General features: G+C 36.3%; 2 protein-coding genes across 6 annotated transcripts; both read left to right on the top strand.

Moving 5' to 3' along the window:
- The first annotated feature begins 53,460 nt into the window (after nt 1–53,460).
- Nucleotides 53,461–75,843, top strand: G2E3 (G2/M-phase specific E3 ubiquitin protein ligase). 5 transcript variants are annotated; one of them, XM_083864110.1, is made up of 17 exons: nt 53,461–53,532; nt 55,341–55,402; nt 56,133–56,184; nt 57,672–57,769; nt 59,705–59,806; nt 61,363–61,487; nt 62,529–62,694; nt 63,371–63,477; nt 64,533–64,649; nt 65,465–65,589; nt 65,715–65,847; nt 66,516–66,644; nt 67,814–68,124; nt 68,762–68,943; nt 69,106–69,278; nt 71,011–71,210; nt 71,779–75,843. In XM_083864110.1, exons 2-17 carry the CDS (start codon nt 55,388–55,390, stop codon nt 72,009–72,011), a joined length of 2,268 nt encoding a protein of 755 aa, XP_083720236.1. In that variant the 5' UTR covers nt 53,461–53,532; nt 55,341–55,387; the 3' UTR covers nt 72,012–75,843. The 5 variants fall into 5 exon arrangements, with proteins under 5 accessions (XP_083720236.1, XP_083720237.1, XP_083720235.1 ...); XM_083864109.1 differs by lacking the exon at nt 53,461–53,532 and adding an exon at nt 54,545–54,599; XM_083864108.1 differs by lacking the exon at nt 53,461–53,532 and adding an exon at nt 54,554–54,634.
- A 546-nt stretch (nt 75,844–76,389) lies between these two features.
- On the top strand, nt 76,390–122,602 carry SCFD1 (sec1 family domain containing 1). Its single transcript, XM_083863942.1, has 25 exons — nt 76,390–76,440; nt 80,731–80,801; nt 81,056–81,144; nt 82,116–82,206; nt 82,960–83,082; nt 84,160–84,247; nt 86,126–86,215; nt 87,393–87,448; nt 88,426–88,511; nt 90,227–90,326; nt 92,425–92,564; nt 93,411–93,501; nt 93,852–93,925; nt 94,473–94,554; nt 101,456–101,552; nt 104,891–104,961; nt 105,847–105,926; nt 106,490–106,552; nt 107,579–107,654; nt 109,351–109,404; nt 113,946–113,998; nt 116,470–116,503; nt 117,619–117,684; nt 120,273–120,341; nt 121,274–122,602. Exons 1-25 carry the CDS (start codon nt 76,410–76,412, stop codon nt 121,295–121,297), a joined length of 1,899 nt encoding a protein of 632 aa, XP_083720068.1. The 5' UTR covers nt 76,390–76,409; the 3' UTR covers nt 121,298–122,602.
- Nucleotides 122,603–144,179: the final 21,577 nt, after the last annotated feature.

Below are 144,179 nucleotides of genomic sequence, written 5' to 3'. Positions count from 1 at the left end.
AATACTCAACCTCTGACATTAAGTTTGGAGAGATGATTAATCTTCAATAAAAACTGGAAGGGGAAACAAGCCCTTCCCTGTACCGTATCCTCTGCTAGAGATCTTCCTCCTGCAGGGGTTCAGGTGATGAGGCTCTGCCCCGTATTCATCAGCATGATGGAAGTAGTCTGTGTTGGCAAGGACATAAAGGCACACTGTCTATTGCATGCCTTGTGCTTCTCTTCACCATCTTTCTTTTGCAAGGAGGTTGGAAATGGGGACAAAGAGACTATGGTCTCCCCACCCCAAAACTTCCAATATATAAATATAAACACAAATACAAATATAAATATAATTCCATTTATGGAAATTGCTTTTGGAATAAGATGAGTATACTGAATGGGTTAATCAGAAAAAAAAGAACTTCCTTATAATACCTGCCATCTATGATTATTATTATCTTGCAGACAAATATAATTACAGTGTGTGATGTCTGTTTATGTCTGTGAAAGCTTTGATTGTGTTCTCTTGTCTGCATTACACTGCAAAGCGGTATAAACATTTATATTGTATAGTAACTCGAATCCAGTGCTAATGCCTTGAGCTACGGGTGTCACTTCAAATTGCCAAGATTTATGTGATACTTATATCTGCCTTTTTCAGGTGAATTTGACCCCAGTACACTTAGTGTTATACTAACATTAGTGTTATACTAAGTGATTTGTAGAATCTAGAGACTATTAATAGCCTGCAGAGAGGAGTGAAATTCCTTATATAGGAGCACGTAATATAAAATCATAATTACTCCAGAGTTTCAGTATCTATACAGAAATTAAGAGACTGGCTGTAGTAACTTTATAATGATTGAAATATTAATATAGGACCTCTCAAATTTTAGAGCAAGTGTAGGTTTTAAAGAATAGGTTATATACAAATTCATCCTAACATTTTACCAATGGGCAAACCACATACAAAATAAGAGCTCTTAAGTTGCACAGACTACAGGTCTATTAAAAAATTCTGAGCACTAAAGAAATAGGTGGGTATTACACATATTTATAATTTATTTTTAATTTCTTTACACTTCCAGAGGGAAATAGACTGACAAAAGTGAACACAGGATTTGTATGCAACTAGTGCCATCTCTCAGCTTGAAATTAAGTTGAACCTTTGGTCTAGTAATAGCCAGTTCAACAGTGTCATGGTTTAACCCAGCTAGCAACCAAGCCCCAGTCAGCTGCTCAGTCACTCCCCCACCAATGGGACTGGGGAGAAAATTGGAAGGGTAAAACCTAGAAAACTCACAGGTTGAGTTAAAGACCAATTAGCAGGGGAAGCAAAAGCTGCACACACAAAAAGCAAAAGCAGAACAAGGAATTAATTCCCCAACTCCCATGGGCAGGCAGGTGTTCAGCCATATCCAGGAGAGCAGGGCCCCATCAAGTGTAACAGTGACTTGGGAAGAAAAACACCATCACTGCAAATGTCCCCCCCTTCCTCCTTCAACCCCTCACCTTATATACTGAGCATGATGTCACATGGTCTGGAATATCCATTTGATCAGTTGGGATCACCTGTCCCTGCTGTATCTCCACCCAACTTTCCAGGCACCCCCAGTTTCCTCTCCAGCTTGGCATTACAAAAAGCAGAAAAGTGGCTCTGTGTAAGCCCTGCACAGCAATAACAAATACATCTCTATATTATCTATATTATCTGCATCGTGTTCAGCACAAATCCAAAACACAGCCCATAGTAGCCATCATGAAGAAAATTAACTCTATGTCAGCCAAAACCAGCACAACAGCTAGATATTCATAGAGAGATAATAAGGAGACTAAAATATATTCTCACACTATGTGATGCACATATACAGACCATATAAAGTGTCACATCCTATTTGATAGGTATGTGAGGTCACTAAGGGAAATAACGACACAGTGTGAATGCTCACTTCAATGGGGCAACAAGTCACTCTCTGAACAGTGCCCGAATCTGCAAGATCTGTGGTTTTCCACTTCCTGGCTGCAATCGGGGAATGAGAAAGGATGAACTGGAGGAAGCTGGTGCCAGATCCCCTTCATGGGGTTTTGGCTGCTTGGACTCAGGGCCAGCACTGACAGCAGCGCAGCTGTGCAGCCTGGATTCAGAGAGCTGTTTGAGGAGGAGCTGTGGGAAGCCTTAGCAGAGGCCATTCCCTTGTACTCAGGAGCTGCATTGAATCTGGGCAATTGCCCTTGTTCCCTTTCTGGGGTGCACCGCATCCACGCAGGGACCCAGCCACATAGCTCACTGATCTGAACCTGACCCACTGGCCACCACTGCCTGGCTCAGTGTTTCTGGACTTCCCTGAGGTCCAGCTCAGCTGCCTGTCCCCAGGCCTGCTCTGTCCTCATTGTTCAGGTACTGTGGGACGTGTCTGTCAGGCCATTGCCCTGCTGCCCTTGGCCTGGCTCACCACCCCTGCAGAACAGCATCCTGCTGCTGCTCTTCTCTTAGAGCCCAATATGAATTTGACTGCTGCTGGAATAAGGAAACCATCTGAAGAGGATAACCTTGTTTAGACTTAGTGTTTAACTTCTGTGGAACACAAGGTTTCCTTTGTGATACACATTTCTTTTGTGTCATTAGTGCCACTAAAATTTTGCAGGCCCATGAATGGAGAGGTTGGTAAGTAGTGCTTTTAATGAGACTCAGGTAAAACTCTAACTACTTGGACATTCTAGTCTTCTCATATGTGTTTACTCTAATTTAAATTTATTTCTTTGAAATTAAATATAATTAATTAAACCTCTGAGTGCCAATAATACAACATTTTTAGACAGGGTAGTAGCAGTGAAGATGCACTCTCTATATCTCACCATACATGTAAATCAGAGCAAGTAACATTGACATAGAATGAACAATGTCTTGATTCTTTCTATAGAAGCTTAGCATAGAGTCACAAAACTGTAGCTCAAAATTTTCAAAATTAACATCCTCATTCATACTGCTTATGTCCCAGCTTGCTCCATGTATATAGAAATAAACTCAGACTTTTAAATTAAAGCACGCTTTGGCACAAACCTCAAGCACACTCTACTATGATTTTTTTGTTTCTCATAATTTAGAATCCAATATCTGAGAATGTTTTAAAACAAGGGAAATTGCCTATATGAAAGTAAGTCTACCATTTTGTGAAAAATGGTGCTTAATTTATCTCTGCAGCCCTTATTATTTTGCAATTTGTGAATTTCCTCTTTACCTAAAATTAAATTTCCTTTCATAAATGGCCGTTCCATTTTTTGTATACCTGTCATTAAAAAAAAGCTAAAACCAAAATTCAGGTACAGATACTACAACTAGTGTCATGAAACACAATTTTTAAAAAAGTTGCAATCAAGTTTTCAGATCCTGCAAATTTCTAAGAAATACAGTAAATAGTTTTTATGCTCATATTGTTCTGTGTCATTTGTGGACTTTGTAAATCAGTTGTATTCATCATATGAATACAAATTCTCTAAATGTGATACTAGAACATGAAAGACAGGTTGAGATTTGTGTCGTACTAAAGAAGCCCAATTTGCATTTTCCATGAAGCTTAGTCAGTCAGTAAATAAATTTAAATTGGAATTTTTTTTTTAAAGTAAGCAGTACCAAATCCAAGCTTACAGATTTTTCTGATGCAGTTTTTCAAAATGTTCTTTCTAACTGAAGGCAGGAATAACAGATATACGCAGTATGAATAAAAGTATATATGCATCTATTAATGAATCAAATACTTTGAAAACAATTTCATTTAATACTTGAAGTCTGCAAAAAGGAGGATGGATCTTATCTAAGGACAGGAGAGTTCTTTTCTTGGTTCTAAAGCCGCAGAATATGTTCAAGAACACAGTAAGAGAACAGAATGCTGGTGTCCTATTTCAAAATAGCGCAAGATCTGCACTTTCTAGATAGCAACAGCAGATATTTTACCCATGCTTGTTATACATGCACCTGAATTCCTCTGCAGTTAGCAGGCTGGTGTTGCAGCATAGGATAAATAATTATAACAAAAGTTGCGCAAATGTTCAAGATGCCTTCCAACCAAGATCATCAAGATTCTCCTCTCTGACTCTGTGCATGTACATACGTGTGTATGGAGAGACCCAGAGGATCACAACTGTTCGCTTTTTGATGTTTGCCTGTACATAAACTGGAAACATGTTCTAATATGTGGGTTCTCACTCTATCTATATTGCTTTTTAGAAAGTTTTATTGCAACTTTTCTGCCAAGAACAAGTAGGTCCATCTTGAGAAATATCTAATTAGTAATGAGTAGTAATGTATGCTCCATTTGAACACTTAACAAAAATATTTCATTTTTTAATGAAATGAAATAGTGTGAACCTTTGACCATGTAAAAACACACAAGATGTTACTTGACTTCAAAGATATGCAGCAACATATTTACGCCTTTCTCCACATCTGGAATGGTTGATTATTTTCTACTCTTACTTCATGATTTTTAGACAAAAACACATATCGGTTTTAATGTTGCAACCACTGGTGCTTTATCATTAAATCATACAAAAGCTCACCTTTCTACAAATTTTAAAAATAAGCTGCCTCAGTCTGTGTCTAAGGTGAATAATTTTTTCATTAAAAGAAAGGCAGGGTGATTTTCTGTTGTTATGTAAAATTCATGAGCATAACAAAGAACAAATGAGGATAGATCAATAAGCAGTATCAAAAATTAAAGATTCATTCATAATAGAGAAAAAACCCCACATTTAAAGCAAATGTCTTGCTTGTTAATGTGAAGCTGACCTAGCATTTTTATTCCTGAGTCATACACAGAAATGCTGCTGTGCAGTGGACTGTTAAGAGCATGGAAGTCTAACCATTTTGCAGATTTATGGAATCCCTGTAGGATTTTCTTTCTAAATATAAACTATATGCTATACTCTCAGGCAGAGTCTTAAAACAACATTAATGGTCTGATATCAGCATCGCCAAGAAAGCACTGATACTTAGTTGTTGCTAGGCAAGTCTCTAATTTCAAACCTTGAATGAAATCTCAGACTGTCTGTATCAAACACTTTGAAAATGACCCACAAAAGTATTGGAAATTAATAAATAGTTTTTAAAGTTATTTTTAATCACTTTAATTACCCTTGCTCTAACAGTGACTGAATGTAGAGAGTGAATAAAGGGAAAGCCATTTGTTTGCAGATAGTCTTGAATGTAAAGGTGATACTGTAATTGGCTACAGGCTTAGCTTTTCCATCATCACCCTCACACAAGGTCTTCAGTGTCTATCAAAGCAATAGCCATTCTACTGACAGTTCCCTGTATCTTCAGTCAGCTGTAACTCTGCAGAAACAACTGTGAAGAAAAAAAATCATTCTCTGAATTGTGAGCCAACTGTAGATTAGATATAGGATATAATTGATAGCACATCTCTTATTTATTATATGTTTATTTATTTATTGCATCTGGTTTCCATTTGCAGGACAGAGGCATGCTTGTGCATATATCTGGTAATATTTTTCCCTTCATTAGTCTGGGATTTCAAATTATACTGATTCAGAATACTTTATGTCACCAGCTTTTGTACTGGAAAGACAGAAAGTGACCTTTTAAGTAAAATGTTCATTGTCTATGATGAAGTGATGAAGGGGGGAAGTCAAAAGAGGGACAGAGGAATGCTTTAGCAGAGTCTCCATGAGTAATAACACTATTTGCAGGCCCCTGTGAGTTAGACAAACATCAGCTCTTACTTCTGGAGACCAGAAGATGCTACGGTCTTTCTGGTTGTTCTCTGGATCAGGTTCAAATCCCCTGCTTCCTCCGACATTCATCTCCTCCTGTGAGCTCCCTCTCGGACAGGCAAGCAGGCAGACATGCACACACACAGCTTTGATAGGATGCTTCTTCCTTTCCACCCTTAATTTGAATTTCTCACCTGGTTTTTGTGCCCCTGTGCTCCTCTGGTCAATTGGAAAGGGATCTGTGAGTGGTTGATGGCTTTTGTGATGAGCCTGGAACAAACAGCCATCATTTCTCTGTGTTCATTTGAGTATGCAGAGAAGCATAACATAATACATTCTACAAGTAGGCTATATCAGAAAGGATTCAGCAGACAAAGTATCCTCAGAATATATCATTCTCAGAGCAACACAGAAAAGAAGTTGCTGGACCTTCAGTATGGGGTTTTGTAGTACAGTAACTAACCCTGTGGCAGATATAAGGACAATTCTCATCATACCTTGCAATACTTGGGATTAGAATGCCATCAGTTGCAAAAAATGGTTCCTAAAACTGTTACCTATTATCACAAATAGAAGCAGAAGTTTCTTATATTTGGCTGAGGATTTAGTGCATATTTAGTGCATATTTAGACTAAGGAAGCAGGAGAGAACAGTCCCAGAGAATTTGGGAACAGTGGGAACAGTCCCAGAAGTCTTGTGGCATCCTGTCTGTTTCTGATCTCTCTGCCTTTGGAAACATAAAATCAAGAAATTTGCTGAATTTTCCTCATTGGCAGGTTTTTTTTTTTCCTGTTTAGATATTTTTTTTTTCTGTGTTCATTGTAACAGAGAGATAAATACTAATATTTTTGTTATTGAAAGTGGAAATGCATAGCAAAACTTCAGTGTTTCTCTTCAGGTGTTTCATGTTGAGCCTCCCCCACTCTCAACCCTTTCATAATCACCATGCTTTAAAGGAGAGAAATGTAATTTATTGTCATCAGAAACAACATTCTTAATATGGCACCATGAATGACTGCTGTTGCCATTCAGTTGTCTCATATTCTGAGAATTAGTTTCAACAAAAACATTGTTTATTCCCGAGAATGCACACATAGATCAAAGTATTAGCAAGGCTACCATATCTGGTCTCAACTATAACATTCTGTATGTCTAAAATTATTATATTTTATTTATGTAAACACCCTTTTAAAACTTACAGATGGGTGTTAACCTGTTATTATGGTATTTCACAAGATCTTTTCGCAAAGAAGCCTCTCTCTGCTGCTAGATAAAGCAAGACTTTTTATACATATTATTCCTCAGCTATACTGGTGGTTTCCAAAGGAGCAGTTACCCCAAATATCACGACAAATCACAGTCCTGGGGTAAATTGCATGGTACTACCAGAAGACTTGTAATTCATCACATTCTCTTTTATGTTTACTAACTTTGCTCTTGATCCATGTGTAGGATATCCTTCAAAGAATTAAATCTATTTTTACAGCTGTTTTAAAATTGATTTGATTGCAGGCACACCTACTGAAATCAATCAACTAATTGAAGAAACAGAATGAGATTTTTATTATAGGGTTTCAGATAATATCAAGTCCCTTGTGAAAAGTATGTTATTTTTTTCTCTTTGTTCTGCTTTTGGAAAACCAGAGCTGTGAATTGGTGGTTTTTTCAACTGTATAGGTCATAGGAATTACAAAGATTTCCAAAGCAAAATCACTGAATAATCCCTAACAGAGTGGCTTACAAAGGTATTTAGTCTGCTGTATATAACTGCTCAAAGCAATTCAGATATTTCAGTTTTGTTGATTATCTAACCATAGAACTTTTAGCAAACCTTTTAGAATGAATGACATTACACAATACATCACACAGCCATAAAGGACAGAAACCATTTTTGTTAAATGTTAAACGATTTTGATAACCAAAGCTGGTTCCTTACACCCTGGATTGAAATTCTGCTGCCCTTCTAACTAAATTTCTTTGGGCTAGTCAGTTCCAAAATAACAACAGATTCAAGGGATTTCGGCATTCAGGTCTTCATAAGCTGAAGTGCAAAAAAATAGCAATCCCACAGAGAAAGCCAGCTGAGTTGGAAAAACTTGGCATTTTTCTGTCAGAAATCTTGAGGCCTATTTGGTTATCAATGGACTGTTAAGGCACTGAAGTTGATTTCAATGTAGATTTTCATATACTCTTTTTTTTCTGAGAAGCCTTTCTAGTACCAAGAGATATACATGAATTTAACTGTATTTTTGAGCAAGTAATGCTCATTCAATGAAATAGTTGCATTCATTTACATTATGTAACTTCTCTGTGTTAAAATATGTTGTTTGAATATACCCATGCTAATGCATGTTTTAAATGTGTAAACTTGTTTGTATTCAAATATAATAAGAGAGTTAATTTATATTGCCCTCATAGAGCTTTCAGCACTATCCACCATAGACTTACAGTCTTTTCCTATTTTCGTAAACCTACTATGCAGTGAAAGAGTATCAAAGCCTAGGTAGGTGACAGAGATTGTCTTTCATCCAATTTACACAAACAGGAAGAGCAACAAAATCTCACAGACTTCTTAGAGCTCTACTTTTTACAGGCTTTCTGGCATCCAGGATGCATGATCTCAGGCTCTATTGTTCTAATGTCCTACTTCCTGATAATTTTTACCTCTACTATGTTCTCTCTCTCTCTAAGCTAACACCATTTCATAAATGAACCTTTCTGAAGACCTAGTTATATTATTTTTCATCAAGTATGTTGGAAGGTCCTTGACATGTGCCTAAGTTAATGCTGGAATAATCTTGTCCACAGTGGATGTCACTTTTAAACACCAAGGATACATCCCAGATTCAAGTGAATTATCACAGACTAGTAAATCTGTGTGAATGGCTGGACTGTGATTGCTGTCTCTGAGGTTATTCCTAACCTACAGAAATTAAGGAAAATATGGCACCACTAAGTGAGAAATTGACTAATTTACGCCATATCAAGATTTACCTAGTTACCTGCAAAGAGCACAGTTTCTAGGGTATCCCCTCCAGAAAAGAAAGAAAAAATATATTGTGAAAAAAATCATTAGTATTTCACTTAATACATAATTTGTATGTTTTGGTCTAAGTTTTTGTTTTCTGAACTCTTTCATAAAGACAATTTGTAAACTAATTGATACTTTTTTAAAATATTTAAAAGTCCCTGTGAGTAAGAAAATATGGGCATTGAAAGGAATTTAAGCAAAGTCTTTTTATTAATAGCATACTCAGTTACCATGGCTCAGCTGGCACATGTTTAGTTCCACTGTGGTCTTTTTATTTTTAGTCCAAGGCTTTAGTTTCTTAAGCCAGACCTTGCAGCACTGAATGAAACAATTCAATAAAACCAATTTGGATACAATACTCAGAACTGGTACTTACTGCAATATCCAGTGTTGGTGACAGGCTGCCTGGAGTCCTGCCAATGCTGATTTAGCAGTATATGCCAGCTCAGTGAGTCAGAAACAGTTTTTACATGTGCCAGCTCAATTGTGCAAGGTTGCTCAGAAATCCCTTTCAATACCCAGGCAGAATAATTGCTGTATTTCCAATCTACTTTCCTTAGGAGAAAGGAACAAAGGAAAAGAGAAGCATCAATAGAATGGCTTTTACTATCAATTTTGTAGCCTGCTGTGGAAGGTCACTGCTTTGAAAATATTTCACTCTAAGTGAATATTTAGGTCATGTGATAGTGGGTGCAGCTTTCTGACATTCAAGTATGCAAGACAGAAAAACAATAATTGAAAGGATAACTGCCTTGAAACAGTAAGAATAAAAGTTTAAAAAGTCACTTGACTAAGAAGAAAAAGTTTCGCAAAGACTGAGGAATATACGTGTAGTTTGATGTAAATTTAGCCCACATATCATAACAGAGAGTAAAAAAAGAAAGATGGAGTACAGGTATGACCTTTTTAAACATGTTTTTAACGAAATGATGTGGTGACAGTATAGCTGTAGGAATATTGTTTTCCCCTTAGTATAGAGTGAGTTAGTAGAAAATCTCTGTTCCAGACTAATTTCTTGAGAGTTGCTTTGTTCAGCTCACTATGAAATATGAAAAGGAGCACTTTTAAGAGCCAAGTCAAAATACCCATTCATCATTTGCATGAGACAGTGTTCTTACGGACAAATTGCATATAAAGGAAATGGTAATATAGGAAATCAGGACACAATTGGAACAGGTTTGTCTTGTTTGATTTTAAAAATAGTAATAAAACTGGATAAGAGGATAAAACCTACATTGTAATTGTCACTAAAGCCAATAACCATTACTTACTGGTTCAGTTATCACAACATAATCTGGTTCAGTGTAAAACAAAGAAAAGTTGCCATCTCCTCAAATTTCCATATAATGAAATTAGAAGCTCAGTAAGAGACATTGTCTGAACACACAAACCCATGTTCCCTATCCAAAAATAATGTTACAATAGCTGGACTAGGTGATTTGGAAAAGAAAAATCCTCCACTCCTAGACTTTGAAACAATAATCAGCTTGCTTAGTAACACTGTTTTTCCCCAACGGGTGAAGAACCTCTTTGTACTCCCACCTGTTTTTCTCACATGACGAGTAACTCCAATGTGTTTCAGCGTCAGATAACTTCCTGCTATTTTTAACCTCTACAAAATACCTGTCAGCGTTTTTGTACAAGTCTCTCTTTCTTTTCTGCTTCCACCAATGACTCTAACAAAACAGGCTGACCTTCCCATCAGAATTGCTTCTTGATGAGTTTTATATGCCACTTTCCTTTTATTTCACATCTCAGCTTCACACAACAACAGGCAGGCTAAGGCCTAGCTTATGCCATTCTAATCACTTGAAACACTGAAAAAACGGGTGCCTTTCATTTTCTCCTAGACGTTATGTACCTTTTAACCTTATTCAAAAGGAAATACTCCAAAATTCTTAACAATTTATGATGAGGTGCTTATAATAACGACTTAGATAATAACACCAAAACAGCACCAAAACAAAATTTAAATGCTGACTCCAGTTCCATCTTAAATATGGTTCACTATAAATACTGAAATTAAAATATGGGTAATTTTTTTAAAGTTTAAAGCTGTTTTTTCATTGTTAGTCAATGTGACCCTTTTTAAGAAAATCATCTATTTAGATTAAATGTCAGTAGAGTATAAATTTAAAACGATGGCAGTGTAAATAAGTGGATTGGATGGGGTTTGGGTTGCTTCAGATTCTTCTTTGTAACACCTGCATTGAAAGACACCTTCAAAAAATGTAAGTCCAAAAAAGTGGTAAAAACAATAAAATCAAACATCTTCAGGTAGAAAGAAATTTATATAAAAGCTGAATTTTTAAGTGTCTTTATAACCTCTTGTCTACAGTTTTAGTTGTTCACAAACCTCATTTGCATAATGCAAAATTTAGGTCACGATAGAAATTAAAATTTTCCCAGAGAAACTTAGCCATCTGAGGAATATAGTGAGGGTCACTGCAAAATATTGCATCATATAAAGATGTTAAAAGTGTCATAGTGACATACACTGTGCCAGATTTGTGGTCTGGAGGTGTGTACAGAGCATCTACTGAGCTGTTTAAATACATAACAGGAACACAGAGTACTATGCCCTCTTTTCAGGATGGAAACCACGTTCTTCTTACTCTGAAATAAGAGAGATAAACAACTTAGACATAATTTCTGAATTATAAGTATCTTCACCCAGGGATATATGATGTTCAAAGGCTATAGGGATCAGTAAACTTCAGCTTAATCATGCATAATCTCAAACCACAACATTAAAATAACTTGTATGGTCATCTTTATTCATCAGAATTTGTCATTTTTTCTGTGCTGAACAAAGTCTTATTACTAATGAAATATCACAAAACATTTCTGCAGAGTTGCTGAGGAAAGCGAATGTGTTGGTCAAATGACTTCTGATATATAAAACATTTAACTTTCTGCAATAGCAGCTTTGAAAGGACTGACATAGTAGGGAAGGTTTGACTATGGGTGTCATCTGCAATACTGGATACAGTGTGTTAATTGTGTTGCCTGTATAGGTGGCAGGATTTTTTGACATTTTTATATGTGTATATGTGTGTGCAATTTAAGAAAAGAACAAATGCGAGAGCTTGGAATTTTGATAGTGGTGGATCACTGAAGTCCCAGGAAAGTGTAAAGGTGGTTTTCTCAAGAATTCCCAACATAAATGTGACAATCATATAAACATTCCCATGCTTTAATCTCTTCCTGCAGTAAAATGAGTGAAGAGTGGAGTAAGTCCAGAAAATTAACTTGGAGGATATAAAACCATCATCCACTAAATTGAATTTTATTCCAAAAACTAAAATATGTAAGGCTAAGTGGCCATTGACCTGTAGAGAGAACAGATATACATAGTAGAAGTGAGTTAATGTGCAATGACTGGATTGTGAGAGACAATCTTGTCCAGCCATTCTTTTCTCCCTATTCATCTTAAACTGTTTCTAGCTGCACTGATACTTTTTGTTCTTTTGAGGAAAGTAACCTGGGTTATATTGGAAATTAGTCAGAGAAGAGGGAAGCTTTTCACTAGTTATTATTAGAGGTACTTCTTGAGAGGAATTAGCTGGAAGTTAGCTGTGATGAGATAAGTAAAATCAGGTTCCAGGATGTGGTTGGGAACGAGCTACGTGTTCAAGGGACGTGACACACTTTGTTAGTAAAGCCTTTGCTGTTTCTTCTCAATATGATATCTTTTTTTGAAAAGAAAACTTTTGTATCACACTTCAAAGGGAAGAGCACTGAGTTTGTATAAGTGAGACAATTTGTTGTAGTGGCCCTTAGGGGCAACTCCCAGTGTATATTTTTGGGTATATAAATTGAGGCATTTCCTCCTGTTTCTCCTTATCATTATGCATTATACCTACAATACACTCTAATATCCAATAACTTCTCTGTAGACAAAAGTTGTCAGGAAAAAAAAAGTGTAAATTTTCTTATGCAGAATTTTCAGGGCTCAGATATAGAACTGCTCTTCAAAAATGTTTATGCCGGTCTTGATTCTGCCTCTGATTTGCTATAAAATATCAAACTCAGTGTTCTTCCCAGATTTTCCAGTAACAGTTTCTGTCCTTTCTAACAAAGCTCTTTTAAGATGTTGAAGCATGTCGTCTGCCATTTTCCCCACTACTCAGAAATCAAGATCCTGTTTCTATTGATTACACTCATATAGTATATTCCCACAGACTAGAAGGGGGTAAGATCTGCTTGAGAGTTTTTGCAGCCACCAAAAGACCATGAGGCTTTCAGTTGCTTTTAGTTTGACTTGCCAATTTGAGCAATAGCAATATTCTTATTCAGTACAAAGCCATAAAGCCTAATGTTTCCAGAATGCTCAGATGTTATGAGATAGAACACCACTGTTGCTGATTAGAGTCAGGTGAAATAATTTGAATAAGATGAAGTAATTATATCTGAAAGTTTTTGGCTGTAAAAATCAAGATTGAGTGTATGAATAGTAAGATTGTACCTTTGGGCTGGTTTCTGACATTGGCAAACGAGCACTATTTTATCCTTAGTGAAACTGTTTACACTGAGTAGACTTACCTACATATAAGAAAGCAATAAAGTAATGGTCCTGACAAATCTACAATTCAAGGTTTTATTTTACAGTTTAAATTTGAAGTTATCAAAATATATAAATTTGAAGGAATTATTCAAATGGAGAGAATAAGCACTGAATACAAAGAATCTTCAAGTAGGATGACATCTTTATTGTTTAAATGGAGAACATATAGGATTACATCACAATCAAGGCTTTATGTGTTCAACTGAAATGTGAGAACCTACATGGGCAAAAATGTATACATTTTTGCATTAAACTGATGGAAACTTTCAAATTTACCCTCTATAAATTTTTGTTTTACAAATACATATCTGTCAAGCTCGTGATCACTAAATGCGGTTCTGTCACATTAAAAAAATGTATCTGTGACAAAGATGAGATGACTGTGAACAAGGCCAATGACACAGAGCTACAGCAGGACAGAATAAAGCAGAAGGTTTGATAATGAGAGATTACACTTTCCAGCTATTCTTGAGGACCAGAGGGAGGGAATTATTTGTCTTATGCTGGCAGCAATTTCCCTAAACCATGTGAGATGGCATACCTCAAGCTGTTGCAAATGGAGACAGAACAACACAGGCCCTGGCTCTTGGTTGGATCTAGGTTCCCCAGGGTATAACATATATTGAAAAGGCTCCTAAATAGGGGCTGAACACTTAATTTGACTGTTTGAATGGAAGTCCCTATATTTTTCAATCACTAACCCTTGTTCACAGCTCCCTTGAAGCTTAATAATCAATTCTGATTATTTTTTTTAAATTAGATTAACTGCTTATGGTTACAGTTTTACAACTGTAACATATCAGATGTGTTAAGCAGAATTTATGCACTGTCCCCTTTTGTGGGTTCTGTGAAGCTGCAATGGACAAAGGTTATTAAGCTCCTGCTGCGTTTAAGTTTCCTACAGGTTAGTTTTAATAAAATGTTTGTTTCTTCAAAAATGGGGCCACATTAATCCCCAATCCTTGAAAACTTAAAAGTTAAGCCAAAGTTTCCCAAAGAATATTTGAAAATAATAATATAATATATTAGTATTTATTTAGAGATATTTTATTAGCCCATGATTCATCAGTTTTCTATAAGGAAAATGTGGTTAATTGCAATGGTTAGAGATTGTGTTCTGCATGTTTCTGAATTGCTAATACTTATAGCTTTTTGTCCTTTGTAATATCAATGCAAGAAAAAAAAATTCATTCAAAGTTTTCAGTTTTAGTGAACAAGAAAAACACCTTTATCAAAATACAAAAAACACTTATTCTTACACAAATTCATGTCAGACATCTAAAAGACTCCTTTTGTCATTCCTCTACAGGAGCTGATTGATTCATGCTACTAGTTTGAAATATACATACAAATCAGAGCACTGATTTTTTTTATATATCAGATAGTGTAAACTTTATTATAAAATACTTCACTATTACATATATTTTATTCCAATTCAAACTCAGTCAAGTGTTCTGCAAGGATAATGTGCCTTAGACTGAAGTAAGGCATTATAAAAAAATGTACTGACTTTATTCACCTCATTCTGTGAAGGTAGATAAGAATGTGAATGTGTGTATGCATGTCTGCATTTCTGCTTGTGTGTGTATCATTCAGACCATTCATAAATTGTCATAAAAATTAGTCACCTAATTAGTTGCTACTGTATATTATTTTTTAAAAGATCCAGATAGAAGATACATTGGCAAATGTTCAGACCATCTTTATGTTATTACATCTAATTGTAAACATCAACACATTTAATTATCATGCAAGCATGAACAATTATGCCATTACTTTGTAAATACACATGAAAGGTTATTCATCACTGCCATACATTATAAAATATTAGTAATATCATGAAAGACAACCATACCAAACTTCTTCCCACTCTTTGGTTTACTCACTATTTGAGAAATGTGGTTAGTAACATGGAAGATTGTCTTTTTCTGATGGAGAATATGTATCTGTTCTATCTGTATTATTTTCCCATTAATTCTTCATTGAAATTACTTATGCAAGTTTATACATCCTTGACAATATCTAGTCACATACTTGCCACCACAGGAAAGGGAAGCAGACATCCATTTCCATTCTGAAAAGGCCTTGTAAAACTTGAATTATACATGTTTCAAGGTATGGGAGAGAAAAGAATATAGGATCATAGGAGCCATAATGTGCTTTTTAGTTTGTTTGAAAGCAGATAAGCAGTAGGCTAACAAAAAAGTAACAGTTTTATGTTATCATTTTTACACATGCTCCTACACATAAAAGACACTAATTTTAGATAATATCTTGACTTAAGGTTGTCTAACACTTTACTATTTTAGTATTCAAATTTGACTTGCATTTAAATTTCCTAAAATTTCAAACTTTGGACTGAAAGTCTCATAGCAGGTGTTGGCTGCTGAATGTTTTTCAAATATTTCCTCATACTATAAAAGTCTTTCATAAGGAATTGTCAGCCTATGTCTGCTTTGAAGCAAAACCTTGCCCAGCCAAATACAGCCAAGTTTTGAACTTTTAGATACTACAGTTCATCTTGTAGTAAGGAAACATACTAGATCTTAGTAAGAAGCTTTTAGAACTGAGCAACATAATTTCCTGAACAATAAGCAGGCTTAATTCAATAGTGCATGCCCCCGTGCACTAGACATGCTTCACCTCTACCCAGCAGCCAACATGCCCACACAGTCCAATGGATTCCAATTTAATGGTCCAGAAGTGGTTTAGGCGTGTCAGCTCCAAACTGCATCCATTCTAATACATAAATTCCAAAACACTTAGCCTGTGCTAAGACCACAGGCTCATTAGCTCCAGGGCTTCAATCTGCCAACATAAATATACTATTTCCAGCTTAATTACTCCAGAATTTTTCTGTTGTGAGAAAAATACCTGTGAAGCATGCTGGGATTATATCTGTCACATCAGCTTAAAACCAATAGCCTATTGTTTACCAGCTATTTTTCCAGATAGGCTACTAAAGTCTTGTGCTGTTGATTACATGCAAGATGCAATATGGTTTCTTTGCATCTAATTTTTGCTATTTATTTTCTGGAAGAAAAAAAAAAGGAAAAAAAAAAGCTCAGAAATTATATGTATTGTAGTGCCAGAATATTAATTTTCTACATCAAAAACTTAGTAAACCCAAGAATTAAGATTGATTTGGCAATGTTAATTCAGGCTTTACATGAAGATTTTAGGTGGTATATCCTTAGTTATTTGTTCTTGGAAGAAGTTTATCACATTTTGCCTAATCAAATAGACTACACTCTGTTCTGGAAACATATCAAGGATAAACTGCAATGGAGAATAAGGATCAAAAGAAAACTGATTCATCCATCATGTAACTAGGAAAGTCTGTAGGACCAGAGTGTGTCTGGAAATGGCAGGTGAAGGATAATGGATTTGAATTGTGACAGTGAGAACTGAATCTACCACAAAGTTCTAATTTAATGGTAATTGAGACACTTAAATTAAAATTTTCATATGGCTGCTAATGGCTGCTAAAAATGGCCACATTTTCTAGGTACCTATTTGAGTCATCCTTGGCAGATCTATGCAAGTGCCAAGTGATCGCAGCTGTGATTGAAATGAATTGGATCTGTGCTTGTTTTTTAAAATGCTCTGGAAATTCAGGCCCAAATGCATTCAATTAGCGAAATATTAGTGAAAACTTCATAATTTTAACCTCTTTCAACTCTTTAATTTCTTGCAGAGATTCCTCAATACTGGCAGAACTATTTTAGAAGTTTAAATCATTTTATGATTTTTTTAAAAAAAAATTTGTTGTTTCAATGTAGCTTTACATAGATAGACTTAAATGTTCAGACTCAAGTGACCTATAACCCACCAAAATATCTGTGCCTAATGTCAAATTCAGAAATTACACCAATGCTTGCAATACTGTTTTCACTTGCAGTAAGCCAATTGAGCCTCTGAATGAATTTAGCAGTGTAATGTTAGACTGACTGTAAACCTTAGCTGGTTAAATGAAGTTTCAGATGGGTATAGAGATGCTATTTCTATTGCATTATCCAGGAAGTTCACTTTCTTGCTTGTTTTCACTGTTCCTACACCCACTGGAAATGTGGAGTGTCTTCACCATTTTCAGAAACTTACAGACAGCATCATGCAAGGACATATGTTGAAGACTGAGATAATCAAGCATACATCAAAGATTTCAGTTTCTGACCTCTGGGCTACTTCCAAGCTAGCTTTCATCTGAGATGTGTTTTTATTTTTTTAATTAATTAAATTAACTGACAGTTTATTTCCTGGTGGTAACAAGATCATATTTATAAACAGGATATATTCTGTATATCCTACTTTGCAGCAACAGAGTTTTAGTAGAAAAATTTAGCTGTTTCTAGATAATGAAAGAAATAAGCCCAGTAGGATTGCAGAATCATAGAATAGTTGAGGCTGACAGGTCATTGCCCCCATGCCTTAATCAGACAGGGTGAACTAAAGCAGGTTGCTCAGAACCATGTCCAGCCAGCTGTTAAGATTATCTCCCCAGATGAAGACTCCATAACCTCACCTTAATAATTTGAGTTAGCTTATATTTGCTCCCACATTTTTTCCCCCCATCTTAAATTGTTTTAAGTCCTCCCTACTAAATGGTTATACCATTACAACATAATGGGCATGAATACTCATCAGTTTTCATCTCCCTCTAACCTACTTCTAGGACAACTACTTTATTAAAACAAATGCAAATTAAACACAGTACCTTCCGAGTCTGATATCCAGAAGCAGATTGAAACCTTATAGAATTAAAGACACAATGATTTTGACTGAATTCAATTCTGTATTTTCAGATTTCTATTCACTGTACAGATTCAAATGGTATAGTCTGCATTTTCTACTCTGGTGCCAGGGCTGTAAAGGTGTAATGCATGCTTAAATTGAATGGATTTTATATCTCCATTGAATCCCAAAGCATTTAAGTTTCCCATGCTGCAAAGTTTCCACATTTCGCATGGTTGTTCTGCCATAGTATAAGAGCTGGTGTTTGTGGTCTGAGAAACAATGTTTTGAGCAGTTTTGTTGAGTAACTTCTATTCTACCTTAAAATTGAACTTTGAGCACTCTACTATTATGATCGTTTATAAATTGATAGTAGTATTCTTACTGTGATGGGTTGCCAACTATTTTCTTTTTAAAATTTAACATATTTTTCAAGTTATTGCTGGATAACTGTTAGACATTCCTCTAGCATCATTGCTCTAGGTAGATTTTCTGAATTATTTTGTGACTGCTTACTATCTTTTGCTAACAACATATTGAAATATGGTGATAAAGTGTATGTTCTTCTTATAAAACTGATAATTATTGGTTCCAATTAAATATTGTGAAAGATATTGTAGTAGTTCAGCAGACTATTCTCTTGGGGAGAATGAAGAGGTAGAAAAGTCTGTTTGTAGCTAACATAGGCAATCTTCCTGCATGCAAAATTCATCATTGCCTTTCAAAGTATATGATCAGACTCTTCAGAGGTATACACATGTGAGGTTTAGGGCTATGGTGAGGTTTGGATTTCATTATAATTGAAAGTGAGTTTTCAACCAAATGAAAAGTTTTGAAAAGATCTCGAAAGAGAATATAGAAAAGGAAAGAGAAAAGAGTAATACTCTGAGCCTCGAAGTGTCAGATGAAAGTTTCACTGTTGAAGTGTTAGCCCTGAGTGTAAAATGATCAAACAGGAGGAAGGGAAATCATAACATGAAACGGGATAACATGTCTGAAGACAGAGTTTAATTTCTCTTGGAGACCTTAATCAGGAACAAAAATGGCTCAATTATGTTGTCAAAACTCAGAGCAGAAAAAAATGTAAAATAAATCACATACAAAATTGATGGTGTGCATTTGACATAAGAGGACAAGACTTGAGCTAGACGTGAATGAATGAATTTGAGAGTGAAGACAGGGAAGAGGTGACACATCCAACCTGTCCTTACTACAAGGTGTCCCAGTTTTCTATTCTAGCACTGAAAGATGAAGAGTGCCCCCCACCTTTTTTTTCTTTTTTTTCTTTTTTTTTTTTTTTTTTCTTTTCCCTTTTTTTTTTTTTTTTCCTGAATTCCTGGCCAACTTCCCTTTTTCCTCTGCCAGAATGTTTCCCTGAGAACCCCTGAACACAACACCCCAGTTTTTCACTTTAAAAATATGATCAGTCTACAAGAAGATAGAAAGAATCTGCAGATTGCTACTGACTTACCAGTTAGTTTGGCATCATTTTCCACATGACCTATCTTGGAAGATATTTTAACTCACATTCTAAGTGATGCTTCCAAATGGAAACCTCGATGTTTAATGGTTGATTTTGCAGCACCAGACAGTCTCATAATTTTGATCTGAGTAACATCTTGGTCTGATGCTTTTCATATTTGCTACCTTTGCTTCCAGCTACATCAGTGTGAATATACTTGTATTGTTGAATGTCTCAGTCTACTGACGCATAATTTATTCTGAATACTGTATCAAGAAGGACAATAGAGGTTCAAAGTACACACCAAGTTTCTAGAATGTAGTTGTTCTTTTGGTAATCATCCACCTTCATTAGCTGAATGAATACTTATTATGTCTATCTGACAGATAACTACTGATTTTCAGGAAAAATTATTCCGGATATCTGTCATCACAGCTAGAAATCTAGAATCTCACCAAAAGTCTCTGGATGCAAATGTAGATTTGATGTTTTAAGGATAGAAGCAGATGGTCAGAAAGGGAAATAAAATCATTGATCTTTGACAGAGAATATAAAATAGATTCTGACTTCCTCATCCTTAGTTACCTAGGAATGACTTGGAAATTCCTTTTGAACATAAGTCTAGTGGGAAGAAAAAAACACAATCTACATCCTCTTTGATCCTCAAACCTTTGCCATCCTACCAATGGTATTTCTCACTATTTGGGCAGACGAGGAAAAGAAGTGTCTTTATCTGTTTGTGTCAGAAAATATATTCCACTACCATTTGAAATTCAGTTTTCCTCCATAATAAGTAAGCATAGTATTTAGCTTCCTCAAACAGCCTCTGGATGGAAGTGCAATGTGTTCCAATACAGTTTGCTTTCATATGTGCAATTTGTTTGTGACTCATGTATCCCCATCAATATGCCTTCTGTAGAAGATGTTATAAATGCCATCAAACCTTTATTTGTATTTGAATCACATGCATAAGGCACCAAGACTTCATAAGATACCAAGCAGATTTTGAGAGGACAGCAGTTTTTATCTTCAGGAAAAGAAAAAAAAAAAAAAAGAAAAAAAAAAAAAGAAAAAAAAAATCGTGTATATGCAAGATTTTAGTGAAAAGTCAATATGAAAGAGCAACAGAAATTCCTGACAAAGCCTCCTCCCCTTGAATCCCTCCCACTGCTTCTCCGTTGTCATCCTTCTTAAGTATCACCTCTCCTTTCCATCAGGACTGGCACTCAAGAATAACAGATGGCAGCCTCAAGATTGTAGCACCCTTTAATGTCTGCCCTTTACTGTCTGGCAAAAGTGTTGACATTTCTGCCTTGAATGAGAACTGAAAACATGTAAAAATATATTCAACATGAACAGTCAGTGTCTAAGATGTTGTTTACACACTTGCTAATGGGCTTTGACTTTATTAGAATGATCCTTAGGTCTGCAGAACCCACAGTCAGGTGTGAACTGGAAATCTTCTGTTATTTCCCTTACATTAGAGAAATAACCAGTCTTGCTGCCCATGGACTCGAGCTGTCCCTACTATTTCTGTCAGCAAGTATGAATGCATTGTTGTGGGTTTTCTTGCAAGCATCAACTAATCCTAGAATTGCCCCCAGGAATCTGCTCTTCTCTTCTGGTAACAGTTGCTAAATTGGTAGGAAGAGATGAGATAAGAAGCTCAGGTGCTATTAAATTGGAGTCTTAAGTAGTTACTGAATTTTGATATTCACCGTCACAGGTTTTTGTCTTTAGTAGTGTGCTGATGTTCAGAAAATAAATTCTACTAATGCCTCTTCATTGCTGAAAGAAAACCTTATTTATTTGTTTGCTGAACTGAACACAGAAGTAATGGAGTGAATTGTTCATTTCTAAGAGTAAGCTTCAGGGAAATCTCTGGAATTCTTTTTTTCTAAAGTACTCAAAATAGGTACTCAAATCCATACAACCAGTATTTTCTGTAAAACATGAAATAGTCTCCATGTACAGCGGAGTAGAGTTACATCATGGTACTGGGCACTGGCTAAATGCACCCCCGGCGCTTTTGAAGAAAGCATTGCAGCTCCTGCAAATCATTTATAGCACTGTTATTTCTGGTGGACATTAAAAATCCCATTTCCTTCTCTTCATAAACTACTAGATAGCTCTTTCTATAATGTTTTTTATATGTTTACAGAGTTTTGGGTTTTGTTCTTGTTTGTCTTTTAATTATTTCCGGTTGTTATGAGGCAGAAAATTCCCATTAACAAAATAGATGGCTCTTTAATCTTCAAATATGTGGAACAATTCAAGTCAAACGGGTGACAAAACACAGGACAATTTACCAACAAATCCCTCAGATTAATGTATACTGCTTAAAGATTTAGCACAGAAGGGCTACATACATCTTGGAAATGAGTATTACTTTCTGCTTGCAAGCCCTGTATTTTGACAGGCCATATTGTCTTGAGATAGAACGTCAGAGGAAGAATGAATAATTTAATCAGAAATAAATGAGACAAATTGTATAACGGACAGTACATGGATTTCCTTCTTGAAAGCTAAAGTCTTCCCATGCTTCACATGACTGGACAACCATTCCACACTAAACAGTGAGCTGATCAGAAGCAGCTTTCTTCCTGCTAGTTTTTAAACCAAATAAATAAAACATTCAGATTGCTGGCAGTTGCAGGGAGATTTTAAGGAGGCACATAGCTTTTGACGCCCTTAATAAAAGCCTGTAAGGTGGTTTTAAAATTAAAACTATTACCCAGCTGATTTGAAAAAAAAAAAAAAAGATTTTTTATTATTATTCAAAAAAAGAGAAAAGGATAGGTTTCACTTCTATAAAAATATTACAAGATTTACTTTTTGTATGCAAGATTTTATCTGAAATAATATTCCATACAATTTGCTTATCTGAAAACATTGAATACCTCTGCACTTCATTGGATATCTCCCTTTTCTTCCTCAGCAACATGAAAAGCTGTGGCACAGAATTATTTTTAGATGGAGTGAGCAGCGTGAGAAAGTCTGTCTTATTCTGGAAAAAATACATATATTAAGAATTAAATGTGAATGGTCTCTTTTGATCAAAAGAGTTGGAATAAGCATGTGGGGCACAAATGTTGGATGTCGAGGCATGCTGTTCTCGAATTTCCTCACTGCTCTTTCATATATCAAACGCTGTTTTATTTCATCTTCACATTAGAACATACTGAGTGATAGGGTTAGAGAGACCGAGTGGTTTGAAATTTGAACGTCTAAGCCCTGTTTATTGGTATTTTGCTGACATCTAGTGGTGACAAGCCTGTTAGCCAGGTTTCTGTCCTGTTCTGATGTAGCAGGGGCATGGCTTAATGAAGAATGCTTGTAACCGTGGGTTTAAAGCTAGCATTTCATAAGCTGAAAAAGAAAACGCTCAGCAACCGTTCTCTTCTTTCACTGCCTAATCACAGGGAATTGTGAACTTCTGGTACTTTTAAATACAAAGGAACTGGTAGTCTTGTAGATTATTCTAGAATTTCAAAGTCAGGTTCTACTAGTATTGTCAAAAGCAGTAGGAAAATAGAAAACTAGAGGTTAGATGATGCCATAGTGAAACCTTGATAGCCAGCCTGTTCTTCAGTCTCCACCCACTGCCAACAAGTTAAAAATATTGTGTGCAAATTGGAAGTGTTTGCCTGCAATAAAGAAATACCTGGTGCTGACAGAGCCGCATGGCGGTTTGGGATGTGTCTAAATCAAAGAAAAACAATTTCAGCTGCCCTAGTTGTGAATACCAAACCAGTTACATATATTAGATGGCTGCCTTTGTTGGAATTCACATCCACATCTACAAATTCAGTCTCAGGCCCAAAGTATGCAATAAAATAAAAAAAGGAATCAAGCTGTGAGAATTCTCTTTTCTCTCCCTCAGAGAATTAGTGCTGAATAGAGATACTTTGGTTGAACAGCACTATTTTCTACAACACAAACGTTTTATTTTTAATAAATATTTATGAGGAGTTGGCAGGGGAGAAAGAGGTTATATTTTGATGATTAGAAAAAACAGTGATTCAATAAATGACATTAAGCTACTGGCTTTTCTGCTTTTGTTTCAAAACTATGAATATGTAGTGAGAGAGCGTGTGAGAGAGTGTGTGTGTGTGTGTGTGTGTGTGTTTTTGAAAGAGAGTGTGTGAGACAGGTGGCAGCAGGGTTGCTATAGCAATTACTTGTCACTAATGATAGGAGGGTAATTACTGCAGCAAATTCCCACATAGCTATTCAGCACACAAGTTAGACTATTTCCCATCCTAAAATATTCTTTCTGTATGTGCAAGATTACCTTTTTCACCAGATGGCTACCAGCTACATTTCTAAAATTTACAACAGTGTAAAACCCCAAGTTCATTAACTATGGTCTGAATGGAATCAGAATTCAGCCACCACCATCAATTCTGAAAGATGCAATGTCTTGTGGGATGTACTTTTCTCTAGATGCAATACAGAATTTTGCTTGCCAGAAAGCTTTTTGTAAGTTCAATGTCAAAAACGTATTGAGGTCACCTTCAATACTGCATTCAAGAAATAGAGATTAGTATGTGATTGAGGCTGACTCATCATTTAATTGCACAAGATGTAAATCAGGTTTTTCTGCAGTGAACTAATAAAATTAAACTATTAATAACTGTACAAACAACTACAAATCAGGCATGTTTGATAGAAAATAGACTCAGGCATTGAGAGAGTTATTGAGAGAGTTTCTTTGCAACGTCTTCATTAGTATATTTTTCATTTCTTCTCTTTCTATTATTTGTAGCTTAACAGTGGCTTATCATCTCCTCCAAATCAGAAAACAATCTACATTTCATCTTTAGGCTGCTTCATTCTGTACTGTTTGAAACATGTCTAAACAAATAAAAGAGAAGCAACTTCTTTCCTAATATCTATAATGAAAATTTTTATTTTGTGTAATCAGCACTAAAAAAATGGTTTCAAAGGTATCTATCTAATTTACACAAAAATGTGATGTTACCTCAGCTACAGTATTCCTTAATGATTCTCTTTTCTTCAATTATTCCCTTTATCTTTTTATTGCCTTTGAAATCAAAGTATGGATTACAGACATTACCTCTTAATTAACTGATGGCATGTACAATTACGAGCTACTTTAGAGGGTTCATTTTTTGTCCCCCAGCTGGCTGGACTGAGATGATCTGAGAGAATACATAATATTTTCTCTCTTTTGAAGAAGAAGTAATGAATTTCAGAATTAGGATCTGGAAAGACAGCACTTGGGCTTCCTAGGTGGATGAGATTGTCCACTATGCCATAATTAACAATGTTTGATGCTTTCCTAAAGTGTATTTTTTTTCTGACTCACTTGTTATGACAAAACAGTGCATCTCTGGTTATTCAGGTTAAAAACAGGGCAAATCTGCTTACCTGGGCTTTGTCCATTTTCCATCCTTCGGACAAAGTATTGATATTTTGTATCTCCAACAGTTCATTTTATTATTATAAAAAAGATAACTTTCATTTGGTATACTAATAATTCTAGAAGAAACCCTTATAAAATGCGACTGTTTTCAGATAGTATTTAATGCTATTGAGGTATTTCAGTTCCTAGATAAAAGTAGGTGAATATGCTGAAAGTTAAAATCCACTTGTCAGCTGGTGACCTTGCTCAGTATGTAAAATAATACTTGTTGTTACAACACGAATAATTGTATAAATAGGTATTGTTTAAATAAAGACTATCACAATTTTGTTTCTTTTGTTTATGCCACAGGTGAAGGTTGATTTATAATCTGCTTCTGATGTGCAAATCGTAAACCTTATGAATCATTTTATCCTCAAAGACAGCACTTGAATTCCAAGAATTTAATGAAAAGTGCTTCCCATTTTTCTCACTAAAAATATATAACTTGGTGCCAATTAAAATTCAGTGCACAGCGTATCCAGTAACCCTGATAATCAGTTAAAACATGTCAGAGACTAAAATGGTTTCTCCAACTGAATGGAAATTTCAATGAGGAGTTAAACTACAATAGGAAGAAATTCATTACTGGAATACCTTGCTGCCTTACAGCAGTTGAAATCTGATTAAAGAAACTATACAAAATCCTGGCAAAAGTGGCAGTGAGGACAATGACACATATTTCAGCTTGTACCAATACTTATTTTGGCTCAGAACAACAACAGAAAATATTGATCAGACTGCTACATGTTAGATCAGTGTACAAGAATGACAATTTCTTCCGCAAAACCCCTCACTGTTTTTATTGTTTCAGACCTTTGACTCTTGCTGACTTGAGTTTGAGTCCCAAATGGACTTCTGATCAGCAGGGTAGCTGATTTCAGAATACAGAGAGAGAGAGAAAATGTGTAAACTTCATGAAGTACTCCACAAGCTCCAGCTTGCAAACCTCACAGAGATTGCAGCCCATCCAGCTCACAAGCTCTCACCTAATACAACAGGCTGTAAGTTGTGAAGAAATGTGTTTAAGTATAAATAGTCTCTGCTGGCTTCAGGAAGTAAAACTGTTCCCTTAGTTTAGTCAACATATTGCTTGCTGGGGAAGCTGAGAGGCCAATGTCCTAGGCTCACCAGTGATTTCTCCCTGTAAAATGGAAGTCAGAAATAATTGTGTGTATAATATTGTCTATTAGGTGGTGCATAAGGGCTTGCATTGTATGTACATACTGTAATTCTATAGAAAACATTACAGAGTGAGCCTGCTTTTAGCTTGATACCTCATACAGTGGTAATTGAGGAGAACAGTCTTTTGATTTGCTGCTATTTGCAGTTCTGCAGGAAAACTAGGTTTAGGCTATCTTGTGCTGTGCATTGTTGCCATGTTTAATCTTCTGATTCTCTAGGAACAATTACATGCGACACCTATGGGGAATTTAATTCCTCTGCTCCTGCCTCTATAGCAATTGTAATTATGGTGCAGTACTATTGGGGGGGGGGGGGGAGGGAGGAGGGGGGGAGAATGGGGGGTGGAGAGGAAAGAAAAAAAAATATAGAATATAGCCCTGAATAATACCAAGGTTAGACTTATAAAACAGCATAGCTCTATAAATTACCTTCCAGAATTAACCCTGTGTTTCTTTTCAGGAGAGGCCAGACCAAATAAAAGCATTGGTTATTGCAAATATTGTCATATAAACCTTTCCATCCAAGCCTATCAAATGCATGTATCCTCCCAACATATGTGGGAGTTATCACAGCTTCTTTTTTTCCCCCTCCTTCTCCAGCTGAGGAAACTAAGGCACAGAAATGTTCTGCCTGATTTGTCTTTATGAAAAATCCAAAGGAGAGCAAATTACTATGTGAGAAATTTTGAATTTCTAGCATTTCCAAGCTCCTTATTCTTTTAGTGGATGCAGCTTTGAAGGAAACATAATGGGCAAAACACACAGCTTTTTAAGTTATAAGACCTTAAAAAAGTCTGTGAAATGAAACATAATAAATGAATAAATGTTGCTGTGCACTATTCTGCAGATAAATCCTGTAGAGCAGAATTGAAGATGTCATTGTCTAAATCACACTGTATGATCCCAACCAAAGGAAATCATAGACAGGGTTATGCTATTGCATTCTGAAGGAAATTTTAAAGAGAATCCAAAAAGCAATAGTGTATTAGAACTTCTTTTGTTCCTTATAAAAAAAGAAAAAATTATCTCTGCTTCATTTTCAGTAAGGCCTTTTGATTTCTTTTATCATTGTGATGATTTTCAGAACTGATCTTGATGGCAATTCAGTTAGAAATTAAACTGTCATCGAGAAGTCCTCCAGTGGCTTCACAAGTTAACACTCTTGGAGAAGTGGTGTAAAGATTAAATCAGGACAAATACGCCACAGAATAGAGCCCATTCTGGCTGAAGAACTCATTTAATAATAATGCAGAGGCTTATTTGTCTTAAATATACACTAATCATGCAGAAGTGAAATGTACTCACAATTCTCCATGAGCTACCTGTTCACTTTCAGCACATTCAATAGTCCCCCTTAAATGAAATGCAACGTGGCCAAATGTGACCTATAGATAGCAAAAAGCTAACCCATGCTTTTGGTACAATTATATTGTATGAGAAATATAGGTTTAAGATAACTACTAGGTTCTTCTCTTTGCAGTCTATACAACATAAGTTTAGTCATGCCAGAGAAGGTATGATGCCATAATTGCCTGTATGAATCTTGGTAGGCAATGTGCTGCAGAAGTGAAGGTGCACAGCACATACCCTTGCAGATCTGCTGCTGTGATTAACCTGAGAAATTTTCATGAAAAAGAAAGTAACTAAGAGAAATGTGTTTTCTTCAGATAATTATCAACTTCTTTTGATACTGACATCAACAGAACTGACAAGATCTCTTTGAACATCAAGATTACCTTTCTGTGCATTCTTTCATATTAAAATAAAAAATACCTACATTGACATTTTAAGCTTTTCCCAATTTTCCTCTTAAAAAAGCAAAGAAGTTGATGGAAGATCTTTTCTAGGCCAAAGGGAATAAATCTCATACAAAAGCCAGTCTAATTTTTTCCACACAATCTTTTTTTTTTTTTTTTTTTCTCAGTTATGAAAACAGCTAGCCTTTTCACTGAATAGTAGTTCCATGTGTGAACTATGCATATCCATTCTCCCCACCGTTTATTACGTTGTAAAAGACTTCTGGACTGGTACAAGACAGGTCAAGTTTTCCACTCAGAAAACAATCTGTGTGTTCACAGCCAATGTGATGATCTCCTTGAGAAGTCAGCACATGGGAACTGTCATTTGAAGACCTGCATTTTGCCACCATCTGGCCAAACAACACTGAATAAGTCACTTGCAGTCTTTGTTCTTTGAACTTCTCATTTATGAAGCTATTATCAGCCAATATTTGCACAAATGTTTTTGTGCTTCTGTTGTACATTTAGTCATTTTTGTCTTTAGTATGCCTTAAAAGCATTTTTTGGCCTTGTTTTCTCCAAATTTACATATCGAACCCTCAATCTAGCCTGAACTGCATCCCTTGTTTTGCAATATGAACAGTGCAGGCATAGTACAAAAGAGAAGAGACTCCAAACAGTGAATCTGAATGCACTTTTAAACACACTTTTTCATTGCAGATATTTGCAAATGAAGCCCTGTGATGCAGCATTTAATTCCCACGAGAAGTTTTATTCTCATTATAACTTCTGTCCGTATACAAGCTTCTGCTGTGTTACTTGTATTGCCATTTTCAGCAGGGACTCAGAAGAGAGAAAGGATAGGAACTCAGACAGAATTACTAAACTGAAACACAAAGATAATGAACTCTAATGCAACAGGACAGCAAATTAAAAGACTGGGAAGTTGTTAGCCCATGCAAAAATAGGAAGAAAAAGAGCTTTATTCCATACTTCTGAAGCATTCTTCAAAGCTCAGAGAGCCTACTAAACGAAGCAGTCCAGTTAATCTGCCTAGAGCTCCTCAGTTTGGCTCTCTTTACAAAAGAAATCCAAGCAGACATTTTTAAGAGCAATTATTTTTTTATGAAAAGGAAATAACTAAGACCTAGAAAGGCACATTAGGGGCTAGAAGACACACCAATCAGGAAATGGTTTAAGATGCCCATTCAGCTCAATTTGTTTTAAAGTATTTCAAACCCCCTGAATACAGAAAATTCTACAAATAACCAAGTGGCTGGAGACATAGTACATACTGCCAAACAGATTTAAATGCAAAACCAAGACTCCTGTTTCCCAAAGCTGTGGAGGGTGATTATAACATTGTCTAGTCTTAAGGCAAAATTAGTCTCTCTGTGTCTTGGTTTGTTTCTCTGTATTTCCCTACCAGAGTCCTAAAGTTCCTCTTCTGTGCAAATATATCTACAAAAGAACAAATTTATATAGAAAATTGGTAGTTCCAAAAATGGCATGGATTTGGCAAAATTGTACCCTGGTTCACAACATTGTCAGACAGAAGTATTCAAGGATTATAAAACACCTCCTGTCTTTTGCATTGGGATCAAAATTTAAAATACTTAAAATTATGCATTTAATAACACATTTTAGAATTTTATTTACTTTGCATTTTGAAAACCTTGTGAAAATCTATATAATACATTAATTTTTTTTAGAAACATGAAAGCTATGAATTTGTCTTTTTATTTTAAAAAAATCCTCATTTTCCCTCTCTATCCAAATAATCTTAGCAGCTGAAATATACAGAAATGCACTGTGTATCACAAGACTGAAAAAAGCTGGAAGATCACAATATTGGATCCATTGGCTGCACTTCAATTTTATTGTTCCAGAAGTTTATGGGTACTGCCATATGAAAGGGTACAAACCTATTATAATACTGACTTTTCAAGTAACTGGCATTCTGAAAATGTTCTGAACACTTACCTGGGATTGGGGGAATTTTCTTTTTATTCTAGAAAAAAATGAGTTCTCTAAATCTCTTAGTCTGGATAGGAACTTAAGAAATAAAAGAAATGAAGGCAATGTTTCGAGATTTTTGTAGGGGAAAAAAAGCACTATCACTCAGGAAATCAGATACTCAGCTCCGTCTGCAGGTTACAGAAAGCTATGATATAATCTTTCTGCAGAATGAGAGTCCTTTGCAAGGCTTACAAGACAGAATAATACAGAATATTTCTAACAAGGGTATTGATTGCAAAAGCACATTTTCTTTCCTCTTATCCACGTTTCTGATTTTAAAGGCCGACACAATAATGGTGAAGTATATGAAGTTTAAAATGCAGTAAAAGCTGCATAAGGAATCCCTGAAATCTGATCAAAGGCAAGCTATTTGAGACATTTCATGAGCAACTGCAACTATTTGAAAGATAAACTAAAACCATCTACTCAGAGATAACATGTGAAATAATGTCTTTTAACTAAAAAAAATTAAATGGGCATTAAAGTAGAATATGAATATAGTTAAATGGCAAATACCAGGTTTGTTTCTAAGACACAGGGGAACAATTCCAGAGATTTTCAGCAAAGAAGCACTGAGTGACACACAATAAAAGCAGTCAGCTTCCACGTTTCAGCACAAGTTGCATCACACAATGCAAGGAACAGCAGGAATGTATTAATAAGCATGTAACTACAAGACAAAGCTGTTGTGATGACTGCAGTTGTCCAGAAAAACATCTCATTGGATTACATAAAAATGTACAAAAGTTATTTTTCAGATCACATATTTATGATATTGTAAGCAAATTAATATCAAAGACGGCTCAGGAAATACAATGATCTAGAGGAAAAAGGTATGAATTGTCCCTCTTTTATATGTCAGTGCATGTTGCAAATTCACAGTAGCACTTTTCTAAAATATTGTCCATCCTTCTGATTGTGAGACAGAAGTCTCTGAATGCAAAACCCAAAGTGGGTTCTCATTATCTGAAGAAAAATACATGAAACAAAAACGCCTTAACTAGCTTAATGACATACAAAATTAGGACATGTGGAATATCTGATACTAAAAACCTTATGAAACACCTGTATTACATGTAAGATTTCATAACCATTCAGACTAAGTAAAAGCTGACAATGACTGAATTTTCAATCATGTGACTGGAATATCAGTGTTTAGCGCAATAAACTAAACTATTCAAGAAGTGTTATGGAGTAAGAGCTCCCAGTAAGTGAACACCTATCTTTACACAGAATAGCTGCAACTAAAGATAAGGGAATAAACTTTCCAGCCCAACAGGTAGAACACAGTTACCAGACATGGTGTTAAAACAGAACTACAGCAAGAACAATACAAGTAGAATAAAAGTGGTGACTTTGTCCTTTGAAAGTAATGGTGAAGTGATTCATTCCATGGTCATGATAGCTATTCTTGCAGAACAGTATGGTCACACTCATTTCTGAGGATCAGTCCAGCAAAAAGCACCAAAGCTAAAGAAAACTAAAGCTAATAATGTTTACTGTTATGTCAGGATAGTTAAAATACTACAGCCTATGTTCCTTCACTGACAAATTGTTACCTAATCACTAATAGCAGAAGTCATAGCACACACAGCAAAGAAATGCTATGATAGAAGCCTAGATGAATTAATTGTTTGGATTCAATATTTAAACCCTATGAACAAATGTACAATGGAACATAGAATCACTTTGGCCACAAATTCGCCTGTTGCCTGGCTAGATATCTAAGTGATTTTATCGGGTATTTGTTGCTGTTTTTATTTGGCATTATGTCTAGGTTTCACTTGCAGTAAATGGCAAGCAGAATGAAGCCTTAACATAAATGTTCAATTAGTTTTATTAAGCATTTAAAGAATTTCCTGGAATATACTTTCATTTGAGGCAGATTTTATATACATTTGCCATTATCTTTTCCTATCCTTCAAATAATGTTTCAAGAAAGATGTTTATAAAACCTCGTTTTGTTCTGCTAACCCTGAAAACTAAATATGTTTCATTTATTTTTAAATTAAGTGAAAATTAGCCAGGTGTGATAGATAAGTTTTCTATACACAGGTCTAAATATTGACAAAAGGAGACATGTCACTGGAAAAATCATCAGTCTAGCAATTATCACGTTAGCATGTTAAGTGGAAAAAGATGTGAAACTTCCAAATGTGTCAATACAGATTATTTCATTTCCACCAGCTATCAGCTATACTGTGAACATCAGTGCCTTAGTGTCTATTCAGCAACAAGTCAGTTTTTGCAAGCAAGTATCTTAACATGACACGAAGAATTGTCAAATCTCTGGCAAAATTATGCACATCCCATTCAGAAATGATCTGCCAAGCAAATATTAGACATTTCTAGAAGGACAGACATGTCTATGTCCATGGGATAGAGCCAGAAGCCAGGAACTGGAAGAACCAGTCCGCAAGACCTGTCCTTCTCACAGACACAGCAATGATTTTCAGGCCCAAATGTGAGTGGACAGGGAACAGATGAGGAGCTAGTCAACAACCTTTTCCACTGCTGCTGTCCATCAAAAAATGTTTCAAGAAGTTAAATTAAGGGACATTGATTAAGGAGCAGCAGACAAACCAAGGAAGGTAGAATAATGATCCTTGTACCTGAACAGAGTGCATTTAAAACACGTCTTTTTCTTTACAGTGCAAATAATTAATTTCTAGAGCCCAGAGCAGACTAGTGCCTAAACCAGTATTAAACTCTTTTTCTTGTCAATAATAGCACTGATAATTTCATAGCAGCTTATGAGAGCCCCAGCTCACAGAATTCATTGTTTTGGAGGGAGGACTTAGAGGTTCAACCCACTGAGAAATAACAGCATGAGAAAAGGATACTCAAGATGAATAACATTTTCTTGCAAGGATCTTGCACTGTTGCAAGATGTTGGATCTTGAAAAAATCCCTCCCTCAATGATTTTTGAGTGGTCTTGGAGAGGTCCGAGCTGACAGGAAGCTGGCAAATGTTACCCCAATTTTCAAGGAGGGCAAGAAGGAGGAGCCCAGAAATTACAGGCCTGTCAGTGCCTGGTAAAGTTATGGAAAAATTATTCTGTAGCCATTGAAAAACACCTGAAAGACAAAACGGTCACTGGCCACAGCCAGTAGAGCTCTATGAGAAGGTCCTGTTCATCAAATCTGATTTCCTTTTATGACAAGGTAACCCATTCAGTAAATCAGGAGAAGCCAGTTGAGGTAATCCTTTGGGATTTCAATAAAACTTTCAATGCCGTCTCTCACAGTATCTTTCTGGACAAAATGTCCAGCACACAGCTGGATAAATACATCATGGGATGGGTGAGCAATTGGCCTCACAGGTCAGGCACAAAGGGTTATAGCAAAGGAGATGACATCAGACTGGGGACCTGTCACTGGTGGGGTTCCACAGGACTCCATCCTCAGCCCAGAGCTACAGCACAGCATTGTGATTTTCTGGCTGAAGTATGTCCCACCTTTGCAAACTCTCGAGGAGACCTAGAATGCATGTGGGCAAGATAGAATTTGTGATGCAGTTTAATCACAAAAATCCAGTTACTGAAGTGCTGGTCTTGCTTATAACAACATTCATTGTACCATATTCTAATAGACCTTTTTAGGTGAAGAACAACAGTATCTTCTTAATTTTATTTGTACTGATTTTTCCTTAGAAGCATCCGTATTCAATATTTTAAGCCTCTTTTGCATTAGAAGTGCATTATGTAGGCTGCTGGTGTGACAGTCTAAGCATTATTCAAAGTTTAAAACTATTTTTCCAATTAAATAAATCTGCATTTGCTAAGTTTTAATAAGCACTAACATTTTATAAAAATCTACTACCTTCCTATCTATTTCCTTCAAAGATTTACTAATCTTTGACTTCTAAGCAAGAATTCTCAAATACATAAAACAGTGACAGATTACTTTCATACAAATATCATAATTTTTACATCAAATGCCTCAATGAATGAATAGGTTTTTCCTAATTTTAATTGCAAACAGTTTGTATGGTATTAAATTTAAGATACTGCAATCATCCCATTCTTCTCTTTTTCAATGTGCTCAAGCGTCCATGATTTGAAATCTCCATTAGTATTGATTTCAAGATAAAATTTCAGTAGCCAAAAAGAAAGCTATTTTAGTATTTCCTTTTTATCTTTTTTACTCTCCCTTGGTGCTCAGCATCAAGCAAGATTTGGCCCCAAGTTGTGGAGATTTTAGGCAATAGCTTCCCCATGCTTAAATTTTAAAAGTAGTTGCCATAGCAACTGCCAGACACAGCATATGGTGTGTCTGTTACCTCCAAGATAACAGAGCAAGTTCTAAAGAATTTTCTTTACAATATGTTATGAACCTTTGTACTTTTTACAATTTTTCAGAGTGCAGTATAAGGTACTGTTGTTCCCTGACATTCTCTTCAAGTTGAATGCTCATTTTGTAATTCTCTCTTTCATATTAGGGAAATATTTCCCTCTCTCACTTGTATTTTTAGTCACCCAATATTCAGCAAAACAAGAAAAAAAAAGGTGGGGAAAAGGAGACATTTTTAAAGTTTTATTTAAAGATGCTACTTAGTTTTGCTACAGTGTTCTCTTTCTTTCACGGTGAAAATCCAAAATAAAAAATACAGAAAAAGAAGGAAATCTTGTTTAAAATTCACTACTATATAGGTTCTAGGCATGCAGACATTTTGCAGAACCATATACAGCCAGCCTTCAACCCTTTGACTCTCATATCTGTCCAGCTTCTCATCTCAAGTGAAGAGTAAATATCTGCTCAAAGTGGCCTCAAACAAGAGGAACCCAGAAACACACCTGTCACCTTTTGTTTGGTACATATCCCTTCTATAGCAAAGACTTATGTCCAGACCCCTTTCCAAAATTAGTTTTCCCTACTGTGTGTAGCTCCTAAAAAAAAAAAAAAAAACACTAGCACAGCTTGTGGGTGAAATGACACTACCTACCTTCCTCCACACACCGAGGTGTCTCTGTCCAGCAGAGCTCACTCACAGAAGTTCAGCCTTTCAATGCTTGCCTTGCTTTGCAGAATGACATGCAGATTTGAGAAATAAGGGTAATAGGCCTTTATTCCTCCTTCTGCACCTCTGTGGTTGTATAGGCTGAGACAGGATTAAAAGAATAGTTACTAGGATACATAATAATGTTCTGCTCTATAATTTTCTGTCCCCCGAGTCCTTCATTCTGACAACTTTCTGCAATTCAGGCACCTTCTGCAAAAATCTTCAAAAAAAATTAAAAAATAAAACTGCACCAAAACAGGATGTAAGAGTGCACATTTAATTCTCCCAAGAGAAGAAGCTAAGAAAGGGAATGAACTATTCATTATACACTTAGCTTAATGCACAACTACAAGATGGTGACACTACTCTGATGAAGACACAAGATAGTGTAAGAATAGAATAAAATATTTTAAAGGGAACTTTGCTTGTGGGGTTTTCTTCACCTTTATTTGCTCTTCTTTTACCATGGTTCTTCTCAAGAAAGGGGTCATCATTCAGTAGTTGGAACTGCATGTTGTTACCTTCAAGAAGTACTTGGTCAAATGTCTTGCAAAGAAATACTTGTATTTATTTAACAAGTTGTGTGGTTCATTACAGCAATTATTAGTGTAGGTGTATGTTTTAAATCCTCTTTTGCTGCCTGGTCAAGAGGAGAAAGTGACTAAAGAGCATAGCAGCAGGTACTATTTCTGGACATTAGCTTTCAGTGTAGCTGAATTTCAGCAAAGGCTGAATGATTTTACTGTGGGAAAAAAAAAAAAGAAGACATTTTTGCTGCTAAGAAGAGACAAGTGGCAGCATTTTTTTTCCTAGTAATAGCAGTTGAAATTAACTAATAACCATAGTTACAGGAAAAGCAATGGTAGGAACTTCAGGTTTTAGCTGCTAAATGGCATGTAACAGAGAAGGAAGGTCATGTGTGTTTCACCTCATCTTGGTCATGCATTATCAGTTTATTAGTCTGGAGAATTTAAGAGAAGAAAATTACTCCTGGTGTCCTGACTGATAGAAGGATGGTGAGAAAATATGATAAATATGTTTAATTAATTTTTAAATATTGTTTTATTATATATAATGTAAAAATCATGATTAAATGAAAATTCTATAATGTAGGAAGACACAGTTGTCATCCACCATGCCGCACTTTTATTTGTGCTGTAGGCAATATCAGAGTACATAGAATATTGGTTAAAGTCACTTCAATACCCACGAATGCCGTGTTTCTCTTGAATTTCAGTTTCATAGGTTCTTATGGCTTACTTTTCCTTGCCAGCTCACGGATGGCATTATTTGTTGCACTGGACACACCCTTGATATTAAGGTCTCCACAAGTTCCTAAGGGAACAGTTAATGTCTCGTACTTATTCACTTCCTTCTTCTGAAACCATTTCCTTCCACTTAATCCTGACTTTTTCCAGTTCTGCTCTTAGCAACCAGCCGTCTCCACGGGCACTGGTGGTCCCTGCCAGCCAGCCACCAGGCCACACAGTGTACAAGAAGGGGCTGGAAGAGATGGGTTTGCTCAATCCAAAGTAGAACAAGGAAAGGAGACATCTTAATGAACTTCTTGCTGTCTTCAACTGCTTACTAGGAGGGTCTGGAGGAACAGAGCCAAACTCCTTCTGTGGGGCACAATTACAGCATTAGTAGCATGAATTGCAACATGAGAAATTTCAGCTAAATCATAGGAAAAATGCTTTCATCATAGTCAAACAGTAGAATGGGTTTCCCAGAGAAGCTGTGGCATTACCGCCACTCAAAACCCAGTTGGGCAAGGTACTGAGTAACCTAGTTAAGTTGATCCTGCTTTGAGTGGAGCCAGATGACCTCAAAAATTCTCTTCCAATCTAAATTATGTGCTGATTCTGTGATTCTGTGCAGCTCAGGAAAGCTCAGCAGGCAGTGAAAAAACTATTTACCACTGAAAAAAACTATTGTAATTGAAAATCTGTGTATGCCTGACAGTTATAAGTGAAAGGGTGTGATTTATCCAAAGTAGTTTGTGCCACAGAGGGAGAGGTTGGTATTTTTCACTTCTGGATGACTTTTTTCTTTATTACATAGAGTATGTTGAATTTAGTAAAGTTATTCACGGTGAAAACACAAATAGCAGAGAATCAACTCCTAAATATGAATGCACCAAAAATAAAATATCTGATAAGTTTCCTTTCAGCATGGCTTATTCTATTTCAGGAAACACAGAACCCAATAAGATATATGCAAAGCCCCTCTGTAATTAAGTGTAAGTGAAGTATATCACTACAGTGTATTAGTGACTCCATATAAACATATTTTCCTCCTGAATGGTTATAAACAGGCACACCATAACCTCATTTTTAGCTTTTTTTCCACATTATAAATTCATTTTTCTCTTTGCAAAATGTCACTTTCTTTCCAGTAGGTTAATCCCAGGAGGTCTGGTAACTACAATTACTCCATTTAAATATTCCACAGATCTGTCAAGACTCAAAAGAATTCTGTAGTGTCAGATTAAATATAAATATATATAATTCTAGTTAATAATCATCACTTCAAGTCTGTTATGAAAACTGTATTACTCATTTGGAGTGTGTGTGATGTTGTGTATTATGCAGTATTTGTTCCAGCATTTTTCATTGATTTAATTGTTAAAATCCAGCCATACTAATGGCTGCACATCAATGACCTCATGTAGAAAACAACATTGCTTTTAACAAGGTTAACTTGTCTATAAGTGTTTTTTTCTAATTACTTAAGGAAAAAGTACCGGAAATTTTCTAGCTTTTCATATATATACTGTTGTAAAGCCAAATACCAGCAAAACATATTTGATGCTTTTAATTTCTATAACCTTTCCATCTGAAGAAAATACTTTCATTTACCAGTTACCAAAACTTTTTTTTTTCTTAATGGGGGGGTAGAGAGGTTTGGAGAAATTGACAATTTTATGTTACCTTATAAATAGCCTGAAACATTAAACAGTTAAAAGACAACCTTCAAAACAAAAACTGTTATGTTGATCAAAAACAGAAAACTGTATATTTTCTTTAAGTCTAATGTGTTCTTTGGATCTTTATTTACTTATCCTGCTAGTATAGCCCTTGCAATACAGGCAGAAATGTAACTCTGCAAAAAAATTTTCAGAGTAGGGGAATGAATATCCCCTTATGCCCAACAAACCAATACCAATAAATAGTATTGTGAAGCTTTTAATCACCATGACAACCCACCTCAGATTCTTCAATAAAATGCCACAAACATACTGACTTATGCACACCTACCATGTGTTCATAAATATCACCAGTGTTGCGCATCTTAAAAACATAAAATGGTATTGATGTCTTTCTCTTGGAAAACTCATCAATCAGCACTCCAGCTAAAACTACATGTGTATCCTTCTATTTATATTAAGTGTTGAGTAAACAGTTCAGTTAAATAAAAAGACAAAGAGATACATACAAAATATGTCTCAAACATATAAGGACATTCAGCGAATTTGACAATCACTGGGAAAAATACCTGATACATAAATAAAGTGGAGGAATTACCTCAAATATCTATGAAACAGAATCAGAATTCACACAGCAGAACTCTTCAAAGTACTCTTCCTGTCTCAGAAAGGAAATAGTTGACTTAAATATTATAAGCAGAGTATTCACTAAGCTGTGTGAGTAAGGATCTAATTATTGATGAGTCACATTCTGATGTAAATGCTGCTTATGCTAATGCTGGAAAAATCATGACAAATGTTAAAAAAAACTGTCCCAAGACCAAAATTCAATTCAAGACACTCTTGGAAATGGGACATTACAGACCTGTGTAAAGAAAACAGATACTCACTGCCATTTACCCAGCACTCAGAAAATTCACCAATTACAGTCCATTATCTTCCATGTTTTTAGGACTGGTGCCCCAGACCAGCTGTGTCATCACAGCTGTAACTTACCTGCTGAAAGGAACTCAGTAGTGTCACAAACCAAAGAACAATGTATGCTCAGACCTCCAGGCAGACCTGCCACACTTGTCTCTGCATGGCCTGGATGGCTTACCATGATAGCTGCCACCATACCCGCCACAGCCTCTGCCCCCTGCCCCAGCTCCCTCCAACACATCTTGCCAGCATTTCCACATAACCTGTTTTAAGGAACTCACATATCTATAGCCAACCCAACCACATAGACTTTATTAGTCATGGTTTATTGAACATATTTCAAATATGATTTTTATCTGTTAGGCCATTTTGCAAGGTAATAGATGATGAACTAGGCAGATTCCTTTTTCCTCACCTCTCTCAGGGGGTGTCAAAGGGTAGCCTACTATGAGTATCAATTTTGGGAAAAGCACTTTTCTACATACACAACAACAACAACAACAAAGAACCAATGAAAAAAGGGAAAGCTCAGACATCAGCCTTCTCTGTGTCACCACAGACCATCCCTCCCTTTTTGTGTGTCTGCTTACCACAAGACCTTTTATCCCAATTTGTATGGTCAGTCACAGCAGATGACATGAAGCACCTGTGAATCTCCCAGCCAGTCTGGAGGCACAGCTGATAAACTCAGCTGAGGCATCTCTGAAATACCACCAGGTATATTTTGGGATAGACATGAACAAAAATTCTTAGCATTCTCCTTTTCTCTGATCCTGCCATTCTACCATCCCTGCACTGAACTCCACTACAGAACAATACCATACATCCATTTATAGAGGAGCAAAGACCACTTCAGCATACTTGCATTTGCATGGTATTTCACAAGACCTCAAGGGCTTAGGATAGACTTGGGGCAAGTTGAAGACCTACAGCATACATGTGAATGGCTTGGTCCTTAGAAGAATCTCAGAAAGCATCATGGAGGCAGGCTGTTTGATTCCTGTATTTCCCTAAAAGACACAGAACTGCGCTTCAGAAAATATGAGGGAGCAGGGCAGTTGGGGCTCTTTGCAGTCTTGGTGTAACCCATGCTGCACTATCTGGCTACTCAGCAGACATCCTCCAGCAGTAATCTACCAGATATGTTAACTCTGCCCTCTTCACTTAAGATTAGGTGTGAACTCTGTAATAAAAGTGCCAGTTTTAAAATCAGCACAAAATTCTCCTTTTGTTCTACATGTCCATTCAAAAATAAAAGCTTCCTGCAACTATGTACATCCTATAATGTATCAATACTAACAACATTGTCTGTCCCAAAAACCTCCCGTTTTTTCCACCCCTCTTCCTATGACTCTATCTTAGTGAATATATATCGTGCATTCTAAGATGGCATTGCATTATACTATAAAATAAAGGTAACTTTCTTAAGTTTCATGGATAAATGCCAAATTATGTTTATTTTCAGATTTCAGTACATGAAATCTGCAGTCCATTTCACTGCAAGCCAACAAAATGAGTCTGTCAAGATGTATTCCCCAAAATTTGTTGCTCTGCTCTGTAACTTCTTCATATAATACCTTCCCTGCTCGAGAAACTGCAAAATGAGACAGAAATTCATCTGCCTTTTAATTAGCCAGTCTAAACTATTTAATTTATGTTCAGTGTAAACCTGGCAAAAGGGACAGAATGTCTGAAAAGCCAACATTTAATATTTTCCCTAAAGACTTTCAATATTTTCTCATACTAAAAAAGTTCCAGGGTGACGGGGTTATATATAAGAGTTTACAAGACAAAATGAAATGCTACTACAAAAAAAAAATCTTGAAATTCTTCCTGTTCTAGCCTTTGCTCACTTACGGCCAGTTGCATCCCTTCAAAGTTTTCACTATTCTCCTTCCATTAAAATGACAATATAAGTTACCAAAAGGCAATGTATAATATATATAATCACCTTTTGTGTATGTTGAATGTCACATGCAGTGTCAAAATACAAATCCTGAGTTGTACTGTCTGTCTCGATTGAACATCTGAAATTCATACTTAAGAGTTTCCCTGAAATGCTTTATTTCATAAACCAGTGCTGATGGTGCCAAAAGGGCTCAACTACATTATTTAGGTACTGATTGCTCAAACGCAATGAAAGGTAAGAGTTGTCATTTACCTGTAGACAGCCCAAGGTTGGGGAGCTAGAACCAGCACTAGAGCATGAATCTTTTTAGAACATAAAACCATAGAGATTAACCCTACTATTTTCTCACTATTTTTTTTTAAGGCACTGTTAAAATTAAAACAACAGTGAACTGGACTTCTCATGGCACCTGAATATAGCTGAGAGTAGATTGAGAGAGTCACAAGTTCAGAGACACTAACTCTTATTAATCATAGTTATTTTTTACTTATTGGTAACATCTTCATTTTAGATAAACTTTCACTGCTCCTGGTATGTCTAAAGGAAATCTACTGTAAGGACCACAAGTTTTATATAGATTCAGCAGAGCTTTTGAGCTGTCAAGACTCAATCCAGGCTGTTAGAAGATTTAGCCAGGCAACTCCTAGAAAAAATAAGCACCTTCTTCCTACTGAATGAGTTTAAGTTTTAAACCAATACTTCACTTTTTAAAAAAATGTTTTATCTGTTCATTTTATAAATACTGCATCACACAGTTGATTCTCAAGTCCAAAATACCACTTGTCTAGAATCCTAATGACATTTACAGGGCCTACAATTAAATAAACAAAAGATACTTTACCATCTCTCAATGTCATTTCCCTGTAAAAATTACATACTGCACTTCTAAAGAAATGTATCTTTTCTTCTGTTTAGTTTATTAGCTACAGAGAAGAAGTTTTAGGTATCCTTTTATGTCTTGTAGCTCTAGTCTCTAAACTATATGCAAGTACTTTCAATGAAAAGAGAAAAAACTATAGTGGGAATAGCTTTATTGTCATATTTTTATATGGGTGGGTGTGAGAAGTGATTTAAGTTACAGGTACTGATTATTTAATTGTATTGATATAGAGCATAGAGCCTACCATGACTAGTGAATCATTCAGACTGACAAGAGGAGGTGTAAAAACTCTTATTCCTTCTATTCTGCCACATCCTTCCAGCTTTACAAAAGAAAAAGCTTTATTCACAAGTGGGGGTTAGTAAGCCATTAAAGTTCTTGATAACAGCTATGAATGCGTAAAACAAACACGTCAAATCCTTACAGTATAATTCTGTAATTGATTGGATGATTTTTCCAGGAGGTGACTATTGTCATCAGACACACAATATAGCTGACTCTGAGCCTACATATGGTTTAAAAATAATCTTTGTAAACTTTACAAAATTGAGCTTATATGATGTGTTCTATTTAATTTGTTAGCCTGTGACCTTTATTAAACAGTTTCATAAACCTATTTACTTTTTTAGATGTGAAAAGATCTTTGCTACATTGTATGAAAGAAATTGTACTTTGAATGTTTAAGCCTATAGCCCTGCAGCAATAGTTGATTAAAAGAACATGAATTTAGTTTGCATAATAATTGTGGTTTTGACAATATTTAACCAAAAATGAATCTGAGTCAGCAGTGCCCTGGCAGTCAGGAGGGCAAGCGTGTCCTGAGGTGCAATCCTGAGGGGATTGTCCTGCCCTGCTCTGCACTGGGGTGGCCTCACCTCCAGTGCTGGGGGCAGTTTTGGGTGCTGCAAAATAAGGAGGATGCAAAGCTGTTAGAAAGTGTCCAAAGGAGGGCAACAGAAATGGTGAAGGGCCTGGAGGGGAAGACTTAGGAGGAACAGCTGAGGTCATTTGGTCTGTTCAGCCTGGAGGAGACTGCAGGGAGACCTCACTGCACTGAGGGGAAGAGGAGGACAGGCACTGATTTCTTCTCTGTGGTGACAGTAACAGGACCTGAAGGAATGGCCTGAAGTTGTTTCAGGAGAGGTTTAGCTTGGATATTAGAAAAAGGTTCTTCATCCAGATGGAGGTTGGGTGCTGGAAAAGGCTCCCCAGGGAAGTGGTCACAGCACCAGCCTGGCAGAGTTCTGAAGAAGAGTTTGAACAGTGCTCTCAGGAACATGGTCTTGGGGCTGTCCTGTGCAGGGCCAGGAGCTGGACTTGATGATCCTTGTAGGTCCATTTCCACTCAGGATATTCTGTGATTCTATGAAAAATAATTAGCAGAATTTAATAAATTCTCAGTCTTGCTTTCAGCAACATGAATACAAAAAGCTACCTATAGGTAGGTTTGAATAAGACTATTTATGTCAGGTTTTAGAAATACAACAAAGCACAGGTTTGGAATCAAAAAAGTCTCTTTTCTTTACTTCCTCATCAGTTCGATGTTTTTCACTAAATTTAAGATGCTGAAAAGCAAGCAAGTAAGGGATTCAGATAAATCTCTTCATTTCTTTTCAGGATCACTTTATGATGAGGATAATTTTAAAAAATATATGTAAACTATCTTCTTTCTTTAAATACTTACAATATTGGGGTTTTTTACAGCCAGCAATAGATTTTAAAATCATACTTTTGTCATTGATTTTCCTCTAGTATTTAGGTAGTACATACCTTTCTGTTTGTGTGGGGTTTTCGCTATGTATTACACAGATCCAAAATTTTTATCCTCTGTTTTCAGTATCATTAATTTTTCCTTTATTAGTATAAATTAATATTCTTGAAAACTAGGTGAGAGTAATACACTGAAGGCATTAACTAATTTGCCTAGTAGTAGAAACATTAATTGTAATGTGAAATTTTTATTCTTATTACATTTTTCCTTGCTATTATCAAAAGAAACAAAATAAGGTAAGAGCTGTATTAGATAAGATTCAGTGCTGGAAAAAGAGTTCTGAACTAGTATCATATTCACAAAGAGGTGAAAGAGTTGCTATTAAGAACTGTCATGTATTTATTTTGCAAGAAATTAAGTTGTTTCTACAACAAATTACTAAAAATCTGCAAGTTACTAGCAGTCCGATATTGAAGGGAAATCTTATGTCCATTTTTCATTTTGTACAAAAGACAACCGCAATGAGTCTGACTGCAGGACAAAATCATCAGGAAATGACATTGAGAACAGTTGTGCAGAGAATCCTTCACTATTTCATAGATAACACACTAGTAAAGTCCCATTGGAAGAAAGCTGGAATATCTGAACAATTTTTTAGTGAAAGATTTATTTTACAGAACAAAAGTGAATGACATCTTTGACTGGCTAGCTATCTTCAGATAAGGAAGCTAGACTGTACTAAGTAATGCAATATGAAAAAATATTGCAATAATCCTGGTCTAAGGTGAAGCTTGCAGGTCCAAACAGAATAATCTTTGTGCTTGTAAATTCAGCACAGCTTACTCTTAACAACTGGCATTTCACAATTGTTGATGACATCCAAGCTCCTTTTCAGAACAGTGCATAACAGTCTTTTAGTTAAACATGAACTAACAACTATGTCTAGCAATTCATCTTACTTATCAATTTCTAATTAATAAAAAGGATGAAACCACTAGAATTGAACTTACCCTGTGAAATGACAGGATTGAGAAGAATCATAAGAACAATTCAGAGATGAATAGGGAAAGTGAGCATTGACACAGGATGTTGTAAGTCTGATAAAGAATTCTATTAAGATATTGTTATTCAGCATCGAATCGTAAAAAATCTTTTTACATGAAGTGAAAAATCATAGAATTGTAAAGTTCAAAGAACAGATAATGCAATTATAACAGGATACAGGTGAGCTACTTAAATTATCATATTCCACTTAACTCGGTGATCATAATAATTTTGCAACTCTATTATATTGAGCTATGAAGAATAATTTAGAAAATCATTGACTCCATCTAGTGGTAATTTTCTGTAATTTTTCACTTACAACTGCTTCAGTAAAGAAATCAATTCTAAACTTCCATTTTAATTTGTCACAAGTCAAGAGACAACAACAAAAAACAACAATCAAGAAAATCAGCCAACATCTCTTGCAAGAACAGTGCTCAAAATATTCTGCAAAGAAAGTCACATCATTTTTCATACACTGCAGTTTAGGAAGCTGAGATGGGGGGAAATTATACAGTTTTGGCCAGTGGCAGAATATAGACGAGAGCCTCAGCTTCCCCAACCACAAGGCTGTCCCGCAAAGAACAAGGACGATGGAGGCAATTTTTCTCCTTGGATAATCTTTCCCTCAGATTACCAGTGGACTACTGGTGGCTGGGACTCTGAATGAAATGAAATTTTAAAAAATGGAATTAAATTATATGGAATTTTTCCTTTCTATAATGTAGAGTAGTAAGGTGTATCACCACAGCCACCACCTCAGCCATTACAAGTAACCATGTTTGCAGGCTGCTCAGACAATATAAAGAATCAGACCTCAGAACATGCTCTGCTTACTCAGTCCCCACAATGTACAATTTAATCAAAGGGGCAGCATGACATGAACAAATTTACACTGCAACTCACTGATGATTTATCTTAGTCCATAAATTTTTTTAAAAAAAAACAAAAACCAAAACAAACAAGCAAAACCATACAACAAGTCAAATCTCCAGGGTAATAACTGCAATTTTTCAAAAACATTTTCCAAACTGTAATTTTTCAAAGATTTTTCAAAAGCATTTAACCCAGATGAAGCGATTTTGGATAATCTTGTTTATGTAACTACTAAAATGTAAGTCTGCTAGAGAAGTCTGACCTGTGGAAAGCCACATGTTTACTCAGGGTCATTGAAAGAAAAATTAAGTCCATAGTGATCAGAATCTAAAGAACTATAGAAAAAAGTGATTTTAACATTGTGAAATTTTGGGGCTTTGGGGGAATGTGGACATCAAAAACATTAATTTTTATTCCCGTTTTTACAACAATACTTGTAAATTCAAGCCATATAATGGACCTCAGAAAGGAGACACAGTATTCATCTCCAGAGTTTCCACGACAGGGCAATAAAAATGTCACTCTTCTAGTCTATGTAAAGTTCAAATACATAACACTCTTCCCAACTACTAATTTGGAAAGCTATCAATAAATTTTGAACTGGCCCACAGCTGTGAGGAAAATATCAACTACTGATAGGAATAAACATTATTCTTTAAGCAGGATGATTGGAGTTCAACTCTAGCTTGTCAGTCACAGTCTGCACTGCCAAAAGAGCTCTGACGCTGAGCGAAGGATTAACATGATAGTGAAATGGGCTTTCAGAGCTAAAATTTGAATGTTGAAAGCATTCACTGGTGAAATTATCCAAAGATTATTTTGAGGAAGTAAATTTGGCAAACACAGTGCTCTCCTAAAAGCAGTATAAACAGTACATGTCAATAAAAAAGCTTACATCCTTTCTGCTGGTTTTAGTCAACCACAATTGAGTCACAGAATTTCTACAGCTAAACTCCGTCCCACTCAAACCTATCTTCTCTTTGACAAGAGTACTAGTGAAAAATCACTGGATTGAAGAAATTCTTAGCTACTGACACTTGTTCTCCCAAGCTGTTATGCTCAGTGTTCTGAAGTACACTGCTTCCAGGACAAAGTAGAAGTATTCTACATGCTGTTCTTATCAACACCTATGGATGAACAGAGCATCTTTAAATAATTCCCTAGACAACTAACAGTGAGTCCATAGCTAATCAGTTTAAAAATGCTGAAATTTCATGGAACAGTTATCTCTCAGATATGATTACTAAAATAAAAAAAATTACAAGAAAAGTTCTTCTTTTTAAGTTTTCAAGTAATTTAGATACAGGGTGACTTCAGATCTTAATAAGAGCTAATTGCAGCCTAGTAAGAGATCTGGCAGGATATATTACATCCTCTACAGCATATGATTAATACTTTGGTATTCATAAATAAGATGTAGATCAACAAAATAAAAGCAGTACTTGAAACAAATATTTGTTTCAAGTGATGCAGCAAACAAAGTTGTAAGCAACATAATTAATGTATTAAAAATACCAGTTACAGGTACTGGCACTTTTCTATTTCCCTTTTAAATAATACCGCAGCCATGATCCCCAGTGCACAGTTCTAGTAGTGGTCTTATAGCTGCATATTAGAACCTTCTTCCCCTATTACAATCATACCTTAAAGAAAAGAAAAATGTCTGAACAGACGTTTTAATAGGAATAATTTTTCATGCCTCTGGTTTAAAAACTATCCATTTTATAATAAAATTCTTTATCTGTAACTGTTTGTACTTTTAAAAAGAATAAAGGCTGTTTTCCCTTGATAGTCATTCAATAAAAGAATGTATTCCAGGAATTAAGTAATCACCTGCTATTTTAAATCTTTTGTCTATACAGTTTTCAGATCCTGGGCAATTTGCAGAATGTGAGAAGTCTGGATAATCAGGGATTGTGGTAGTAAATTTCAGCTCTAAATTTCTGCAATGAGATAACATGTATGAGACAACATTTCAATCTAAATTATTTCTGTTCCCCAACACAGGTCTTCCTTCCTCAAGAGGAAGAATTTGTAGAGGATAGTAAAGTAAACACAGAATGCTTATGTAAGTGCACCATAGCCTAAGTCAGGTGCAAAATATATCATCATCATTAAAACCATCAAGATTTCAGGTTGTCTAGCCATTTCAAAACTGAGAATTTAACCTCATCTCAGCACTTGAGAAGTAACAGAGAGGTTTATGATCAAATTTCCTTTCTTTGTAAAACAAAAGAAATCATTGGTAACAAATACAAAAATCAGGACTCAGACTCATATGTCACCAGCAAACGATGCTTCCTTGGCTATTTTTACTTCATTTGGTATTTTCCTTACATCTATCCATGAACTCCATAAGAACAGTGCATAGGTCTTTCCATCCCAAACTCTTAATTGCAGCAAACAAGACGTAGGTATAGTGATCTCCCTGATACCTTCCTGCTTTTTGCTTGTGGGTCAGCCCTGGCTGCATGCCAGGTACCCACCAAAGCTGCTCTCTCACTCCCCTTTGCAACAGGACACGGGAGGGAAAAAAAAACCCTATGATAAAAAGTTGATGAGGACAAAATCACTCACCAAACACCATCACAGGCTCGAGCTGGGGATGTTAATTGAATTTATACCAATCAGAAGCAGAGAAGGATAATGAGAATAAAACAAATCTTAAAAAAACACGCTCTCCCTGCCCTCCCTCCTTCCTCAGGGTCCTATCTCCTCCCCCCCTCATACTCCCTCCATGGCCCAGGGAGACAGGGAATAGGGGTTTCAGTCAGTTCCTGCCACTTCTCAGGGAGAGGAGTCCTTCCCCTGCTCCAGCGTGGGGTTCCTCCCATGGGGTGCAGTTCTTCAAGAACAGCCTGCTCCAGCACGGATCCCCCAACAGGGTCGCAAGTCCTAACAGGAAACCTGTTCCAGTGTGGGCTCCTCTTGATGCTGACATCTCAAGAGTCACAAAAAAAGTTAACAATTTGCCCAGAGAGTTACAGGGAATGAGAAAGGGTTATGAAACAGAGTCCTGCCTTACTGTTGCAAAAGGTGGAACATGTAAAAGTTTTCTTGAGAAAGGATGCTCTTTGATGTTTCATCTTTATATACTTTCAAGCCTAATCAACAACAAAGGTTAATCTGTGAAACAGACAGCAGCCAACAAGCAAGCTCTGAGTGATGTCCAGGTGTTAAAAAGGCAAATGACTAACTCACCTTGCTAAGGTTTAGCGCTTGACATGCTCTAATGATCTCAGACCTAAAGGAAGGTTAAACAAAACTTGGTAAGAGGGGTAGACCACAAAGAATTCATAATTTATGGGCCACAAGGACATTTGGCAGAACATCCAAGATAAGGAAGAAACTAATAAAACCAACTCAGCAACTGTGCTGAATCAGGTTCAACCGATTAAAAGGTAATTCCAGCAGGGGGAAATCTGCAGCCACCGACTCACAGGCCACTAATACAGGAAATCCACGGACTCAAGAGAAAGACTGAGTGTGTGGACTAATTAGCATGAGAAGCAATGTTTGGTAAAATATATAAATAGTAAAAGTTTTGATAGTTGGTGTGCTTGATTTGTGGAGATCTCCATCTTGCACCCTGCACAGAATAAACAATGTCTGCTTTCTAAACCAGACTCTCTCTGTGTTTGGAGAGCTCCTAAAATTGTCAACACTTGCCCCACAGGTCTGCAGGTCCCTGCCAGCCTGCTGAGGTGAGGGCTTCTAAAGGATTCACAGTCTTCTCTCGGGCATCCACCTGCTCCAGTGTGGGTCTCCTCCATGGGCTACAGGAGGATCTCTGCATTCCTGTGGTCCCCCATGGGACTGTTTTCACAGCCTGACTCATCACAGCCTTCACCATGGGCTACAGGGGAATCGCAGCTCTGGCAGCAGGAGCACCTCCTGTTCTACCTTCTCCACTGACCTCAGTGTCTGCAGAGCTGTTCCTCTCACATTTTCTCTGCTCTTCTCTGGACACAGGGATGCATTACATCTGCACTGTAACTTTTTTTTCTTCTTAAATATGTTATTACAGAGGGATTACTGCCATTGCTGATGGTCTCAGCTTTAGCCAGTCCTGGAGCCTGCATTGGCATTGGCTCTGCCGGACACGGGGAAATTTCTGGCAGCTTCTCACGGAAGCCAACCCTGTAGCCACCCCCAGCCCCCAAAACCTGCCCATGCAAACTCAAATATACTTAGGTAAAATACATCAGCAGAGCAATCATTGAGGCCATCACCGTTTTTTCTCTGCTTTTGTCAGACTCCAGTACTAAGCTTTTGTGGTGAAATTCCTATATTAGCATAAAAATCTTTTTTAAAGAGAATAATTGTTACAAATCAACAAAGTTGAAAACGGCACTCTGCATCTTGGAGCTGGGATCTTCATTCATATGTAATTGAATGGTATTTGTGTTGCACAGGACATTTTACACCCTCAGGGTACACCAGTGGTTTCATGTGGGAGTAGACCTGTATTTCTGTCTTGTCTGGGTCCGATGAAAACAAAATGTTTGCAGGGTTCACTATTGCCTCAGAAGGCAAAATTAGCGTCTTGACTGCCACAGTTAAACACAAAGGTCTTTAAAAAAGAGATATGTTTTTAAAAATCCAACAACTCATTTTCGTAAGGGCAGATTCCTTTTCAGATTTGTCCTAGTATCTACAAAAATTTGTGAATTATATTAAGGGCATCATTATCAAAGGAAAAGAAAATATGATTGATTGGACATTAGGTGAAAGGAATTTAGAGTCAACTCTGAATGATGGTCAGCCCTCAATGACAATTCAGGGGTATGTTTCCAAATGCTTCCATGCTTTTCAAAATCTGAGTCTCTTTCTGACATTTTCATTGAAGAGCAGCATAAGCTCTAGACTATTAAGAAAGAAAAACTAGTACTAATCATCTCTTCAATAAGGCTGTCCATAAGATTTTGGCAGAAGTAGCATGCTAAGGGGAGAACAGTTACCATCTAACATGCACTTCTGATTAATTTCAAGGTTTGAATTTTGTCTGAATTCTGTGCTCACTGACAGCTTCCCCATCTGAGTCTTCTTGGATTGCTTAAGGTAAACTGTTTAGCTCCGCTCTCGCTTAGTTATTACTGGAGGAATAAGCTGGCTACAGTCTGTCCAACTGAAAAACTTTGGTTCAGCAGATTTCAGCTAAGTTTTCCCACTTCTGCTTATTTATAAAACCTACAAGGTTTTTACGGTAAATTAAACAGAAAATACCAGCCCTTAAAGGAACAACCCCTGCCCAGCTTTAAAATAAATATTTATTTAAATGCTCAAAGAAAATGTTTTATATTCTACTTTACCTTTATAAGTAAGATTCTTGCCTGAGGTGGATTAGAAATTTCATAAACAAGGATAAGCATACTTTTCTCACAAATTATGTTAAATATTTGTATGCCCAAACAAACATCTCAAGAAACATTAACCTATTTAAAGGTTTAAGAAATACTGGAAGGCATTGACATTCAGAGAACTAAGTGGCAGTAGAATTTAAAAACATTTTCCCAACTAACTCTTTTCCCTAAAGCTACTTACTGTGCAAAAACAGATACAATTTTCTTTTGGAATATTTTATAAGTCTCTAAATCAAAAGTATTTCATCAGCATCACCCATAATCTACTCTACAAAATGCTTTCTGCAAGGCAAGTATTAGCTGATATTTAAATATAGCTTTCAAGCATAAAACACAACATGAACAATTGTAGTAAAACAGCACATTGGCATCCACAGTCTAGAGTTTGATCATCTGAATCAGGAGAAATGGAAGTTGTGTTTTGTGGTAAATAGTAAATAGCAAGCTAGTGCTTTTTATAGGGTTGTGTGAGAACAAAAGAATAAGACAATCCATGATTTAATATATATATATATAAAAATTAAGATAACTGGACATCTTCCTTTTAAAAACAATTAAAGAATAAGGACTTTATTAGCTATTATCTTAATTTTTATTATTATATAACCATGTAAATTGAGTATAACATGCTGCCATCATGGTTACATCCTAAAAACTTTATAAGCTATGACATGACTACTAAGCATCTCCATATGTGGTTTGGAGTTTTAGACATACTTCAGATGTTTAGAGGATGCACTGCTTGTCAGAGTTTTACACAAATATAGAAAAGTGTTTGAGGCTGTCTCATTAAATTTAAAAAAAAAAGTTCATAAACCCCAGGAGAACACGCAGATACATTCAAATGTTAATTCTTCCTTTAGAGCTCTTTTTCCCTTATGGGTAAGACTACCTGAATGACTGATAAAGACTGAATGAAAACAAAAAATGTTCAGGTTTTATTTCTGACTGAAAAAAATGACAATAACAACAACAATAATAATAATTTTCATAACTCTAACAGAACTAACAGCTGAACAAAAATGAAATATTCTGTATTTGGAATCATACAGCACACATAACTGTATACAGCAAATACATTCTGTAACATATACCAGAAATAATGCTATATATTACAAAAGATGGAGGTAGTATAATAATAACATCCTTTATTCAGTAGACTGTTACTTGCAGCAGAAATATCCAGAATGTGGCAAACTGGGATCAGACTCTCAAAAGACAACATTAAGGCTTATCATTCCCATTGGCAGTGTGACTATTCCTTTTATATATTAGAATAGTCAGCAAGCCAGAGAGGGTATGGACAAGAATGATACTCTACACTTTTGAAAATGTGCATTTGAATCCACGTAGGAGAATGGAAGTCGTTCTGGATAGCAGGTGGGTCATCGGTTTTTGGATAAAATGGGACATCCACCATACTGAGGCACATTTAGGAAAATCAACATGATTTGTTACTTCTTTTTTTTTTTTTTTTAGGAAGAAAAGGATTACCTAGAACTGTCTTTCTCTACCTTTCACCCTGTTTTGTATCCACAGACATCCTTCTTTTCTTTTCAGAAGTACAGACTGGAAGGATTAAGAGCTGTTTAACATGCAAGACTTGGGCAACACTCAGGAGGAGGTAAATCCTGGATACACAAACCCAGGAGGTAACAGAGACTGTGACAAAGACCAGGCCTCTGACAGGCCATTCAAGGAAACATTCGACTCATGGAGATGAAACCGGAACTTTCTGAGGGATGAGGGGGAAAGATGATCACATATTTGTCAGGAAGGAACAACGTCATTATGGGGTATTTTAGGGTATTTATATGATTTTAGGGTATTTATATGATTGCATGAAATGCGTTCTGGGATGTTTAGGGGAACGGGTGTGATGAAGGTACGTTATAGATGGACAAGCACAGGAAAACAGGCGGTGGGACAATGGGGACAAGTTGTGTGAGAACAAGGGGCAAGTCACCACACCTGCCTAACCAACTCCAGATTCCAGATAAACTCTCTGTTCCGTCTGTGTGCCGCTAAAGCAATTCCAGCCAGGGCAAGTGATCCGGAATCTCCTGGGGGTCTGCAGAGACTGCGGGTTCCACAGCCAAATCACCAGGTGAATAAAGGTCTGGACAGGTATTGCAGAAACCGGCCCGGCTGGGGCGGGGGTGAGCAGAGAGCGCTCAGCGTGCACTGGGTGGGTGAGGAGCTGACACCCGCCCAGCATTCCCATGGCTCAGCATTCCCATTCCCACCGCAAAGCATTCCCATCGCTCAGCATTCCCATTCCCACCGCTCAGCATTCCTATCGCTCAGCATTCCCATTCCCACCGCTCAGCATTCCCACCGCTCAGCATTCCCATCGCTCAACATTCCCACCGCTCAGCATTCCTATCGCTCAGCATTCCCACCGCTCAGCATTCCCATCGCTCAGCATTCCCATTCCCACCGCTCAGCATTCCCACCGCTCAGCATTCCTATCGCTCAGCATTCCCATCGCTCAGCATTCCCATTCCCACCGCTCAGCATTCCCATTCCCACCGCTCAGCATTCCCACGGCTCAGCATTCCCATCGGCACTGCAGCATTCCAGCTCTGCTGGACAGGGAAGGGGCACTCGCCAAATCCCAAAGCCGGTGGAATGAGCTCCCTTGTGACACAGTGCACCACCAGTGGCATTCCAATGGAAAAACATCAGCACAAACATCACACACAGAGATCCATTGAGAAACTCCGTCTCATTGCAGCTGTGGGGGGGAAAGGCAGCACTGTGGCAGCTGAGGCCCCTTGAGAACAAGCTGCAGACAGAAAGAAAAAAAAAAAAAAAAAAAAAAAAAAAAAAAAAACCACCAAAAACTGGACTTCTTACCAAAATCTCAACTTTTATTTTGCTGAGGTAACTCCCCCAGAGGAGGCGGGCGGGGCGGGGCGGGGCGGGGCGGGCGGCGCTTCCGGCGGGGGGCGGATGTTGGCGTTTGAATCGCCCGTCGGTTGGAGCGCGGCGCGGCCCGGCCTGGCCCGGCTCGGTCCGAGCGGTGAGTGCCGCCCCCGGGGCCCGGCGGGGCGCTTCGGGCGCTGTGTCAGCTGCCGGGACGCGGAGGCGGGAGCCCCTTCCTTCGCCGTGCGGCAGCCTCCCAGCCCGTGCTTTGGGGAGCCGCCGCTCGGAGCGGGAGGGAGCGCGGCGCGGGGGGAGCGGGCGGGCGCCCCACACGGGACCCGCCGTGGCCCTGGTGCCGGGCGGGGGTGGCACCGGAGCCCCGCGGGGGGAGCGCGGCCGCCTGAGGCCCGTCCGTCCTCGGCTCCTCGGGACGTGCCGGGAGCGCTCCGTGCCCGCCCGGGGCTCCGTGCCGGGGGACGGGGATTTCTCGGGACACGGCGCCGGGCAGTGACCGCGGGGCCCACCCGCCTGTGGAAGGAAATTCAGGACCGACAGGCTGCACGGATGGCTTCGGGAGAGTTCCTTTGTTCCTGTGCTGGGGAAAACGTGTGCCTTATATCTTGCCCCCCTGGGGCTGGCTTTGTTTTTTCTTTTTCAACCCCTAATTAAAAGACTCTTGAAACGCTTTACGTTATGGGGGAGTAAAAAAATGACAGGATTTAGCAAAATCTAGTCATCCACTCTGAGGACTTTTCGTGCTGGTTTAGGCAAAGTAGATATATTTTATTTACACCGGTTTTGTAGACACTGGCCGATAATGTGGTCGTTCCTGTCTTGCAAACAGACTGATGCGGAATTGCTTTGTTCCTGTAAAAAGCCCCAGGGGACTTATGCAGGGGGCCTCAATGGTTGATCCATCTTTTAACTTGTAAATTCGAACTTTGGGTTCACTTACCTGAAAGAATTTGAGGAAAGTAGAGGGAATTGGGGGTGGTGTAGCGATTTCTTTTTTTCTTTCTAATTTGCTGGAGCCAAATAGGTGGGAAGGTGATTTTCTTGTTTCCAGCCACATATATGCTTTGTCCACCTGTAGGGCTTCTCAGAAAAAAAAATCTGGGTTTGTGTGGCCATGTGTAGGTAGTTTCTTTGTTGTATTACCGCAGGAGCCTGGGGACGGTGAAACTTGTCAGTGACCATCCTGGGGAGATCCTGAAGAAAGGGAACGTGTGTGAGCTCTGTGCTTATCTTCTGCTACCTCTGTACTTGGTTATGTATAGTTATTCCTTTTTAATTTAGAAAAAGGAAAGTGTGTTTCTAGGAAAAAAGTACTCACTAATTTAAGCTGACTGTCAGTGTGGTGTGTCTTTAGAAACCTTTTCAACTAATTTAGTGATGCTGGTTTTTGGTTTGTTTTCCTTATAGACCATTTTCTGGCCAAGGTCCTTTGTGCAACTACTCCAGTTCTCAGTGGCATAGGGCACTTGCCTTGTGCCTGGGACTTCTGCCCCTTTTTCTTTTTCTCTCTCAATATGCTTTCTTCCCTAAAGCTCCAGTAAAGTGCTACCGTGCTTTATTTGCTATAGTTTGAATTAGCCTAAACTTTGTTCCTGAAGCTGATATCTAGTAGTCATCAAAACTGTAAATAGCGGGCCCCAGATAGCTCACAGTCTGCAGGGTTCTGGTTTGAACCTCGCATTTGTTACTGGCTCCTTCCCTATTCGCTTCAGTGTGCCAGAGGGAGGCGTCTGCCTACCTGAGATCTGCTGGAGATCCCCTGGAGCACTCGTCATTCTTGGCTTGCACAACTTAGGTAATGCTTTCTTCAGCTTCCTAAGGGAAGGCAAATCAGAGATGTGCTGATGTGTTCCTAGAAGGGTTCTGAAAAAGGATAATCATCTTGGTGCTGTGGTGAAGAAACTAAGGGGTTATTTGGTTTGGTGGTTTGTTTTTGGTTTTTTTTCCCAGTGTGGGCTAGGATAGGATGTGTGGTGTGGTAAAGGGCAGCTCACCTGATGTTTGAAAGAAATGTAAGTTAGATCAATGTTTCTAAATAAATTACTTTCCACTTCAGAATGTAAAATAGATTGTTCCACATGGTGTAAATTCCCTTGAATGTATATCCAGTTTTGGATTCCTCACCTTTTTAGTTTTTGGGTTGGTTTTGTTTTGTTGTTTTTTGTTTTTTTTCCTTTGGCTTTTTTGTGAATCAGGATTTCTCTGTTTAGGCCAGAATCCTGCATTTTCTCCAAACAGTGAAACTATTCATACTTAGATAACTATATAGTTATTTTTTTGTTTCCAAGTTTTTTATATTAGTACAATCTTTATTTGAGCAGAAGTCAGAGCTGCTTCCTAGGTTATCTGTGGACCATTATTTCTGTTGCTTAAAATAAATAATAACTCTTCTGTACTATTACGTTTATAGATAACTAGCTTTTGCATTGGACATTGTTTTCTCTTCTGAAAGTAAAATACGTGGTTCGTTAGTTTGAGGAAATAGGTAAAAGTTGCTATATCTCTCATTCATCTTTGAAAAAAAATTAGTACAATTTTTTTTCTGGACAATTGCATCCTGCTTTCTGAACCTCTGTCTCTCACAATAACAGTTGAATTATTATATTTTTTTATTATAATCTCACTTTTAGTTTATTGAGTTTGTGCTTCTTTTTTTTGCAGTTTAAATAAAACATAAAAGAGGTGTATAGTTTTTATTAATGCACTGGATGTATTTAATATCTTGTTTCTTTTGCATGACAGACAGAAGAATTCAGGATGAGCAAAACTAATAATTTTGATGTTCAAAGCACATGTGAGTAAAATCTTTATCAAATAATTTCAGAAATATGTATTCTAGTATGCTAGTTGTACTTGTTTTATTTGGGCTCAAAGAGCAGGTGAGTTTCCAGTAATCGAATTACTATGTCTAGTTTGAGGCTCTTCAGTACAAGAAAGACAAGGAGCTCCTGAGAGGGTTCAGCAGAGGCCACAGAGGTGATTTGAGGTATGGAGCATCTCTCTCATGAAGAGAGACTGTGGGAGCTGGACCTGTTTATTCTGGAGAAAACTGAGAGGGAATCTCATTGACACATACAAATATCTCAGAGGCAGGTGCCAAGAGGATGATGCCAGACTCTTCAGGGACGCCCAGTGACAGGATGAGGAACGATGGTCATGAACGATAACACAAGAGCTTCCTCCTCAACATGAGGAAGAACTTCTTTACCTTGAGGGTAGCAGAGCACTGGAACAGGCTGCCCAGAGGGGTCATGGACTCACCCCCTCTGGAGACATCCAAAACCCACCTGCACAAGGTCCTGTGTCCCTGCTCTAGGTGGCCCTGCCTTGCAGGGGGTTGGACCAGATGATCTCCAGAGGTCACTTCCAGCCATTCTGTGAAATTATGTTGGAACCACCACTTGTCTCAGGAAATAAAAAAGAAATAACTTACAAACTTCCTTGGCTTTGTTTACTGTAATTAGACTATTTAAAAACAGTATTTTCTGCAGATGTTAAGAAAGTAACCATGAATTTAGCAAGTCACACAGAGCTGTGTTTGAGATGTACCATTTGGGACTTTCTTAGGTTGAAGCAGTAGCCCTATTCTTGTTATTACTGTGACTGTTCTTAATACAGAATATTGTAAATGTATTTTATACATCTACTGGGAGTTCAAGGGAAGCTGTTTAAAGTCCATGGAACTATGTTAGTGGGCTAGAAACTTCACTGAGTGGGAAATCCTCAGGGTTTTAGTTGAATGCAATGTTGTCTCAAATTGTTAAATGTTTTTAAAAGCTATGGTAGCAGATGGCTTGGCACCATTCACATGCTTATCACTAAGGTTATATAGGTAGACAAAGAAATGGTTGATTGGATTCTAATATGGGGCTGACTTTATGTATAGTACTAAAAACAACAGATGACATTTCACATGCGCCTGGACATTGTTGGCTATTTGATAATAATTTTTTTTGTGTTTTGGGAAAAATATTTCAATTGTGAGCACAGTCTGCTTGTGAATTTAGCTTGGCTGATAGACCACTCCTGAATCAGCAGGCTGGTGAAGTATTTTCTTTCTAGTAACTAGAGGAGGAAAAAATACTACATTCTTCTATATTATTATAAAATTCAACATTAAGGAAAGGGATATCTACTGCCCTTATCCAGTAGATATCCCTTATCCCTTCGACTTGAAGATGCATGTGATTAAAAGAGGTGAAAGCTACTGCTCTGCAGCTTATCCATAGTAATTCCAGCACACTCACTCACTGTGGTTCTAAACATGATTCTGTCTTTTAGCCTGTGTTCTCTGTGGACGGACAGATGACTGCCCCGAAAAGTATGGAGAAAAAAGGACCTACGTGGAATACAATCTCACTTTTCATTATTACTGTTTGGTAAGTGTGTGGTATTGATCTTGGAATTTTTTTATTTATCTGAAAAAAAAGGTGCAGCAAGTATTTAATACTAATAACCTGTCCCATTCTTGTAACAATTTTGTTGTTGTAAGACTTAAAATGTGAGCTTTAACTCATAGCCTTGAAAGCTTGTACTTATCAGGTACAGCAGATGAAATAAGTAAATCCCAACAAGCCTTTATTCAAAGCTAAATTCTGTTCATGGCCCATTTAAAGGAATTCATTAATTCTCCTAGCCTATCATAGCAAATAGCAATGAAGGTATATGTTAAGACAAAGGGAACAGTTTGCACCTTCATATTCCCTCCTATAAGAAAAGTGTTGTTTCAAAATTTGAAATGTGAAAATTCCACCCGGTGTGGAAAAAATACAGAAAAGGGTTTTTTCTCATTTCTCCATAGTTCTTACTGGCTGTGAACTATTCTCTGACATTACACAGAACATTGTAACACTTATGTCTTAATTTTCAATTAAGTTATGTGTACCTTGTTAATCATATTGGTACAGTTTCACTAATTAGTAGATGTTTATAATTTAAACAAAGCTGTGGATATAACCTGCAGCTTTTGTTATCACCCATGACATTCTCCAAGATTCATATTCTTAAAGGTATACTTAAACTACCTCTCAAACTCTAAATTTTTGCAGGTCTTTAGAATAATACTATTACTTTACAAAAAAACCCTTTTGTTTCTTTATAAATATAATTGGAATTGTTCTCTCCAATTTTAAAATGTGTATCAAGTATCAGAAGTAATGTAAGGGGTATGTATTCTCAAGTTTTTTAAGAATTGTAAATGGTTTAATAGTTTGGATACTGACTGAATCCTTTAAAAACTAAGGAGAGTGGAGGTTTTCTGAAGTTACATAAAGATAGAAATATTTGTTTTTTAAGTAAATTTTAAACAGCTGTAAGGAAATAGAGGCCATCTACCATGTTAGTGGTAATTTGGTCTCCTATATAAGACCATATCAAATGATAAGAAAAAATCCTATCCTGATGAACAGCTAGGAAAAGGCATGCATGCAATGCTGAGCCTTAGGACTTAAAAGTTACTTCAACTGCAGGAAGCTCATCACAGGATCTTTTATATTTTTTTGTCTCTACTTCTTTTAAAAACGAGCAAAGCCCTGTGATTTTACTAAAATATACTGTATGTTATATAAGAAAGGAATTCTACAAAGAGGCACATTAGTGACAGTTTAATTATTCTTTGCCAAATGTCTCACAGTTGAAAAAATGTTTAATTGGTTTGGATATATAATCTTACATTTATTTGAGTAAAATATTGATAAAACTAGTTTAAATGGTGCTATGTTGAAATTATAAAATGAGATTGTAAAGAATATAGACAACATCAAGTTGTGAAACTCTTCAGTTATTTGAAAATTGTAATGTAGCTGCCTAAATTTAAATTATTATCAGGCTCTTCTGATTTGCCTGGTTACTTGATTCCATGTTTATTTAAATTTCTTCTAAAGCAAATTACTTTTCCTCTTAGGTGTCTCTTCAGTACAGTTACTTCCTACTGTGCTTCATTATCTCCACAGCACAATTGTCATTCATATTAACTAAGTTAATTTAATTTTACTTCCTCTGAAGATTTATATGCTGAAAGTAATTGTTTGACAATTATCTGAGTAGTCTGTATACTTCAAAAAGGAAGCCAAAGTACACTATCTCAGGCCCTACAGTATTATACAATACTTTGATGTTACGAAATATTTTTTTTTCATTTTACTGGTTATTGTCATGTCAGACAAAAATGTGTTTTATATCAGGTTTTGAATCATTAATATGTTTCCATGGAAGCTTTTTTAGACTAAACTTCTCTTACTTGACAAGCACAATGTATGTAATTTTAAGTCTTTAGGTTAGGTGGATGTTTTAAAATATTTAATTTGTTTTTGTAGCTGATGTCAAGTGGCATTTGGCAGAGGGGTGAAGAAGATGAAGGTGTAGATGGATTTCTAATCACAGATATTAAAAAAGAAGTAAATAGAGCTGCAAAACTGGTAAGAAGTCTTTGGTATCAACAAGGGGAAAAAGGTAACCTTTAAGTGCTCCTAATACTGCCCGTGGGGTTTGATTTCTTCCTCAAATGGACAGTGTGCTGAGCCCATTCAAGCACCTGAATTTTACATTTAAGTAACAAGTATTGGATCTATGGAGGCCAGAAAAAAAAAAAAAAACCTGCAGAAATTGTAATGATCCACTCTTAAAGGGAAGGAAGCATCTAAGATTTATAAATGCTCATTGGGCAAAAGGAGTGACAAAAGTCAGAGGGTCCACTAGAAATCAAAAAGTTTTATTAGTCAGTTACTCACTTGGCATGGAAGTGGCCTGGGCTTTGTGGGGGGTACCTTTTTGGGAATAGGTGTCTCCACCTCAAAGTAGATTTCTTGCCTTCTATGTAAATTAGTTATCATGAGCAGCCTGTTCTTTCAGGTCTTTCTGGAAATCGGTTGGAGGGCTTTGGGGATCTAAATCCTACCCTATAGTCCATGCCCTCTTCCTGCCACATGTTCCTGTGCTTGCACTGTGCTTTACAGTGGTGTTGTGGTTCTTTCTCACAGCAAAGTGAATCTCTGCTTGGCCCTCTGCTCCAGTCAAATCTTGTTCTTTCTCCTGGTGTGTTAAAACCAATAGTCAGTCCTTTGTTTTCACCAGCAGTTCTTGTGTGTTACTGTCAGCAGTCCCTGGTTGGCTCCAGAACCATGTGGTTATCAGTGTTTGAGACATGCACATTAACCCTGGGAATCATGCACATTAACTTCTGGGAATCGAGAGCTCCAAGGGTCTCTCTCACTTTGGACCACTGTTTGTGGGGTGACAAGAGAGTGGACTTTCGTTACAGTAATTTTCCATCCTGGCTGCAACTCGAGTTGGTAGCTTCCTCTGAAATTTCAGTAACAAAAATACTATTCCCCTTGGGTTGTTATTCAAGCAAGAAAAATAAGTTTTCAAGGCTGTTTGTGATAAAACAGGAGCTCATTTGATACCTGTTAATTCCTGGGAACAGTATTTCTAATGAGCATCAGGAGAGCTTAGTCCAGTGCAGTTTGTTCAGGCTGAGGTGTAGTGAACATTTCTGAGATCACAGTGTGGCCTTGATGCTCCATTACAATCTATCCCACAACTGAAGTCAGCTTCCCTAGGCTTCCCTACAGTTTGCAAGTATTTTTATTCATTGAGTAATAAAAAAAGAGTGAATTAAACTTTCATCATATCTCTTGAGATTGTGCTGAGCTGGAAGCTGACAGTTAACAGATGCCTATATATAAATACATACATGTGTATGCCTGTTATACCTATATAAACTGTAAGTACTGGTAAAATAACTTATATTATATCTACATGTCACAAGACAATATGCATGTAAACCAGTACATAAAATCTGTGAAATAACTGCATATGTTTACTCTTTGTAACAGAGCTAAGCCACATTAATCCTGTCACAGTTTTAATCTATTAGCTACTATTCTTTCTTACACTTTTTGTAACTTTTCTATTGGTTTAATTCTTGTATTTAAAATGTTAATGCTCTGTTTCTGAAACAACTTCTTTCTAGAAATGTAATATCTGTAAGAAAAAGGGAGCTTCAATTGGCTGCGTAGCTCCTAAATGCAAAAGAAGTTACCATTTTCCTTGTGGGTTACAAAGGGAATGCATTTTCCAGTTTATGGAAGACTTCAGGTGAGTTTTGAGGCTTTGCTGTTTCTCCATTTTCAATTTATTGTATTTATATAGGAGGTGACTTGGATTTTTTTCATGACTTGTTATTGGATAGGGTGATAGTTGCAATATCAGATTATCTCGGAAACAGATACCCCATTTGTGGAAGACATGGAAGTCAAATGGTTATATTGCATACCTAATATTTATAAACTCAATTCTCAACACTTTTAAATACATGAGTTTATGCTTATAGAAATAGTTAAGTTGAGCAGTAAATTCTGAACTCTGAAATAAACTGCATAATAGTCAGTTTGGGTTTTTTTGTTTGCCTGTCTCCTCTGCCTTTTTTGAAATGGCAGAGCTTTGGCTACCTGTATCTCTCAGCAGTCAAAACAGTGTCTGCCATTTTGCTGTGTTTCCAAGTTTATTAGAGGTAGACTGCAGGGGAAATGGGCTTAATATCAAATGTCTAAAAAAGTTTTCTTTTACTGTCATCTGTCTAGCATCTTGGCTCTAGTCAAAATACTCTTGAGTGCATTATCCTTCTTGTTGTGAGCTGAATTTGTAGAGTGGATGAAGTCTGGCAGGCATTCATAAAAAAACAACTTGCCTCAAGTGGGTGTAAAGATAAGGCCTTTTCAGAAAGGTTTCTTCTAGAGCTGCATTTCTTGGATGTCATGGTATGGAATATCCTTTAGGTCAGTTGGGGTTTGCCATCCCAGCTGTCTCACCTCCCAGATCCTTGTGCATCCCTAGCCTGCTCCCTGGTGGGGAGGGGTGAGAAACAGAAAAGGTCTGGTCTCTGTTCAAGATCTGCTTGGCAACAGCTAAAACATCACTGTGTCACCAACACTGATTTCCTCACAAATCCAAAACATCACTGTACGAACTACTATTAAGAAATTTAACTCTAGCCTAGCCAAAACCAGTATGTCTGCATTTTTAGCTTGTTGCATAGCACTTACTCATGAAAAATGAATTAATTAATTTTACTGTCTTCAAATTTTATGAAGAAGGGTTATTTTGTTAAATATAATTATTAAATTAAATTATTTTTAGATCTTACTGTTGGGAACATAGACCAGTCCAAGAGTTTACGGATAAAGAACCTAGAGAAGCTTCACAGTGCACAATATGCCTGGATTTGGTCGAACATATTTCAGTGTACACTGTATTGAAAAGTCCTTGTTGTAAAAATGCTTGGTTTCATCGAGAATGCTTGCAGGTAATACAAGTTCTCCCTTTCATTCTTTTTGCATCTGTGGAGATCACATTTCTGTTTAAAAATAATGGAACAATTGCTTACAACAAGTGTAGGTAGTAGGTATGAAGCATGCTAGGTTTGAAGACTAGTGCTAAAATTGTGTTACAGACACAAAAGGATTTTGATTTTTTAGTGCTATTAATTTTTCTCCCCCTGTGGTCCTTCCATGTTTCTGCATGTATGATATATACTTACTGCCCTTACTACTTTTAGGAACTGAAGTTCAACCTATGCAGTTGCTTTCCTGCAAATCCTTATGTGCAGAATCGGAGTGCTAAAAATGTAGTTTTTCCATCATCGCTTCTCTTTGGCTAAATCCAGGACTAGAAAAAGTTACAACATTCTTTTTGTATACTTATGCTGGATCTGGAGAGGTTGACTGAAAAAGATGGTGCTTTTGTTTATGAACCTTACTCTAGCATATGAGCTCTTCTCTTTAAAGAAGAGGAAGTCCTTGCTATTTGCTTTAATGTCAAGTCATGTCATGATCAATATCAGCTTTAACACCCGTGTCAGGACAGTATCCATGAATGTAATGCATCTCAATATTAAGACATAATTTATTGGCATCTTAAGGTTGGTAGTAATTCAGTAATTGGTCTGGTTTCTTTGTTGTGTTTTTTTTTTCTTGGCACAGTATCAAGCTTTGAGTGCTGGGATATTTTTCTTTAGGTGCACAGTATGTAATAACAAGGACAAATTTCAAAAAGAGATGTTAAGAATGGGCATACACATTCCAGAAAGGTAAGTAATTTTGTTAATGATTACTCTGGTATGAAAACTTTGATAGGCTATTATAAACATTTATTTTATTCTACAGAAATTCAACTATTAATATGTGAAACATTGGTTCTGCCTTCAATTGTAGAATTGTTCAGTTTGGTAAGGAATAGCCTGTTTCCTTTTAGATATGCATAAAAATTGGCAAAGGTGAAATTAATTATCTCAAACATGAAACAGGAAGTTCTGAGAAGTCATTGTTAATGCCATGATTCAACTTAAACTCTAAACAAATTAGAACATAAAAGCACTTCTTAAATACAATCATTTTTCCTTAACACAGAGATTGCTAAGAAGTGTATTTTCAAGTTTAATTGTCTGAATTTCTGTCAAGAGAAAATTGTAATTGACAGATTACTCAGCCATACAGTTTCTATCTTCTGCCAAGGGATTGCAAAGGTTATGTTAGTATAATAACTGCTTCCAAAATTCCAAGCTGTTTTTCCTGTTTCTATCACCCGATAAAGCTCAAAATATGACAGAAAGATCAGAATGATGTTTCTTTGTTAAGAGTATTATTCCTTAAGAACTATTTGTCTCTTCAGAGAGCACCATTAATTCCCTCTTGAGACAAAAGCTTAAGATTCTGGAGAGGAAGAAGAGTCAAAATAATTGGTAAACTTTGCCATACTGACCTGGAACATTCTGAGTTACCATTCATGAAACCAGTTTCAGAGTTAACTTGAGTAGGCTGCCTAAACAAATATCCTTGTTTTCTGTGAGAGAAAAAAGGGACAGAGGCAGCGCAAACATGCACTGAGGTCATGTGAAAAATAATAAATACTTGAAATCAAAGTAACTTTATGCCAGAAAAAGTCCGCCTTTGAAGTTTTATAGTATTACTTTAGTTACTACACATTCTTTCCCCTCTCAGTTACCTAGAACAACCCCCCTGTTACCTAGAATATGACATGATTGAAATATATTCATATGTTTATTGCATTTATCTTTTTTGAAATAGAGAGTAATCCATTGAAACAATCAGACTTCTGGTATCCAATCTTCTGCCTCATTTGCAGGGATGCGTCTTGGGAACTTGAAGAAAATGCATATCAAGACTTACTGCATTGTTATCAACACTGTGATGTTAAAAGATGTCTCTGCAAGAAAGGAAGAGACTATAATGAACCTGATAGGTATGATACTTCAGCAGAAAAGTACAACTTAGGATGAAATAGTTTTTTTGACACGTTTTTCATTGTTGTTATTTATTAATATTATTTTTATTTACTTAAATGTTTTGATATTTTTCAGCATCGGGTTTTAATGTCAAGCCAACACACTGTGCAGATAGCATTTGTTTTACTCAATATAATCATATTTCAATACTAAATTTCTCTAACTTGATCTTGTTATAAAAGACATGAAAACCAAATTTAAGGGATTATCAGCTACCTTGTCCTCATTTTATACAGATTGAAGTAGAATTTGTGCATCAACGTAGCATGTGCCTAAATGAACATGGTGTGTGTATCATTCAGAGTTCAGCTCAGCAATTTAGTAAGTGTTAAAATACTTATAGCCTTTACAGGAAATTATTGTTAAAGTAGTAGACATAGGTCAGTAGTTTCAATGTTTCCCTAGAGAGCTGTCCTTTAAAAGAATTACTATTTAGAAAAGCTGACTGGTGGATACCCACAGAACACAGGATTTTGCTGACTAGCAGGATGAGGAGAAAAGTGCCCTGCAATCTGTTGACTTCAGGGCATGGGAGTACTAATTCTCATTCGATGTAAGGTGCTGGAACACGAGTAGCTTTTTTTTTTTCTTGTTGCAGCCAGATGATTAGTACATCTCGCATGGAGAAAGTCTCATTGATTAGAATCAGTCCTACCAGACTGATAAAATTATGCTTTGGTGGTTTAGTGTCTGGATTGCTCTTACTATTGAACAGTCTTTAACTAGCTTCATTCTTCTGTCTACTTCTAAATACCTAAGTCTTTCATTTTAGTAAATGGGAAATAAAGCGTTGCCAGTACTGTGGTTCTCGTGGTACTCATTTGGCCTGTTCATCTATGAAGTCATGGGAGCAAAACTGGGACTGCATGGAATGCAGAAGTATCTTTGCAAAATCAGGTAAAATTATGGGTGTGACAGTGATTTCTTAAATAACTCAAGTTATGTTAGCATACTAGCTTAATACTAGCATGCTAGCTTTACCACTAGCAAATTCATTAAATTATTACAATGTAATCATACAGGGCAGTATAGCAAACGGAAAAAGCGTGCTTTGGCTGCCTCTGAAAAGACCAATGGAACAACTTGTTTGCTGGAAGAGCCGCCTCCAAAGTCCCCTCGGCAGTCATCTGGATCTTCACGCAGCTTTCTACTCCAGTATGTAACTTTGTTTTCTCGCAGAAACTGATTATTGGATAAAATAATACTTAAAACATGAGGAAATTATGCCTTATTCTGTAGGAGAAACTTACACTAAATTGCAAGTCAAATGAAATTGGAATAAAGTTTAGTGATTGAAGTTTTCTGATTAAGCCATGAACTCTGGAAATTGGCTATAGTTATTTGGATTTGGTGGCAACTAAAACCACATTTTAATTTGGTAAAGATAGATCCTTGTTAAAGGAATTTTAACAATTTAGTGGTAACTTAAGAGGATACAAACAGCAAAGCTTTAAGGTATTTTTTCCATTTTAATAGTTTCTAGAAGTCTGACTTAAAGATGTTCATAATAATGTTTTCCTCTCCTGTAATAAAAACATTTCAAGTTTGTAGAAACAAGTATTTTTAGTTACTGTGTCAGTCGGGACTTTCATCTAATGTATGAGATGCAACTAAAAACATATCCCAAGACCACAAAGTAATAAAATACATAATAGATATTTTTTAAATTGTAGTTCAGGCACTGGTGGATTCATGGAAATGAGGATACAAATTAGATTCTGTACTGATTTAGTGGGAAGCTATACTGCTACCTTGAAATAGGGAGTGTTCATGCATTCTTCAATTGTATCTCTTCTTAAAATACTGGTTCTTTTGGCTAATAGATCACCAAAGATGATGTGCCAGAACTTGTCACCTTGCTCACCCCTAGAACTTCCAGCATCCAACAGAATGACAATGTCCTTATCTCCAGTGATGTCAAACAGGAACTGGTCCCTGTCACTGAGGCACAAGTATTTCTTCTATTTTTCTTATTTTGAAGAGTAATCTAGCACATGTCTTTATACCATATTTCCTACAGAACATGGGGGAGGGACTGGGGGGAGGTGTCTCTGTGTGTGTGCTTGTGTATATACAATATCCATATATATTTCTCTGTGTGAGAAATACATGTATGTATATATATGTATGTATATATGTATAGAGTATGTATATATATGTGTGTATATATGTATATAGTCACTGCAAAAATGAGATGAGTATACACTTAAAACCTGAAGTCTTGGCTTGAGAAAGGCTTCTGCTCTTTATAAATGCCAGAGAAGTGTGAGGAGAAAAAAATGAAACCTACTGAGAATTTTTAAGTTAAGTAGTGAGGGGATCAAAACCTGGAAATGCTTATTTGTCCTTACTCATGCATGGCTAAGCATTCTTTACAAAATAGAGAATAAAAAGTCCTAAGTACGTTCTCCTAATTAGACAAGTCTTTAATTTTTATTGGTTTTGTACCTTGTGAATCGTTTATGATTGTACTAAAGTCAGTGCTAAAACAACATGTTTTAATATAGAATATTCATTTAACGAACATAAAATTTATTATCCTCTTATGAATAGTTAATATATGAATTCTACCTGGTGTGCTAAAAAGTCTGATGAGAAAATAAGTTATTTCTAGTAGATACGGTATTTGAGATAGTTTTGGTTGGAAGCTAGAAAACATCTTGCTTTTTTAAATGAGAACTTTCTTCCTACTCAAATATTTTTTTAATATAGTGACAAATATTTTTCTAATTTGGTTGCAAACCATCTTTAATGTAAAATAATAAACTCTTCAATTTCTCACTTGTTTCACATTGTTTAAATGTCAGCTCATTGTGTGAGAATTTTTTGGCACTGTGTTGGAGTCAGTGAATTAAGAAAATCACTATTTGTTCTGTGTCAGGGTAATTATTTCTACCTCCTTTTTTCAGTTCTTAGGGGTATTTTAAAACTTGCTGCTACAGTGTTAAATTTTTTTAAATCTATACTAAATGTTTTACTGATACAATTCAGGCAATACTTAAATATGCCACAGTGTTTAAAGAAGTGTTTTTCTTAGTATACTATTAAAATGATTTTTGTGTAACTGTTGCTAATTATGACTCGTAGATTTCATCTGAAAATACATGCAATTTTCTTGTAGGCATTTAAGAGAGAAAAGAAGGGAAGTTTGTAATATACTGAAAGAATTAAAGGCACAAGTTAAAACAAAAACAACAAGACTTAACATCAATGTAGAAAATATTTGGAGTAGTGCTTTAAAAGGATTTAGACAGCGGATCTTCAGTCCTACAAACACTATTGAAGTAAATTTCTCAAACTGCAAAAATAGATCGAAGACAAATACTTCTGCTGCATCAAAACACCATTTCTTCCAATTATTAATGCTTCACCTTCAGAATTCATCATTGTTTGAGGGCTCTTCTGGAAAGAACTTGTCCCTTGATTTTCAAGGTAATTAGTTGCTTTGTTCAAAAACATATCAAGAAGTATATAGCTTAAAATATCTTTTAATCTTCATCCAGTAGTATGAGTGTCAGTTCACAAGTATGAAGGATAAAAATTTGAGGTTGATTTTTTTATTTTTTCAATTCCAAAGGGGGATAGTGTGTGGATTTCTAATTTTAGAAATGTGGGTTGGTTGGAAAAGTTGATGACAACCATGGAAAAGCAGCATATAACTAGACTTGGAAATTTTTAATTAGTGTATTTGTTCTCTTTAAGTGAATTTCTTTCTTCCTGACTCACTTTCTCTGCTAATTATTTTCCTTTCCTCAAATTTCTAGGACATTATTTCCCATAGTGTGCTTCCCAAAGACCCCAAGTTAGCTTCTTTGAATTCTTATGCTTCAGAATTATATGTGCTTTGGGTGTATAGTCGAAGAGGAAGTTACATCTCCCAAACCTTGATAATGGCTGAAGAGTTGGTATAAAAGGACGTGGTACTCCTATGTAAAAATATGGTCTTATAGTTTGAACTATCAGAAGATAGTAAGTCATTAAGATAAAACAGCACTATGACATTTTCTATTAAAAAATGAGGATCAGAAATTATTTCTCTGCATATAAATAAACATTTTTCTATTTGCAGCTGTAAAAGAAAATCTTTATTTTGAAGCTGGTAAAATGATTGCAGTTTCTCTGGTTCATGGTGGTCCATCTCCTGGTTTCTTTTCCAAAACACTGTTCAAGTGCCTTGTCTATGGTCCAGAGAATGTGAAGCCAGTTTTGGAAGATGTTACTGATGTTGATGTAGCACAAACAATACAAACGGTAATATGCAATAAGTTTCACTTTATTTATTGCTCAAGACTATATTTGGAGATAAAGAAGGACTTACTGAATATAAATTTTGTAGTAATTAAAATGCTTATTTTTCACATATATGTATACACACACGTAGTAAACAAGTGCCTAACTTATCTTCTTATGCAGATAAAATATGCAAATAATCTGTCCAGCCTACAGTCTACACTACAGGACTGCTGCGAATTCCTCGCTGCTGCTGGATGTTCAAGACCTGTAACAGCTTTGTGTGATAAGAACATGCTGGTGAATGATCTATTGATCTACCATGTAATCAAGAGAATTACTTTACCCTTAGAAAGGTTTGTTTTGCTTGAGCTTTTGAACTTCATGGTTCTTTTTCTCACTGCAACTCTAAATATGTTGCTAAAACTAACTTCCATGTGTTCTTACTTATTCTCGATTTAAACCACTGAAGTGTGCTGTAATTTTCAGTTGATTAAGTAGCAGCTGTTAACTAAGTAGCTAAACCAAAAGATGAAATTACTTCTCTACATATCTGCTCTGACTGCTCCTTGGTCACATTCCTTTTTCAACCTTATGAAGAAGACATTCACAGTTTTTAAACTACAGCATCACAAAGATCTTTGCACTATAGAATTTCTATAGCTTATGTCCAATTCCAATTCAGAATTGCTTGAATTTAGAATCTTTACATTTTAGAAATGTTTAACATATGTTTAGAATTCAAATGAGTTTTCTAGAGTTCTAATTAGGGAGTTTGTGTGCCATTAGGAGTGCAATACTGTCAGCAAGTGTAAGTTGGCCTGCTTGGAACAAATTTATTGCATTGATGTTTGTGAGGTACTGATGACCTCATTAGCTGGAAAAGTTGCAGCTCTTGACTGTTCTTTGATTTGTCTCTGGCCTTACTTCCAATTAGCATTCTTCATCTGCTCAGTAAAGATTTATTGGATGCTAATTTTTCCAAAAAGCATAGCCTGATTTAAACTTCACATATAGTGTTATCTTTGACAAATTTGATGAACTCAATCTCCAAGAACTATGAAAACTGATTCTTAATGTGAGGATTTTTTTAATGAAGGTCAAAAAAATTAGTCCTTCAGTCAAGGCCCTGTGGCATGTTTTACCAATCTATATTATATTTTTTAATTATTGAGTTAAAAATAAAACATAATAATTAGTGCATTTGTTTATGAGGTAGTGGGGTTTTGTGCATTTTTGGACATGGGCTTAAGATGGGCATAAGTGAGTAGAGCAAGCGATTACTTGACACTAAAGGACTGAGATTAACTAGAGTTGGTTATTTTAGCTGTTGAATGTTCTGCACCACTGAAAAGAGCCTGTCTCTGACCTCCTTGCACATTCCCTTGAGATACATGTTGAGATTCCACCTGAACATTCTCTTCTCTAGGCTGAAGAGTCTCTTCTCTCTCAGCCTCTTCTCATAGAGTTGTACTCTAGTCCTTTAATCATCCTAGTCACCCTTTGCCAGGCTCTCTCCAGTGTGTCCATATCTCTTGTGCTGGGGAGCCTGGCACTGGACACAGCACTTCAAGTGTGGCCTTACTGCTGCTAAGCAGAGGAAAAAGATCACCTCCCTTGAGCTGCTGGCAACAGAGTTCCTAGTACAGCCCAGGCTGCTGCTGTCTGCATTTGCCATAGGCAGAAATAATAGCATGTGAGTACATGCAGAAAGCCAAGCAAAAGGCTGTCTTTTAAGACAACTCATTTTGTCCATGAACAAGGAATTTCAACTGTTTTCCAAAGAGCTATTTGTAAGAAAGAGAATTGCTGTGTTTTCATACAGAAGTTTAAACTATACCTTGTACATACAGTCAGGTACCAGGAAATACCACTGATACTTCTTTCATCTCCCCAAAAAGTTCTACAGAAACATTTAGATTGTTAAAATAGGAGTTAAACGCATTTCCCAATGGGAGTACTATGTAACCTTCTTGACAAGATTAGAGACTGGAGATGGGGAATCTCATCTTGCAGCTTTATATAATGCAGAGTTCTGATGCATGGTTACTCTTTTTTTTTTTTTTTTTTTTTTTCTCCCCCTCCTAGTTTTAGGCAGGGTTTGAAAACTCTTGGTGTTCTGGAGAAAATGCAAATGCACCCAGATGTGTTCTCTAGCATATTTTGCTACAAACCCGAAAGACTTTCAGCAGAAACTGTTTGTGATCTCTTTACAATCCATTCCTCATCAGATGTAAATAAAGTTGAAGGTGCTGATTTTTGGATGGGCTATTTGCAAGATGTGGAAAGTAAGTAATTTTTAGTTTCTTTTTAATTAAGAAAAACTTCCCCTTAACTGTTCAGGTTATATAGTTGCTGGTATACGTACAGAATTTGATTTTTAGAGTCCAGTGGTGTAAATAAATCAAGGTTTTGTAGTCACTGTCAGTTCCTAATTGTTCTCTCTTCCCTCTTTCTTACTAATTAGAATTTCTGAAACCATTGCCCAAAATTTTAGAGGGAAGAGTATCTGAAAGATTGGCTCTAGGATCCTGTGAATTAAAAAATAAAAATTCAACACACAACCTAAGTGATACAGAAAATTCCTTTATTAGATAGATTGTCTGAAGTCTTACAGACCATTGTTTTCTCTCTTTTTCTTACAGAAGAGATTTTTATATTCGCTTAAGATGTTTCAGTACTAACTGAAGTGGGTTTCTCTTGCTAAACTTTTTCTTAGCTAGCCATATAACTCCATATTTATTCAGCGTAATGATTTGATTTCATGTGGGGTTTTTTCCTCTTAGCACTTAACATGCAGGGTAATGGTTTATGTGTAACAGACAATCAATGATAAAATTTAATCCTGTTTTTTAGGTGGTGAGTCTGTAGTGACATTGGAGGATATTCTGCTCTTCGTAACAGGCTCCTGTTATGTACCATCCATTGGTTTTGATCCTGAACCTACTATTAAATTTTTGCATATAAGGTATCCCATTGGAAACAGACTTCTTAATTCCTTAGAGCTTCCTATAACAAAGACATATCAGCAGTTCAAAAATATAATGGAGCTCACCATCAGAAACACACTAAGAGTTGAAAAGGATTAAGTATTCTTGCTGTTAAACTGAATGCTGGAAACTTGAGTTTTCTGCAGGAACATCTGCTTTCAGTTCACTAGTGTGTTTTTGGATGACATGCTTTTAGTATTTTCTGACCTTTCCCCCAAAGATTATGCTAAAAGTTGTAATGTTATGATATATGCAAAACAGTTTTCAAATTAAAAAAAAAAATTCTCATGAATAATTTTCCTTTTGAAGTTTACTTTAAGAATCCTTCATCTCTTGCAGAAGTAGTTTAAATATCAGCTTTTGCTGTAGACAGGTATGAAATGTTACCACAGTCTGTAACGGGTAAGTATATGGATTGTATCAAACACTTGGGTAACTTATTTAGCAAAAACAAACCAGGTACATTTTGAAGATAATTGCTGTAGAGTATTGTCCTGCGTAAAACTGTGATGCAGTTCTTCAATTCCATGTATATTTCTTCAATAATTGTTTTGTATTGATTCATTTACGTTCTGATGGTTCATAGAGACATAGGAAAATTAAAATACTTGTAGGCCATTGTGGCTAGTGCATTCAAGGTCTGGAGAAAACAGAGGTAAAATAGTAACAGTGTAAGAACAAAATCCAATTGAACTTGTATCTCTGTTTTAAAACAAAAATCTTTGACATTTGCACATTTTTGCATTCTACTGTCATACATAATCACTCATAGAGCCAAAATAGTAAAAACCAGAATGAAATCTTGAACAGGCAACAATAACTGGTCTTTCAAAGTGAAATATAGGAGATAGACTTAATGTTATTGAGTATAAAAGAATAAGTTTATTGGTCATTAGAACATGTAAACTTGACTTCTATTAAACTATTTTCGTACGACCATGCACTAAAGCTCATTAAAGTACAGGCGGTCTGCCATCAACCTTGTTTGGCCTGAAACGTTCCTGGCTTTTATTCTGAACTCTTCCAGTTCAGTCATAGGCGCATTGTGAGCACTGTATAAAATATATTTCAGTGCTGCAGTAATTTGTGTAAATGGCTGGGCCATTAAGCTGTAAAAGATGAGTAGTGAAATTCCTACACAGCAACACTTTATTGTTACTAATGCTAAAACTATGATATTAAAAGGACATTTAAATATATTCTTTTTAAATGTATGCTGCTCTGTGTTTTGAAGTCATACTATTTCCCTCTATTAGTTTTGACCACCTGTACTATATGTCCTGAACATGTTGTGTTATAGATGCAATATAGATAGATATGTATCTGTATGTGTCTATGCACATTCTTCAAAATACTGGAAAGTAATCAATTTTTTATTAATATAGCTTGGTTTGAATTGAAAATATAAGCAGGATTGCTTTACATTTGAATTCTTCGCAAGGAAGTACATCCACAGTAATTGTAAATGGATAGGTGCTTCTGAAAAGATAATAGAAAGTCTAAGGAAATAATTGCAAGTCTTAAAACAGACATTTCTCATTACTAATGCCTAAAAAAATCTAACTTCATCAGTTTTGTCTTTATAAATTTAAAAATGTTAGAAATTAAGACAGGATTAGCAGTGGATTTTGCTTGTTGGCCAAAAGCATATTCAAGTGTCCTTTAAAATAAACATATGATCTCTTGGATAATGTAATTTGACTTGTTTATATACTAAGCATTTTCTCAGTGTCTTCTTTTCTCCAATAATATTCTGTGTTTCTGATCTTTGTATAATTTTTCACTCTCATTCTGTCATTCAATTCTTTGTATTCATACACTTCACAATGGTCTATTACCATTACAGGGAGAGTGGTTTGGCACAAATTTGTTTACATAATAAGGACCCATATTGTATGTTTGTATTTTTCAGATAATAATGAGTTTCCTGTAGATATATTATACTTTAAAAATTAGTGCAGTATTTGTTTTTGTTGCCTAGTTAATGATAGATGTGTTCTGTAATATTATTCTTCCATATGAGAAGTACAAATTTTATAAAACTGGTAAGCAGAGTGTGAGTAATTTTAAAGGACAAGGACTTTTGGTACCTGCAGTGGCAAGAGAACTTATTCAGAACCTGGAACTAAATAAATTGCATTTTAAAACCTTTAATGCAGAAAGAAATAGTAAAATAATGTGAATGTAAGGCTTCAAAACATACATGAAATTACAAAAATGGAGTTCACACCTTTTATTGCTTATTACTTTTGAACTCAGCAGTTGAAAGGCTTTTATATAAAGGCAGAACTAACCTGTAAGCCAGGTGTAAAAATTGTTAACTTAAAAATGATCTGCTATACAATACTATATCCAAACACTAAATTTGTAAAATCACATAGTATGTAATATTGCTTGATAGGGTTTTTCTTGCACAGAATTTGTTCCCATTTTCTAATACTGATGTGTACCCTTTCAGGACATGTCATCTTTTCTGTTGGTTTGGTCAGCTCTATCTAGACACTCCAGTATAATACTTCACATATTCAAGTTGTAGTCCTGAAGGATGCTATGGAAAGGGATTTCCTCATTTTCAGCATTTATTTATAGAGACCAGTCATAAATTTATTTGAACTGTTCATTAGAATTCCATTGAATAAGCTAACTTCCAAGCACAGAATGGCCTCCCTTGTCTTGAAATTGTAAGAGCCATTTATATAGCTATGAGGACCAGAGGTTTTTTTTTTATTGTAGCAGATCATTGAAGTGCAATATTATGGGGTAGTTTTCAATTTACATAAACATTGCCTGAGGCACACCTGGAAATTAGGGAGGCTGCTTACTTTGAGTATTTCTGTCAGGGAGAATAATTGTGTATGCATCAGTTGTGTATTAAATATATTCTTACAGAAGTTGTATCTTATAAAAAAGATTTCTCAGCACCACGAAAGAACTATTACAGTCCTTTTAGTGTTTGGCCAAAGAACTTCACCCCACAGTTTCTGCATCAAACCCTTAGTTTCCATCTGGAATTAGCACATCAAATAAGCTATTTATTTTCTAGAGTGATAATTTTCTACTAAACAGTAATAGCATTAGTGGGTTTAGTATAGTCTCCTTAAGAATGCACATTTAATAAACACAGTCAAGTATTTTAGCTCTATGTTTGAAAAAAAACAAGGAATAAGAAGTTCCTGTGAGTTGTTTTTTTACTCATTCAGAGGATGCTTACCAGAAAAAGGTGTTAGCCATTTTAAGTGATTTAAGAGTGAAATATAGTCCAAAGGAGAAAAAATTTGTACTAAAAGTCTAAACTGTTGCGTGCTGCAGCTTTGATTATTTTCATTAATATATTAAGTTCTGGAATTTGAAAACGTGAGGATTTTGAGAGTATTAGTTAATAATTCACGCATGCTGCACATGCATTTTGAAAATAGTAGAAAAATCTGATTTTAAATATAAATAATTCCAACTTTGAAGCCTACAAAATATGCTCTCCAAATTTATCTTGAATCTGTTTAATATGGTAAAACATGTTTAAAGTTCAAACATTTGTTTCTTACCTAAGGGAATGTCTAGTTAGACAAAGAAAAATTTAAATGCAAAAACTTTTGAAGTGTCAAACCATATGAATACAGAAAGTCATTTTCAAGATGTTAATGTTTGTAAAAATCTACAGTGTAACCCTCTGATTTTTTTTTTTTTTTTTTTTTTTTTTTTGTATTACATAAACTGTTCCTTTTTAATGTTATGGTATTTTGAATGTTATGCAACAAAACGTAATTCTGTAAATTTTTTTAGCTCTAACTTGAACTGCAGGATCAGTGCCTGAACTGTTGCATCTTGGAGCAACGTTTTACATAACAAGTGTAACATCAGTGTTGAAATAATCAGCAATTGTGGGGAATACTGTGTATATATCTCCAAAGTGCAATAAAAGGTTAAATATGTAGCTTTTGGGTTTTTATTTTGTTGATTTGTGGATTTTTAGCCCTAGAATTGTTATCACTCTTTTCTGTACTTTCATTTGTGTACTTACAGATTGATATAAAGGTGTGTGTGGCGTGTTTATCCCGCTCCTGGAGACTCCAGAGCTGAGCCGGGTCGGGGGGCTCTTCCCCCTGTAGGGCACGAAGGCGGGGGGGGCCTGTGGGCCTGAGGGAAAGCAAAGCAAACTTGTAACTATGGTCCATTGTGTTAACTCACTAAGGCTACGGCACTTCATTTGTAGCTAGATCCCTTGTTTTGAAACATCACTCCTTTCATTTAGGCATGAGGTGGTCGTTTCAAAGCTGTTCCAGTTATTTCTTCCGGAAACTTCAGTCCGAGAGCATAACCTCCCGCGGGCTCGGTGGAGAAGGCACCGGTTCCCGGCCGGGCAGAGCGCGGGCCCGCCCTGTCGCTGGTCAGCGGCGTTCCTGCCCGGCCCCTCGGCGGAGCCGCCCCCGGCCCGGCCCGGGCCCGCCACGTGTCGCGGCGGCTGCGCAGGCGGCGGGCGGGGCGGGGCGGCGCGGGAAGATGGCGGCCGGGATCCGGGAGAAGCAGACAGGTGAGCGCCCGTCCGCCCGCGGCCCCGCCGCGGCCCCGGCACCGGCCCCGCTGGGGCGGGGCAGTGGGGCCGGCCGCTCGCTGCCGCGCTGCCTCTGTCCCCGCGGGCCGGGCTGCGGGCGCCTCCGCCGGGGATCGCGCCCTCTCACCCGGCTTGGGTCTCCCGGCAACGGGGTGCCGGCCCTTCCACCGCCTTCCTCTCCCCCCTGCGGCGGCCGGCCCGGGGCGGGCGGTGGGGCCGGAGCCGCGGGCCCAGGTCTCTTGGAGGGCCCGGGCCCGCCCGGCCGTGGGTACGTGGCCGTGGTGCCGCCGAGGTGAGCAGGGCGCTCCGGGGCGGGGCCGGGCCTGAGCCGTGCCTTCCCTGCCGGCCGGGGAGAGCGCCCTCGTTTCCTTCTGCCCGGGGAAGGACCGGCGGGAAAGAGCATTTAATGGTGCAGAAATAAAGCTGCTCTTGTCATGTTCGTGTTAAGACAACACAGAGGCATCCGAGCGTGTACTGACCCTCAAGGAATTGAGAATACGATAATAACAACTAAACTAATTGTGTATGAGGATTTTCGTGAGTAAAGGGTTTGTTATTCAGTCCCTTCTTAGACTTTGCTGAGAGTCCTTAATTGATTCTTCTCTGCCTTGATGCTGCTTCGTAACGCCTTGAACATACTCCTGAAGCATAGGGAATGTCAGCTCTGTAATCCTCAGCTTCCCTTGCTTTCTGAAGTTGTAGTCAATAGTTAAGTGTAATCATGACACTTTCTCCTTGACAACGCAGTATCTTTGGTGGTATAGGGGATTCTGGGTGCATTTAGATAGATGAAATTTTTGAATCATCAAAAATCTCGGTCACTGTGGACATTAAATATTTTATTAGTATGCTTCAGTTTTTGGTGCTAGTCTACTTTTTTGTAATCTCATTCCTCTGCTGTCTACCACTAATAGTGCTATTTCATGTTCCTCTGAAGTCCTTTGCTGCTTCTTTTTATCTTTCTAATAAAGCCTGTTTTCTTTGAGCTCATAGTCTGTACAGCTTTATTCTTTTCTATTCTGTTTGATTGTGTTCCTAGAGTGGTTTGGGTTGAAAGGGACCTTGAAGATCATCTCATTCAAACTCCCTGCCTGCTATGGGCAGGAAGACCTTTCACTAGATCAGATTGCTCAAAGCCCCATCCAGCCTGGCCTTGAACACTTCCAGGTATGGAATATCCACAGCCTCTCTGTACAACCAGTTCTGGATCCTCATCACTCTCACAGGGAAGAATTTTTACCTTGTTTCTATTTTATCTAATCTAAACCTTCTCTCTCCATTTAAGGCATTCCCCCTTGTCCTGTCACTGCATGCTCTTGTGAAAAGTCTCTCTCTAGGATTCTTGTAACTCCATTTAGGTACTGGAAGGCACTATATGGTCTCCCATATAGAGCCTTCTCTTCTCTAGGCTGAACAAAACCAACACTCTCAGCCTTTCCTCACAGGAGAGGTACTCCAGCCCTCTGATCATCTCGGTGGTCATCCTCTGAACTTAATCCAACAGGTCCAAGTTCTTCTTATGTTGGGCCCAGATGTGGTCACAGTACTCCAGGTAGGATCTCACCAGAGGGAAACAGAGGGGCAGAATCCTCTCCTTCACCGTGCTGGCCATGCTGCTTTGGATGCAGCCCAGAGTTCAGTTGGCTTTCTGGGCTGCAAGTGCACACTGCCAGGTCTTGTCAAGCTTCTCATGCACCAACACCCCCAAGTCCTCCTCAAAGTTGCTGTAAATCCATTCTCTGCCCAGCCTGTGTTTGTGCTTGGGATTGCCCTGACCTAGCTGCAGGAACTTGCACTTGGCCTTGCTGAACTTCCTGAGGTTTACACAGGCCCAACTCTCAAGCCCGTCAAGGTGCTTCTGGATGGCTTCCCTTCTCTCCAGCTTAGTGAAGAGGAATTTCTTCATGGAGAGGGTTAAATATTGGAATTAACTGCCCATGGAGGTGTTAGTCACCATCCCTGGAAGTGTTCAGCTGGACATGGCACATGGTGCTATGATCTGATTGACAAGGTGGTGATCAGTCAAAGATTGGACTCACTGATCCTGGAAGTCTTTTCCGACCTAAATGACTCTGTGATTTTGTGACCATACACAGCTTGATGTCATTGGCAAACTTGCTGTAGGTGCACTCAGTCCCACTGTCCATGTCACCAACAATTGTTACTTGATTATTTCAGTCGGCCTTTACAACTGAATCCATGTTGTTGTCTTCTGTCAAGAAGATCTTTTCCAAAGAACCAGATTCAACAACTAAATATACTCAGAAAAATGTTTCTTATCATTTAGTTATGGTATTACCGTGTATGTGCACAATTTGTTGTGACCTTTATCCTGGTTCATAACCAGGATTGGTTTCATAACAAAAGCATATCATTGTGCAAGCACAGTAAAACCTGATCCTTGCCCAGAGAACATTCAGCATTACTGTAGATGAAATGACAATACGAATACAAAAAAAGGAACCCAGACACTTGCTGCATGTTGACATGATTGTCACAGCACGTTACTAGTCTGATTACTCTTTTCTTAGCAGAGAGCTTATTCCAAGTTTTAGTTTAGATGATAAACTCTGCAGTGCAGCTGCTTCAACTCCACTAGTACCAAAGGATATAATGATACTGCTTTATATAGAATTTCTCATCTGGCTGAAGATGTCACCAGCAGTGAGGGGTTCCAAAGAATCCAGGAGCAGCCTGTTATCAACTGTCAGGACTGCTTTGTGGTGTTTAAAAAAGAAAAGAAAAAAGTATGAAGCAAGTGGAAGGCTGAAGTCCATCAAGACCCAGCACTCAGCGCTAGCTTGGATTTTCCCACATTCCTGTTTCACTGCTAGTAAAATCATTTGAAAGGGCAGTACACAGGAGGAAGCAGGGCATCAGAAGCACTGCCTGGCCACAGACAGATGATATTAGGAGAGCCAAAGTTCTACTGAGGTTGAGCTGTGCAGCATGTATCTGGAGAAAGAAGTGCTTCTGCTGCAACATTAGTAGCAAAAATGTGAATAAGAAAAAACGTTGGATCTTTGCTAAATGGACTGTTCATTTAACGGTGAAAGACACAGATAGAGCTGAGGTAACCAGTACTGCCTTTGCCTCAGTCTTCACCTACAAATGCTTCCAAGCCTTAATGTCACTTTGGAGTCAATCATTGAGTGAATCCTATTGGAAAATACTCATCACATGAGGGAAGAGGCACGCATGAATTTATGTTTGGTAAATCATGCCTGACTGGCCTAATTGCCTTCAGTGATAAAATGACTGGGTTTGTAGGCAACAGGACAGTAAGTAGAGTATTTAATTTGTCTTGACTTCAGCAAAGCTTTTGACACCGTGGTGTTTTATATCCATGTTGGGATGTCATGGACTAGATGGATGAACAATTAGCTACATTAAAAAACTGGTCAGATGGTCGGGCTCAGAGGGTTTGTAATTAATCAGACATAATTACCTAGAGGCTAGTAACAACTAGAACACTGCATGAGTGTAACCATCATTCTGATTTCTGCAGGTTTTTCCTCTTTACAAAACACTGTGATGATTTTGTTACAAGTTTTAAGAGAATAGGCACTATAGCACAAAGAGTCTTTTGCTGCTATTTGAAGATGGAAGGGCAGCACAAACTGTGTTGTTTAATCAGATAAATAAGGAAGGATTTATTACCTAATAGATTTATAAATGAGAGGTAGGTGAAATCTGCTTGGGTTTGTATGTGGAATGGAAAGTTAAATTAAAGTTCATTCCTCTTTCAGAGAGTTTTCCTGCTGCAAACTAAGGGTATTTTTGTACCCCTTAAACCAGCAATTTCTTCATAGGAGTTCTCAAAATCTTTCAAACTGTGTATTGATTTTAGTCAGGCATAAAGGTATTTTTTGTTTGGTGCATACAGTGTTGTTCCTGTGGGGTAGGAAAAGCTGATAGGGGAGTAAAGCAAACTAGTTCCCATTGGACAGAATGCACCTTTAAGAAGATACTGGAATTATTTTTAAGGCAAACCATGTTAGAATATAGCCTGTATAGCTATGGAGAGTTAATGTTTTAGAACCTGCTTCTTTGCCTTTTGGTGTGTCCTCTGGAGCCCATAAATTCTAGCAGATGTGAACCACTTGTTAGTCAAAGCTGCATAAAAATAATGAAAATGTGACTTGTTGCTTCTATATTTTGTGATGATTTTCCTTTAAAATGGAATGTATAATAAAATCCCTGTAAAGTCTTTAGTCACTGTTGTTGAAGTGTAAAGAGAGTAAACCATTCTTTGGCTTTATTTTCCAGTGGCTTTGAAACGTATGCTGAACTTCAATGTTCCTCCTGTTAAAAACAGCACAGGAGAACCAGTATGGAAGGTAAGAACTTTTGGAACTGGAACAGAGGAATTTTATAGTGTTCAGAAAAGTTCAGATTTGCAGATTTTAACTAATCAAGCACAGATGGAAGTCCATGACAAATTAATGATTTTTTATAAATAGGTAGATGTTTAGATGTTGAAGCACTTTTGAAGTTACAGTAATAGTTCTCTAAACCTGAATTCCTGTATCCTCTGTATTCTACAGTATCCACTTTTTACAGCACTTTATAAGGTGATGTGTATCTTTTTCAGGTTCTCATTTATGACAGATTTGGCCAAGATATCATCTCACCTTTGCTGTCAGTGAAAGAGCTGAGAGATATGGGGATCACTTTGCATCTGTAAGTACTTCTAAAAAAAATTGGGAATTCTTTTCTAAAAAGAACATTATTTAATATTCCCCAAAATAATGAAAAAATATGAAAAATCATTGAATAAATAACTGCTAAAATAAAGATTTTACATTGGCTTGTTCCTAAATTAGATGTAATTATGCAGAATCAGGGAGTGGAGAGAGAGCTCCAAACACTGTTTAGTAGGATATCTTGCTCATAACAGGAGGCCCTTGTTCAAAAATAAGAATTATCCAGTAGTATTATTTTGGAATTTGTCCCTACAAATCCTTTTGTAATCATGTATGTTAAAATTATATTGGCACAAACTGTTTCATGGGACTGTGTATGTTCTTTGCTTATCTTTTTACATATAGATTTTACTTGTCTTCTGTCAAAACAATCTTTAGGTACTGTTTTAAGAGATTTCTCATTTCTTTTTCCCCAGATTACATTTACCTAGTCCATTGTCATTCCTTAGCTATGGTAATAGTCATGAAGAAACTTTGAACATATGTTTATTATTTTATAAGTTTATTAACTTTTGCTAAGTGAAGGCTAGAAATGGAAACTCAGTTTAACCTGCTGACACATCAGCAGAAACGTGAGAAAAACATCTAAGCACTTTGTCTTCATGCAGGAAAGGCAAGTTTAATTGAATTAAATATAGTGGGGTTTTACCATGTCAACAGTTCACGTATGAATTTCGTGGATGCAGTATTTTAGCTTCCTCTGAATGGATAATCTGGTTTTTTCAAAGCCTTTTCTCAATCTTTGAATAAACTTTGCACACATCTATCAATATATTCAGCCAAAAAATACACAAATGTGATTTCTTCTCTTGCTGAAACTCTAGCTAAATATAGAAGGAAATTTTAGGAAATTACATTTGTCCATACAAATAAATAATTTCTGTAACTTTTATAATTTTATATGTAACAGAAAAAACTCATTAGAGATGTCTTTTTTCTTCCTGTCAGGCTTTTGCATTCAGATCGTGATGCTATTCCAGACGTTCCTGCTGTTTACTTTGTAATGCCAACAGAAGAAAATATTGACAGAATGTGCCAGGTAACTTGCATGTGTAATGTTTCAAAAGAGCCCACACAACAAGGTGTGTGAAGTAATTCTGCACTCACCAGAATGTGACAGTAACTAGCACATATTTGTCAGAAAAATGTTACCCAAAATATTATTATGCGAAACTTCAACTTCCCAGCAAGTAGAAGGGTAAACATGTCTTATGTGTTTCAGAGAGAGTTTGGGGAGTGAAAAGACAAGAGGCAGTGAGTACAAATATTCCATTTAACATTAGAAAAAGCTGTTTTAATGGGGGTGGCTGTACACTGGAACAGATTGCCTGGAGAATTTGTGGAGTCTCCATCCTTGGAGAGGTTCAAAACCTGATTGGGTACAATCCTGAGCAACCTTCACCATTTAATACTGCTTTGAATGGGAAGACTGGATTAGGCTAACCTCAGTTTTTCTCCTGAGAAGGAGATGGATGGAAGGTTGACATCTTTGCCAAAGTAAGGAGAAGAGCAAAGGGTATTTATGGTCAGCAGTAAAGTGTGGAATAGTAATTCCTGCCTTTTAGCATAAATGTCATTTCCTGGGTTTTTTGCAGTTCTGCGTTAGGTTGTTTATATCTGGATATGTGATGAAAACACCATGTGCAGAACTGTATAGCAGACAGCTAAACACTTCTGAAGGTTTAGTTTTACTGTGGATAACTGTAACATCACATAGTAAAAGTATGATTTTTTCTTTGAATTAGTCAGGAATGTATTAGTACTTATTCAGGAAAATATTCCTTTCTTTTAGGATCTTCGAAACCAGCTTTATGAGTCCTATTATTTAAACTTTATTTCTGCCATTTCAAGAAGTAAACTGGAAGATATTGCAAATGCTGCTATAGGTGCTAATGCAGTAACTCAAGTGGCTAAGGTAAGAAAATCCCCCAGTCTCTAATATTAGCACCATTAAAGGTGTCACTGCATTCTTATTTTCAGGCATACTGGAGAAAAAAACAGAACCTACAGTCATCCCAGTAATGCAGCTTAGTACCAAACTTCAGCTGTCAAAAGTCCAAGTACAAGGCTTCTGGGCTAAATGATAAGAGGGGAAATACAGTGGTTTCAGAGGATTCCTGATTGCATCAGCTGAATGAGTTCTTTCAGTGCATATTTATTTCAGTATTATCTCCAAAATACACAAAAAGAGCAATATGAGTTGCAATTCTCATTTGAAATAGTATTTCATATGTACACACTTTAACTGCATACTCTCCTATACCATTATGATTTAAAGGCATGTGTTAGGGATTTACTTTTATTTTTCTTGAATGGCTGTACCAAAACCTGTAAATTATTAAATAATATACTTAAATACATTCACTTTTTCTCACTCCAGTTAGTACTACTGGCATGAGAAAAAGAACCTGTTGTGAAATAAAATGAGCACTACTAGTATTGTTTAAGCCTTAGAGCCTCAGCAGCAGGAAATTGGTGTAAGACTATAAACTAACTTTCTTAAATCTGTTTTTCAGTTCTGATATCTCATTAATAGTTTATACTATAGAGAAGTTTCTTTTTTTCCCGAATGTACAGGTGTGTTACAGAAAAGTTAAAACTCATGAGCTGTAATGTCTTGTTGTTCAGATATTGCCCTCTTTCCTCTCACCTGCCTGAGAGCTCAGTACTGATTATGTTGTTGTCGTACATATCCATAAAAAGTGAACATATAATATTGAAACGTCCTCCATATTTTTTTTCAGTGGTACTTGGCTGCTAAAACTTTGTCCACAGAAGCAGTTGAAGTTAGACAGCTCTGGCATGTGCCAGTGCTCTAATATTTTGTCTTAATCACTCAACCTTTACCCAGGCTTTTTAATTCATAAATTATGTCTTGCCTTTTTTTTTTTTTTTTTATTAGGTACTTGTGTAAAATGTAGCAGTAAATCACATATAGGTTTTTTTTATGCTTCATTCTGGACTATTCTGACCATTATTCCTTGCTTTCTAGGTGTTTGATCAGTATCTTAATTTTATTACATTAGAAGATGATATGTTTGTATTGTGTAACCAAAACAAAGAACTTGTTTCCTATCGTGGTAAGTAGAATTTATGTAAAAATTATACCAAAATGTCTGAAGTTAAAATTTACTTTTGAAGTTGTAGCTAATAACCAGCATTTGCTTTGATCTGCTCAGAATTCAGGATAATCTATTAAATATGTAAAATCATGAAAGAAGCAGTTCTTAGATATTAATTTCAGCATCTTTTATTCCATGGTGATTGTGATACTGAAAAATAAATATGTATTTTTAAGTAACAAAGCAAAACTGTGATGTAGACATTTATGGATAATAGCATTTTTTATACAAGGAATAATATTGGAAAAATTGCATACTGTTTTCACATGTAGATGGTCACTGTGGGTGGGAAAGGGCATTCTAGACAATAAGCAACACTGATTGCTTCTGCAAGCATGTGAGCCAGGCATGTCAGCTTCTACGTAAAGTTTCAGAGTTGCAGGTGAAGTCAGCCTCCTGGAACTCTTTTCTTTTTCTCAAGACTTCTGTTCAACTTGGTTTGGAACCTAGCAGGAAGAGCAAGGGGCTGCCTTAGGTCAGTTACTTTGATGCTATGGCAGCTCAAGTCAACATACATACTAGTTGTCATAATTGTCCACATGATTTTCCTTCCTCCGTCGTGCTGATTTTATATACGCCTCTGACCCATTCAGTGTGCTAAATGTACAGAGAACTACCGCTCCACCACTCCTGCCCCTTACTCTGGATTTTACAGATGTTGTCTGGCTACTTCTGCTGTAGCTTTACTCTTCCTCTCCTTTTACATCAGAGCTGTAGGGTGTGTTTGACTCATTCCTTAGAAAATACCAACTCCACTTGTGTGATGTACAAAGGCCATGCAAGGAAAGAAGCAGAAGTCCAGATAATCCTATTTTTGCACCAGTTCCTCAGTACTCTGGTGTAGTTACAATGTCACACAGCTAATTCCTGGTGCATATAGAATATTGCCTAGTGACCAGATAGAGAAGTCTCTGTATGTCTAATATTTAGCAGTGAGATTTTTCTCCTCTCTTGCCCAATATGTGAAGTGATATTTCTTTAAAACTGGATCCGTAATAACTGAGTCGTGTCTCACACTGGGGATTGATTCCATTGGCAGAAGAATGAAGGGCATTTTTGTTCGAAAAGCAGATTTTGGGGGTTTTTTTTCACTAAAACCTGACATTGAAGAGTTTAAATAATAATTGTTTTGTGATATGTTCCTGTGTATATGAAGATACTTAATTGACTGTCATAAGATTCCTTATGCTAACAAGGAATTCGGATTAAAATGACTGAAAAAGTTTTGCACCCATCAGTTTCTGTCTGGCTTGTTTTCCTGTCTTGGGCCACTGAAATTTGCCAGCCTGCTTAAACCAATCTAGAAGTGGGCTGCTTCCAAAAGCTCATTGAACAGAAATCTGATCTCCCACAGAGAGTGATGAGTTTTCCATTAGAGCTCAGTAGCTGATCTGTCTCATTGTGTGAGTTCTAGATCTGACACAGACAGGCAGTAGGAATGCAGAGGTGAGGAAGAAGTGGCTTTTTTGCCTGTGGAGAGTAATCCTAGCAGGAGAGTGCCAGTTTCATAGTCTACAAAAGTCAGTGTAAATCTGAAGGTACTTAAGGATGTCTGCTTTTCTTGCAGCAGCACTGCTGTGTGTGCAAAGATTTGGAAATGACTGTGTAGTGTTTGACCTTATGCAGTAAGCAATAATTAAATTCTGACAATTTTTTTTTTCAGAGAAAAAAAGGGGTAGAAACTAATAGATATGCTATGAGGGGCATTTCAGGATGTAATATCTTCTGCAACAAAAGCTGTTGACTACTAACAGCCATCAAATAATAAGATTGCTCTCTCACTATAAAAGTGGCATAAACTTACTTAACCCTATTCTTTTTTCCACACTATTTTAGCCATTAACCGACCAGATATAACAGACACAGAAATGGAAACTATAATGGACACTATTGTTGATAGTCTCTTCTGTTTTTTTGTTACACTTGGTAAGTTCCAAAATTCTAGCATATTTTCTATTTTTCATATTTTTCATTCAGTGGGATAACTAGAAGTCTAGTGATTTCATATAGAAAATTAAAAGCAAAATTAGGTCTGTGACCAAAATCTCAATAATTCACAAGGTAGGATAATGATCTTGTTCAAATTACTGTTTTATATCACTGCAAAGTACAATAAAGGTTGTCCTTCATGAGAGTTGAGTCTTAGTCTTCGGTATCAATGGGAGAAGAATACTGAAGTGCAAAGGTTCGGATTCACTGTTTTAACAAAATCCTAGTTTGCAATGAAGATAATAGTGCTTTGAGTTTGGATTTGTCATTCTCAAAAAAACCAAAAAAACAACTCCCTAAACACTGCAGAATTAGAAGAAAAAAACTCCTCACACAAACCCTGCAAAGATCTAACTGAAATAACTTCCTAAAGGAATAAGAAGATATATTAAGTTTGCTTATTTTGTTGTGAGTTTCCTTCATGCTTAGCTGATACATTTTTCATATTGATGGCATTTAACTTAACATGGAGCTGAAATTGGTTAATCTGAGATAACTTTCCTACAAGGGGATCTGGGGATTACTACGGGGCAGTCTGTTCAAGAGAGATTCCCTTGGACCTGTTCAGTTCTTTCAAGTGTTAGTCTTTTCCTCAGTCACTGAAAATCTGTGGTTTTGGAATTTTCATATTTGTATAGATAAGTGAGAAACAGTAGCTAAATATTTTGAAACCTAAAAGCCAATGGAAAATGTGCTTTTGAAAAGAGCATTACCCTAGATATATAGGCCTGGACATAGCAGTGAGTTGTAACAGATATATTGTAGTAGTGTAATACTTAAAATACTTGTGTTTAAGGGACTTCTGACATTTTGAAAATAATTTCGAATGCATCTGCATGAGATAGTTTGTCCCCTGAAACAGTACATTAGCTTTCTTTCTACTATACACTCTATTTCTCATAAATTGTTGTATGGGGTATTCACTTGCCGCTGTAAAACTTATTTAATATTTCTATATAGTATTTTTTGTTCTATAGATAAAGACTGCAAAAGAAAGGTTTAATGTAAGTTTGTATTTAATCTCAGAATGTTAGTAAAAGTTGTTTATGAAAAGTAATGTAATATAGAATCTGAAAATTACAATGCACGTAGATGTCAATGTATCTTTTATTAGGCGCTATACCTATAATCAGATGCTCAAGAGGAACTGCAGCTGAAATGGTGGCAGTGGTAAGAACTGTTTTTCTAAACACCTATCATTGCTTTACAACTTTCCAAACTTCACTTTCACTTGGCTCAGTGCTAGGCAGAGGTCTAGTGTCATTGTGTCCTTTTCCTTATGGAGGAAATAAAACTGGAAAAGAGATACATTCATTTTCCTTTCTGATTTAAGTTTCATAGAACTCTTTTAGAAAGTGTAATGTTAGGGAATCAGATAATGAGAAACTTAAACATAAATAATTATTCCTAATCTAGAGTTAATCAAGATTTTCTAATAGGCATTATAATTAAGCTGCATCTGCACAGTCTCAAAAGTGGCTGTTGGGCCTGTGTTTCTCTGTGTGTATCAGTAAGAAATTTTTACTTACTGGGAAACCCTCTAAGTACAAGACATTTTTAGTATAGCAAATTAAACTGACATTGAACTTGATCATCAAATAGGGATGAAATGACCAAACAAAATCACAATTAACAATCTCTACAGAACTGTCTTCATTAGGAGTCATTATGGTTCATTTCTTCCATCTTCTTCACATCTTCTTTGTCAGTGAAATGATAATACTGATTAAACATAAACATGCAGTGTGCATGCACTCATATTGAGAGTAATCTCACTTTTTATGAAACAATTGTGTGGCAATGTCTGACAGCCCAATTTGCTGCTTCTGCTGTGGTTCCCTCTTGATGCTTCCTACTGGTATTTTCTACTTGCATGTTCAGGGAAGGGATGCTAATTGTCTGGGAGATTAGTAGGCATAAAGGAAACATCTTCAGTGTAGTCCTGGGCATAGGTATAAATGCTAGAGGGATAAAATAGATGTAAGATTTCTTTCTTTCTTTCCCATGTGCACTGGACTTAGTCCTCCTGCATTTAAGACATTTATAAACTACAAAAAACAGCACAATAAATCTTTTAATGTTGATTGTGTAAAGCAGTTAGGAAACCATTGGTTTGTTAAAAGTGGTTTTGTTTTTCCCCTCCCCAGAAATTGGATAAGAAGCTCAGAGAGAATCTAAGAGATGCCAGAAACAGTCTTTTTACAGGTGACACACTTGGAGCTGGCCAGTTCAGGTATTGTGTTAGTAATTTTATTTTTCATGTTACAGTTGTCTGGGTAAGTCACCACTGTGCTGAAAACTGTTTACAAGAATTTGGTTCAAATTCTGTAACTAAAGAATTTACATCTTTTCAAGGGACTTTTCCAGTCCCACAGCATAACCCATTTAAAAACTTACAACTATTAAGTGTATGGTCCTAGGACAGTAAATCAGAAATTATGTTATGAACCAGTTAATTTTGTTCAGCCTCTAAACCCAGCAAGAGCCAAACTTCTGCAAATACACTCTGTATAGAGGGCCATGAAATGCAGTTGGATGTCTGAACATAGTTCTGAGCAACTCTTAGTCCTTCAAGAGAAAGAAAGACCCATTTCCTTACTTGTGAGTACTGTTACCAGTTTAGTTAAATCAAGTGTTTCCCAGCTGATCCCTATCTTAACCAGAGGAGGACTGCTTGAGGACTACCACGGAGTGATTAAGGTCTGTTAAGTCATGAGCATTTGAATTTTTTGTGGGTGCTCCTGAGCATCTGATAATGTGTTCTCAGTAGCATCCCTGTATACTGCTGCCCTTAATTGAATACTCCACAGGCTGCCTTTGGAAGGTGTGTTATGAGAGTTTATAGTGTACATGAAAAGGAGGAGATGTATTGGCAACACTGTAGCTAAAGGAAACTTATAATCTGCTAAATGGATATAAAACAGTCATCATACTTATATCTTAGATAAAAAACAGAGCTTGGATAAAAGGCACAAAAAAATCAAGGTTGGCAATAGGAATAAGATTGGAAGGAGAGACAATAGTTGTGAAATACCAGTTTCTTCATTTTCATGGGAACTGAATTGTAAGCACTGCTTTTCCTTCAGAGGCATAGCTTGTTTTCTTGATAGTCTAGCATCGTTGCCCTCAAAATTAAAATGCAAGGTAAAGGAAACATGGGAAACTTTAACCAGTTGAATGGCTCCAGATCTGATCTTTGGTTTTTCAGAATCAGGTGACTAAGACTCTTGAGATTATATATTTAAGTGAATATACTTACTGCCAGGAATTCCAGAGCATAGAATTTAAATGCTTTTACTCTGTTCAAATGCATTTAAACTGCATGTTCGTAGGGATAATGTGCTTAAGAGAAATGGTTGTTATAATGTGAGCTCTTCCTGTCTTCACTATAATTTTTTCATGTAGCCGTAGCCCAAAACCTTTAGGCATGAGTGCATTTTTTACCTCAAAATTGGGTATTGATTACCATAGTGCATCTCAGAAGTTCATAATTTGTTTTTGTATGGACTTTATATACAGGCAAAGAGAATAATGAAATTAGAAACCCTTGGAAGTGAGATTTTATATTTGAGGATTGTTATAGGGATTAAGGTCAAGTATTACCCACTAAAACAGTTCTTTGGAACTCAAATGTGTATCCACACAAAAATGTATTAGTTAATACCTAAAAAGTTAGTTGCTGTTTTGACTTCGGCTCAATATTTATATATTGGTAATTTCACTTAGTAAAAAATAAAAAAGTATTTTTATCATTACTAAGATTTGATTAATGGAATTTATCATAATGATCAGCCCCAGTCACTTTCAGGAAGGCTGGAGGAGCTCAGCTGTAGGCAGTTTTGCTTTTATCTTGAAATGTGATATAGAAGGTGGCTGATATCAGTCAGGATGTTACTGGGGTGCTTTAACCATGTTTAAAGACGTACTAATACAGTGTCATCTTTTCAGCTTCCAAAGGCCCTTATTAGTCCTTGTTGACAGAAACATTGATTTAGCAACTCCTCTACATCATACTTGGACATACCAAGCTTTAGTGCATGATGTTCTGGTAAGGATAAATCTGATTTTGTTACTGAAACTATTTTTTCACTCAGTTTGCTGTTAAACTTGTTACCAGATTCTCTCCTCATCCAAAATCTGTTTTGTCTGTTTTATTTGGAAGTTGTTTTAGTAAAGAAAAACGTGGAAGATTTTTCTCTTAAGTTTATTTAGCAATAGTTTCTAAAATATTTAAAAAGTTGAAATACTGGTATCATCAAAAGATCGCTAATGCAGCAATCCTGGTCTTTTCTTCAGTAGCTCATGATCTGTATGTTATGTAATATCCAAACTCCATTAAGTGCAATTCAGTTTTGAAGAAGAAATGCTTTTAATGTGTTTTCAAACCAGTTTTGGTTTTAGTTTGAACTTCTAAAAATATTTTTCCTGTTTTTCTCCACAAGGTGGTGTGGGTGTTCAGTGCAGAGTGGTAAATGGTCCTACTGTAAGGAATCTGAAGCAGATTTTTTTTTGGAAGTTTAGATAGCCTTAAGATGCCTTTATTTCCTCAAGTTTATTTTATAAAACCAGTAGTAGAAATATACTTATGAATGATAGCTCATTCTGTTTACCTCAGATCTGTGTATTTTGTGTATAGGTGTTGAGTAAATAATAAAGAAAAAAGGAGTAAGAGTAATTAGTATCTGGAGGCTTTTTATGTGCTGAGACTTATTTGCAAAAATCATTTCAATATCTAGCTTTGAGAATTATTTTGAATTTATTATTGAGACTGTTAGAGGCATACATGAAATATGCGCATGCACATATGTGTTGATATAGAAAGTTGATGGTGAACTGTATAGTCATACATAGTGTCCAGAAACTTGCATTGCTACAATGAAAGTATTTCAGCACTAATGGAATGTTAGTTAATTCATTATCACAAGTCCTTTCCTCTTAAACTTTTCTCTTCAAGTTTTTATCAAATACGTGTACTTAAAAAATACAGGTTTTTTGCTGAAATATTAAACACCTCTTGTAAGATGAGGTTTGTTCTCATCAACTGCATGTGTTTCCTTTGAGTAACTACTTTGTTATGTTTCTGTTCTGGCATGGATTATTTGTAGTATTTAAGTCCCTGCCAAGGGATAACTAGAAACATTTTAAAACTGTATTTGACAGTTTCACTCACAGTGATCCATTTTGATATAAAGTGTTGTTTTATTTCTGGAAAAAATATCTATTCTAAAAGGTTCGTAACAGTTTCTGTGTAGTTGAAGATTTCACTCTACTTATTTGTCAAGGAAGGTGCACCTTTTAAGTTTTAACTGTTCTTGAAAAGAGCTAGGACAAAGTCAGCAAGTGGTATGCTTGTTACTACTCTTGGTTGAGAACCAGAGAGAATAGGTAAGCTGCAGAAAATACAGGGCAGTCTTTGGCAGTGGAGGAAGAATCAGAAGATCCACAGGGAGCAGTGTGGTGGTGTGAGCGTAATTGTATCCTCTAGCAAAGCTCTGTAGTTTCTATGTTTATGCATCTGTGGAAGAAGAAAAAGTATATGAAAAAATAGCAGCTTTGTTGCAAAGTTCTGCTTTATCATGCATTCACTATTTTACTATTGCTCAAAAAATTAGGGAAGGAGCTGTGAAGGCGTGTCTAAATAGTCTTCACAGTGAGTAGTCCTATTGCTGATGTCATCAGCTTCTTGGCAGCTTTGATACATATCTTGTAGTTACGTAGATAAACAGACTTAGAAACACTTTTTGTCTCCAACATAAAAACTTTTCTACTTCAAGGTTTTGGAGCGTTTTTAGAGCACAGTCTTTGCTAAATAACTTATTTTCTATACAGAAAACAGTGTTCAAAGTTTAGTGTCAGAAGAGTGCTTGCATATGAGATAATCAAATGTCTTTGCTTAACATTTGCTGCCTCGTTTAGTATTGAACTGATAACAGTTCAGTAACTAAGAGTAATTTTGGAGTCCTTATATTGCTGTTGTTATTATCTAGTTAACTAGTAAACTGTTTCCTGCCTACTTATGAAGTTCTAATAAATACTGCGTTAATATTTTCTCAGAAAATATACTAGAAGATAAATTTTTTGAGTAGAAAAGACTGAATAAACAATTTAACTATCAAATATTTACATAGGGCTCATTTATATTTTAGGATTTCCATTTGAATAGAGTTAACTTGGAAGAATCAGCAGGAACGGAAAGTACTCCAGCAGGTGCTAGGCCTAAGAAAAAAAATAAGAAGTCCTATGATTTAACTACATCTGATAAATTCTGGCAAAAGCATAAGGGCAGGTAAGCTGTAAAAGTATACAGTTTATATTAATTTAGTCAATATAAATTCTAAGTATTTTTCATATATGGTAGTTCTGGTTTTAGGCTTATTTGATATTTTCTAACTTGAGGGGGCGGTTTAAGGTACATTGGCTGAGATGAAGTTCATTTCCCCACAGCAGCCCTCACAGTGCTGTGCTTTGCACTGGTAGCTAGAAAGGTGTTGATAACACACCAGTGTTTTGGCTATTGCTGTGCAGTGCTCCCACAGCATCAGTGCTGTCTCCCCAGCATTCCCCCTGACCAGCAGGCTAGGGTGGGCAAGATCTTGGGTGGGGGCATAGCCAGGACAGCTCACCCAAACTGACCAAAGAGATGTTCCATTCCATTCCATTCCATTCCATTCCATTCTTCAGCAATAAAACCTAAGAGAAAGGAGGAGAAGGGTGCAGCATTCGATGGGTTGTTTTTTTTTTTAATGTTTTTCTTCTGGAGCAACCACTCTGCCTACTGAAGTCCTGCTTCTTGGGAAGTGGCCAGACATCATCTGCTGGTGGGAAGTAGAGAAAAAAACCTGTCATTTTCCTTTGCTTTCACACATAAGCTTTCCTTTTTTCAACTGCCTGTATCTTTACCCATGACTTTGGGAGTTTTTCTACCTTGCTTTCTCCCCACCCATTCTTGCTGAGGAGTGATAGAGTCACTTGGTGAGCACCTGCCATCCAACCTAAATAGATGTCATTATTTTCAGTGATTTGATTCTGCTGCATGAATTATGTATTGTTATTTCCAAAAAGGTTTTTATTGTCTGGTTCTGGTATTTCAGTTTGTTGATTTAACTGAGCTTAATGCAGACTATTGCATTAGTCCTTTTCCAGAGGTGGCCGAGTCTGTTCAGCAAGAGCTGGAATCTTACAGAGCTCAAGAAGATGAAGTCAAAAGACTTAAAAGTATCATGGTAAGTTTTATCACCTCTGTGTGTTTTATGTAAAGCATAATAGGGCTTGTAGAGATGCCTAGCCCACCCTGTCATCCCACAGATAAAAATTTTTGGTGCATGCTGAATTTTAGGCATGATATGATTTTAAAAGTAGGATCAGAACTACCATATTTCATGAGAAGTTTCAATTCCTTGTTCATTGGTGTTGCAATTATATAACTTCCATACTAACTGAAAAACACAATCCAGACATCAATACCATTATGAGAAAATAGATTCTAAATGTACTGACTTTATCTGCATGTGTGATATTTGTATTTATTATGACTATTTTTATTCCTCTTTTCAAACCCTTCCTCAAAACCCAGGGCATTGAAGGCGAGGATGAAGGAGCAATAAGCATGCTTTCAGATAATACAGCTAAGCTCACTTCAGCTGTCAGGTAAGCAGTTAATAATGGATTATTGTTTAATTATCTGTGAACCATTTCTGGGTTTTTTTGTTGCTGTTCTTTCAGTATTCTTTGAAATAAATATCTTTAAATGTAGGCTGTTCAGCTCTGTAATAATAGTTTAAATGCTTTATAATTCTGATAAAGTTAAATGCAGTGTCCCAAAGCAGTGCTCACATATGTAACTTCTACAATGTGTTTGACTTTGGAGTGTTTTCTCAGCAAAGACAAATAATCCAAGTGCATCGTAGATTTGCTTTCACTGTTCCACCAAAATGCCCAACCTCTGCATTCTTTCATTTTTAAAAAGTAGTGAAATCCCCTTCTTCGGGTATGGTTATGAGAATCGTTGCATCTATACACTGTCAATTTTTAGTTCCAACCCTATTCTGTAATTTTATATTTTAATAGCCTTTAAAAGTCCTTTGCAACCCAGACTGTTCTATAATTCTGTAAATGTTTTAGTACCTACTGTATACAGTACACAATTCAACTAACAGTGCAAATCAGCAGGTTAGTTTGTATTTAATTTCTTCAGCTCTCTTCCAGAACTTCTGGAAAAGAAGAGGCTCATTGATCTTCATACAAATGTTGCAACAGCCGTTTTGGAGCACATAAAGGTACAATTGCTCTCTAACTTGAGTTTTCTATCAGTACTCTTTAACTGAAGGAATATATTTGAAGTGAAGATAAGAAAGTGAGCCTTCTCAATGATCAGTGCTACTTTTTCAGAATTCACTGTGTAGCTTTACTTAGTGTTGAAGGGTGAAAGAGAATGAATTTTGAATGACTGCATGCATGGAAAGCAAAGAACACCGGGTTTTTTTCTTATCAGAATTTATTAGTATATTCTCATTCTTTTAATGGTGGCCACAACTGTTACTGTGGGTTGAAGCCTTTTAAAACATAAGTTTATGATGGAAGTGCTTTGTTTATTTTAGAGATGTGGGATGCTAATTCATGACTTCAGTCTAAGCAATCTTGTTCTGTATGTGTTTGTCAGAAGGGCACTGCCCACCAGCAAAACTCATACCCAGAGGTGTGGCAATAATGATGCAAGTTACTGAAGTGGTCTTTCCAGCAGGGTCTGTGTTAGATGTCTTGTGCATAATTTAAGAACTTCACAAAGGGGTTTGCCTTTTCTGCTTTAAGTTTGCTGCTTTTGTCAGAGACCTTGCAGAGAGATTGGTGTCAAGTGAAGGCCCTGGTTACTGCTAGGATAACTTGGAAAATGGATTTGTTTTCACAGTATGAAAACAGAAATTGCAGATGAGGCTTTCAGAAACACTGAAATTCTTTTCAGTTTTAGAAAGTGCTTCAGGCACTAGTCTCATTGAAAATCAATAATTAAAGAGCTTTACCCCAAGCTACGTAAAAGTCATGGAAGGCCATGTGTTTTGAAGGTAGCTTTAACATTTGTAAAGAATGTAAGATCTGTCCTCAGTTATTATTGCTACTGAGTTTTTTTGAAGCACTCTATATGAACAAAGGGTTATTTCTGCAATTAAATTAATAAATTAGTTTTACATATTTATAAAGTTGGAGAAGCAGTAGTAAGTGTCTCCCTGTGCTTAGCTCATTACCATAGGGGTTAGTATATGGGTTTTGCACTATTAGGTATGTCAGTTTTCATATCTGACAATTTAAAAAGCAGTACTTTAATACCACTGAAAAAAATTGAAGTCGGCAATATTGATATTTGATGCCTTGTCTGTAAATTCACTTTTCTAAGAAAGATAGTGGCATGATAAGGTCAGGCATAGACAATGGTATTCTATAGATGTTTTGCTGGTTGGAAAACAAGTTTCAGAGCAAGATGTAGAATGGCAGTAACATCATTTTGATTTTCCAGTATCCTATTGGCAATAAGCTGGAGTCAGCTGCATTAGATGATACCAACACACTTGATTACCTAGAGGTGGAAGGAATTGCCTTATCTGGGCACTCAACCAGCCCTTGGCTTGCTGTTCTGGTAGGGAGCCTGCTATTAGGGAGTGCCCTAGGAGTGGTGCTCCATTCCTCCATGATTCTTAATTTTAGTATAGCAAAGTGCTCTTTATCTTCTTATTGTATAAATGTCAAAGAAAATGTGAGACAAATGGCCATGCAGTTACTTCAATGTATTGATATGTACATATCCATCATCTTTTCTTTTGATTTAGAAAGCATCAGTTCACCTCCAGATATTTAGGAAACTGTCTTAAACTAATGCAGTGGACATGTTTTTTCTATTGAAATTTGCCTATGGTAAAGCCTTTTAACTGAATCAATGTAAAGTTTATTCCAGCTGCTTTCTCCTGACCATTTTCACCTCTCTTTTCACCCTCCAGTGTTAGAAAAAGTATCTTTCAATCTTGAGCTATGGAATTTTAGTATGCAGGACATTATGCTACCTGATGGATTCCTCAAAAATACTCTCAAAACAGGCAGTGTCTCATCCACTACTTTTAAAAGAAGTTCTGATGAGACCTTGACTCTGTGGTTAATAGGTTTATATACAGTTAAATAAGGAAACCAGATTAGGATAAGACAGAATTTGTTTTGCAAGTAAGTGCTGAGGTCATGAGGAGCTAGTGAGGTACCATGCCGTTCTTCAGGTTACTATATTTTCTCTTCTAAAATAATCAGGAAGTGCATTCATATTTTAAAATAGAGTATTTGCATTACCCATTATGGGATTTTACTATATTAATTATTTGAGCATTGTTCTTGTTTACATATATAAGGATCTGTGCAAAGAATGCACTGCTTTAGATATATTAAGTGAATTTAATTTTTCTTGTGGTCATATTTTAATGTTCAGTTTACAGCTGCTTTCCACATTCTCTTGGATCATTTTCTAAGACACAGCAAGAGGAAACCAGAAATTAATCACGTACTTATGGGTCCTGACAGTTTTTTGGCTTAAGTTTTTAGTGAAATAATGGAAAGTATGCATCACTTTTTCATGAAGCAAACCATCAAGTATTTATTGTCAGTGCTTAGAACAAATGCATCCTTGTTTTGCATTTATTGGTTTTTCCTCTGCAGGAGCTGGTGACTGAAGGTCTGGACCCAACAGATAACAGATTTAGAGCTAGAGTTGCCTATCTAGCTGCTTTAAAGTTTCAAGTAATGCTTGTCTTTTCATGTCTTTCTGATATGAATAGAATTACTGATGTCTGTTAAATCATGAATTTAAAAGATGCACATATATACATCTCTGAAATGACAGTTTGGGGTAGATTAGGTAACTTCTTACTAAAATTCTACAGATGTGAATTCAAGTGGCAGATTTTTATATGAATTGTTGTCTGTCTTAAATTACTTATATTTGTTTGGTTTAGGGGTTATTTTTTTAATTCCTATATATGATATTATTATGTATTTCTATTTTTGCTTGGTCACAAGGCTTGATACTTTGAATGATCTCTTAATTGAGATGCCCTTAATTGGGATTGACAATAGCATTTCAAATTTTCAAATTCATATTTTTAAAGGAATTCCACTATTTTAAGTACTCTGTTTTAAATAAGGTTACAATTTTGTCTTACACCATGTGGAATGGTATGTGTTTGTGAAATACGTATGTCACAGTGGGCCAGGGTGTTTTTCTGTAGTTCAAAACTGATAATTCAGTAATCTTCTAGTAAAAACAGCTTTTTCTGAGTTGGGTTACAGTGACTTTCCTATCATCATTCTGTGCAGTTCAGTGAAAAGGAATTGGCTGTGACTGTCACTTCCAGCCTTCTTCCAGAGTTTCTCTTCCTCTTGGTAGCAGCACACTATAATTACCTGACCAGCCTCCCTCATTCTGGAGGCAGTTATTTCTGGTGGTTTTCTGCCAGCATCTTTGAAAAAGACCTCAGATAGTTTCTTAGAAAATGTCTTCTCTCTTCTGCATATTCTCTCTCTCCAAAATTAAGAACTTTTGTAGAGTAAAGAGGATAGAAGAGCTTCCAGCAAGCCTTTACAAAAATTACCCTCTAAGAGATTTTAATGGGTTCTGCTTCCATTTATTTGCTTTAAAAATAAGGAATTTTGTGTTGTTTTTGGAGTACAGTGCTCAAGTATACTGTCCCATGCACTTCAGTAATTTTCCATAAAATAAGTTTTGGTTTACCAACAGCCTATTTCTAAAGATGGTAAGTTGAAAGCTTCCATAAATACATTTTTTTTAAAAAAAAAAAAGCAAGCTGAAGTGTGGCACTTTAAATGCAATATAGAATCTTGTTCCTGAAAGGGCAGCCAGAAAAGTCTCTTCAATGAGACTGGCATGGAACAAAACGTCATAGTAGAACATCAAGAGAAGGAAACAGAAAAAGAATAATGTAAATGTAAATGCATCTTTATTTTATTATTTTTTATTATTATTATTGATTTTCTTCACATTGCTTGCCAGTTTGGCATCCATAAGAACCTATTCTTTGCTGTTTTTTATTGAATCTACAGGATTGTTTAGCTCCTATTCCCCAGCTTTTCCTCTTGGCATGTCTGTGAGTTTGCCATTGAGTGAGCAAAATTGCACTTATTTAAATTAAATGGGACATCTGCTTCTTATCAGCACCTCTTAGACAAGTTGGCTCTTCGAGAAGTAACTGTCTCATTGATGTGGCATATCTGGGATATCTATCAAAAGGTAACTAGTAGTGTTTAAGGCTATTCAGTAACCATATGAAATTTGATTAGGTGTCCACCTAATTCCTAGCAAACCAGTATAAGAAAAACATTGCCCTGATTAGCATCTTTGCTAATAAATTTTGTTAGTTATCTAGTGAAGAAGCAGCTGAATAGACTTACCTTATTGATCTGTCTCTTTAGTTTGTCACATCAGAAAGAGTCTCAAAAGCTTTACATTGCTGCCTACCTCTGACATCCCTATTGTGGATAGAAAAAAGCAATAGACGGTGGATGGAAAAAAAGGTGGACCTGAAGTTTTGGGATTTTCAGTTCGGGGTTTCTTCCCCAAAGAATGCTGAGCTCACACTTCAAAATAATTGTGCAAAATTTTTTAAGAGAGTGAGTGTACATATATCATTAATGTTTCAGTTCAGGCTCCAAGTATAGCACATCTGTTCAACCAGTGAATTTGCTGCTGGTAATCTTTTGTTCAGTAGCCATAGTCAAATAGTCATAAAGTTGCACATGGCTGAGAAAATTTTTATCTAGGCTGTGCTCTAAGTAAGTTAACAATTGTCAATCTGTTATTTAAATTGAAAGTAATTGATGTTTGAATTTTATTGAATTCATTAAAATGAAATTTTATTTAGAAGTTGATCTGTAAATAAATACAGGGAATCAGTGAATCTTTTTATGTTGTAAATTTTTAAATGCCATCTGAATGAATTTCTCATAAACAGATCACCAGCAAAGATAATATGGGCTTTGCCAAATTCAACAGTAATATATTTAACTTTATAAGATCAAGTTTCCACATTTCAAGACAATCCCTTTTTTATTGGATGCCTTTTGTCTGGGAAAAATATTTTAAACTTGAAGACATTGAATTTAGCCTCGCATAACAAGATGCAAATGTAGATAAAACACAAAAAGCAAGTGAATGTAATGGAAAGGCTTAAAAAATTGTACTAGTTTCTTTGCAATTGCTTTATGTCTCTAGAGAGATTTAAGGAAACTATAACACAGAAAATCTCCAAGATGCCATAAAACTGAGGTCTCACATGGTTTACCAGATACCAAATTGCATCTGATGTAAGGCCTTGGAAAAAGGCTGGTAGGTCAGTTATATTCAGACTTTATACTACTCTTTTAACATAAGCTCAAGGTAAATATAGATTGAAAGAAGCTTCAGTTCTTTTTTTTTTTTCCTCATTTCATGCACCTTATATGTAGTTGTAGTCATTATAACAATCAACACAAGACATTCTTCTGCCCCTGTAAGTAGCAGGGGGTCATTTCTGAGTGCTCTTCATGGTAATTTACTTTTTAAGCTGTAACTGCAAGCATCCACAAAAGCTTTAAATTAAGTTTTTGCTTTGCAAGTAACTGCATTTCTCAAGGAGTTCAGTAAGTGGTGACTGAGAAATGGAAGCATTGTATAGATACCTGCATCATAAGCTGATCACCATATGCTTTCAGTATAAAAATATTCTTGTAATCACATCTTTTTTACTTTGTTTTCTCCTCTCTAGCTCTTTTTTTGAGGAACTTAGAGTACTCAGAAGGTGAAATATCCTGATAGCCTTACGCTAGAGAAGTACCCTTTTTTTTGAGAGAGGTGGTAAAATAACTTTTTTTAAATTAATTTTTTTATTTGTCATCTCAGGAGTAGTTTTTGTAGAATTCAGAAATACGTGAAAACCAGACTTTTAAAGTTTTCATGTACTGTCATTACAACAGCTACTGCACGGATAACAGGTGCCACTGCAGTTTTTAAATGCTTTGGCATTATCAGGCAAAATCTCTCAAATGATTTAACCTAAGAAAAGCAAGGTGACTCTTGCTCACTCTGGCAATATCATTTCAGTCTCACAGTGGGGATGATGTGGAGCTGACACACTTCCAAAGCAGCGAGATGGAGATCCACTCTGCCAGTCTCCTGTTTGAGCCAATACGGAGCTGAATGTGTTCAAACATCAGGATTTAGTTAGTTACCAAATACTGAGGTTTTGTAAGCTGAGTAGCTGTAACATTTGTTGTGATGCTACATTTTAATGTTTAAATACACATAATGATCTGCATTGTAATGGAACATTTTAAAATAATTTCTGGACTGCATTTTTCTATTTTTAGCTTGTAGGATCACGATCAATAAGTGCAAAGCTTGTCTATTTGTGCAGATGTGCTGCAACTGCAGTCATTACTTGCATGGCCATGTGATGTCCTCCATAAAGCTTTTGCCTCAATAATTTTGTACAGTCCCTGTGCCATCCTCCCTAAAAAGGATTTTCACAACAATCTAGATGTGTCATTGCATAATGAGAGACTTCTTTTCAGTGTTAACAAGATAATCTAATTATAAACATCTCCATTTTTGGTGTGAGTGAATTACTGCAAGCCTTTGATCTGAGGTAGTATTTCAGTACCAGCCTAAGTTGGCAGGTGACAGCATTTCTTTGGGATGGTGCCTTAATGTGTAAAGGAATTTCCCACATTTATCTTATGGTTTATTATTAATTTTCTTGTGGTCTAAGAGCCTGGAGATTCAGAATAAATTGGACATAATATAACCATTATTTTTTCCTTTTGCAACATAGCAGTGTGTATGATGGCATGAAGTTTTCAGCTGGGGCAGAGCCGTAGTTGAAAACAAAGCTTCTCTTCCAGTTCAGTATCCACATCAGACACCGCTTGCTTAACTTGCTTTTTCACTTTTAGTATGATAATTAAATACACATCAACTTTCTGGGAGTTAATAGAAGTATATTATAATGCAAGCATTAGTTACTTTTACTGATCATTTATTTAAAAATAAAATTTTTAAAACCATCCTTGTAACTAAAACTACATACCTTTTAAAAGAGGAAATTAATATTCTTTCACAGTTTTAAGATGTTAACCCTAGTACTTACTCTTAAACAGAGTCGAAAGCTGGATGTGTATTTTGAATATGAGGAAAAAATAATGAGCAAATCCACTCTGGATAAATCTCTTCTGGACATGATTTCTGACCCAGATGGTGAGTACTTTAAATCTGAACTTGGTATAAAGTTAGTTAAGCTACACAATAAATCTATACCTGCTTGGATTTCAGGGTTGGTAAAGAGCAACCTGTGCAAGATTTGTAAGGAAAACAGCTTTTGATTGATCTTCAGTAGCGGTCTAGAGAGTTTAATACTTAGTGGAGTAATATCCAAAATACTAGTAACTTCTGCAGCTCCACTAAAATCCTTTCCTAACCCTTTATTTTTGAAAGTCAATTTTTTGTGTGCTTTTCCAGTATGTAGTAGTGTAGCATACTAATTTTTTTAAATCATACTGCATGTTTTACAACATACACATACCTCACAAATGCAATGAAAACTTATTAGAATTTGATTAGATCAAGGGGCTGTAATGTAGGTAGCTCCTGCTTGAGTGAGGAAAGAGATTAATGGGACAAGTGGAGAGAAGGGATGCAAGATGTAAATTGGCCACTTCACTGGGACTCACCTGAAGCTTTGCATGTGTTGATTCAGCTGTGGCATGTCTGTTTTCATCGTGTAAGAGCACCAGCAATGCATCCCAGCTTCTGTGTCAGATATGGGTCGTTCATATCAGAGCATTTCACACCAGGGCTGCTTAGGTTCTGTATTAGCTGGAGTCACCGGGGGCTTTTCTCAGAAAGGCTGAGACTCAAATGATTTCTCAGCTTTTTGTACTATTCCAGCATTAGTTCTTTCAATCTGTCACAGCCTGATGTGTGTCATAACCCTCTGACAGATTTCAGTATGATCTGATACCAGTTGCTGGAAGAAAATAATGTGCAGAGCAAAATTGTAAAACTTAAATTGCAATCTCTGACTTGTCTGCCTACTGGCAATTATGTTGTCAAACCTTTAGAGGCCCAGGGTTCCTGCTCTTTTTCCAGTGTGCTCTTTAAGAAAATGTTTTGTTACTGCATGATTATGTGTGTAGTCTTACAGCTACATACTGGGCTTAATGCCTGCTTGGAGTTTGTATAATGATTCATATTTATGGAAGGCGTATATATACATCCTGCTGACATGTTACAAAAATCTTTTAATAGTGTCCATGCTATATAACCAAAAGGCAGTAAGAGAAATAGTGCACAGTGGGTAGAAATCTGAGCTAAAATTTTAAAGATCTCCTAATGGGTCAAGTCTAGAAACTAATAAACTTTAAGAAAATCTAATGTCAGGTATCAATCCGTAATTCAGTACATATATTCATTTTTTATGTGAAGCTTATAAGTATATGTATAATGTGTACTTTTATTAAGCATCAATATAAACTAGTCCTTTTTCATGTTAAGAATTAATATTTCATGTACTGTTTTGGTTTCAGCTTTTATGTTTGCATAAACTTATATTTGAAAGCAAATTTTTATGTTTGCTTGTATGTCCTACTGGATCAATTACTTTTTACCTGAATCCGTATTTTCTATGCCTTTTTAGATTGCAGTGTAAAGCAAATTGTTTTCCAACCAACATTCCTATTAGCAAGGTTCCTGGGTTGTACACAAGAGAAAGATTAGATTTACAAGCTAGAGTTTTTTCTTCATAAGCTAAGTATTCAGGTTTTCACAGTATTATGTTAGCATTTTGCATGCATTGCCTAGGTTTAAGTTTTGTAAGGAAAAGATTTAAGTTAAATCACAGTGATGATTTCCAGGCACACTGTCTTGTAAAACTGTCCAGCCTCATATTGTGTGATTCACTGAGAAATACCAGCAGAAAATATTTTTAAGGAATAATGCATCAAGTCTTACTGTGCTTCCCACTGGTGAACTATTTATTGACATTATATGGGAGGATATTTCTCTTGTGGACAATGGGATCTGCAGAGCTCTTCATGAAAGCACTTAGATGTGACCACTTAACAGCTTCAGGCTTCAGCCTCCCATTTGTTACTGTGTTCTAATCTACCACTCAGGACTATTAGCTGCCTTCCAGTTTAGTGGGTATTACTGTATCCTGGAGTAGTGATAAAATGGGAGCTAAGGGCTGCCTGCTGCTTTTTCAATTGAATATAAAATTGGTTTGTTCTAGGTTTGCCAAGTTACGTTTTCTTCAGTATGTTGAGCAGTTTGCCTCTGTGCTGTCAGAGATCGTAGTCTAAAAAAAAATAGTGAATATTTGACAGACAATTGATCTGAGTCTTAGAGCTGTTTAGCACAGCTTTTTTTGCCCAAGTGAATTCCAGGTGGATCTCTACCCTGAAAGATGGCTTTTGGTTTAGGTAATACAAAGTTTCTTCAGTTCTTGATCTTCTGACTTACTGGTATTTGGTAAAAGTTAGTAAAACCTGCTTTGCAGAGAAGACTATACCAAGTCATAAATGCTCATTATGACAGCTCTTACTCTTAACTTCTGCCAGACTAAATATATGCTCACTTATAAATAAAAGTTGCAGATTAGATCAGATGGTCTCCTGCTGACATGATCCACATTCCATAGTAGGGGAAAACAGCCCAAAACAAACAAAATAGAAAAAAAAAATCATTTTCTTACCCTCAAGTACAAAAAAGTACTTACAAAAAAGTCTTATAAAATACTGTACAAAAAGTATCAAGCTTTTATAATGAATTTTAATTTGAAATGTGTGTTTTGAGAAGTTGTTCTTCTGAAGACTTCATTTGAAACTATTGTCTTTACTAACAATGATTCTCTTCTAGAAAAATAAAAAAGATGGTGTTCAAAATCTGACGTAGTAGTTCATAGTCTGAGTAGTGGCTACATCAACCTTTTGATCTGGAGAGATGAATTTTGATTGAATATGAATAATGCGTCCCAGGAATGGGAAGTGTTTTTCTTCAACAAAAGAGGATTTAGGAGGTGAAATCCTTTCTGAAGGCAATTTGGAAGTTCAGGAGTTTTTTTCCTGACCAGAGGTTCATATAAGTGCTTTTGCAGTCTTCAAATATTTCAGTACAGTGAACTGTAGAGCTGTGTAAGCAAGTTGTAGAGCTAAAAAATAATATGCTGTAGCTTTTACTTCTATGATTTTTCTTTAGTCTACTTTTTCATGGACCTACTTCCAGATAACATTTGCAATTTCCACATAAAATAAGTCATAATTTCTCTGCATAATTTATTTTGTATGTTATATGAAGAACAAAAGGGGGAAGTGTAAAACTTTCAGAAAGAATGAACACATCTAACCCAACTCTTACTAAAATTGCTGTATGTCTTTCCACCCTTTTACATATTGAAGAAGGCCATGGTTGTCAATAACAGTTATTGTCATAACTAAAGATCTGCATGTACATATATATGGCTGCTGAAGAGCAGTTAATGTAGCAGCATAGTTACAATTGTAGTTTTTAATTATTTTTTTATTTTTTTCTCACTGCAGCGGGAACTCCTGAAGACAAAATGCGATTATTTCTCATCTACTACATAAGCTCAGCTCAGGCACCTTCAGAGGTATGTTCTTTACAGCCTCCAACAACAGATTCTAACACAAAAATTTTTTCTGTGTCATTTCCATACTAAGTAGATATTTCTATTTCTTTGCAAAGGAAGTATGAAATGCCCAGGAAATTCTAAAACTTTATATAAATTTTGTCTTATTGCTAGGAAATCTGCTCACAAACCTTTAGCCACCTTTTCAAAGGATTTGAATGACTAGTAAGAAGAAATATTATATTGTGACATATTTAGATCAGAGTTACTTCAAGACACATTAGCATGTTTTCTATTATTCTGCTCCACTGCTCAGAGAAGTAGATAAAGCAAAATGAAAATATGCCATGTTTCACTCCATCTTCATCTATTCAAGAATGATTGAGTCAGTTGACTAGCAGGTGAATGAAGGAGAAATGCATCTGCCAATATATGAATAATTCAGGAAACAATTTCTTCATATTTCTTTTGAACTTAAAATGATTAATTTAAAGGAAAATTCCTACACTGTAGAAACATTATGTGATAGGAAAAAATGTTTGGTTAGGCAAATAGAAAGTATTTGTATTAATGTATATTAGCTCCTCTATGTTTATTATTTACTGCTTTGGCATTCTACAGAAACCAGCATTCTGTTGAGGCTAGTATAAAGACTGTTCCATATCTGAAAGGGCACAGGATTTAATTCTACAAACATTGTTTAGTTTAATGGGATCTGCTCATGGCAAATTTTATTTCAAGTTGCATTTTCTTACTTGGTAGGAAATAGGATTAAGAGTCATAATTACTTTTTAACTTTGGTCAATGCTGTAACTACTTGTCTAATATTTAAATAAGGATATCTTGTCTTTGTACATGGAGTTAAGAGTAGCTTCAGCCTTTTATAATTCTCCACTATGATTTCAGATTGATTTGGAGCAGTATAAAAAAGCATTGATGGATGCAGGTTGTAATCTTGCTCCTTTGAGCTACATAAAACAATGGAAGTAAGTAATTTATTTTTTCTCCTATATGAGGCTAATGGGGTAATACAGAACCCAGCATTGTATTCAGGAATTACATGTTACTTCTCTTAAATTGTAACTCATCCTTAAACATTCATTTGGTATAAGTTTTTACTGTCATTGTTATGGTAAAACATGCAAATCTTATTTTAAAACTAAGCTCCAGTAGTGCCAGAACACTACAGAACATAACATGTAATAGTGCCTGTAATGATCTAGGACAGAAACAGCTTATTGAATTAAATGAAAAGTTGTGCTAGTTCAGACTCCAAAGTTTTTTTAGTTCATACTAAGGAGTCATGTTGCATATCAGTAAATGTAGTTTTACATGGTATCTGAATTAAAATCTTTGTCTTTTAACTGTGAAATCCAATTCCTATTGTATTTCTAGGCAAGAGGGATGCATATAATAAATAGTTACTTCCTGAAAGAGTTCAAAGTGCAGAAGTTTTTTCACTTTTTTCACTTTCAGATGACTAGAGTGGAACATTCTACAGAAGTATGTGCTTCAGATAAATATTTTATTTCTCCCCCTGCTTTCACAGGGCTTTCACTAAGATGGCTTCAGCTCCAACCAGCTATGGAAACGCTACACCTAAACCTTTGGGGTATGCTTTTGATTAATTTTTTGTAAGCCTTTGGGTTCTTTTATCTTATTTTAGTAGTGCTAAAAATGTGGTTAGTGTTACACAGGGCCCAGAACAAAACATCTCCCTATTTGTAAAATTTTTAAGTTACAGACAATTACAAGCACTGATCTCCCCTTAACAATGTGTGGTACACACACAGAGGAAAATAAAAGGATCTGTGACTGAATTCACAAACTGTCTTAATACAGTGCTCTCTGCACCTGCACATTAAATGCACTCTCACAGGAGTAGAATTCAGCACTAGGAACTGGATCTATGACAGCCATCATTTTCAGCCTTAAGTAGTCAATGGCAAAAAATAAAAACAGCCCTGCATATTCAAAATCATTTCTCTCCTGGGTTTGGAGACTGTCAGGAGTGCAAGAACACGCTGCTATTTCATTGGAATTGCCTAGACTGGGTGTCTATGTGCTTGTTGGAAGGTCTAGCTACTTATTTCAAGACACAAGAGGAAAATTACTAAGGTTAATATGCTAAGGTTGCATATATCCCATACAGGATATGGGACTTGGGTCTTTCCATTCTTCAGAAGATTTCAGTCCTTATTACCAACTTTGCTTTCAGGAATGCCCTGTCACTGTCGCAAGGAATCTGTGGCACAGTATGGTTAGAGAGAATTCTGGTGCTGTTTCACTTGGAAAAATTGCTCTTTGGTTTGTTGGAGACACTCAGCATCTCTGTTGACCCTGGTGATTAAGATACCCACTTGAAAGGAGTACTCAGATCCTTACATTACTGAAGTTGTAAAATAAACTGTTCAGTGGATTAAAGACTAGAATCCAAGACTCCCATTGATAGGTGAGGATCTATCTGGTAGATTACAAGTGTATTCCCATACACTTGCTGTGTGATATGAAGAATATATTTTATGACAAACTGAATTACTTGGTACTTAGGTCCTATTGACTTTGTTGGCAATTGGATGTCAGTTTACAAATTAAAAACAAAAAGATCTTACACATCATCTTTATTTTGTTTTTCCAGTCTGTTTTCACGTGTTATGAACACAGGATCACAGTTTGTAATGGAAGGAGTGAAGAACTTAGTACTGAAGCAACAAGTAAGTTTCAAAAAACAATTAAAATGTCTATAATGAGTATTGTGAACATCTGGAAAGACAAATTTCAGTACCTTTGTCATATTAATAAAATTAAGAAAACAAACAACAACAACAAGAAAGAAACTGGTTGTATAAACTTGTAGCTGGGATATCGAATTGTAGTTTCCAGAAACCTGCTTTTCTATAGATGATACATTATTTTCCCAATATGTACTTTTGTCAGATGGCAATAAATATTTATTTACAGTTTAAAATGTTAATTCTGCAGTATTTTCTCATCAAGATTTCTGAAAAAAAGATCATTCATCATATTATAATTAGTTGCAGACTCAGAATTTAAATTAGGAATACAACATATCAGAACTAAATAAAATTAAATCTTAAATAATGGTATATCTTTTTGACCTACTTAATCTTATCATTGTCACTGTTTGTTTATTCAGCTTGTTATACACATAATTTATACATGGAAGTTATCAGCTATCACATGAAAGTTTAAAATTGGGCTCTCAGTTTTGTAGGATAGTTAATGAAGTTAATTCTGCAGGAATTTCACTATGACTAGAATGATAAGCTGCATTGCAGATTTACAAGTCAGTGCTATATAATGATATATGATTGAGGAAAATTTAAATATGGAGCTTGCCTGTGTGTTATATTTTATAGAGAACTCTTCAGATAAACTGTTACTTGTAATAATAAAAAATAATTCTATTCTCCAGGAAACTTCCTCTTCTTCTTGTATTAAATACTTTGTCATTTCTTTAGATGAGTGTCTTTAAAGAGTTAATATTATTCTGTAGAAAGTGGCTTGCATTGTTTTGTGCTCTGAGTGAGCAAAAAGCCAGTTTGCCAGTGTTGTCAGGATATGCCTTTTCTGGCTTTTAATTTCTTCTCCAGGTGTTTTAGGGTAGCCACATGAGAAGCCTTTCTTCCTCATATTTGTAAGCCTAATGTAGGTCTGTGGTATTTCTATTAAAGCTAACTTTCACTTTTCCTTCAGTAATTCAGAGATTCATGTTAGTTTTCCAGTGTAATATGTAGATCTTCCTTTGGAATATTCTCTTTTGATACATTCTATCAACAAGACTCATTTCCAATCCTGTTGCTATATAAATTCACCCTCAGTTTATTATAACTGAAGTAGTTTTACTCTTTAATATTGAGATCTTTTGTCCTAGCTGACATTTCCCATGTTAAATAAGGAACAGTAATCTTGAATTTCACCTCAGTTTATCCTTTTGCAGGTCATCCAAACATTGGTTTCTAGGGTTGGTTTCTATACCCATTTCTTTGAAAACATAAGGTTTTTTTAGAATCATTTAATTATCAGCATCAGCTTTAAAATTCTTTCCTTAACTGCAACATATTTTTTAATAAGAATTCATATTTGATCACATCTGCATATGTTGGCAATACCTAAATACAGCTCTGTTCCTGTCTTCACCCTTTTTTTGCACTTTATATCTTATCTTTATCCCCTAGCTATATGCACCTCAGAGGTTTGCATTTTTTTACAGAAGAGTAATTTAGGTGAGAATAAATTAAGCTTAATCTTTACAAAGCATAAGAGAAAAAATGTTTTAAATAGTATTTTAAATTCTCTGTAAACTCTTCCATAAGTATTAATGTGCCTGGGAATTGTTCTTAGTAAGCTTTTCAGCCTTCCATCAATTTCACTTTTTTTTTTTTACAGAATCTGCCGGTTACACGTATTTTGGACAACCTTATGGAGATGAAGTCAAACCCTGTAAGTACAATTGCCTTCACATGGAGAAGGGTGGAGCAAATGAAATCTTGAGGTTGTGATATGTAATATGCTATGGCTAATTTTTTTCATGGTAGTGCAGTTGAGTCCAATTATGCTGTATTTCAAGAACAGCACCATTTTTGTAACTATTTAATATGACCTTTTTCATTAAAATAGTCCAAACAAGGACAACTTATTGTCTCTTATTGGAACTGATGTTTTTTAGATTTTTCCTATTCTGAGCTTCTGTTACACTTGTGCTATACTAAGCTTCTGTTGCTCCTAAATTTCTACATTAAGCTGTGGACTGAAATTTTCTTTGCATCAAAATGTTTGAGTTTTTTTAAAGAGCACAATTTGAGAAGTGAAATATTTACAGAGAGTTTTAATAAGGAAAATTACATTTCCCACATCTTTAAACTTTGCTGTCTAGAGGAAAATATTTTACTACTTGTTTCAGTTAAAAGTTACTCAGACTATTTTAAATTTATATGTTACAAGTTTTTGAAATGCTTACATGTTAACTACACACTCAAGGCATTTGCTAGAACTTACAACTCAAAGTAGGCCTGAGTGTTTATGCATGGAGTCATTCTTCTTGCCATGGATTTTGTTCCTTATATAGGACCAACCTGGGCACCTCTTAGAAATCACTTAGAAAGCTTTACTATATTTGCCACATTGTATCAATCTTCCTATTTTAATGCCATCAGCATCAGTCAGAGAGATACAATTTGTAATATCTCACACTGATTAGTAGTTTTAAAACATTCTTCTCAGTCCACCTTCATGGATGTACAGAGTGAAAAATAATGGTAAAATATGAAAATTATCAACATGCAAGTAATCCTTTATTTTCTTAAACTGCACTTCATAGATGATATATGTCATGATTCTTAGCAGATAATTTGCTTTATTTTAACAAACAAAGAAATTGAGATTGTTTCCAGTGTTAGTGGATTTTTGTTCCTGTTTGAAAGGCTTGGAAAAGATGTACAGGGCTAACTTTATTTAGTCAACCAGCAGAGGTCACCCAGAACATTTACCATAGAAAGCTGAAATTAAAACTACGGATAACTTATGACAAGGTGAAAAACTAAACAATTTTTTAAAAATAAACATCAGCTTCCTCAGCCTGCAAGTTTAGGAGTTGATTTAGAAACATTTACAAGTCATATGAGGTTTTTTTTCTAACTTAACTTTTTCACATTTTACTTAGTAGAAAACAGCTACTAGCACTTTGCAGCACTTTGATAATTTGGAGAAAACATTGATCTTCTCACTTTAAAAAGCAGCAGTTGGGCCAATCTGTCAGTCAGCAGCTTCCTGCACCACTGTCATGGCAGAGACTGATACTCATGGCACAAAACAGCAAGTCCCACTTTACAAGTCATAGGAGACCAGGCAATCTCTAAAGACTGATTTTCCTAACCTGCAGGAAAATTGACAGCAAGCTGGGGAGTAAGTTTCAGCTAAAGAAAGCAAGCCAGGGAGTCATTGTGGAATGTGTTTAGACTTGCTGTACTATCAACAGAAGTGAAATTGTATCTGGAAAAGGTCAATGCGTGGAAATACACCGTTGTGGCTTCTGTTCATCTTCTGATGTGTGGGGTCATTTTCTATTCCCCAGAATAGAAAACTTCTGCACTGCAGACAAAATACAAAGGGAGAGGAAAAAATATTCAAGATTTTCTTTTTTTACAACATGGAAAAAAGTCTCCTTTATAGTTCAAGGAATTATACTAACCACAGTAATCAGTATATGAAATGTACATTCAGATGAAAGTAATGCAAAGTGTTTTGTAATGCAAAATTAGAGCAGATTCTTGAGAAGTCACAATTATTACAATGAATGTAAATAATTTATTTTCTAGATATTAACTGCAACAATAAAGGAAATACATTAATACAACTTGTACCACAAACATTCACATATATTAATGTCAGTTAAAATCTTAAATCTATTTAGAATGATATCCTGTGCAAAACTCTATGGAGTTGTCTGTAAATCACTTTGTGTGTTGCTTGTCTCTGCTGTTTCTTTTGTCTCACTAGCAAGGACAAGTAAGTCTACACCCATGCCACTCATGCTTTCCAAGTTTTTCAGAAGCAGGAACAGCTAGAACAAATATTATGGGCCATAATACTATCTTGTAACTTTTTGAATTTTTCTAGATTGTTTAAGTATAGTTACACCTTTTCTTGAAAAACATATTCAGAAACATTCCTTGATGACTTTCAAAGTAATCAGTTACTTGTGGGTATTTTAAATAATAATATTTATTGTTAAAAGGACAATTTTAGGCAATTGCTTTTAAGGTTATATTTTAATAAAGGAATATTCTGTTCATAAAACTAAAACGTAGTTGCTTTCTTTTGGTGTGGTTAAATAGAAGTTGCTTAAAACCTTAAATCTTCATAAATGAACGAAAAAACCCCTTATTGTCAAATATACACAAATTTTAATTCATAGCTGTGAAATTTACCATAATTTAGTATAGAGTTACAGAGATTCTTCTAAGGATCTAAAAAAATGGGTTGACTACCGAGTGAGGAAAATCTTTGAAAAATGACCCTTTACAAAGTGGTTTAGCCTCTGTCAATACAGTGAGTACATTTGTATTGACTTACTAGGTAGATAGATCTTATTTGTGAAATATATTAATGAAACTGTATTTTAGTTAATACTGTCCCTTTCAGTGTATATGGTATCAGACTTAGGATAAACCTTTCATGCATTACAAAGAAAAACTCTGTAAGTAAAGGGTTTCCTTAATCCAAATTAGTCCTGTTAGATTCTGCAGAAAAACAAATACAGAAATACAGACTGAAAGTCAATGACATTTCCATGGATGTTTTTCCATTTTAATTTGAAATATTGAAAACTAAGTTTATACATTCAGAAGTATTTCTTTTCTTCTGGAATTGCTTAGGGAAGTCACAAATTCAGCTGTGTGTAAGGAAAGCACTATAGAGTTCTTTTTGTTGGCAGACTTGCTCTTTCTTAAAGAAAAATCTACTAGGGCTTCTTTTTCCTGCACCCTCAACACTGATTTCAGCAGGAATAGTGTATTTAAACAGCAATGATGGAATATCCCTAAGTTATCACATTTCTATTGCTTTACCACTTTCTGCGTGTCTACTTACACAAGCCCACGGTGAAAAAACACAGCATTAGTACATTCAGGAGTAAATGTTTGTAATACGTTTATTAACTCTGATTTTTAGTTCTGTCATTAATCTGTAATTCACTCTAGTAAGCAGAGAAAGTCCATCTCTTTATCCCAGGTAAAGGTTTCTCAGTTTTAGTCTACCAATATCTGTCCATTCCCAGCCGTCTCATTACCCCAGAATCACTATACCACCTTTAGGTAGGAAGCTGCAAAATCATGAATGCTGGCAGACTCGAGGAGTTGAAATTCCCAGTGGAGCATATAAAAGCATTTTACAGAGACTCAGTGGGAAATTAGATCTAAATTATTTTCTTTTTAAAAGCCAAACTGCAGGATAAGAGAGTTATTTTATGTAATTATATGAAAGTTGGTAATATCAAATAGATTTATTTTGTGTGTGTGTGTGTGTAACCACCACATGTATATTAAATACTTTCTAATATTAGAGGAAGTTATGCTATGTGAGCTCTAGTAAATTCCCCAGATAATTTGTCTACTACTCAAGAAGTATTATTTCTGCTTTACAGAATCATCAGAATTCAGAGGTCTTTGCATGTAAGAGCACAGATAAAATCAACTGTAGTTCTGCATGCAGTTTATCAACAAACTAAACTTCACAGTACCTGGATGAAAATGTAGTATAGCAACAGGAGAAAGCCAAGAAGTTGTCAGAAGGAGTTACTAAGAAGTTTTGTTTTTCATCCATAATAATTGGCAAAAATCCTGCTTGTTGCCAATAAAAATATTGCAAGTGCCTCAGTCTTCTGTGTGAAGAATTTTTTTTCTGTAGTTTAGACAGTCAAACTTTTCAAATTTTTGTGGAACTCATTTCTTCTTCAAGAGCTTAATTATGGTTTAATAGTAGTCATAAATCATGAATTGAGAAGGATAAGTTACATAACAGTAGCAGATTTTGATCTGTCTTGTCCTTAGCACTCCTTGCCACAGAAGTGTTTTGTTTTATGATATTAAATCAATAGCAGATCTCTGTAACCTGGAAAATTTTAATGTTTATAACTAACCACCAGTGTTCCTCTAAAGCTGGTAACAACTTAATTTTTCTTTCTGCATACTGTCTTTCTGTTGGGATTTATTATGCATCCAATGTATTTTTTGGAAAGTGTATGATCGTCAATTTTAGGAGAAGCAGAAATAAAAAGCTCAATAGGACCCTTCATAGCTTCTCACTGTTGTTTATTCTGCACTGGTTCAGTTATGTACAAACTTTTTAGATACTAGTGGGTGCCACAATTGAATGATGTGATGGGAAATAATACTGGTTTGAACAATGTTTAATGTAATATATACAAGGAAAAATTCATTAGCCAAAATTCCAACCTTTTGAGATAAAAATATACTTTTTAATAGGAGACAGATGACTACCGGTATTTTGACCCCAAGATGCTACGAGGCAGTGACAGGTGAGTTTTGCTTCTTTCTTTTTACTCCATTAAACAACTGACTTAAGAAATCTAATTCATTTTACTTGATGATTGCAAGTAATTATTTTAATCATTAATTCTAAGTCAAGAAATTGGTCTTGAAGGAATTCACAACTGGGAACTTGGATCAATCAGATAAATTTTTATAACACTGCCAAAACTAAAAAAGTATGTCCTAACATGTACATTAATTTAGTCACAGGAGTGTGCATTAGTATTTAGCAATAATAAATGTTAGAGTTCTTAATAGGTGTGCTACTTGGTTTCTTAGAAATTTTGTGAATTTTTACTGTTAAGTTAAATAGTCATTGGATAGCGCAGCAAAATTTCTTTGTCACTTTTTAAACAGTTACAATTTTGATTTGAGTACAAACCTTCTTTAGTAATTTGTTAATAAGTTTGAAAAAAAAGAGATTAAAATTTGACTGCATTCACTTTTGGTTAGGTAGGTACACATTTCACATTCATGTGCATATGAAGGGAGGCTTGGATATAGTTTATTTTGCCAGTAAAAAGAGGAAGAGGAATTAGATCAGAAGTTTATAAATCTTTATTTTAGCTTTGTATCTTTAACTAATAATAGTCTGATAGTCTCACCTAATCTAATATCCTAGGAACAGAGAAGATACTTAATTTTGATATTCCTATTAAAAATAACTGTCTTCAAATCCGTGGGAAAACAATCATCTCATTTGGCTGCACCACTTTATCACAGGATCAGTGTGGATAAAGTAGATCTAGGCTTGGTTTTAGTTATTTACATGAAAATTCTGTCTGCTTTGTTCTTGAAACATGAAAAGTAAGAGGACGATATGATATGTATGTTTTATTGAAAAGTGTAACAGATTATATAATTTTGAAATTATTAAAAGTGGAAAAGTACTAGTATTTTATGTTTGATTTTCATTTCAACTGTCACTGGTTGTGATGCTTTAATAGCATGTTTGGTGGATTTTGTGCAAAAGTGCAAAGATTTATTTTACTCAAGCCAAAGGATTTTCTTGATTTTTTGCCCACTCTCTATAGTTCTTACATTGCTTTAAACAATTTAGAAATATTCATTTACAGCAGTTCATAAATATGGCAATCTGTGTAGCCATAATAGTCACCAAAGGGAATAGCTTTTGATTTCTTGTTTGAGATTTGTATGTAAACTCAAGTTATATTCCTTGAATTATATTTGAGCATGATAACAATACTCATAGGGTGGTTTGTCTAATTCTCCCTTCAAATATTTTTGTAGACATTAAAAACATATGTTAGTTGTCTTGGCAAAATAGTGTTATAAAATAGTATAATTAATGGATTTTATTTAAAAGTGTCTAATTTTATTTTCTAATCTACTCCCACTTTAAGAAATACTGGCATTTCTGCTTACTATGTTTTAAACAGAGTAGTAACTGCACTGCAGTAATTCAGTCTTAGCAAAACTGTATCTTTCTATCCTTTGTAAAGCCTTCCTCAAGTATAAACAGGCTTTGTCCTCTGAAAGGATGACATAGAGTATATGTGTGTTTGTCATATCATAGTCAAAAGATGAGAGAATTGGGATAACAGTTCTACTTTGGGAAGGCTGTAGTATTCCTGACAGACAAAGCACATTAGAGATAGCATTCCATTTTAAAATGTATTCTTCTGGAGTCTGCATTGAATCAGTTGTTCTTGGACACTCAGAGAAAATGTCTTGGAAATAGGGGGAAAGGTAATTTAAAGGGGAAAATGCAGTGTTTTTAGGCTGTGTTAGAACATAAGATGTGTTTGACTGCCTGGGGCTGCAGGCCAGTACAGGGCAGGAGGGCAGTGGTAGTGTGAGAGCAAAGGGCAGGAGGGCAGACTGACCCTTCCCAGCTTTTTCATCACTTTCCCCTTCCCCTGAAGGTGCAAGGTGATGCAGGAAAAGAGGTTTCTACTCCTCTACCTGCCCATGTATTCAAATGGAGAAGAGTCTGTACCACCCAAACTTATAACTTCCCTCTTTCTCCCTTATTCATTGTAATCCTACATAGCTGCTGCCTAGTACTTTTTGAGATTTGGAAGCATGAGTTTGTATGCAGCCACTGCAAACTGACTGGCTTACCTAGCTAAGATTCCAGAAGGCAGGATTTCCATGTGCCATGAATTGTACTAATGCTGATGACATTTTTTACTCATTGTATTTGCTCCTAGGTAACAGCACTGTAGTTAGAGCTTTTAAACGATGGAAGAATTATTGTCATAAAGCTTATTATTCAAACATCAACATTAGAAATTATGAAGTAAAATTCCTATTTTCTTATGTATTCAGTCCTGTAGAATGAATGATTTTCCACAACAAATGGAAAGGCAGTTATTGTTCTCTTTTATATTTTTATTTAATATTATCTAGTACTCCACAAATATGATGGGTACATGATGCTTATTTTATGTATTTCTATTTATGTGTCATGAAATTTGTGTTGTATTTTTTATAGCTCAGTTCCAAGAAATAAAAATCCATTCCAGGAGGTAAGTCACGTAGAAATTATTTTTCAATGTTCATGTGTTAAAAATAAATAAATCCTGAAGTACAGTCACTTTTGATGATCGTGATTAAGAAAATGAGAGGTCTTATTTGCAAAAAAGCACTTAGACTGATTATATCTAGTATTAATTATAATTAGCTGTTATTCTGAAGCTTTTCATCATCAAAGACTATGTAAGTATTAACTAATACTGAAGAAAAAAGTGTAGAAAATTTTCCTGAAGATAATTACAGGGATTTTCTAATATCATAATTGATTGAGCAATTTAAACCCCCTATTTTTAGACCAGATTTTCAGAATTCTCTCTAGATTTAATCCTTTGTCCAGCCTTAAATGACAGTTTATGTAAATTATTACATTAAGGAGTCTCTGTGGTTAAAGGAAAAAAGCAAAATAATGGATGTTATCATTCCATGCAAATGCCTGTAATTTTCAATATTTTTCTATATAAATATTTACAAATAGAAAAAGTCTTATCTGGTCTTACTACCAAGTTTTGAAAGCAAAATATTTGCCTTAGCAGTATACATATGTTTCAGACTTGGAATGAAATATCCTAATTATCCTCAGGAACAAAAGAAATACCATGTGGTATCATAGGTATATATCTATGGCTACAGATTTACATACCAAAAATGTCAGTAGTAAGATAAAAGTCTACATAAAATTCATATAGTATAGTCGAACAATTTTGGATAGGGAAGGGAAAAAATTATTAAAAAGTGTATTTCTTTATGATAAAAGTATATTATTTATGGCCCAAATGAATTCTTAAACATCCATTGAGATATTTTAACTCTTCCTGTGGTCACTGAAGACATCTCTGGACAAAAAAGGAACATATTGAAGCAGTATATGTATCGAGTATGTCTTAATAGAAGAGAGTGACCTGTTAAAAGCTCTCAGCTTGCCATTCTGCATCTACCAAAACTTCAAATATCTTCTTTCAGATAGGAAGCAGTGGTTCCGTATCCAGTTCTTTTAAGACCACACTGTGATTGTGAAGATTTTTGTTGTAGGTTTAATTATCTGGTATATAATTTATGAAATTTTAAGAACTTGAATGCATACTCTAATAATATGTCTGTTGCCTTTTAGGCCATAGTGTTTGTAGTTGGAGGAGGCAACTATATTGAATATCAAAATCTTATTGACTACATAAAGGTATGTGTACTTCTGTCTCTTGTAGTCTTTAACTTAGTGATAGAAACCAGATAGAGCAGGTTTTCTGTAATATTTATTATTTAGAAGACAAATCTATGAAATTAGCCCTAACATCCTTGTTCTATACAGAGTCTAGGAAAAAAGGAATGTAAGAAATCGGTAGAAATTGTGGATTACTAATTCAGACCAACAAATACTTCCTGTTTCTGATATTTTGCTCATGTTGCTCTTTGGAGTTGAGTAAATAAACTGCATTTTCTTTTATTTTGTGTTCATACACACCAACTGTCTGCAGATGTAGCAAACTGAATTAACCTGTTTTAGAGTCCTTTTAGTAGTTTTCATGTGCTGGTGTTAAATAAAGCAGCTGTAGCATATCATAACCTTGAATGTAAGGAACTGCTCAGAATTCTCTAGTTTTCGTAAATCTTGCAAAAGAGATACCCCAGTGCTTTTTTTGTATGCTACTTCTCAGTATGGAGTCAGTTCAAACTCAGACCTGCAGATAACAGCATTTTATTGTATGACAATCTTACTTGAGCATAAAGTATGTTGTTTCAGAAACCAACATAATTCGAATACTATGCTATCTGTTAAAGCAAATATAAGATTGGCACCAATATCTAAGCATTTATTACTTACCCACAGTTAGAAGTTTTCACTATTGAGTTAATAGAAGCTTATTCTTGTTAAACTGCATCATTTAAGTCTGTGTAGAAATCATACATGTCATATGCACAAATAAGAAAATATGTAGCCAACTAGGTAATGTTGGTGTAAAAGATTTGATTTTTCTGGTTTCAAGTGGCTGGACCAGCAGAACACGTGTATACCAAAAATCAGCAGATGGAGGAAAATAACTAAATCATTACAGTTCTGGGGAGGCGGGAGTGGTATTCAAGCACTTGCAAGGAATTTTAAAAAATGCCAAAGTAACCTTAGAAGGAAAGTAACCTGAAGAAGGAAATAAATTATTTAACAGCAGCAGCGCACCATTCTTTCTTCCTGATCTTAACCTTGTTCATGGTACAGTTGTCCTGTCCTCTGGTAGACTGGATTGAGGCTTTTCGTACAAAATAATAAATATGGAGCATTAATCATTGAAAAACAGTTATTCTACAAAGTACATTAGAGTTTTATGTCCAGATTAATTTTGAAGAATGCAAAGTCAGAATGTGTGTGCTGAGTTTCTCTCTCTGACAGGCAGACACTTTGGAACAGAGCTAGTCTGGATAGAGGAAGGGATGGGAAAAGGAATGTAAATTAAAGAAATCATTTAGATTTGGCTTAGCACTCATCACTGTCCCTGATAATTCAGTGAGGCATCTGCCTGTGGCAGAGTGTGTTGTCAGATGTTTGCCTTAGTCTGCCCAAAGCCACTTTAGCTACTATATTGATCCAAAAGCTGCCCAAGAGGATGAGTATTTGTTACTTTCTACTAAAAATAAAATCTCTGAATTCCCTAGAGGGTTAGTTCACTTCCCTGATTGTAGCTGCATGCTGACAGAGCTGAGGTTTGCTGTGTATGTGTATATACAGGGCACTTGTGTGATGACAAGTTAAACACTCAGCACTTCATACAAAGTGGCAGGAAGCTGCAGTTTCAGAGGAATAAGAGGGCAAATGGGAGGTCACTTGTAAAACAGAAGGAACTGAAAACTCTGGAAATGGTAATGTTAGATCTTATGGAGAGTCAGGATTTGAACATACTCTTTCTTCTTCTGGAACGTGTCAACAGAGGTTTTTCATCACAGTTGTCACAGCTGAAGGATGCTGTATGTTTCTCCACTCAGACTGTGTACTTGAGCAGTGGGAGATGACCTCCCAAAGGGGAAGGCTCCCTCACCTTTATTCCACTTAGCCTTTTGCTCTTGAAAAAACAAAGAAGGTTAATGAAAGCCTTTATTCTCCCTCCCACCACCTGGAATCCTATGTGCCTCTCCCAGGTGACACTTACAGTCTTATCCAACAAAATTTGCTTTTCCATGTGGTTGACTTCTGGCATCTATTGTTTCCACAGATGTATCTTATTAATTATTCTCAAATTCAGTCAGTCTTCCCCCACAATAAAAAAGAGAAAAATCAACAGCTCTGTTCTTGCGAGCAGATACCACAGAGATTTTATTCATGGCTTTATTTTTCTAAGCACTCTCCATTTTGCCAGTTTACTTCTGAAAGCACAGAGAAAGTATTTTAAAACTTTGTAAAACAGGAAGCAAGGTTCATTCAGCTTTGACATTCTGGGATTTTTTTGTAGAAGAATTAAGAGAAACCTTCAAATCTAATTACTTGTAGTTCTGTGCTAGAATGGACTGTCTCACAATGTCAAAAGCAAATATTTTTACTGTTGTTAAGGTAGATTGTGCCTTAAAATAAATGTAATGTCCAAATTCAATTCAACATACTGAAAATGTGCATCAAAATTGCAAGCCCGAGGGAGCCTACAAGAGGAGGCTAGCATGCTGTTGTGTGCAAAAGAATTTGGTATATCCTTTAATTTCCTTTTGTAGATGCCTTAGAAAGTACTGCTTGTTAATCTTCTACTACTCTGTTAAACAATTGATTTTCTATGGACTTTTCTTTTTTAGGGTAAACAAGGCAAACATGTCCTGTATGGCTGCAGTGAACTTTTTAATGCTACACAGTTTATAAAACAGGTAGATAACTTTGATAACCTCTATAATATTTATTACTTCTTTATCTGTAAATTGATTTATATAACTCTACATCTCCATGGATTTTTACCGAAAAAACCTCAAATTGGTCTGTGGAAAATTAATGCATGTTACCTATTTTTATTTGCTTGGAGTGGGGTTTTGAAGTCGTTATTTTTAATTAACTGTTGAAGGCCTGTTGAAGTGTGAGTTCACACAGGTAATCCAGGTAAACAAGTTCATTGTAATTGTCTTTACATTAATCCTACTGAAAAAAAATGAGTCAGTTCTTGGAGCTTTCATGAACAGCATCTCTTTCCAGGGTTTTCTTGGAACTTTTTCAAGTTACAAAATGTTTAAACCTTTGTCCGGGTTTGCAAATATCTACAGATATATAGATATAAAAGTACTGGCCTAGTGGGACCTTGATGTCCATACCTATACTAAACTCTGTCTTTTAATGCTGCTAAAAACATCATTACTTCTCTATGCCTCATTCCTGTACAAATACAAAATAAAAATTATTCGTGGTGGTCAGCAAATAGCAGCCCTTCAGTAGCTGTCACCACCCATGATTTTATGTCCTACTAAGATGAGAGTAAGTTGTTATTCAAAACTATATTTTACAGAACTAAATTAATTCTTGTTGCACTTCAAGGAGACAAATGGTACTTGCTAGCTTTTAACTTCTCATTCAGCTAAATTAACCTTTTTTTTTCTGTCTTGGCGGTGTACACGGTGCCTTATACTCCATGAGATACATTCAAGTCTTCTCTTCTGAGGTTATGCATTAAATATTCTATCAACAGAAGGCATTTGGTTCTCAGAGTCAAACAGAGCATATAAGACAGAAATATTTGTTTTATGATCTGGGTATTGGTTTGACTGAAAGAATTAGATTAGCAATCTAATGACTTTTTTCTCTTCATGTTTAGCTGTCCCAACTTGGCCAGAAATAAGACTGAAACACCATTACCTGGATGGAAACGTGACAACAGAGAATTGTTACAACATTCAGATATCTTCATATCTTTAATTTTGTCATTATATTGAAACTTAAACCCATTTCATTAATATAATAACTTTTAAAAAGAATCTTTAATTAATACGGTGTATATCAGCATTTCAGAAATAAAACCTACTGTGTTTTTGGTGGAGATCAGTTTCACTGTTATTGCATTTTAATTGCAGTACTAGCTGTGGTATATGACAGAACTGCCTGGAAAGTATTGCATTCAAGTTCTTATATGTAAGTTTCTGACACGGTAAGCAGGGCAATAGCTCTAAGAAAAGGTCAAGTCTGTCTTTAGGAGTTATGTTCTTTTCAAAAGCCAGAATATCTTTATTTAACAAAATTCAAAAGACCAGAACTGCCTTTCAGGACCACAGACAAAGAGCCTTAGTGTAAGAGAACTACTACTTCTTATCCTTTTATTTTACCAAAGTCATTTGATTCATGCAGTCTTTGCATTATGGTCAAAAGATATACTGGAAGATACCTTCAGTACGAGTTTCTGGTACAGTAATTTAGCTTTTCTCTTAAGGTTAAGAGAAAATTGCTTGCCACCACAGTCAGTTTCAAACTGTAAAACTGAAATCTTCAATAATTTTCTTCTGCACTTTTTATTGTAACTGCTTTGACTGTTATGTTTGGGAAAAACCCAAGTCATACTCACAAAACAGCTCTTAACTTGTATAAGCACATATTTAAAATACAGTTTTTAACAATTCCATTAGGTAGGGGCAGTTTAGTAGTTTAAAGAATCCAGTAATGATAATTCTGGAGAATGCATACAGGAACTCAGAGAACATAACAAATTCTTTTTTATAGATGGAGGTCTCTGCCTTTAGAAACCTCCTCTCTGGAAACAGCTACTGATGAAGCAATAATACGATTACAAAACAAGGCCTAACACACTCAAAAAGTGAAAACAATTCTTGTGGGTTTATTAGCAAACTGCGAGAATTACTGGCTTACTGTAAATCTTTCAGTAGTACTTTTGCACTGTTTTTCAATGTTGAATGTTAGTTTTGCACTAAACACAATGCCCTTTCCCCGACTAGATTGCTTTTCAGAATATATGTACAAGAAATGCAGTTGATCTATTCCTTAAAAGTATCACAAGACTAACGTGCATAATCTAGACCATGTTATCAAAAAGTAATAATGTTATTTAATTATCTAAATATTGTAATCTACTCCACAATACTGCTATAAATTTCTAATTTTGCCAAGTCAATAAATATGTTTACTATGGTGTTCATTGTAGTTGTTGCATGTGAGCACTGTCCCAGATATCAATAAGCAAGGACTCACAGTCAAATGCAGTTTGTTATTCTAATTCCATATATAAATACATATATGTATGCTATATTTGTTAGCAAAAACAAGGCCAAAGTGTGTCAGGAAAAGAAAATTACGTTTCAAGTGTTTATTGCTTCTTGTGGGAGTTCATTTCAGGCGCTTGAAATAATCCCTCCTCAACTGTGCTTCCTGTGCAAAGAGTTTTAACCTTGTGGCTGACAACCAGTTTATGAAAAATCTGCTGCTTGGTTTTTGTCCAGATCTTGGCACTGCTCACTTGAACAAGAAGCACTCCTAAATCCCAGCTTACAGAATGTGCTTTTGCAGTAAACTGTGTAAAGATAGAAGAATTTACTTTGGTGGCTGCATTCAAAAATCTGTTTCCCATCTTTACAGTGCCTATGGAGACAGATTTATTTTGTGCCCATCTTATAATTGGATCTTCAGGTCTGCTGTGTGAGCAAGCACTGGTCAGTTTGGGGTGTGGGTTTTAAAAAAAAATTAATAAATACAATTTTTGTATTTCAAACGTTCTTCTCCTTCATCTCCAAAGTAGTTTTCTGGTTTAGTTGTAATAGTAGTCTTGAAGCTCTCTGTTACCTTTAAGTTATGCATGTATTGCTCTGTCCCTCTAATGGTGTGCATACGTCGTGTTTCTTCCTTGCTAACGTCACCTGAATTATGATGTGCAGGTTTTTGTTACATGGCCTGTTTTGCCTAGTACCTCTAGATTTGGGAATATGGAAGATTGTACAAGAAGTCTCTGCTTATTCTAGAGGCAAACAATGTTAAAAATAATCTCTGTCTTTGGTAAGCTTCTTCAGTTCATAGCTGTCACGGTGCCCTTCATATCCTCAAAGTTCCCTCAAAGGCATGTGCTTAAAGCAGAGGTTATGCCTGGCTCAGTGAACCTTTTAAGTAAAATTGCAGCCTTCATGTTGCTGATAAATATTTTAGGTGACTGCACGGAAGACCAGAGGTTTGGAACTTTTCTAGCCCCTTCTTTGTTGATAAAGTCCTGTCAGGAGCAGTTGGTTAGACAGCTTTTGGCACAGCAGCTCTAGCTTCCACATCTCAGGACAGGCAATTCCTTGTTGGCATTTACCTTCCCATTTAGGTAAGTAAAGGCAGCACAATGATGAGTGTCAGGTGCTGTACCTATTCTCAGGAAGAAAATTAGCAAATTAGCAGTCTGGTCTTCAGCTCTGGAAAATTGACTGTCTTCCAGGAATTATGGACAAATCTTATAAACAGTTGCACATATTTCAGAATGCAACCATATTTTGAAATTATAGCCCTTTGCTTGCTTTTGTGTTTTAATTTGAAGGTTTTAGAATATTTAGCTGGATTTTTTGTGACTTAATAATGAATTTAGTAAAAATCCTGTTTTTTAAGAATTAGACATTCTAAAAAAAGTAACAACAAAAAAATTAATCAGAATAAAGGAAAGAAGCTTCTGGAGACCAGGACTTCATTTAAATGAATTTGTAGGATGCTCTGATGCAAATCAGATAGCAGTCTTTCTTAGGCTAGAAGTAAATTTTGCTATTGATTGATGGTGTTTACATCAATCTGAATGGAACACAAAATATCAGGGTTTTCCCAAAACCCATAGGTTCTACAGAGAACAGGAACACTGCTATCAGTCACAGTTACAGAGCAAGCTGTGCATGCACGGCTCCAGGCCTAGAGCTGAACAAAGGGCAGCATTTCTCTTTCCACTTAAATGATATACTCTAAAATGGAATTGCTTAATGGTTCATTCAGTGTGTTGGCTAGAGCAATCCTATGAGGTTTAGGAGGTAAAAGGTTTATAAGTGGGTACATGGGAACTTACTTCAAAGCTACCACAACTCCATTCTTGAGATCTGAAATCAAAGGTGTTGGCCTGGAACAACATCATCCCTTATTTACTGACAGTGGAGACAGCCACTCCCTCTCTTTGGATCATTCATTAGTTGTGACTTGTTGCTGATAGATGGTTCTGGCTCAGAGAAAGCCAGGCCTGGCCAGTGTTCTAGTGCTACAGAAAAGTTAGCCACACTGTCAGTGAATTCTGTGTAGCTTCAGAGATCAGAGATGATGTTAATATTTCTTACTATGAATCAGTAGATTAATTGGCCCTCTTCTGTTTTATTTGGAAGTGGCTTAGTAACCCTATTCTGTGCAGCAGTTGCAGCTGTTTTCAGCAACATTCAGATACATTCTGCTTCTTAATACGGCCAACATGCCACTGCAACACATACCATCCTTCAACAGCATAACAAAATCTGCATATTGAATCCAACAATGTGGGGGTTTTGGGGTTTTTTTTTTACACTTATACCATTAGGTAGTTCAATTGCCACTGGAATTTTGTATTCTAACTATAAACTTTGTATCTTTCCCTTCATCTGCTCGTGTCTTTCCCCTTACGTAAACCAAGCAGGACTAAATGTTATATTCCTAAAGTGTTATATTATTCCAGCTCCTTCTCATAATTGTGTAAGTTGACTTGCTTAATTTGGTAATGAAGGAGTGATCTTTATCCTGGGTAACCAGACTCATTTGCCCAAAAGCCTCAGAACTATCCATTCCAGTGACCCCATCTCATGTGTGCATTCCTATTTTTGGCAATACAAAAGGGGTAGATCAAAGGCTTACTGTCTTTACAGAAAATTCATTTTAACACCTCAGCATAGACAGGTAATAAAACTCATTTACTGCTCTGAATTCTTACTTGTATTATGCATGTATCATGAAAATCAGTGGATGAAAATTAAAGGATGAAAATGAAGTCCCAGAAGGGGTATTTAGCTTTTCTTAACAATAATTGGTGTGGATTCTTTCAGTAATTTCTGACAGGAATACAGTTCTCCATAGTGTTTCCTACAGCTAAAACTATTCCCCCAGCTTTTTCTCCTTCCCCAAATAAATTTTTGTCTTTTCTCTACATGTAGGCTTTCCAAGGCTTTCAAATCATACTGAAGATATGGTTTTAACAAATAATAGGATTGTTCCTATTTTGGAGAGTAAAATTACACAGATCAGGTCAAATAATTTTTTGTGCATTAGACTTAATTGAGCTGTTTAATTTACTCCCTGAAATTACTTAGGACTGTTTGTACATTCAGCTACAATGGCAAAGCTTTCTGGGTTCTTCCTGCATCTCTAAACCAGGGCAATAATTGCAACACCTTGTATAAATTGCCAAATGACAATGGCAACTCTGTTCTGAAATGTTTATTACATTCAATCTGATATATGTTCTCAAAAGACTTTTTAAAACATAAATTAACACATATATATTTAATCTGTTTCAAGTGCAAATATCTGTATTTGTACGCTTTTTCTCTGCTACAATATGCATCATATGAAATAGCTTGAATAATGTCAACATTTTCTTCCATCTACAAATCCCTTGGGATCAGTGTCTTCCTACTTGGTTTGTTCATTCTTTTATGCAGTGTGTTCTCTGTGTCCATAACAAAGACTCTCAGATCAAGTCACAAAACTGAAAAAAAAAAATTAGGGAGAGATGATGGATTTTGACACAAAGTGTTTCACAGGCAAGCACACTTTTTTCACGTAGAGCTTGTGTAATAGCAAAGCTAATTGTATTGCCAGTTTTGCTAGCACTGAAATAAACCCTCTATTTTTATATGTCAAGTGAAAGACAGCTAGTGCAATTTTTTCTTTATCTTCCCTTACTAGTATGTTCCAGTCATGTCAGAGGATGTCTTTTGCTTCATTTTCCTGGAGTTGTTGACAGCTAATCTGCTGAGCTCCAGCTGAGATGTAAATTTGCCCTTGAACTGGAACATGAGTGCATTCCCACAGATAACTAATTGGCCTTGGGCCCCTTTCAGATATAGTTTGAATTGGTAACTCACAAGGAAAGATACCTACTCCTAAATGTCATAGTCTGTCCAGCTGCAGTACTGAGGATATTTTTTGTCTTCCCAGGGAGAAAAGCTTTGGCTAGCCAGGCTTTCCTCATGTAATTATGCTTTGATGAGCTCTTTGAAAGCAAGCAATGTGAAGATAAACACTACAACACAGGGAAGGTAACTATATAAATCAACCTTCTGTGGGTTTTATACCTCTGTCAGGCTGGAAATCACCTTTATCATATGAGAGATAAGTGATAGTTTGAAGAAGAATAGGGAAGAAAAACCCTCATGTTATGCTGTGGGACTGTTCTGAAATTCTTACAGGGAAATTGTAAAAGTTTCACTGACCACATCGCCAACTTTCTGATGTTTCTGCAGATCACATTTCTCCCCAGGGAAGGTATCTGTCTGTCAACCCTGCCTTGCACAGGACAAGGAACAGCACTGTTGTTACCAGCCCAGGGCTCTCAGGGAGGAGAGTGATGCCATACTCTTGTCACTGGAAAAGTTGAATTTGTGCCTGCACAAGGGCCAATGTGAAAACAGGTGAACCTAAAAGAGGTCACTCTTCTGCAGAGCCAGTTTAAGGGGATTTTTTAATGGTAATACCTCTCGCTTATCGGTTAGAATTAATTTTCTGTCTTTTTTTATCTCCCTCTCAATTCACTGCAATATCAATGATCAAAAGAACAGTCCCTATATTATAGGTTAGGATCCTGCTTAGTCAAACAGTCAGTGAAAACTTCATGAAATCTGATGTTTTCAAATTGTGGCAGTCAAATCATGAACAGCAAATCAAACAGTGATATTTTCCAAATTGCTTTTCCTCCTTTAGGTGTCATCAGTAATTTGTTCTGTTATTCTCCTGGCCTGGCCTCCCTGTGTGCAGTCTCTGTCTGGTCAGGATCTGGGCTTCAAGTGCCAAGCTCACCTGCATCCAAGCCAGGCTCCAGTGTCCCAGCAGAGACAAGGATTTAGCCCCAAAATACTTGTAGTGATACCTCAGAGGAAACAACTAGTTCTCTTCCCAAACCCACAGAAATATTTGTACAGCTAAAGTTCCTGAAGCAAAAACACATCACATTTAGAAGAATCCTTTGGCACAACATGACCTTGCTTTCTGTTACCTATTTCTAATAAACACACATTTTGGGAACAAAAACAGTGCTAAGAAAATAAGTGCAACTCTGGCCTACAGAAAGGATGAGATCTGGACTGCATTCTTTGGAAATTTTCACAGTGAGATATTAAGGACAAATGTTTCTATAATTTAGTTAATATGCCACATTTTGAACCTGTTCCCATATATATATTTACTTTTTCTACAGTGGCAATAGAAAATTTAAGGAACCTTTAAGTGTATTCACTGAAAGGCAGTTTTCATTGTCCAGTGTGATAAGGATTTGTAACTGAAGTGGTTTCAGCCTGTCTTATAAAAGGAAAATAGAGACCGAGGCCATTCCCAAGGCATCGGGGTGTAGAGATCATACAGGCAGCAGCGTGTGAAGGGGGAAGGATCATAAAAGACTACAGCACAAGTCCTAGGGGGAGATTCTCCCCTGAAATTAAAGTAGAGGAGAGAAAGTAATCCTACCTGTCAGCAAACCTACAGAGATGCTCCCATGCCTTTCCCACAGCAGCTATGAGTAGGGTACCAAGAAATAACAGTGGGCTCCATCCTAGGGGTGGTCCTAGGATAGAGACCTTTTCTCTCCCTTCCTTCTCTCCTTCACAGGAGGATGGCCAGGGAAAGAGCAAACATTCCATTGAAAGAGAAAAAAAGAGACAGGAGGGAAACTCCAGCATCTAAAATGACACCCTGCTGAGCCAGGTATGAGACTGGGTCCACGCTGGCATTCTTCACTAAAAGAATCAGTTACCAAGAAACTAGTGAATAAATTCACATATTTAGGCACAGTACCAAATACCAGAAAAAGACAAATGCCACCTATACAAAGAGTATTTGTTGTCAAGCACAAAGAAAATGCAGTTCAAGTGACTACAGGTGCCTCCAAAAACTTGCAGATTGTTTGATACCACAGCTCCAGTTTCACCCTATAAAACTTTGTGGGTATACAAAATGAAGGTGGAGATGAAAAACATTAGGGTGATCCTGCAGTTGTTTTATTGGAAAGCCCGAATTGAAAAGGAAACAAAATCTCAGCCACATCCACATCTCAGACATATCAAAAGTTGGATATAAACTAAAATAATCTTTGGTACAAATACCATTACAGCTATTTTGAAAGAAAGCATGCAAAAACATCAGTTTGTGCCAGTGGACTGCCTTGTAATGCACACAATCTGGTTCACAAGTCTTTTGAAGAGACTGGTTCTCCTACAAGGATACACAACTTTGTGAAGATCAAATTCTTGTAAAATAATGAAAGACCAACAGGTAAGGAATATTTAACTGCAGCATCTTATGCTGTTTTGTGTGTTCTTTTGTTCATCCCCAAATTCATCAAAACTCATAAGAAACATCAATACTTCATATACTATAATGGCAGACCTGCAATATATATTTACATACACACGTTCCACTATTAAAGACAAAACCTGGTTTTAGGAATATTAACATTTTCCATATCACAGTTATAGTTAGATGGAAGTGCTGCCTTCCTTATGAAGTGTTTTTGTTTCATGTTTGAAAGATCCCCACATCTAAATTTTAGAAGTCAGTAGTCAAATGTTTTGAAACAGGAAGAATTGACATGATGATGTGAATTAAAATAAATTATTTCTCATCAAGTTCCATCATTTTTCTTGCTCTTTACTTTAAACCTGCCTTGTAAGTAGGTATTATGAGCTATAATTTAAATGGAATGCAGTTAACTTGAAATAGATTTTTTTATTATTTTAATAATTTTTTTTTCGTAACTCAGTGTTCCCTTTTCCTTCCCCACTGCAATCAAAATGTAACTGCCTGAAAGTTCATCTGGCAGCAGAAATGTTGTTTCCAGTTTGCCTACAGATACAGTCACTTCTCAGGGGCTGGCTCATAGCAGAGGTTTTTGTAGACAATCTTTAAACTTTGCCATTTCAGAGGCAAGCACTTTTGATCAAAGGATGAATAAAAAGAAAGGCCTCAGGAGATTGCTTCTCAGCCAACTACCTCCAAAGGGTCCTCTAGGGTTATGAGCTCTCTGAATCTCAAAGCTACCTATAGTTTCTATTTTTATCTTCTAAATTTCTAGACCTGTAGACCTAAAAGCAGCTACAAATCTTCCTTGTAGATTAAGAATACTTCATCTTGTTTTACACTCCACCTATGAGGAAAGAGGGAAGGGAAATCATGAATGGAAGCCAGTGCTGTAGGGTAAACACCCAATTCATCTGGACATCTCTCCGTGGGACAGTGTTGTCCCATGGACCACAAAAGAAGTTGTTTGTAAGAAAAAATGCGTATTGCTTGTTTTGAGAGCTGTGGATGCAGAACAGAACCCAGAGAGCAGCAGACATCTCGTGTGATGGTGCAAAGAGCAAAGGGAAAATGCACCACAGCCACTCATGTGAACACTGACCTTTTTTAGGCATGAGGCAACAGCATTGAGACAACGGGCGAACAAAGGAGAGAGCCGTATGCACGGTAGGAAAGAAACATCCAAGAGGAGTAAACAGCCACTGTTTGAGTTAGAATAGCTCCTAACTGGAAACTCTAAAAGAAAATATGTAAAAGAAAGAACTGGCACGCACGCATACAGAATTACTCTTGTAGAAGGAAAGTTTTTCCTACTTCAAGAGAAAAGGGCCCTATTTTACTGAAATGAAATACTGGCTACTTAATAGGACTTAACAAAAAAAGAAAAAAGGATCTTAGAACAATGTATCTATTATAGCCTTGTTTTCCAGCAGATGTTTTGAGGTGACACAGAACAGTTTAGTGGCTGGGTGTTCTGTTTTAAAGACCATGCTGTGAGTCGTTCCGGAACAGAGCTATTTTGGCTATACAGGGCTCTTAAATTACCATTTTGAAAGTGTACTTAAGCTAGTAAGCCATGTGTAGCTAAAGACTTTTGTTTGAGGAATAGGGGCAGGAGGCCAAGAAAGGTACCTCCAAAAGGAAAATGGGCTTTATCAAATCAGAGTGCACAAAAAATACTAATCTTATTCTGCTTTTTAACACATCACTCTGAAGCTTTAGTAAAATAGCATATTTTACTTGAATTCAAAACTAACACTTCTAGCACATAGAAAAAGAGCTTTTGCCTTGCAAAAATATTTTTGCAACAATCAGGTGTCTGAATGCACTTCCCAAAGAATGAGCACATGAAGTGAATAGTGATGCTATAAACTATGTTTGACCTTTAAACAGCGCTCATTTTGAAACAGGTCTTCACTGAAGAAATGGCACTATTCATAATAGAGAGAATTAAACAAGATTGCTCTGCATGAACTTACCTTTCAGAAGTTTGAATAAATGAACTATTATTTAAATAGAAAGAAATTTGAGAAATTCCCTAATCTCATTAGTTCTTCCTACATGACATGGTTGCTTACAGGGCCAATCCACAGGTACCTGCACAGTGCTCAGACTGCAGCAGTCCTTGTCCAAGTCCTACCCAGAGCTTCTGCAGGTTTGTGGGCAGCAAAGCACTTTATTTATGGCACTCTTCAGAGCCCACCATAAATGTATTGCTGACAAGCCTCTGTTCTTGACTGGCGACTTTCACATCAATATGATTGAATTATTTTCAGAGCTGTTCTTGTCCATCACTGGCTGAAAAATCCTCGCCCAAAAATCCTTGTCTTAATGCTGTTCCACCATCAATGCTTTTATAGAAAAAGATTAAAATAGCATAACTTCAAATGTCTCTCCAGTACCAGTAAAATATTCAATTACATATGCTATAATTTAAAATGAAGATACGTGTTTCTGAAAAAAAATTTATTATGGCCAGCAGCGTTTACTGTTGTACTATTAATTCTGATAACAAAGAGCACTTAAAACTGTTTTCACCCAAGTTTGTTGCAGGTTTGTGTTCATTGTCCCCAGGTATCATGTATTCTAAAGGCTTGTGAGTTGAAAGGCATTTGCAAATTACTTTGATTTTACTAAAACATGGACATGCTTTATAAAAAATCAGATTTTTTCTGATTTTATAAAATATAAAAATAAAGGGCTCTTTATTATCTTAATTCTACTGCAAGTGAAATCAGAAAAACACAGGCAACGGCAACAGCCATATTACAGAGATCAGGCATATATAGAGAGAGATCCAGTCTGGTACCTCCAGCTGGACCAGTACCAGCAGTTTCAGAGATAATACATTTCTGCAACCCAGAATTCAGTTCTAATGCAGGTTCATATCCAGTACTTACTGGTGGCAACAAATTAATTCAAGCTACCTGTATTTCAATGTTCTTAGAGGTCTTTTCCAGCCTTTATGATTCTATACTTCATAGGCAAAAAATCTTGTCATTATGATTACTCTGTTTGAACATTTGATCTCACTGACATTTTGTGGAGAGGACAGCTGTGTCCTAGCTTGCTTGATTTTTTTTTAATCACAAATTTAATGGTAGCAGTGAAACTACAGTCCAACTATGTCCTTGAAAATTTGTAATATACCTACATAAAACACAGAGTCATTTTTTCCAACAACACCAACTGCAAGTTCAGAGCTATGCATTTGCAAACACTGAGGGCAGCACGACAAAAATCTCTTCCCATGATGCAAGTTAGTGGAAGATCAACATTACAATATCCCAATCACCAATCTTACTTCCTCACAGTTGAATAAAATAACAGAAATAATATGAGTCTCCTAAAAATCAAATGCATTGGCAGCTATGGGAACAAACCCAAAATTTAAAAGGATGCTGCCTCTGCTAATAGGTCGCTTAGGTATTGTTCACAACTATAACAGTCAGAAAAATATGCAATTTAAATGCAAGAAAATTCTTAGTGTCTTTATTTCCTTGAAAGTGCAAACTGTATATGCTTACTAATCCTAAATGTATCATTTTGCCTCTTATTATGCTATTTCTAGGAAATTAAATCATAGAATGTTTTGGACTGGAGGGGAGCTTAAAAATTATCTAATTCCAAACCCCCTGCCATGGACAGGAACATCTTTCTCCAGACCAGATTGTTTAAAACCTTGAACACTTCCAAGAATGGGACATTGACAGCTTCTCTGGGAAATCCATTTCAGTGCCTCATCACGCTCATATTGAAGAACTTTTTCCAAGTTCTAAGCCTACCCTGTTTTGGTTTGTCCTTGTCCTGTCTCCTGTCACTACCTGCCCTTGTGAAAAGTCCTTCTCCAGCTTTCTTGTGGGCCCCTTCAGGTACTGGAAGGCTACAATTATTTCCCTATTAGTCCTAATGGTATCACCCATTGCTGACCCTTGTGACAGTGAATACCACTTGGCATTCACTAGAAAAATAAAAAAATATCAGCATCCTTGTAAGGGAATGCTTCTTTTTATTTAGATCTCTACTAGTATCTTAATTCAATCACATGAAATAAGAACCATCAGATATGGCAATCTTAAAATACATCCTCACCTTTGAACATCTCTCTCAGGCAAGCAAGGGTAATGATATATTTTCTGCCCCTCTTCTTTGCACAGCCATCCATAAGACACCCACCTACTGTCAGGCAAGGGGACTAGTCCATGCCACACCAACCTAATCTGTTTCAATTAAATTTTCACTACAGTTAAAGCACAAATGGTTGAAGACTCTTATATTTGAAGAGTGTTACATGCTGGGGGAGTAAGAGGTTTTTTTAATTTCTGAAGCCTGAAAATCAGTAACATAATGAGGCCATGAAGAAGGAAAGGCCAAGAGAACACTTTGAATTTTTTTCCATCCCAAAAACACTTAAATATTGAAAAGAATGAGTGATTCACTTTGAAGTTACACTTTAAAACCTTAAATATAAGAAGGTAAAATTCTAGTGGTAAAAACTGTTTTGTTTCTTTCTGACCTTCAAGCAATCCTGCCCTTAATTTAAAGTTAGGATAATATTCACAAATTCTAAATCAGAAGATAAAGATTCACAGTCTAGACTGAAAACTTATAGTCAAAACCAACAAACACATGGAAACAAATTATTTGACATTCCTACAGAATTTCCAGAATTTCTAAATAGTGACACAAAATGGAGAGTCCAATTACTGTACTACCAATGGCTTTGTTCACAAAGGTTTCAGAGCCTTTTACGCATGTGGAAACTGTTCTATCAACAAAGTCATTTTAACCACAACTGCTTAACCATTATCAGTGAAAAGAGAGTCTACTCAACACTACTAATAGTTGCCAAAGCTAACAGATTAGGCCAATGTACTCATCTGGAAATCCTATATTGAGCTATTTTGGAGATACAAAGAGCCAAAAGAGAAAGTGTTCAAGCAGTGAGTTAATCTTATTTTTCTGAAGAAGGAAAATTTCCCAAATGCCTTTTCTAATTTAGCTCAATATTCATAAAATAAAATTACTCTTAGTGAAAGTTTATAGATGTACCAGATTAATTATTTTGGTAACAGTGAAGTCAGTGAATTTGATGAGTGAAAAGATATTTTTAAACATAGAAGTAAAGTCAGTCCCTGAAAAGTGAATGTGGAATAAAAACAAAACAAAATTTATTTATAAGAATAGAAGACTATCCACAGAAATTTTCCATACTTACTACCCCAAACCACAGGAGAGACAAAATAAGGTTAATTTCTTAGCAGGTAAGCAAGTAGAAATATTACAAGAATTGGGTCCTCTCCCTCTAATTAGCCAAGACCTTGAGTTTACAAAAAATTCAGGCTGGTTGGTAAAAGGGGAGAAATGAAGGGACCTTAAGTTTCAGGGGAGGAAATTGATCTCTTCTCTTCCAGAGGCCTTTGGCCTCTGACTTTTTTGCACCCTTCCTCTGCCCCCACCCCTCGGCAAGGAAGATTAAGCTCAAAGTATAGAACAAATAATGACAGAGGTGACAAATAAGGAAAGGTAAAAGGTGGACTGAAAAAATCTGAGAAGAAATTCATACAGAGAAATAAAGATCTGGGCAAGAAAGAAAGGAATTGTTTAACTGATGGCCATCAGGAAATATCCTTCCATAACATCTGACAAAGAGATGTTTCATTTAAATCATGCTTTAAATAAAGCAAAAGTTTTTTGGGGACTAGGTCTGGGGAAAAAGACCTAGTTACTAGATGTTGTACAATCCAGGTAGCAATCCTAAATTTCATTTGAAAATATCAAGTAGCATTTATTACAGTGAAGGAAGGAATCTTGCTCAGCATTTGCTGGAGGACCAGTTATTATTGAGACTGTCAGATGAGAAGCATTCTTCAAAACTTGCTTTAAAATTATTATTAATTATTATTAACAATCTAATAATAATTATCTTGGCTCAATGTAATTTTTTTAAAAAAAATCAGTCACTGAGAAATGAGACAGAAATCAAATAAATTAACAGCTCAATGAAATAAGGATAGAGGGCTACCTAAAATTTTCCTGAAAGAGGATGGTTTTAAAATGTCCATTTTTTTTTTTCTGGCTGCTCATGAATTTGGAATTACCCATATCTGTGTGAATCAACACATACCAGTAACCAAGAACAACCATTAAGCCATATAAGCTGAAATGTAATGAGTGGATTTGTTTCATTACCTCCCTGGCAGAGCCAGGCTGCAGAGACACAGGGACACCAGCCCCATTAGGCTCAGTTCATCCTCTGCCTGTCTGTGAGAATGTGTTATCTCCCCACAGGAGTTCCACTTCCCAAAACAGCCAGAGCAGGAGCAACACTAGGCATAAGAAATAGTTTTCCCATACCAACATTTTTAGAATTCCCAGCTTCAAGGTCACTTTGAGAGAAACTACTCCCTCCTCTTATTGTTGTAACACTTTCATCCCAACATCCTAAAAATGCTCTATTTTTTGTTAAAGGCTTAGTTAGCATAACAGTGGCAGTGAATTTTTAATAACACTCACAGTGAACGTTGCAGCCACTGTCAGTGAAGCTGTTTGACATTATGAGAGATATTAAAGCCAGAGTATTTTTTAAAAACCCTTAATTTACACAAATTTATTGCCTTTGATACTAAATTTCTTTTATGAGCTAGGTTGAGAAACATACTGGGGAAGATATGAGAAGAAAAGGGGACTTACATGACAACCTTCCAGTGTTGTCAGGGGTTAGTGTTGGTGTGTATAGACATATTAATACGCAGGAAAATCCAGTATCTCCATTCTGCTTCAGTTTCCAGATAAACCCTCTTGCTGATGTTACCCAACATACCCTAAAAAGCACTGTCTTTTTTCTTTGTTTGCAGGTTTTTTCTGTCTGATTTAATACCAAAACTGTCAGTCACATGTACATCAAGGCACTGCAAAGAATTCATCCTTTGCTACATTCTACATTGATTCCTCTTCTACAGCTGACAGCCACTCAGAAGATGGCTGGTGGAAACCAGGACTTAGACCCTACAAATCAATCTTTTTGGAAAAGAAGGCAGACCTGAGCTGATTTATGCAGGGCAAGAGTATCTGCATTCGGTGTCCAGGGTTAAGGAGAGACTGATGATCCTGCGCTCCAGACCATGGATCACCTGGAGCCCTTTGCTCTCTCAGGTGTCAGCAGCTCTGGGCGATGTGATTCACACCCAAGTAACCAGCTGCAACAGTATCAGAATGCAACAAATGCAAAGGAATGTCTGGAAAACTGTGAGTCTTAGGCCCTTATGCCTCACTGCTGTGATCACAGGCCACAAAAGAGGCAGGAAAGGCAATGTCAAACAAGGCTTTGTTGCTAAAATAAGGAGTTGTGGGACTGCTTGCGCACTGTGGAGCACTTCCATCAGCACTGAAAGGCTTTCCAAGAAGGGTACAACCTAATCCAAATCACTTTCCTCAAAAACTGGCACATTCTTCAGAGCACATACCCAAACCCAACAGACTCCAGGGCTATCTCTACAGTAACTAGAGTAGATCTGGTGACAGAGTACTCTGGAGGTCCCGCCAGAAAAAAATCACAGAGATGAAGATCAGAAAGGACTTTGGCTTGAGTTTAGCCCCTGGAACTCTGAAAACTGTAATTTTAATTTTTCCTCTCCCTCAGTCCCACTGGTCTTAGATTGATATTATAGCCTTATCTTTCTTACTCAAAGAGAACAATTAACTCTATTAAATACATTATGTAAATAGTTTGATGAAGGATGTAATTGCATTATATAATTATATTATAATTGCAATATATAACTAACAATCATAGCGTATCTCAGACTAATCTCATGAAAACTCAAACAAACATGCCTTTGACTGACTTGCACAAACAATGAAACCTGATAAAATATGGTCTTTGTAACATTTTTATTTTTATTTCAGTATAATCACTTTCAAATAGGAAGGTCTTCAGAAGAGTGTGGCTCAATAGTATTTTGGCTGACACCATGAAATCTGGTGAGGATAACATTAGTTAAAAGGAGCTGATAGGTCAAAGGTAAAGCTGATTTACCACAGCTAGGTTGTGTATCAGTGATGCAAATGTCATCTTTCTACTTAGTAAAGACTTACTCCTGCCTGCCTCTCCCTCTCCTCCTTATCTCCAGTCCATCCAAGCAAACTCTGCTATGCCATCTCTGCCAGTACCTGACCAGCTCCCAACAGAGGTCTCATGCAGGTAGAGATCACCAGAGGTGCATTGCAGTTGCAATGAGGTGTATTGCATTCCTGAGAAGTCAGGAATGTAATTTTCATGGGTTTTTAGCAAGACTTTTGCAAGGATCTGAAGAGCAATGGATGTGTTCTCATGCATAGATTGGTCATTTTTCCTTGTTCATGATGACACACCTTTGCTACACAGAAAATGCCTTTACAGTAAATTCCTCCTACCAACACTCACTCCTGTCTGTAGCTGGTTTGAAGACAGCCCACCCAACACATTCATTACTTCTTATTCTTCACTAGCACTTCTCTCACACTTCTAAATGTTCTGGTGAAGTTCTTCATCTACTTTACCAGCCTGGGAAACATAATAAAAAATAGTTAAAGATTATGTGCTAGGTAAATGTTCCAAAACTGGTACAGTCCTAATGAAATTCTTTTAATCCATTTATCAGGCAAAATAGTCCAAAGTGTTTCTTGGATCCTTCCCGAACTTCTCTAAAATAAAAAGAAGCCCAGTTTCATTCTGTCCTTATTTACAAGCACCCATATCTCCAGCATCATTTATTTATTCCTGTCTTCCCAGGTATCACAGTCCAGCTGTTTTCCTCACATAGAAGACTGTAGTCAATAATTCCAGCTACTATTTAGCTGACATGCTGAATTGTCACTAGAAACAGTGCTTTATATAAGAGAGTATTTCCCAGGAAACTACACTAGCAATTTGCTAACTGAAACCAGCAAAACAAGTGACTAAAACAAAGTAAAGCTTTGATCTCTGAAATTTCCCCACTACTCTTTTCTTCCAGTCCTCCTTATTATCCTGCCACGTTTCTTCTTCTCAGCCCTTTTTCTAAAATGCTTTAGTGTGTTTTTTCTAAGCATTTGATTTCTAAATTCTGTGGACTGAAGCCTTTTGAATGAATCAGACTAGCTACGGAAATTTTTAAGTACCAGAAGACCTGAACACTCAGATAAATGGTTCTGTCAGCCATGAATATCAGTTTTCCAAGTTGTAATATTTGTTTTTTACCCAAGCTTATGAATACTGAAAAAACACCACAAAAAAAAAAATAAATTAGTATTTTTTTCTACAATATCTACTAAGATTAGCTGCCCCTTTCCCTAGGAGTATTACATAATTAAAATAGAAATGGCATGAAGGAATACTACAGCTTTTCATTCTGTGGCCCAACAGGAAAAAAACTCAAGCCCCAAGTATCACTTATATTTATTTATTCTAGGTATAGTGTTTCACTGAAATACAACAAAACATACAACATGTTCTGTTACTTGACTACATATTTTACATCTTCTGCTTGCATAAAAAAGTGTATTTGGAATGACTAAATGTCAACAGATGCGGTGCAATGTGATACAACACAAGTAAAACAGACATCTACTTGCTGTGGGTATTTATGTGCAGATCTTCAGAATGACCTAAGATAGAGCAATTGTTTCAACAGAGATTTAGTGGAAAAAAAAGAAGTCATTTGAGACACAAAGTTTTAGTTTAAGCCTAGACATTTTCACCCATGTGAAAAGATAAAGTAAATAATTAGCCAAACTCCAGAAGAGGTTATGGAACAAACTACAGACAAGTGGGCTCCTCAGCTGGAGTAAATCACTTCATTTATGTAAGCGAGCTGTGTGCCCTGAAATCCCGCACTCTGAGCCCGCCGACATGGGGTAGTTGTGGTGTAGGCACAGCGTGTGCTTGGGTTGAAGAAAGGAAAACGGGACACTTTCAAACTCCATGGAAGCAGAGAGGTGAGAGGGGATACAACAATATCAGCCCAGGACATCAGGTCATCACCATAATGCAGCTTGTGCTGGTTGTACCTGCAAGGTAAAGCAGCTGTGCCTCAGGGCACTGCTTAGTCCTTGTCTCGGGGGCACAGCCCAGCTTTGGGGCAAGTGGGTTTCCACAGTCCTGCTCCACTGACAATCCAGAGGAAGCATTCAGGGAGAATTTTTATCTTTCTCCATGCTGCTGTGCTTCTGGTTCCTTCTGCAGGAAAACAGAAGGTGTGATGGGATAGTGCACACCCTCACAATGAGCCAGTGACACAGACAGGACACAGCAGAGATCTGGTACCTCCACAGCACCAGTGCAGCTCTTTCTCCAAATGCAAAATATGAAGTTAGTTCATTTCTGAACTAACTTTCTGCTAGTACTCAAAAAGGTAGCGGTGTCATAGCTCTCCATGCCAATCAGTTCCAAGAATTACTGAATTTTCATTTTCTAATGGATTTTGAAAAATAAGTGTCCTACATTCCTAATCATAATGTTACGTTCTTATGCTGTCACACTAACATTTTACATTTCTATGGTGTTTTCATCAGATGATCTAAATGTAACATAAAGGTCCATTTGGACTTTGTTTCTGATTTTCTCATACCCAGACTTACTATGATTTGCAATTATGATTTAGAATAGGAAGCAACTATACGTTTTGTTTGGCATAATTGCACAAAAATTGTGAAAATTAAGTTAACAGTACCCAGTCCACAACTATGAAAGGAATTAGGAGACCTGGCACACCAGCTGCCAGCAGGTAGCACTGTTCTGAACAAGCTGAAATAGGCTGATACACAAGTGACAGCATCCAGCTGGTAACACATCCCTTGACAAGCCAGAACAGAGGCCGATCCTTGGCAGGAGAAAACAATCCTTTGGACCAGGCAGATCTTGACCCACAGGTCAGTGATACACTGTGGAGCTTGTGAAAGCTTAAAGCTTTCCCTGGAGAAAGGTTCTTGAGTCTAGCCATCTCAGTCTCAGAGGGAAGAATCCCCAAAACCCTCAGAACCAGTGATGTGACATCAGGCTTGCACCATCATACACTTATGGACTCACTAGTAAATGGATTCATGTCTGGGGTTTAGTAAGTCATAGACAAAAATGCCTATTAGCTGAGGATGAGTGGATGTCTGAAGATTTGAGGTTTTGCCTGGGTCTCGCTGAGTACTCCCATCATGCTGGTTCCAAACTCACATACAATAACAGCAGCAACATGTGCATGTACTGCTGTCTTACAGCAACCTCACCAAACAAAGACCTATTATCTCAATTTTAGATGTGAGAAAATAGAGTATAGGGAGGTAGTGGATGACTAATTCCCAAAACTACCAAAGTCTTGATCTCCTCAGAGCAGACTGAGTGGTTCAGCAGAGAACTAATGTAAGCTTTGCAGGAGGTCAGTGCCAATAAGAGTAGAGGTTTCTACAGTGCTAATGAGGATCCATGCTACCAGTCCAGACCCCAGCTCCATCTCATCCTCTCAGAAATCCTAGTTTGTCCTAAGGATCATAAAACCCACAGAAGCTAACAATTTTCTATATTCTTGCAGATGAATTGTTTCATCTCTTACTTTGTAGCCTTTGTGAATGCATGCAAATTAAACTGTTGATCTATCATGCCCTAAAACTTTGTGAAAGAGTTCTAATTTCTGTGGTACAATCCATCTGCATTGTAAGTCAAGACTTTCTTAGTAAAATTTCATGAACTTCCAAGTACCACTTTTTTCCAGGCCACAGAGTAACATGATGGCAGAATGTTCTGTAAACCTATATGTATGTGTGTACATATGTCTTTTCTGCCAAGACTTGTAGCTGTTGGACAAAATTCTGGCAGTTTGGCAGACATGAGGCTCTAGTTAAGATTAGTTGCAAGAGGATATTTGCATATAAATCTGCCTCTATGAAGACTAAGAAGAGAAATGTAATTGGATTTTACTTTTGAAAACGAGTATGAAAATCTTCATATAAGTTGAGAAAATTGAACCTCTTTCTCCTAAGTTTCAAGTCTCTATACGGTTTGAATTAGGTTTCTAGGCATATAGACTATATCCATATTTTTAATGACTTATGTTCACATAGTTGTTCAGATAGTTTCTGTGGGCAGGAACACAGCCATGTGCTTGTACACTGTGCAGGTTTGAACTAGACACATTCTGTTCCCCTTCTTCCTTTGCCCCTGATGGATTTTCAGTGCTTATTGATCCAGCTGGCTTGCTACAGGCTGCAAGTCAGCTTGCAAGTAGTGGGTAGTTTGGATTTGGCTATGAGCATCTAGATACACTTACAGTCATCTATTTCTACACTTAGTCACCACTTTCCAGGCAGGAAACTGGAGCAAGAGAGGCATATGCAACTAATGAAGATGGGCCACAGGTTTCAGCAAAGTAAGGTGAAATGTAACTTTAAAATTTGGAGTATAATTACTCATGATGATACTATAGCTGTGCTGCATTAAAGTCAGTTTGCATTATGTGAACAGAAAGTCCAAAACTGCTGAATCAACCCTACATTATTGCAGTGTTTCCTTGAGATGCTCTCAGATATCAAGAGCCTAATTTTTCATTAAAAACCCAACATATTTTAAACTTATATTCAGGATCATCTCCCACCATTGCAGGAAATTCTCAGAACTCAACATTCCCAATTGCTGCCGTTCCATTGGTGAAGTTTTCTTATTTTGAAAAGTTAAACTCAAAGTTCCTTCCAAGTAATTCTCAATATCAGAAAAAAAAATCTGATTGGCTTAGTGTCTTCTGCTGTTTTGGATGAACAAATCAGTGTTAGAAATGTGGTTTTAAAAGCCATATTTTATAAGTGATTATTGGCTTCTTTCTATTCATTTTTGTGAATGGCTGTCAACAGATTATATTTGCAGGGATTACTGGCACTGTAATGGCCTCATTAAAATGGCAACATCATAGATCTCTTGTTTCAACAGTACTTTTAAGACACTTAACCTTCTACTGTTGGCCAGCTATCCTCCCTTTAAAAAACACTCAATCCTTCTATTAATATATACTTAAAAGTCAATGGAGATGGAGATTCCTGTATCTCTGCTCCCTCCATGAAGTAGCATCTACACTAAGACAAGCAGCAAGCTGTCCCACTGCTGAACTTGTACCTATCCTTGTACCAATAATGACAAAAGAGCAATATAAACCCCATTTTCATGGAATGTCAGTAATTATGTTTCTAGGTATAAGAAACACATCAACTACAACTTTAAAAATTTATCAGCAACTTTTTGTTTGAATTAGCCTTTAGTATAGTTTTAATTCTTAATTTTCTCATTAAATATTGCTGAAGTGCAAGGGAAGCACCATAAAAATTATTTTATAACCAAACCAATACCCAGTCAGTTTTGTAGCATTAGGATCCGTTCTCTATTGGCATTTCAACTTCTCTGCACACAACAGGCTTTACAGACCAGTCTCCGTGTGCACGGGGAATTCACATCTGACAACTCATTTTACAAATTGCTCTTCTCATGCCTGGGACAAATCCTGTCAAGTTTGTTGACTCTCATGGCACTTGGTGGGAGAGACAGGTGGTCAGAGGGCTGGAAACTCATCCCTGTGTAGGTTGACACCTATTAAACACCAGACCCACTGTTTTTAATCCCCAGGATCAATTTCTGTCTGTTCTATACATATCATCAGGATACAGCTGTTGCAGATCTGAAAGAGTAGACATGATTAACCTGATGCCAAGATAGAGATTCAAGGGAATTTGCCTTTCCATGGAGAAAAGGCTGCTGTGCAAAAAATGTGAAACAGGTTGATACGGATCCAATATGTCTGTGAAAGACCAATCTCCACCACAGCAGATAAAGGGCAGAGGGTAGAGGAAGGGGTTTGATGATATCAAAATTATTCAGAAGAGTTTTATTAATTGAAGCTCATGAATTAATACAGTTGAGGTTCAGAAGAGAAAGTGTAACCAGACCTTGTAACCACAAGACTATGACATTGGGAAGACTTGAAAATTATGGCAGTTCTTAACTTATAACGAGATTCATTTAAGCAGTATTTTTATCCTAATAATTAATTCTGGTTCTAAATAACCGAGAAAGGAAGAATTACAAGACTACATATTTTTTGCTGCTTATAATGAAATGAAATGCATCTCCCTCTGTTGTTTTTCCTTTGGGCCCAGATCTTTTGCTTTGTGCAGCAGCAGCTTCTAAGTGTGCCCTGCTGGTCAGGTTGGAGAGCAGGCATTGCTCACTAAGGGCCCACTCAAACTGGGTGAATTCATGTTTCTTGTTCTTGCACATCTTCACAAGCCTCCTATTTCCAGCCAAGTGGACTATCTATAAATATTCCCAAATTTAATACTGTAACAATAAACTGTCCTCTGGCACTTAAGCAACATGCAAGCCATGAGTCATAGTTTAAGAGAAAAAACTTTAGGAGAATAAACCAGATCCAGTTAATTAATAAGTGACCAAGTGGATATGCCCAAAAGCTCTATTTTTAAAACTGGAAAATTAAAAATTGTATATTAAAAACTATTATTTTTTTTATTATTTCTTTTATCTAGTCAATTTTATGCCTCAGAAACAGGAAAAAATTTGTTGACATAGAAAACCCATTCAGCTGTTTCAAATATCTTGGAGACATCCAAAACAATCTACTAAATTTTAACCACATATCCTTTAGATATGTACCCAAATCAGAAGTGAAGTATGTGTTGGTTTATAGAATATTAAATACTGGTGTTGGAATATTCTCAGTTGCTAATTTTTGACTGCAGATTTCTAATTTTACATGCAGATAAACAATTGACACCAACAATCCAATACACAAACACAGAAAGGAATGATTCATGTAAGACAGCTGTAGAACTATTAATAACTATTAATTAACTAGCTGTAAAACTATTAATACAGCAAAGGATTCTCGGAGAAAAAAAGCCACTAACAAACAACCTTTACAGCTCTAGGTAGTTGAGCTGAGAAGACCACGTCCTTCATGCCCCTGGTTAACCCTATTGTTTTCAGCAAGAACAGCATCACACCCATAGCTCCAAAGGTGTTATGGGAGCAGAGTTCACCCTCCCACAGGAGGTTGGCATCTGCTTCTCCTTCCCACCTCCGGCTGCGTGGTCCTGCTCTTCCGCTGCAGCTTCCCCTCTCCAGCTATGCCACAACAACTGCTTGCAGGAGCATAGGATTGCTGAAAATAATCCTTTAGCAGAGCTATTTTTAACCTGGATCCCTTCAGATTTTGTCAGGGTGGCATCACAAGCCA

This window comes from Zosterops lateralis (genome assembly GCF_965231275.1).
Source record: "Zosterops lateralis genome assembly, chromosome: 6".
NCBI lineage: Eukaryota > Metazoa > Chordata > Aves > Passeriformes > Zosteropidae > Zosterops > Zosterops lateralis.
The sequence above is the reverse complement of the archived record's forward strand: the minus strand, read 5'-3'. Positions and strand labels throughout refer to the sequence as shown.

Coding starts and splice junctions, on each gene's coding strand:
- G2E3 (XM_083864110.1), top strand. Junction 68,125..68,761: donor CTTGTCCCTTGATTTTCAAG/GTAATTAGTTGC, acceptor TTCTATTTGCAG/CTGTAAAAGAAAATCTTTAT. Junction 68,944..69,105: donor TAGCACAAACAATACAAACG/GTAATATGCAAT, acceptor CTTCTTATGCAG/ATAAAATATGCAAATAATCT.
- SCFD1 (XM_083863942.1), top strand. CDS start 76,410: ATGGCGGCCGGGATCCGGGAGAAGCAGACAG. Junction 84,248..86,125: donor AGAACTTGTTTCCTATCGTG/GTAAGTAGAATT, acceptor ACACTATTTTAG/CCATTAACCGACCAGATATA. Junction 116,504..117,618: donor ATAAAAATCCATTCCAGGAG/GTAAGTCACGTA, acceptor GTTGCCTTTTAG/GCCATAGTGTTTGTAGTTGG.